Raw genomic sequence first — 112,806 nt, 5'->3', positions numbered from 1 at the left:
CCTCCTTGTTGATTAAGAGCGGGAGGCCGCCCTCCTGCCTGGGAGGAGTGTCTCCTGGGATCGGCAGGTCGGGGCTGTCTCCCCCGGGGCTGGGGCTGCGAGCTCGAGGCCATGGCTGCGTTCCTGGCAGGCCCCGTGGGTCCCAGGGGCCGTGGAGTCCGTGTGCTCCGTGGACACTGCTGGCCACAGGGTACGCGTGGAGGTGGGGGCTGTGGGATCTGAAGGATGAGGACTGTCTGCCCCGCCCCCTGGAAAGTCACCCCTACTTTTGAAATGTCGGCCTCCTTTTTCCCTCAAATGTAGGCTCCCCTCCCCTCCGTCTTTCTGATGCCAGGGCCTCGAACCATGCGGTTCCCCTGACAGGCCTTCCCGAACCAGGACGGAGTGGGTGAGCGGGGTGAGACCATTCAAGTCCCCACGACCACTTACTCGCTGTGTGACCTCTGGGAGGTGGCTTTACCTCTCTGAGCCTCTTCTGTACAATGGGCGTCATTGTGCGAAGCCTCTTTCGGGAGCCCACGCGGTGATAAGGCTCCGCACGGGACTGGGTGCACGGGACCAGGTGCAGGGGATGTGATCCATGCCCGGGAGGGTCCTTGTCTGATGATGGAAGGAGTGAGTGGCCTGGTTCTTAGGGAAATCTTATCAGAGAGGGTTTTCAGTCCCTCTTCGGCCCAGTAAGAATCTGAGGTACGCAGGGCCAGCGTGGCTCAGTGGTTGAGCATCGGCCTATGAACCAGGAGGTCACAGGTTTGATTCCTGGTCAGGGCACATGCCCTGGTTGTGGGCTCAGTCCCCAGTGGGGGGCGTGCGGGAGGCAGCCGATCCATGATTCTCTCTCATCATTGATGTTTCTATCTCTCTCTCCCTCTCCGTTCCTCTCTGAAGTCAATAAAACTATATTTAAAATAATGTATACTAATAAAAGGGTAATATGCTAATTAGACCAGGAGACCTTCCCGACGTCCTTCTGGACAAAGCCATGGTGGCAGGGCTGAGGCAGAGGCGGTTGGGGCGATCAGGCCAGGACGGGAGGGCAGTTGGGGGCGATCAGGCCGGCAGAGGGAGCAGTTGGGGGTGAGCAGGCTGGCAGGGGGGAAGGGGGAGCAGACCGGCAGGCAGAGTGGTTAGGGGCGCTCAGGCAGGCAGGCAGGTGAGGGGTTAGGAGCCAGCGGCCCCGGATTGTGAGAGGGATGTCCCTTGAGGGGTCCCAGATTGGAGAGGGTGCAGGCCAGGCTGAGGGACACCCCGCCACCCCCGTGTACTCATTTCGTGCACCGGGCCACTAGTAATAATAATAATAAAACAGACAGAAGTCTCCCTGGGAAGGAAGGAGAGGAGGAACACGGGGAAATAGCCCGGTGTCTCCCGCGGAGCGACTGAGATGAGGCCGGGCCGGAAGACGTCCTGAAGGAAGAGGCGGGGTTGAGCGGGCGGTGCAGCCGCCCAGGGAAGAGGCTGCAAACTTTACCGTTCCCATCATCCCCTGGGCTCTTCAGCTCGGAATCGGGTGACTGAGGAGCCCCGCCTCACCTCGGGCCCGGCCTGGGCAGAAGGCAGAGGCTGGAAGAACTGTTCTTGGAAATCCCGGCCAATGAAGACCTGGAGGGAAGGCTGAGCAGCTGCTGAGGAGAAGGGAGCCCAGAGGACGGGCAGCGTCGGAGGGTCCTGCGCCTCCGCCAGCCCCGCCGCACCCAGCTCTGCGTCCTGAGAAGCGGTGACACGGAGAGGGGCGGGGGGAGTGGGCGTGGCTGTTGCCAATAACACTTTATGTAGGGACACTGAATTTCGTCTTTCAAGTCATTTTTAAAAAATATATTTATTGATTGATTTCAGAGAGGGAGAGAGAGATAGAAACATCAATGATGAGAGAGAATCATTGATCGGCTGCCTCCTGCACGCCCCCTACTGGGGATCGAGCGCACAACCCGGGCATGTGCTCTTGGTGGGAATGGAACCCAGGACCCTCCAGTCACAGGCTGATGCTCTATCCACTGAGCCAAACCAGCTAGGGCTATTTTTATTGATTTTAGAGAGAGGAAGGGAGAAGAAGAGAGAGAGAGAAACATCGATGAGAGAGAAATATCAATCGGCTGCTTCCTGCACACCCCCTCCTCCTCCTCCACCACCACCACCACCCCCTCCACCACCACCACCACCAATCAAGACCCCGGCATGTGCCCTGACCAGGAATTGAACTGGGATCTCCTGGTTTATAGGTTGTCGCTCAACCACTGAGCCACACCGGCCACGCGGCTCTGGCTCTTCTTGTGAAAAGTGCCCCCTGGTGATGGACTTGTTGGAATGGTTGTGATGTCCTGGGTGACGAGCTGTCTTCCTAAAACCGTCAGCTGCTCATTCCCTCCCCTGTCTCACGAACCATCTCTTCCCTTCTTTTTCCCCACCCGCCTCCTGGAATCCGAGAGTTTTGTTCCCTTTTCTGTCACTTTACATGATGAGGTTGCTTGTCCCACGAGGTACAGTTTTTTTCCTGAGTCTAGATCTTCCCTTTTCATTTTAGCTTGAGTTGTTGCTTTATACACAGAGCTTTTAAATGTAAGGCTGTCAAATCTGTATCCTGAGTGTGAGAAGGAAGGGAAAAGAATGGCTTTAAGTGTTTTTTAACAGGAAGGCATTTCCTGGAGACAGAAGAATTCACACGTTTCGCTTGCCGTGCTGGGGTTTTGACAAATGCATGCATTGTGTAACCACCACCCCCCCAAAAAAAATATTCCCTTGTGCCCTTTTTACTTTAAGTATTCTGAAACACAGGCAAGCCAAAAGAATTGGCATGATGAATAGGCAATTCTCCCCCCACTAGCCATTCTGTGTTTTTAAATATTGAACCCAAATATAGAAAGTCTCTGGCAGAGACTATGACTGTTGTTGACACCATTACACAGACCACCACAGGCATCAGGGATGGACCAGGAGAGGAGGGAGCGAAAAGAACGGGGGGAAAATGAGTAAGTAATGGCTGAAACTTCCCACTAACCGACACATCTAGGAAGCTCAATGAACTCCAATAGCGTAAACATAAGCAGACCCACAACCAGACACATCCTAGTAAAAAGGTTGAAAGTCACCCTAGCCGGTTTGGCTCAGTGGATACAGCGTCGGCCTGCGGGTTGAAGGGTCCCGGGTTCGATTCTGGTCAAGGGCATATGCAACGGTTGCAGGCTCGATCCCCAGTGGGGGGTGTGCAGGAGGCAGCCGATCGATGATTCTCTGTCCTCGTTGATGTTTCCATCTCTCTCTCCCTCTCCCTTCCTCTCTGAAATTAATATATATATATATATATATATATATTTATATATATATTTTTAAATGTTGGAAGTCAAGGACAAGGAGGTAATCTTGAAAGAAGAAAGAAAGAAATGCCTTTTCACTTGCAAAGAAACCCCAGTAAAATACAGAGCTGGCTTCTCAGCCAAAAGGAAGGAGACCAGAAGGCAGTGGCATAACATAGTGGAATAAAAGTGCCACCCTAGCCGGTTTGGCTCAGTGGATAGAGCGTCGGCCTGCAGACTGAAGGGTCCCGGGGTCGATTCCGGTCAAGGGCACGGACCTTGGTTGCAGGCTCCTCCCTGGCCCAGGCCCTGGTCAGGGCTTGTGAGGAGGCAACCAATTGATGTGTTTCTCTCACATTGAGTTTCTCTCTCTCTTTCCCTCTCTCTTCCACTCACTCTCTCTAAAATCAATGGAAAAATATCCTCGGGTGAGGTGTTGTTTTTTTTAAGTGCCAACCAAGAATCCTATACCCAGCAAAGCTGTCTTTCAAAAGGGAAGGTGTCCCGGCTGGTTTGGCTCAGTGGATAGAGTGTTGGCCTGCAGATTGAGGGGTCCCAGGTTCGATTCCGGCCAAGGGCACATGCCCGGGTAGTGGGCTCGATCCCCAGTAGGGGGCGTGCAGGAGGCAGCTGATCAATGATTCCCTCTCATCATTGATGTTTCTATCTCCATCTCCCTTTCTCTCTGAAATCAATAAAAATACATGTTTAAAAAAACAAAGGGAAGGTAAGCCCAGCCAGTGTGGCTCAGTGGTTGAGCATTGACCTACGAACCAGAGGTCACAGTTCGATTCCCGGTCAGGGGCACATGCCCAGGTTGTGGGTTCAATCCCCAGTAGGGGGCATGCAGGAGGCAGTCTATCGATGATTCTCTCTCATCATGGATGTTTCTATCTCTCTCACTCTCCCTCTTCCTTCCTCTCTGAAATCAATAAAAATATTTTTTAAAAGAAATTACATCAAAAATCTTTAAGAAATTAAAAAGACTTAAAAATTTATTATTAAAAAATAAATAAATAAACTAATTGGTCATCCTTATGGGAAAAAATAAAGTTGGGACTCTACATCACACCTCATAAAACACACAAACACAACACACACACACACACACACAACTTCAAATGATGAAAGACTTCAATGTGCAAGTCAAAGCTTTTAGAAGATAATGAAGGACAATGTCCTTATCACCTTGGGGTAGGGAAGGGTTTCTTAAAAGAGTCCCCAAAAGTACCCAGCATAAATATTTGGAAATTTGACTACGTTAAAATTAAGAAACGTCTGCCCTGGCCCAGTAGTCAGGTGGTTAGAGCATCATCCCTTACACTCTCTCTGAAAATCAATGGAAAACATATCCTCGGGTGCCCGGCCGGCGTGGCCGAGCGTCGACCTATGACCCAGGAGGTCACGGTTCGATTCCCGGTCAGGGCACATGCCTGGTTGTGGGCTTGGTCCCCAGTGTGGGGCGTACAGGAGGCAGCTGATCCATGATTCTCTCTCCTCATTGATGTTTCTCCCTCTCTTCCTCTCTTCCCCCCCCCCCCCGGAAATCAATAAAAATATATTTGAAAAAGGATAGCAGACCCTGGAAACACAGATGCTCATTTGCGAAATGCACAAATGTCAGTCAGAACAAAGCAAATTCGCTGTAGTGTCTGCCCCCGAGAACACCACCCCATGGCAACAAGGCAGGAACAGAGCGACATGAGCGAATATTTGTAATACGTTTGCCTTTAATATTCTTTTAAAATATTTGTATTGATTTCAGAGAGGAAGGGAGAGGAAGAGAGATAGAAACATCAATGATAAGAAGCATTGATCGGCTGCCTCCTGCACGCCCCCTACTGGGCATCGAGCCCACAACCCGGGCATGTGCCCCTGACCCGAATCAAACTTGGGACCCTTGAGTCCGCAAGCCAACGCTCTATCCACTGAGCCAAACCGGTTAGGGCTGGTATGCTTTTTAAAAATATATATGTTTCCTTATTGATTTGAGAGAGAGAGGAAGGGAGAGGGAAAAAGAGAAGCCGATGGGAATTGTACCGTTGACCTTTTGGTGCAAAGGATGACACTCAACCAACTGAGCCACACCAGGCCGGGTGTGGTTTGCTTTTTTTTAACTAAAAGCTAGGTTGTTTTCCACCAGTGTGCAGCAAACTTTTTGCAGGCAAAGGAAAATTTTTTGTTGTCTTTTATACTGTCATCTAGTATTTAGACACTCAAATTTTGATAACTATTTCTTTTTAAATATATATATATTTTTTGCCCTAACCGGTTTGGCTCAGTGGATAGAGCATCGGCCTGTGGACTCAAGGGTCCCAGGTTCGATTCCGGTCAGGGGATTGTGCCTTGCTTGTGGGCACATACCCAGTGAGGGGTGTGCAGGAGGCAGCTGATCGATGTTTCTCTCTCATCAATGTTTCTAACTCTTTATCCCTCTCCCTTCCTCTTTGTAAAAAAATCAATAATAAAAAAATGTATAGCATGCCCTAAGATTTAAAAAAATAATAATAAAATAAAAAATATTTTTTTATTGATTTCAGAGAGGAAGGAGAGGGAGAGAGAGAGAGATAGGAACATCAATAATGAGAGAGAATCATTGATGACTGCCTTCTGCTCGCCCCCTACTGGGGATGGAGCCCGCGACCCAGGCATGTGCCCTGACAGAATCGAACCGCGACCTCCTGGTTCATAGGTGATGCTCAACCACTTAACCACGCTGGCGAGGCTCAATAACTATTTCTAACCATTTTCCATGAACCTATTTCACTTATTTTAAAAAATGGTATGACTTACCCATGGAAACTCATCCATATTTTGAAAAAAAGAAACTTGTTGGAAAGATCTGAGCGCTAGTTACAGTCTAAACAAAAGTAAGACTCTTGACGCTTTGGGTTTTTCTACCGGCATGACGCGTGACCGGACTACATTTCCCATAGTACCTTGGGGAGAAGGAGTCTGAACTCTGATTGGAGACTGCTGAGCTCTGTCTTCATTGCAAAGGGCGTGGTCCTAAGCTTGCTGGGAAATGTAGGCGATCCCCACGTGGGAGGAGAGGGCGGGGCTTGCGGAAGGACCTGCGTGGGGCACCCAATGGCTGCCGGGAAACGTGGCTGTAGGCCTGTCGCTCAGCCGCCTGGGATTTGTAGTCCGGACAAGTCCCTGCGGCTACCAGTGCTAGTTCTGCTCCAGGCTGGATCATCTCAGGCCTTGCGCCCTTCCTCCACCACTTCCCTGGATCCATCAATGTTTCTATTCTAATCAGTTGCTGAGGCTTCCTCTGGTCCGCGGCTCCGGCTCTCAGAGCAGGTGCTCCTCGTGGAGAGCCAGGGAGGGGCACTGGCAAAAGCTGGCCCTTGGCAGGCCTGCGGGGGTAAGGGTGCCCATAGGCAGAGCTGAGTCGGGAATAAACCCAGAATGCTGTATGTAGGCGAGCTGAGCTGATGTAAAAACTCCTTACAAATGCCTTCCACTCACCACCTCGGACCTGTGTGCCCCAGCTCTTTGTTCCTAGGCTGGTATGACAGACATTGCCAGACAGTGGCATCTAGAGAGATGGAGGGTGTGATGGGGAAAGTCTCAGACCTGTGGGAGCCCGGGGGATTTGCCAGGAAGGAAGAGAAGCAGTTGGAGATCCGACTCGTCTCAGGGTCCCCAACCTGGCCCCACCCAGCCATCCTCGAGGCTTCATTCAAGGGGCTCCCATGTGCCAGGGTATGCTGGGTGCATGGAGTTGCTTATACCCAGCCCTGCCCCACAGTGGTCCCCCAGTCTGGCTGACCAGTGCAGGGTCGGGAGAGAAGTCTCACTCACATTTGCCCAGTAGGAAGTGTCCTAGGCAGGACTAGAACTTGGGCCTTCTGGCTCCAGAGTCCAGGCAAGTATAGCCACAAACTGCCCGATCCACTTACTGCCCAGAATGCCAAGTCCATGAGGGTGAACCCCTCCTGAGCAAAGGCAGAAACCCAACGTCTGCCTCGTATACCCTCTGGTTGCCTATGCCATCCTGCTGCGCCCCCCGCCCAGCCTGGAAAACAAGCTTAGGGGCAAGAATTTTGAGCAAGGTCTTCAGTCCCATGATTGACTTCTTCCCGACCAGAGGCCACCCCCTCACACTCCCCTCTCATTCTTCATCTGGAGGGGGCGTGGTGCTTCCCCCCATTTTGGAAATGACAGGGGTGACGGTCACTGGTTGACCCAATGGTGACACTTTAGGCTGGTTGGTGCCACAGCTGAGGGAAGGGAAGAAGAAATGTAATGATCTCTTGGTTTCTATGATAATGTCAGAGTCAGGACCATGATGCCAGTATTGAGGGAAGACACTGGGGTGACTTCTGGGTGTCCCCACCGCCCCAGGGAATAACGGTATGAAAAATGGTGGGGAAGGAGAGAGATCACGTGGCTCATGTTCCACCATTTCCCAAGTGCTCACTCACTCACTTCCTGGGCTCACCTGAACATCCCAAGAACCATACAAGGTAGGGGTGATTGTGCCTATGTTCAGATGAGGAAACTGAGGCTCGGAGCAGGGAAGAGACTGGCAGGGAGTAGAGGAAGAAACATTGGGAGGGAGACTACACTTCCAGGCTGGGTAGGTCTTCAAGTTTGTGTCTCAACAGAGGCCCCTGGGGTGGGAGAAGGGGGTGGGGCGGTGCCCCAGGAGCCATCTGCTGAGACAAGCTTGAGACACACTAAACAAAATTAAACGAGGTCTTTCTCACAAGACTTGTCAGAGCCTTTCGCTCCTTTGCGATTCCCAGGTTTTCTCTGATCAGGACCAAGACCTGGGACGATGATTGACAGGCCCCGGGTCCCAGAGGCCCTGAGCGGGGCATTATGGGGGTGAAGGTGTTAGTGTGTGCACTTATGTATTCTTGACATCTGTGTGCAGGAATGGAGGGCCGTGTGTCCACATGCATCAGTGGTCTCATCTGATGATTCTGGGGTTCAAATAACACCCGTAAAGGAGGAACGGGACAGGCACCCCAAGGCCAGGTTCTTGCCTTTCCCGGCCTGCCACGCGGCGAGGGAAAGGCCAAAAGTGCTTCTTCCACTGCCCGCTCAAGTCAGACTCCACAAGGCTTTATTGTCGCCGGACCTCGCCTGGTGCTCGGCGCTCCCAGGAAAAACACAGGCAAGGAAGGGGTCCCGGCCCCGCAGGAGCCCCCGCCTCCGGGATCGCCCAGCCCGGCAGGGTGGGAGGGAGGGAAGGGCGTTCTCGCTGGGTGCGCGGCCCTGGCAAAGGGCGGGTTGCGGGATGGAATGGAGAGGGGGGGACCGGCCCCGCTAGAAGGGGAACTCGCAGACGTAGTAGAGGCGCCGCTCGCAGTCGTGGTCCCACCAGGAGCCGTCGTCCGAGGCCTGCGCCACGCAGTTCTCGAGCGCGCCGCCGTTGGGCTGGTTGGGGCTGAGCGGGTGCGGCGCGGCGCTGGGCTCGCTGCCGGGCTCGGGGCCGGGCGCGCGGTGCCAGGCGAAGAAGGTCACGCGCTGGCCGTTCTCGAAGAGGTAAAGGCCCTCAGCGCGCCGGTCGTGCACGCCCAGCCACACGGGCCAGTTGTAGGGAGCCAGCGCCCCGCGCAGGTAGCGAGTGAGCGCCTCCATCTGCTGGCGGTCCGCCGGCTGCGCGAGGCTCCCGCCCCGCGCCACGCACCGCGCCTGCGCCGCCGCCTGCGCCTCGAAGTCGCGCGAGAGCAGGAAGCACTTGTGGCCCAGGCGCAGCCCCTTCAGGCAGCCTGCGGGAGGGGCGGGGTCAGGTCCTCGGTGGGCGTGGAGGGGGCGGGGTCACATCCTCCAGGGGCGTGGACAAGGTGGGGTCAGAGACTCGGCGGTCGGTCAGGGAGGAGGCGGGGTCAAGAGCCAGCAAGGGGGCGGAGTCAAGGCCGCCGGGGGCGGGGCGATACTGTAGGGACCGGACAGTAGGGGGCGTGGCGCGTGCAGAGTGGGGTCGGCTCTACCGCGTGGTGTGGAGTGTTTCTCCCCCACCTCCCGCCTGCTCCCGGCATTCCCCCTCCCCGCTACTCTAACCTCCCCATCAGCCAACACCCCCAAGTTTCAAGGAACCCCCTCGCCCCAGACCTCTCCGGGCCCTCTCCTCCCACCAGTTCCCCGCCAGGCCCGGATCGCCCCGCTTGCCCCGCCCCGCACCACCGTGCGGACTCACCCTCCAAGCGGCCGTGCTCGCGCTCCGCGCGGCTCTGCGCCTCCTGCAGGACTTGCACGGCGTCGCGGGTGTCGCCCACCGCCTCCCGCAGCTGCCGCAGCCCCTTGGTCAGCTCGACCACGCGGGTGTCCAACACGTGCAGACGGACGTGCAGCTGGTGCAGGCCTGTGTCTAGGCCGGCCAGGCGGCCCACTGCGTACGGACAGGGCGCACGTTGGCTGGGGACCCTGGGGGCGGAATCAGGGGAGCGGAGGACCTGGGGGGACAGGGACCTATGGCCTCTGGGGGCCGAGTTTGTGGGATGGGAGTTGGGGGACACGGGAATCCTGGAAGGTCGGTGGCCCCGGGCTTTTGGGGAGGCAAAGCCGGGACCCAGAGCTCACAGGGTTGTGGGCGGGACGGGCTGGGCCGTGAGCAATTGAAAGGTTCCCCCGGGAGCGAGCGGACAGTTCGTTTTGGTGAAAATGGTGGCGGAGGCCTGGCGCGCAGGGCAGACCTAATGGTAACTCACGGATGTAAGTGATGGCGTCCTCCGGGGTGGGAGAGGGGCTGGGGCTGGAGGAGGGGATTGGCGTTGCTTCTTCTTCCTCCTCCCCCTGCTGGCCCTCCTCGGCCTCCCAGGCCTCTTTGTCTTCAGGGGTCCCCTCCAGATTGTCGTCCCCCCTCGCAGTGGGCAGCCCCAGGGCCTCCTGTAAATGCTGAGGCCGGGAAGGGATGGTCAGGGACAGCCCGTCGCCCCATGCTGACTCCCCAGATGCTCCAACCACCCCCTCTCCAGCTGTAATCTGGCTCACAGTCCCTTCTGTGAGGCCATCACCCCCATCCTCTGGACCTCTCCCATCCCTCCCGCTGGCCCAGTCCCCTGATCTGCAACAGCCCCTCCCAAGGCCATGGTGATCGTGGTCACCCCCCCCCCCCCAGCCACTCCCCAACTCACCTTCAGCATCAGGGCCTCCCTCTCCCGCTCCTCCTCCTGGGCGCCTCCCCAGCCCCCCTCCCACTCCCTCTCGGCTCCCCGAGCCCCGTGGCTGAAACCCAGGAGCTGGGGGACCACCAGGGCCCCAAGGAGCCAGGCTGCCTGCATCAGGGTGGGCTCGCAGCACCCAAGGCTGTGGACAGATGTCTCTCAGGAGTGGGGGCGGGGTGGTCTCTGGGGACTGGAGTGTGTGCAGATCACGAGCCCCCGGTCCCCACCTCTCCCAGCTCCTCCCTGGTGCCTCTCCTCCCAACTCCTGTCTCTGTTCTTGGTCTCAGTTCCTCGATGTGAGTCTCTCCCCGCCTCTCTTGGCTCCCCTGAGGCCCTGCCTCTGTGGCCGGAAACCTCCAACGTTCCAAAGCCTGGATCCCGCCCTGGGTCTCCCCTCACACCGCCCTCTTCCCACTTTCCAGAGCTCACTCCGCCCTGTTCTTTCCTTCTGCCCCGGCCAAATGCTCTGATGGGCAGGAAGAACACGGGGCTGGCTCTCCCAGGGATCCCGCAGACACAGCCTCTCCCCAGAAACCCCCTCAGGGGGTTGTTGGGCCGGGACCCTGCCCCCCTCTGTCCCTGGCCACTCCTCACGGCGGGGGCGAGGGGGGGGCGGGGGGGGGGAGGAGACTGCAGGATCTCTCCAAGGTTGTCATTACACTGCTGGAAGAGGCTTTCCCACCCTTTTCAGGCTCTAGGGCGCCTTCTGCCCCAGGTCTCCCATCCCACCCTCCACGCTCTTGCCCCAAGATGCAAGTGAGTGTGTGGGACACATACGAAGAGCATGCGTGTGGTTGTGTGTGCAGCCCCAGGAGGCCGGCCTCTGGGATTCATTTGCCATATGTTTTCCTGGAGGCCTGCAGACCAGGCCCTTCGTGACTGGGGACTCCAGACAGACCCTCCCGCTGGGTGAGGGGCCAGGGCAGAGGGGAGGGAGGAGGAGGGGTGAGTGGGGGTCGAGGATGCTTTCTCCGGGAGGTGGGGCAGACAGGTGCAGGGCTGGATGCACACAGAGCTCTGAGCAGTCAGCGAGGTTCATCTCCAGCCTGGACCACTGCATCGCCTCCTCCTGCTCTCCCCCTCCTTCCTCCCGAGCCCCTCCAATCCGTGCTGCTTGCCGCAGCCAGAGCAATGCTTCCAAACTGTAAATCAGACGGTGTCACTCCCCACTCCCCTGCTCCCCCAGCTTCCCATCATCGGCGGAGGAGAAGCCAAACCCTGCCCTCGGCGAGGGTCTGGCCTGCCCTGCAGGGGGCCGGGAAGGGCGGGTCCTTTGCTGTTCTGCAGGCTCATCACCCCCACGCCCCTGCCCCCTAGGATCCAGCCACACGGGAGTGTGGGTAGCCTCTTGGCTACTTCCTGAATGCTGAGCTCCTTCCCACCTCATAGCTTTAGCACCGGTCTCTTCATCCTTCTAGAATAAGGTTCTGTGGCCCAGCCCCTGCTCATTCCCGAAATCTCAGCCCCCAGAGGCCTTCCCCAGAGAGGCCTGCCTTTTTATCTAAAGAAGCGTCGCTTCTGCAAATTACTTTATTAAAACACCCCCTTTTGCCCTGGCCGGCTTGGCTCGGTGGATAGAGCGTCGGCCTGCGGACTGAAGGAAGGGTCCCAGGTTCGATTCTGGTCGAGGGCACATGCCCGGGTTGCAGGCTCAATCCCCAGTGGGAGGTGTGCAGGAGGCAGCCGATCAATGATTCTCTCTCATCATTGATGTTTCTCTCTCTCTCTCCCTCTTCCTTCCTCTCTGAAATCAATGAAATCAATAAAAATATATATATTTTTTAAAAAACACCCCCTTTTATCTCCTCAGTATACTCAAAACTGGCGTTGTCTTGTTTGTTTGTTTGTTTGTTTGTTTGTCGTCTGTCTCCTGCCAATGAAGGCAGGGGTCCTTATTTATTGCTGGATCCCCAGAGCTAGAGCAGGGCCAACCTAGCACATAGTAGGTGTCCCATCAGTTGCTGAGTGAGAAAGGAAGTAGCCATTCACGGCACGGTCACTTGGCCAACTGTTGTGCTCCGATGGCACCCTGTGTTCCTGAGGCAGAGGCAGAGGGGCGCCGGGGAGGGTCGGGGCAGCCAGGGTGGGTGAGGTGGTGAGGGCAGAGGGAGAGAGGATGCACAGGCAAGAGAAGCAAGAGGCCATGCCATGCCCACTCCATGCCAGGCTCGTGACTCATGCAGGGCTTTCCCAGATCTGGCCAGGCCGGTGGTGCCAGCAAGCATGGAGCTCAGCAGCCAGGGAGGCCAGGGCCCTCTCTTCCAGGGAGGAGGCCGAGGCTCAGAGAGGGGACAGCAGCCTGCCGGAGGCCACCAGCATGGAGGCAGCTGGCCAAGGCTCCTGGCCCTAAGCAAGAGCAGGGCACCTGCCCTCGGCTGCCGGGAGCCCCAGGAGGGGCCTTGGACATCAGTGCGCCCAGGCTTCCCTCTTCCAAGAAAGCAGAGGGCGGCGTGACCTTGGGCAGGCTGCTGCCACCTCAGAGGGTGCTAAGGACCCCTCAGTAGCAGCCACAGGCCTCCAGGCGTGACGCACAGACCGGGAGAGGCCTTGCACACTGTCACACTGTCACACTGTCGACGGCTGCACAGCCTCTCTCACTGATGGCACCGACGCGGGCCGCGGGCAGCTGTTCTCTCCCAGGGCCCAGCTGCTCACCACCTGGGTCGCTGGGTGGGTGTGCACCAGAGCTGGGCTGGCACCTGCTCCAGCTCCAACAGAGGCACCCGGAGCCTGCAGCTGGAGGTGCCTCCGGAGGCATCCGGGGGATGCTGTTGGAGCCGGGAGAAGGGTCGAAGGCTGGGCTAGGGAGGCGGTTTCCTGGAAGCCCTGTGGGACCTGCCCTGACTGTGGGTGCCTCCGGGGCACCAGCCAGCTGAGCGGTGAGAGGGACTGTGCAACCAATGTGTTCCCCACAGTGAACCCCCGCGGAGTGAAGACCGGGAGCCTCTGAGCCCACCACCTGTCCCTGCTCCCTGGCACCTCCTGGGTGACCTTGGGTAAGTAAGTGGCTTGGCCTCTCTGAACCTCAATTTCCCCCTCTGGAAAACGGGGAGAAGTCCGTGAGTAAATCCAGACCAGAGCCCCGCGCACACAGGAAGAGCTCACGAACTGTCAGCATTCATCACGCAGGACAGCGGTGGCCCCCCTGGCCCTTGCCCGCATCTGAATGGGCGTGTGCACACCTGGGTGGTGGAAGGCGCGGGAGGAGGTGGGTGGGTGTGATGGGGGCGCATGCACACAGCTCCCTCCAGTGTGTGTCTGCTTCGGGGGTGCGTGTGAGTTGGAGACCTGAGCGTGCCCACTGGGTGCCTGCGGTGTGTGGGGTGCCTTAGTGCGTGCTGTGCTGCCTGGTGCACAGGGGTGCTACGGGCATGTCACGCGTGCTGAGCGCGTTTGTGGGACCGCACACTCAGGTAGGTGCTCCGCGCACGCCCTGCAGAGGGTGTGCCTGTGCGGATTCTGCACCTGCAGGGCCAGCCAGCGCCCCTGTGCACCTGTGTCTTGGGAGAAGGGGTGTGTGCGCGTTAGCGGGGGCAGCACGGGAGCCTGTAGCTCTCAGAATCCAATTGGAGGGTGTCGAGTTCAGCAACAAAGATTGATTGCGCCCTACTGTGTGTAGAGAGGGTGGGCGGGGCTCTGGGAAGGGGTGGTCCTGGGGTGTGAGGGCGGAGGGGGTACCGCTAGGGGGGCGGGGCCCCCCGGTCGGGGTTTGGGGGCCAGCAGGGGTGGAGTCCGGGTTCGGGATCTGGTGGCGAAGAGGAGTGGTGGGGGAGGGGAGGGGGTGGGGGCGGAGCCGGCGTTGGGGGGGGGGATGGGCGAGGTTTGGGGGCGCGGGGAGGGGCGATGTCTCCTCTGCCGGCTCCCGGAGGGAGGGGAGAGGGCGGAGGGAGGGAAAGAGGGAGGGAGACCGAGAGAGAGACCGGGTGAGGGAGAGACAGCGAGAGCGAGAGAGCGAGAAGGGAGACAGAGGAGGCTCGGAGCGGGCGGCGGCGGCGGCCTGAGGAGGAGGAGGAGGAAGAGCCGGCGGGGCCGCGGCGCCCGGAGCGGCCGGACCGAGCCGGGGGCGGGCTAGCCGGGAGGGGCGCGGCGGCCGCGGCTGAAAGGGGACGCTCTGCGGCTGGCCTGGCCCGGTCCGCGGGCGGGGGTGAGGTCCTCGGCCCCCCCGCCCTCCCCCCGGCCCCCGCCCGCCCCCGTCCCGGCCCGCTCGCCCTCCGGGGCGGTGGGGCATGGCCTGAGGGTCCTCCGTCTCCGGGGGGGTGGGGGGGGGGGGGAGGGGGGAGGGGCTGCGGGCGCCGCCGACCGGGACTCAGCAGCCCCGCCAGGCAGGTAAGAGGGCCGAGAAGCCGGGGGTTCGGGGGCGCCGCGGGGCTGGGGATGCAGGAGGGGGCGGGGGCGCCCGGACGTCCTTGGCCGCGCGTCGGGCTCCGGGCCCCGGCGTGCGGTGGGGGGTGGGGGGTGGGGGCCGGAGGGGACCGTTGCCCCGGGCGACGCCAAATTGGGTTACGCCCGGGTCCCGGGTGCCCCGTCCCAGATCGCCGACTTGATGGGAGGATGCGCCCCCATCCCCCGCCAGCCGAACCCCCGGCCCGAGCCCCCTCCCGGGCCCGAGAACCCTCTGGCCCGGCCCGGCCACTCCCCCGCCTCGCCCACCCGCCACCCGCGCCCGGGCGCTCTCCCGCCGCCGCCGCCGCCGCGCGGGCCCCTCCCCCGGGTCACCCCGCGCCCACCCCCCGCAGCGAGGGTCTGGCTTCGGCCTCCTCCGCCCCCTTCGACCCCCTTCTAGTTTCTGCTTCTCCTTCCGGCCCCTCCGAGCCACTCCACCCCCCTCGCCAGCTCCCCTTCCCCGCCCGCCGCCTGCCTCTCCCTTTTCCACCGGCCGGCGCGCCCCCTCGGCTCCCGCCCCCGAGTCCCGCTGCCGGGTCCCCCGCCCCCCCTCCCGCCGGGCTCTCCCCCGCGGGCTCCTCGGCCCCAGACCCGCTCCCTCTCCCGCCTCCCTCCGCCTCCTTCCCTTCTCCCGGGTCCCCTGCCGGCCTCCCCGCCGGCCCCGACCCCGGCCGGGCAGCCTCCGGGGCGCCCCCTCTCTCCATCCCCCCGCGCCGAGTCCCAGCCCGTCTCGGTGCCAGCTGCGTGCCAGCTATTCTTAGCCGCCGCGCGTTTGATTCATGCCGCCCCGGCGGAGTGTGCCCGCTCCCTCCTTCGGGCCGCAGGGGGAGGGGCCGGCGTGGCCCGGGGTTGGGGGCCGCGCCCGCGCGCGCGGCGGCCGGGCCAGCTCCGCCTGCGTCCCCGCGGCCACCCTCCTGGTGCCCGGGGGAGGCTGGAGGTCAGCCAGGGTCAGCCGAGGGGGAGTGGCCGCGGGCCCCCCCTGTTGGGAGGTGCAGGGGTGGAGTCGCGCGGAGAGGGGGACGCCGGGGATCCGCGGGGTTCCGTGGGGGTTCCGCCAGGGCGAGGTGGGGCCGCGCCGCCCGGTACCTGGCGGGGCGGGGGCCGCACGGGCCGGAGCTCGCGTGGGGGAGTGGTTGGCCGGCGGTGCTGCTGGCTCGCCCACAGCTCTTGGAAGTCTCCTCGCGCACACAACATTGTGCCTTCCCTCCCCAACCCCCCCAGCCCATCCCCACTCCCCCAAAGTCAGCAGTACCCTCCACTGCTTCCCATCTCCATGGCAACGGTGCAGGAGCTGGGCCTGGTGTGGGGGGGAGGGACCAGACCAGACATTCTGGTTTCCGGTGCTGGGGTAGGAGTGGGGGAGAAGATTGGCCAGGCGGACCCCACGGGGGACCCACTTCCCTAAGGCTGCCTCACTGGAGAACAGTAGGGATCGGGAGGGGACCCCACCCCGGTCCCCGACCCTCACCCCACTCATCCCTCCCAGCCCCCGTCTCCCTCAGAGTGGGGCCACCGGTGCCAGGCCACCCACCCTGCATCGCCAGTTCTCAAACACGCCCACAAGTCATCTTCAGCCACCCCCTCCCCCCACTGACACAGGCCACCGCACCGCTGCCCCCTGGACAGCCCTCCCAGGGCCGCCTCCCCAGCCCCCCACACACCCTCTTCACATGCCCCCAACAACCTGCACAGGCCACCTCCTGCGGTTCCCTCTGGGACACCCCATGCATGATGCTCCGCCCCACGGCACCCCATCCGGGGGCCCCTGGGACATCGGGTCCCCAGCACACGTTGGCAGCCACGCTTCACTGAAGTCACCAGCTCCACCCTCACCGGGCACCACGTGGCCTCCTGCTCCCGCTGCCCCGGGCTCAGGACACCTCCCAGTTTCCCTTACTACATCTCAGCCCCATCCCCCCCCATCTCTCCCCACCCCCGCACCAGGGAGAGGGTGGGAGGCCTCGGGTGAGGGGCCAGGCTGGGGCCAGGAGGGCAGGGTGCCGGTGGGCCGTCCACCTGTCTGTCCTCGGCTAATTTTAGCTGCATGTGCCGTGGCCTGGCAAAGTGGGCCAGTAGCTCCCGCGGTGATTCTGCGGTTTCTGGGACACCAGCACGCTGACCCAGCGGCAAAGTGGGGCGCAGGAGGGGCGGGGGCTGCGAGCAGGGCCAAGGGCAGGGAAGGAGACCTGTGCTGGCAGCGTGGCAGGGATGGGGGTGTGTGCACCGGCGGGGGTGTGTCCAGCCTCCGGCAGTGTGGGGCCGCTGGCCTGGACTCCTGGGCCGCCCAGGGTGCCTGTGGCCTTTGAAGGGTCGGGGCTCCGAGGCTGACGGTCACCCTTGACCCGCCCCCCACAGCGACCTGTGATGCTGCCGTCCCCCATCGCCCCGTGGCCCCACGATGACCCACAGCCCCGCCTCAAGCGAGGACGAGGAACGCCACAGCGCCAGCGAGTGCCCCGAGGGCGGCTCGGAGTCCGACAGCCCCCCAGAGGGGCCCGGGACAGGCCCCCAGGGGACCCGGGGCAGCGGGGCACCTGGTAGCCTGGCCTCGGCGGGAGGCCTCCAGGGCCGCTCCATGTCCGCCCTGGACGACGCCCACTTCAGCATGATGGTCTTCAGGATCGGCATCCCGGACCTGCACCAGACAGTGAGTGGCCTGTCCCGGGACAGCAGGGGCACCGGCCGCCTGGCCCTCCTTTCCAGACCCCCTCGTGCTCCCCCGGACCCCCCACCCGTCCCAGCATCACCCCCACCCGCTTCCCAGACCGGCTCAGGCGCCTCCCTGTGGCCTTGTCGCCTTCCCCGCCAGAAATGCCTGCGCTTCAACCCTGATGCCACCATCTGGACCGCCAAGCAGCAGGTGCTCTGCGCCCTGAGCGAGAGCCTGCAGGACGTGCTCAACTACGGCCTGTTCCAGCCCGCCACCTCGGGCCGCGACGCCAACTTCCTGGAGGAGGAGCGGCTGCTGCGGGAGTACCCCCAGTCCTTCGAGAAGGGGGTGCCCTACCTGGAGGTGAGCCCCACCGCCTTCCCCGGGGAGAGGAGGCGTGACCTGCCACACAGCGCCCCCTCCAGTTTCCCTCCCCGCCGAGCAAGGGATCCTCGGGATCTCCGGGCCCCTGAGAACCCCCTAAGAGTCAGAGAGGCCCAAGTTCAAGTGACTGTGGGTTCTCCGAGCGGCAGAGTGGCCTTGGGAAAAAGCCACGTCCCCGCTCCCGGCTTCTCCTCGCCCGTCCCATTGGGGAAGGATTCCTAGTTTTAGCAGGTATTTCAGGACATTCCCTTATAGTCTGCACCCCCACAGCGGGCCTGCACCCCCACAGCAGGCCTGCGCCCCCACAGCAGGTCTGCGCCCCCACAGCGGGCCTGCACCCCCACAGCAGGCCTGCACCCCCACAGCAGGTCTGCGCCCCCACAGCAGGCCTGCGCCCCCACAGCAGGTCTGCGCCCCCACAGCGGGCCTGCACCCCCACAGCAGGCCTGCGCCCCCACAGCAGGTCTGCGCCCCCACAGCAGGTCTGCGCCCCCACAGCAGGCCTGCGCCCCCACAGCGGGTCTGCGCCCCTCTGCCCACCCAGCCCAGGCCGCGGCTGTTTGCACCCTGGCCCTGAGCTCAGGTTGAGTCCGGCCTCCTGCCCAGGCCCTGACTCTGGCCTCTGTCTCCCTTCCCCCGCCCCTGGCCTCAGTTCCGGTACAAGACCCGCGTTTACAAACAGACCAACCTGGACGAGAAGCAGCTGGCCAAGCTGCACACAAAGGTGAGAGGACCCTGATGGCACCTGCCCCCCCCCCCCCCCAGCCCTGTGCCCTGCCCGGAGCCCACGCCCCAGCCACTGCCCCCCCCCCCCCCGCTTCCTGACAGCCCTCCACACTCCTTGACCCTTTTGTTCCTCTGCCCGGAGAGCCCCACATGCCCCCCTCTCCGTATCCTCGCTCCTTAACCTCCCCTTGGGCCCCTCATTCCTGTGCCCGGGCCCACCCCACTTCCGCCTGGCTCCCACTGGCTTCATCCTTGGACTCTCCTGTCCCGTCTCCTGGGTCCCTCATATCCGTGCAGGGCCCCTCACCCTCCTCAGCCTGGACGGTGACGTCCAGTGACCCTCTGCCTGGGCCTGATTCATAGATACCCCGAGTCCCCCAACCCCATGGCTGGATCTCTACCAGATCCAGGGGTAACCCCGTCCCCAGCCACGTCTGTCCTCCAGGCACCTTGCCATCCAGTGCTCGGACCGTGTGTCTCCTGGTCCCGAAAAGCTGGGAGGAAGCCAAGGGGCTGCTTTGGTCAACAGTGAAGTGAAGCCCGGCCAGCGTGGCTCAGTGGTTGAGCATCAACCTATGAGCCAGGAGGTCACGGTTCAATTCCTGGTCAGGGCACATGCCCGGGTTGCATGCTGGATCCCCAGTAGGGGGTGTGCAGGAGGCAGTCCATCAATGACTCTCTCATCATTGATGTTTTCTCTCTCTCTCTCTCCCTCTCCCTTCCTCTCTGAAAACAAGAAAAAAAGTTTTTTTTAAAACAGTGACGTGAAGGATCCTTGTCATTTGGGGATTCCTTCTCATCTCCCCCCACCCACACACACAGCATGCATTCAGCCTAGTCCTCCCTCAAATATTCCATCCCTCCACACCTGTGCTGCCCACGGTGGGAGCCCCCGGCCATACACAGCTCCCCAGCTCTCGCAGTGTGGTGGGTCCCCAAGCTTAGCCAGGCTGTGAGTGTGAAATGCATGCCAGACTTCAAAGAAACATCAGTGAGAGAGAAACACTGATCAGCTGCCTCCTGCACGCCCCCTGCTGGGGATCGAGCCCTGACCTGAACCTGTGACCTCTTGGTGCAAGGGATGACCCTCAACCAGCTGAGACACACCAGCCAGGGCATTTTTTAAAATTACAAAGTTTTATTTATTGGTTGGTTGATTTGAGAGAGGGGGGGGGGGGGAGAGAAACATCAGTTTGTTGTTCCACTTACTGATGCATCATTGGTTGATTCTTGTATGTGCCCTGACTGGGGATCAAACCCACCACCTTGGTGTATTAGGACAATGTTCTAACCTACTGAGCTATCCAGCCATGCTGTTCCCTGTCTTTTCTTTTCTTTTTCTTTTTAAAATATATTTTATTGATTTTTTACAGAGAGGAAGGGAGAGGGATAGAGAGTTAGAAACATCGACCAGCTGCCTCCTGCACACCCCCTACGGGGATGTGCCCACAACCAAGGTACATGCCTTTGACCGGAATCGAACCTGGGACCCTCAGTCCGCAGACCGACGCTCTATCCACTGAGCCAAACCAGTTTCGGCCCCTGTCTTTTCTTTATTATTATTTTTTAATCCTCACCCAAGGATATTTTTTTTTTTTCCTCATTGACTTCTAGAGAGAGTGGAAAGGAGGGAGGAGGAGGAGAGAGAGAGAGAAACATTGATGTGAGAGAGACACGTTGACTGGTTGCCTCCCACACATGCTCGCACGGGGGCTGGGGAACCAGCAGCCAAAGTACGTGCCCTTTACTGGGAATCGAACCTGAGGCCCTTCAGTCCACAGGCCGACGCTCCAACCACTGAGCCAAACCAGCTCGGGCCCCCTTTCCTTTTTATTTATTTTTAAAATATATTTTCATTGATTTCAGAGAGGAAGGGGGAGAGAGAGAGAGAGAGAGAGAGAGAGAGAGAGAGAGAGAGAGGAGAGAGAGAGAGAAACATCAATGATGAGAGAGAATCATTGATCGGCTGCCTCTTGCACGCTCCCTACGGGGGATTGAGCCCGCAACCCAGGCGTGTGCCCTGACCGGGAATCGAACCAGTGACCTTTTGGCTCATAGGTCGGTGCTCAATCACTGAGCTACGCCAGCCAGGGCCCTGTTTCTTTTTTAAAAAAGTGGCTACTAGGGACTCTCCATGCCTCGTGTGGCCCACTGTGTATGTCACTCGAGATCCCAGCTCCCCCCCTGGCTCCCTCATGGGCCTGTCCTCTCTCTTGTCCACGACTCAGACCGGACTGAAGAAGTTTCTGGAGTACGTGCAGCTCGGGACGTCTGACAAGGTGGCGCGGCTGCTGGACAAGGGGCTGGACCCCAATTACCATGACTCGGATTCAGGAGGTAGGGACGGGGCCAGGGGCTCGGGGTGGGGGGGGCGCCCAGCACCGGGCCTGGGGGCTGCATGTGCCTGGCGTTCTCACCCTCAGAGACCCCCCTGACGCTGGCTGCCCAGACGGAAGGCTCTGTGGACGTGATTCGAACCCTGTGCCTGGGAGGGGCCCACATCGACTTCCGAGCCCGGGATGGCATGACAGCCCTGCACAAGGCCGCGTGTGCCCGGCACTGCCTGGCTCTCACGGTGAGGTGCCAGCCCCCCCAGGACCCGCCCACAGGCCCGAGACACCCCCACATGGCCGTGTCTCCCACACAAACTGTCCCCCGGCAAACGGCCCCAGACCCTCCCTCTTCCTCCCCCTCCATTGTCCCTCCTCCTACTGGTCTGGGATCCCCCCTCAGGCCCCAGGTGCAGCCACCTCCCAGCTCAGGGCCAGCACAGCTGGCAGTCACCCGCGCCTTCCCCTGCGCCCAGGTCGATGACATGACTCTCCCGACACCCGGATTCTTGGTGTCCCCCATTCCCGCTGACCCAGCAGCACCCTGCCACCGTCTCCCTGAGGGGTAGACCCCCCCTTGTGCTCCCTGCTTTGTCCCCAGATAGAGACCCTCCTCCACACACACCCCTGCAAACACAGCCCCCCTCCACTCCTCCCAGCCCAGTGTTCACGCCCCAAGCACACGCCCCCTTCTCTCCTCCTCCCAAACAGAGGAGCCGCTGTCTACCCACTAAGTACATTCACGGAGTCAGCTTGCACAGTCTTATTTTAAAACACTATTTCCTTTTTTAAAAAATATATCGATTTGAGAGAGACATCGGTTTGTTGGCCCACTCATTTCTGCATTCATGGGTTGATGCTGGTGTGTGCCTGACCGGGGATTGAGCCCAAAACCTTGGTGTACCAGGATGATGCTCTGTCCCACTGTGCTACCCGGCCAGGGCCAGGGCTGCTGTTCCCTTCTCCCCACCCCCTCCCGTGGGTGCTTGAGCCCCCTTCACACACAGGTCGGGATAGATAACCCCCAGAGATACATAGCTGTGGGTAAATGCCCAGATCCACAGATATCCCAGCTTAACGGGGCCCCCTCCCCCTTTCTCCAACCCTTTCTTAAAGAACCCCAAACGTGCCCTGGCTGGTTTGGCTCAGTGGATAGAGTGTTGGCCTGTGGACTGAAAGGTCCCAGGTTCGATTCTGGTCAAGAGCACCTGCTCGGGTTGCGGGTTTGATCCCCATTGGAGGGGGGGTTAGTGTGTGCAGGAGGCAACCCATCAATGATTCTCTCTCATCATTGATGCTGCTATCTCTCTGTCCCTCTCCCTTCCTCTCTGAAATCAATAAAAATATATTTAAAAAGAAAAAGAACCCCAAATGTGTCAAACTCCAACCAGCACACCTCTTATACCCTGGAACCCACAGACCCTCTTATGTCCCCCAATGCACTGCCCCCCACCCCCGATCCAGACCTACCTGTCCGGTCTAGTAGCCACTAGCCACCTGGGCCGTTTAGATCTAAAATGACAAAAGTGAAGGGAAATCAAAACTTAGGCTTCTGGCACCCGGCTGGTGTGGCTCAGTGGTTGAGCATCGACCTCTAAACCAGGAGGTCACGGTTCCATTTCCGGTCAGGGCACCTCCCCGGGTTGCGGGCTCGATCCCAGTGTGGGGCATGCAGGAGGCAGCTGATCAATGTTTCTCTCTCATCATGGGTGTTTCTCTCTCTCTCCCCGCCTCTCCCTTCCTCTCTGAAATACATTTAAAAACAAAAACCGTGGGCTTCCTGGGCTCACGAGCCTCGTGTGGCTGCCGAGTTGGGCGATGCAGCTGTGGCCGTGGCCGTGGCCGCAGAGCGTGCTGTTGGACAGCGCCAAGCCGGCCGCCCTCCCACGGGCGGTGCCAACACAGTCCTAATACCACTCGGTGCCTCCAGCCTCCTGGGCCCAGAGGGGTTCCTCGAGTGGGACCCTCCCTGGCCCCAGCGCGCCTGGCCCGCTTGCCCGTTCCAAGGTCTCCTCCTGGGCCCCATCCTTGGGATCTTGGTCCCAATAACACCTCCCACCGGGCCGGGGGCCTCCTGCGGCCAGACTCAGTTCTGTCCTTTGTCCCCACGGCCATCCCACCAAGTAGGTGGGCACGAGGCTCTGAGTTCCCTCAACAGCTCATCCCACCACGTCAGCCGTGGGGGAAGCTGGTCCGCAGGCCTCCTCCCCGCCCCCCTCATTGTTCACAGGGGATGGGAGAGGCTCAGAGAGAGCAAGGGCCAGGCTCAAGGTCGCACAAGGGCATCGGGACAGAACTGGGCTCCCCGCCCCGCTGGCTCTTCGGAGGGACCCAGTCCTCCCGCGACGGCTGTCTGTCTCGTCTCCCTTCCCAGGCGCTCCTGGACCTCGGGGGCTCTCCCAACTACAAGGACCGCCGGGGGCTCACCCCTCTGTTCCACACGGCTATGGTGGGGGGCGACCCCCGCTGCTGCGAGCTGCTGCTGTACAACCGGGCCCAGCTGGGCGTGGCCGACGAGAACGGCTGGCAGGAGATCCACCAGGTGCTCCCGCCTCAGGGGGGTGGGGGGGGGCGGAGCTGGGCACGGGGCAGGGTGCCCGGGCCCACAGGGGGGCACGGATCAGGGACCCTGGTCCGAGGGGCTGGGGATCCGGATGCTGGGGCCTCACAGAGGGTGGAGGTGAGGGCACATGGCCTCCAAAGAGGGAAGGGTGGGGGTGTCGACACTGGAACCCCGAGGGGACCTGGGTGGGGACGGCGTCCTGGGCTTCTGAGGGGCCCGGCTGGACCCCTGGGCCTCGGAATGACCTGGGTCGCCAAGAGGGAACAGGGGCTGCTGAAGGGAGAAGGGCGGGGGTGCAGGGCGCCCAGCCCAGCGGAGGGTCTGACCGGCCCCCTCGGCCCCGCCCCCAGGCCTGCCAGCGGGGTCACTCTCAGCACCTGGAGCACCTGCTCTTCTACGGGGCTGAGCCCGGAGCCCAGAACGCCTCGGGGAACACGGCCCTGCACATCTGCGCCCTCTACAACAAGGTCTGCGCGGCCCCTGGCTCCAGCCCTAGCCCCCCTGCGCGCTCTGCCCCTTCTCTGTTCCGTCCGTCCGTCCATCCATCCATCCATCCATCCGTCCATCCGTCCGTCCGTCCGCCCAACAAGTACTTACTGAGCATCGTCCCTGTGTCCGGCCGGGAACTGGGTGCTGGGGACCAGGTAGTGAGCGAGCAGGACAGCCCCCCACGCCAGGGGCCGGGCCCGCGGTTACACTGCAGCGTGCGCAGAGGGAGCTCACGGGGATCCAGGTCCCTGTGGGAGCCCGCGTGTGGGCTTGGGCTCCAGGCTGGTGCCGCCGCCTGTGCTCAGGTGAGCAGGTGCAGCTGAGTAGAAAGGGGGCGGGTGGGGGGAGAGGAAGGGCGCTCCGGGCCGGGGCATGGCCGGGCGGAGAGAGTCCAGGCCATCACCAGACGGGACAGTTAGCCCGAGGTTCTGTCTCCTGTGAGTCTCCGTTCAGCCGCCAGCGGAGCGCCTGCTGGGCACCAGTGCATGTGGGGAGGGCCCAGCAGGGGGCAGAGGAGAGGCCAAGCCCCAGCCGCTGGCCGCCCCCCGCCCCCGGGGACAGTGTGTTGTTAGTGGCTGCAATGCAGGACCGGCGGGTGGGCCCCTCAGGCGTGGAGGCGGCCTCCAAAGAGCTGGCTGAGGGTCTGGGTTCCGCTGGGCCGGTGGGGTTGGCAGGAGCTGGCGCCTTCGGCCTGGTGACCAGCCCCTTGCTACTTGTGTGGCGGGGGCCCTGGGCAGGAGCCCCTCCGAGCCTCAGTCTCCCCTCCCACTTCCAAAGGCTCCCTGTTCCCACGGGGACCTGAGAGGACAGGGCGTGGCCACCGCTGCTAGTCCACAGCCCCTCCCCCCCTCCCCCCTGTTCTGTCTCCAAAACAGCCCCGCCCCCTCTGCCTCACCAGCAGGGACTGGCCGGTAGCCACATGGCAGCACACAGTCTGCTTGGCACCCGCAGAGGGGGGACTCGGTGTTTGTCAAACCCTCCCGTGCTTCTGTCTCTCCTGCTCCCTGACACGGCCTCTGCCCCAGCCCCTGGCTCCCCCTCACACCCCCCCCCCCGTGCATGGCCTGGGGGCAGCCTGGGGTCCCCAAACAAGCCCTGTCCCCTCTTGGAGGCTCCGTCCTCTCCCTGAAATGGGAATGGCATCAGCTGATTGAAGGGAATGAGAGACCCTATATATTAAGTGCTCATCCCTGGAAGGCAGCTGTAATAATAATAATTATTGTCATTATCATAACCATGATCAGTCAGGATCCAGTCAGGAGGTGGAAACCACACCATTCATTTGAGCAGGGGAAACGTCATACCAAGAATTAAAAAGGAGAACGATTCCTCTTGGCAAGCCAGACGAGCCAGCCGCGTCCCCCTCCTCGGCCTCCTCCTGCCTCGTCTGTGAAATGGGTCAACCACAAAGGACCCAGGGGCTGAGTTGTTTTTGCTTGCTCTTGGCCAGGTGCTTAACGAACTGATGCTCCGCTCGCGTGAGGCCTTTTCCTACGTCCCTCCCCTTGGCTGCCCTCCCAGACCTTACGGTTCCAAGGCCCAGCGCTGGGTCTGGCATTCCTCACTCTCTGCTCCCCCGGCCTCCTGGCATGCCCGTCTAGCCCTGGGGGTGATGGTCAGGTCCACGTCGAGGCCGTGAGCTCAAGGCTCGGCTAAGTCTGACCCGTCCACTGCCCCAAAGCCCCAGCACATGATAGGCTAGAGCCATCGTTGGCAAACTGCGGCGCGTGAGCCACATGCGGCTCTTTGGCCCCTTGAGTGTTTAGCAAAGGCCAGCTGAGGAGTACCCTAATTAAGTGGATAACAATGTACCTACCTATATAGTTTAAGTTTAAAAAATGTGGCTCTCCAAAGAAATTTCAGTCGTTGTGCTGTTGATATTTGGTTCTGTTGACTGATGAGTTTGCCGACCACTGGACTAGAGGCATCTTTGTTGAGTGAGTGAATGAATGAATGAATGATGGATCAGCCACCTTCCATTTCCCCCAAGCCTGCAGCACCCAGCCCAGGTGCTCACTTCGAGATGGATTGAATGACTCAAGGAATGAATGAATGACTCAGCACCACACCCTCCATCCCCATCCTTTCTATGCCTGTTTCTTATATATATGTGTGTATGTATATATATTTTATTATTGATTTCAGAGAGAAAGGGAGAGGGGGAGAGAGAGAGAGAGAGAGAGCGAAACGTCAATGATGAGAGAGAATCATGGATCGGCTGCCTCCTGCACGCCTCACACTGGGGATCGAGCCCACAACCTGAGCATGCACCCTTGACTAGAATCGAACCCGGGACCCTTCAATCCACAGGCAGACGCTCTATCCACTGAGCCAAACCGGCCAGGGCCATGCCTGTTTCTTGAGCATCGACGGTGCGCGGGATGGGAGATGAATCAGGCTCAGCATGGCGCCTGCCCTGGGGAGGGGGCGAGGAGTCACAGTCTGGCAAAGAGGCAGACGTGTAAACAAGTAATTGCAGAACTGAGAGCTACGTGCCAGGGCACCAGTCACCACGGGGTTCTCAGGGAGGAGACGGGGGAGCTGGCGGAGCCGGCGCTGATGCTCTGGCCGTGGGCTAGGCAGGCAAGGTGTCGGCTGGAGGCGCGCAGACACGCAAAATCACACCTGGCTGCGGCTGACACTCTGGCTGGGGGGGGCAGCATGTGCACACACAGACACACACACACACACTCACACACACACACACACCCCCGTTGCGGTCCAGTGACTGACCTGGCCATCGGCGCTGTGAGCTAGAGGAGCACTAGGAGAAGGAGGGTTAGAAGGCCGGGCTGGGGTCCGGGCTGCGCCACTCACCGGCTGCGTGACTTTGGCCACGGATTTGCCGTCTCTGAGCTTGTCCCGCAGGCGGGCTCCTACGCGCACCGTTGGCGGGTTTGTGGAGCGGGAAGGGTCAGACCGCGGAGGTTCTTGGTGAATGCCGGTTCAGTTAGTATCTGGGGAGCTGGAGAAGAGCTGAGCTGGGGTTCGAGGACAGGGTGGGTTTGGCCAGGCCCAGGCAAAGGCAGAGGACCTTCCCTCCTTCAGCACCTGTTTATCGGACAGCTCCCCTGGGCCGGGCACTATTCCAGGTGGTGAGTGCCACAGACGGAACAGGTAGTGGGGGGAGGGATGCTAAGGAGAAAAATAAAACGGAAATGTAACTTCAGGGAGAAGACGAGCTAAAACTGGCTTGGTAAAAGCACGCCTGGGACATAGCGGGTGTCGTTTAAACCAAAATAAAGCAGGGGCCCGGCTGGCGTGGCTCAGTGGTTGAGCGTCGACCTATGAACCAAGAGGTCAAGGTTCGATTCCCGGTCAGGGCACATGCCTCGGTTGCGGGCTCCATCCCCAGCGTGGGGCGTGCAGGAGGCAGCTGATCAATGATTCTCTCTCATCATTGATGTTTCTCTCTCTCCCCTCTTCCTCTCTGGAATAAATAAAAATATGTTGTTGTTTTTTTAAAGAAAATAAAGCAGGGAACAGGACAGAGTTCATTTTGACAGGGCGGTCAGTCATGCTTTCACTGAGTGACGTGGGAAATCTTTAAGCCACGCGAAGATGGCAGGGCAGAGAATTCCGAGCAGAGGAAGCAGCAGGTGCAAAGGCCCTGGGGCAGGCGTGTGCTGTGCCTGTGGGAGGAAGAAGGAGTCCACGGTGCCAGGGGCATGGGGAGTGAAGGGAGGTGGTAGAAGATGAACTTGGTGAGGCTGGGGGTGGTGGGGCAGCCAGATCAGAGGACACCTATTGGGCCAAGGGAAGGACCTTGGATTTGATCCAGAGTAAGAGGGAGTGACGTGAGTGACACGGGCAAGGAATTGACCTGGGCGTGGACGCCATGGCGACCGCCCCACCCGCTTCCTTTTGGCTCTCGCAGAGTGTGTGATTCCGAGCAGGGGCTCTGGGGGCCGGCAGACCTGGGCTTGAACCCTGATGCACCAGCCCCGTGACCTTGAGCTCTGTGGGAAGCCTTCGTTTCTTCGTCTGAAAAATGGGAACAATACTTTCTATCTCACGGGCGATTCCCTGAGCTTCCGCCTCTGAGGTGCTGGGCACCTGGCATGCGGTGTAGTAAGCCCTCTGTGAGGGTTAGGTGGGCGGCTCTGCCCCTGCCACCCCCCACCCCTCAGGCGACATTTGTCACTGTCTGCTGACACTCTTGGTTGTCAGGACTGGGAGGGAGTGCTACTGCCATCTAGTGGTAGCGGCCAGGGATGCTGCTCCACCTTCTTGGATGCACAGGATGGCGAAGCCCTGGTTTGTTTGTTTGTTTAGAGAGAAGCCCTGGTTTAGATTAGCACCATCCAAGTCACAGGTGTAATTTTACTTATTTTTTATTTTTAAAACATATTTTGTTGATTTCAGAGAGAAGGGGAGAGGGAGAGAGAGATAGAAACATCAACAATGTGAGAGAATCATGGATCGGCTGCCTCCTGCCCGCCCCCCACTGGGGATCGAGCCCACAACCCGGGCATGTGCCCTTGACCGGAATCAAACCCGGGACCCTTCAGTCCACAGGCCGACGCTCTATCCACTGAGCCAAACCGGCTAGGGCACAGGTGTAATTTTAAATGTCCCAGGAACCACATTAAAAAAAAAAGAAGTGAGAAAGAAACAGGTGTCATGAATTTAGTTGCATTTTTTAAACCATTGTAGTCAAAAATAGTATCGTTGTAGCATGTCATCAATACAAACATTATTCTAGGTACTTACTTCAATTTTTTAAAAAATATTTTATTGATTTTTTTACAGAGAGGAAGGGAGAGGGAGAGAGAGTTAGAAACATTGATGAGAGAGAAACATCAATCAGCTGCCTCCTGCACACCCCCTACTGGGGATGTGCCCTTGACCGGAATCGAACCTGGGACCCTTGAGTCCACAGGCCGACGCTCTATCCTCTGAGCCAAACCGGTTAGGGCCTTACTTCATTTCTTTCATGCCGAGCCCTTGGAGTGATCCAGCCTGTGTTTTACACACGGCCCCCGTCAGCTCGGCTGCTGCCCTGGGCAGGGCAGGCTGACATCACATTGTTCCCAGAGTTCTCTTATTTGTTGACTAGTAGCCCTGCCCACGAATCCATGTGCCAGTAGCTCGCCAGTAGCTCGCTGCCGCCCTCCAGTAGCTCTCCACCCACTGCCTGCCCTCCTGTAGCTCCCTCTGCCCCCCCCCCCCGCCCCCCAGCTTGCTGCTCTGCCCCTCCTGTAGCTCTCCACCTCCAGCTTGTAGCTCGCTGTCCCACCCTCCTGCTGATCCGGGATCCAGTCGTTATGCAGCGTAACGACCATTTGCATATTACATCTTTATTATATAGGCTTGGTTTTTCATGTGTTGGTTTTGAGAGAGACACATCGATTTGTTGTTCCACTTACTGATGCCTTCATTGCTCGCTTCTTGTATGTGCCCTGACTGGGGATCGAACCCACAACCTTGGCATATAACCACTGAGCTACCCGGCCGGGTCTGAAGCTCTCAGGGCAGGGCTGTGCCCACTCGTGTGACTTGCATTGTCTTCCCCACCCCCCCTTCACCCTGTGCCCCCGCCCCCCGCCCTCAGGAGTCCTGTGCTAGGATCCTCCTCTACCGAGGGGCCAGCAAGGACGTGAAGAATAACAACGGACAGACCGCCTTCCAGGTCCGGGGCTGTGGGATTGGGGGGTGAGGGGGTGGGGAGGTGGGGGGTGGAGGTGTGGGGGGGTGAAGAACACAGAGGGGTCAGGAAGGTGGGGTCATTAGGCAGCTGGGAGAGAGGAGGGAGGGCAGTTTCTGGGGTGAAGGTCTCGGGGCGGGGGGCAGGCAGAGGGAGCAGCCAGCCGGGGACCTGACTGCTTCCTGCCCCCCCTCCCTGTGCCTGGGCCACCCCACCTCTCTGTGCCCCCCTCCAGGTGGCAGTGATCGCTGGGAATTTTGAACTGGGGGAGCTGATTCGAAACCATCGAGAGCAGGACGTGGGTGAGTGGGTGGGGCTGGCCCAGGGGAGCGCCTGGGGCACTTGGGGGTGCGTGGCAGGGTCGGGGAGTCAGAGGACACGGTGCGGGGGCCAGGGGGGGATTGAGGACCTCGAGTGTCTAAAATGGTGGTGGGGGGGCGCGACGCCAGGCCCCCCACTCTCTCTCATCTCGCTCTTTCTCCCCTCGTGCCTCTCTCACCACCTCTCGCCTGCATGTCCCCCACCTCCCGCCTCTGTCCGCCTTCCCCTCTGCCCCCCAACACTGTGCCCTCTCAGTGCCCTTCCAGGAGTCCCCCAAGTATGCGGCCCGGCGACGGGGACCCCCGAGCGCGGGGCTGACGGTGCCGCCCGCGCTGCTGCGGGCCAACAGCGACACCAGCATGGCCCTGCCCGACTGGATGGTGTTCAACGCCCCCGGCGCCTCCTCCGCCGCGGCCCCCGCCCCCACCGCGGCGCCCCAGGGCCAGTCGCAGCCCGCGGCCCCCGGCACCAAGCTCAGCACCGGGACCCTCCGAAGTGCCAGCAGCCCCCGGGGCGCCCGGGCTCGCTCCCCGTCCCGAGGGAGGCACCCCGAGGAGGCCAAGAGGCAGCCCCGTGGACGGCCCAGGTAGGGAGGGCCCAGCCCTGGTCCCAGGGCCAGACCCCACCCCGGGCGGATCCCCTCCTCAGAGCCACCGCGCCCCAGGCCAGCTCAGCCGTCTGCCTACTGTCCCCCGCCCCCCATCGTCAACCTCCTGGCCCCCCCAAGCCTCCAGGCCTCGCTCGGACCCTTGAGGAAGGGAGGGTGTGTGAGCCAGTCCCCAGTGCACCTGCTCCATGCCAGGGGCCTAGGGGCACCCCAAAAGAAACGTTGCTTTAGCCCCTGAGGCAGATAGAAAGACAGGGTGAGGTGAGAGCAGGGTGGGGACAGGTGAGGTGTCTGAGCCTGGAGGCTAAACGGAGGAGGGGGGGGAGGGGAGCAGAGAGACCACTCAGGGCGGGGGGGGGGGGGCTGGTGTAGGAGGGAGAGGGGTCCCGGTCTGCGTGTCCTGAGGGCATGGGAGGGAGAAGACCATGGGACTGGGAATGCTGGGCAGGGGGCCTGGACCCCACCCCTGAGGAGGCGTCACTAGTGAGCAGCGACTGGGGCGGGCGTAGGGGCTCAGCTTCCGGAGGCTGGGTCAGGGGGGCCTGCAGGACTGGGGGAGGGGGCAGCGCCCGGAGCCAGCAAGCAGGGAAGGGCCTGGGGGGCAGCGGCAGGGAGAGGGAGCCCCAGATGCCCCCCTCCCAGGACCCCAGCGCTGGGACACCCACTCACACCCCCTCCCCCACCCGATGCTCCATCTCTTCCTGCCCCTCCAAGGCCCCCCCCCCACCCCGTCTCCCAGAGGCGCCCTCCCTCCACCCCGCCCTGCCTCTCACGCCCTCTGTGTATGCAGCTCCAGCGGGACGCCCCGGGAACCGGCCGGGGGCACCGGGGGCTCAGGGGGGCCCGGGGGCTCCCTGGGCAGCCGCGGGCGACGCCGGAAGCTCTACTCGGCGGTGCCCGGACGCTCCTTCATGGCGGTGAAGTCCTACCAGGCCCAGGCCGAGGGGGAGATCTCCCTGAGCAAGGGGGAGAAGATCAAAGGTGAGCGGGCGGCGCGGGCCGGGGCGCGGGCAGGTGAGCCGGTGGCCACTCAGGGCGGGCAGGCAGGACCGGCAGCTCTAGAATGTTCCACGCACCCCGGAGGCCTCAGAGAGCCCGAGGCGCCCCTTGTGCCTGGAGGAGCGCAGCGTGTAACCGAGGCGATGCCCTCAGGAGGCCGAGGGCCCCTGGCACCCCGCCGGGCGCAGGAGCAGTTCCCGGCCTGGTCTCAGTCACTCAGGACCCTGCAGGAGGGTGGCAGGATGCGTCCCGCAGTTGGGGGACCAGAGCCTCAGGCAGGGGAGCCACTGGCCCGAGGCCCCCAGCTGCGCCCGCCCCGCAGTCTCTCAGCCGCCTGCCTCCCCTCCTGCCTCTGCCAGGGCTTCTCTCTGAGAAATGGGCGGTGCTACTGGCCGGGGCTCTGATGAGATGGCGGGTGTGTGAAGCGGGGGCCGGGCCCAGGGCTTCCTGAACAGGGACTGTTTTGTTTTGTTTAGATTTCATTCTTTTTTTTTTTTTTAAGGTAATTTTTAAAAATATATTTTATTGCCCTGGCCAGTTTGGCTCAGTGGATAGAGCACTGGCCTGTGGGCTGAAGGGTCCCAGGTTCGATTCCGGTCAAGGGCATGTACCTTGGTTGCGGGCACATCCCCAGTAGGGGGTGTGCAGGAGGCAGCTGGTCGATGTTCCTCTCTCATCAATGTTTCTGACTCTCTATCCCTCTCCCTTCCTCTCTGTAAAAATCAACAAAATATATTTAAAACCAACAAAAATATATATATTTTATTGATTTTTTACAAAGAGGAAGGGAGAGGGATAGAGAGTTAGAAACATTGATGAGAGAGAAACATCGACCAGCTGCCTCCTGCACACCCCCTACTGGGGATGTGCCCGCAACCAAGGTACATGCCCTTGACCGGAATCGAACCTGGGACCTTTCAGTCCGCAGGCCGACACTCTGCCCACTGAGCCAAACCGGTCAGGGCGAGATTTCATTCTTTTTATTGATTTTTTGTGTGTGAGAGAGAAGCATGGATTGGCTGCCTCCCACGTGCACCCTGGCTGGAGACCGAACTGGCCATCTAGGTTTAGGAACAGGTTCAACCAACTGAGCCACCCAGCCAGGGCGAGACAGGGACTGTGGACATAGGGGTTCACCCCTCCTCGTCTGGAAAAGGTTGCCAGTCGCCCCCACGGCCGACTGGACGGGCTGGTGACTGTTCTTGGGGCTTGGACACGGGAAGCTGCAGGCGTTCGTTCACACGGGGTTGGGGAGCGACTCTTTGCCCAGCTCCCGGCTGCCCAGGAGCTGGGGAGGACAGCGGTTGAGGGCCCGGCTGCTGGGGTTCAAATCCTGGCCCCACCCCCTCCTAGCCGGGCGGCCTCAGGCACATGATTTCTCTGGACCTCGGTTTCCCCATCTGTAAAATGGGGCCCTTGGGAAGCCGAAAGGAATCGCCTCCCGTAAAGCACGTAGAACGATGCTTCCCACGTGCCAAGTACAGCCGTCGGCATCACAGGTGGCCCCCACTCCTGGCACTTAGAGGAGAGAGACCCCGGCCACCACGGGTGAGAGTGTGCATGGGCCAGGGATCAGGGCCTCAGGCGGGGTGTGTGATGGCATCTGTTCTGTGGTCCGTCTGCCCACGGCCTGAGGTCACATGACGTGTGGAGCACACCAGAGGCCTCAATGCGCATCTGCTGAACGAATGAATGAATGAATGAATGAACGAACAAATGAATGAATGCATGCAAGAGCTAATGGTGGGGGCCAGGCAGTGCCTCCAGAGGCAGCGTGCAGGGAGTGGGGAGGAGAGAGAGAGACAGGAAGTGTGTGTGGACGGGGGGGGGTGGGGGCGGTTTGGACTGTGATTTGAGGTGAGAAAGAAGAAAGGGAAGCTGGGGCAGGTGTGAGGGGGCTTGCGGGCAGGCAGAGGGCGCTGGGCGGTATCCTCCGTGCGTCTTTCTGAACTCCAAGCCCCATCCCACTGCGCAGGGAGGGCACGCCCGGCCCTGCTGCTCAGGTCCTTCCCTTCCATTGAAAGGCCCTTCGCTGCCCCGGAGCGTGCCCACAGCCACGATGTCCCCGAGGCTCCCTCCTCCCGACGAGGTAGCCAGGCTCCCTCTGTGCTCAGCATCCTGAGCCCGGCCCACAAGGCCCGCCCTGCCCACCCCCCCTCATCTCACGCCACTGCTTCGCCCACAAGATACCAGGGACCGCGTCCTTCTCGCCATTCCTCAAATGCCCTAAACCCGTGGTCGGCAAACTGCGGCTCGAGAGCCACATGCGGCTCTTTGGCCCCTTGAGTGTGGCTCTTCCACAAAATACCACGGCCTGGGCGAGTCTATGTTGAAGAAGTGGCGTTGGAAGAAGTTTAAGTTTAAAAAATTTGGCTCTCCGAAGAAATTTCAATCGTTGTCCTGTTGATATGTGGCTCTGGTGACGAATGAGTTTGCCGACCACGGCCCTAAACCCTTCTCCACACCAAGCCCTTTGCACATGCTGTTCCTTCTGCCTGGACAGCCTTTCCTCCCTCTCCCTGCCTCCGCCACTCCCAGGGTCCTTCAGGCCCACAGGTCCCGTCTTCTGGGGTGCCTTCCTGGTCCCCTTGACCGTCCGATGCATATGCTCCCCTCTGCCTGTCTCCGGAGACCCTGTCTTCGCCCTGCCCCCCCCCCCCCTCCCCCCCCGTGCACGCCAACCTCAATTTCCGATGGCGAGGTCCCCAGTAGACTTCCGCCTCCAGCGGGCCCCCGTGTGGAAGCTGCGTGAGGGCAGGAATCACATCCGTGTGTCCCACGGCTCCACCCAGCGCCTGCTCGGATGCCTGACTCACGACTGGCCCTAAATAAATCTTAGCTCAGGGAACCAACGACGGGTGCCAGGGCTGCCCACAGGCCTGGCAGAGCCAGCCAAGAGCCCAGACGCCTGTCACCCCATCGCCCGTGCTGCCGCGACCTTGAGCGGCTCTCGGTGTCATTTCCCAGATGCTCTCGGGGCAGGTGGCTTGTGCAGGGAAAAGCCTCGGGCGGCGGCCCGACTCAAATCCTAGCACGACGAGTGCCTTCTCTGGGCGAGGGGCTTCTCTGCTACAGCGTTAGCTTCTTCTTCTTCTTCTTTTTTAAAAAAATATATTTTTATTGATTTCAGAGAGGAAGGGAGAGGGAGAGAGAGAGAGAAACATCAATGATGAAAGAGAATCATTGATGGGCTGCCTCCTGCACACCCCCCACTGGGGATCGAGCCCTCAACCCGGGCATGTGCCCTTGACCGGAATCGAACCCGGGACCCTTGAGTCGACAGGTCGACGCTCTGTCCACTGAGCCAAACCAGCCAGGGCAGCGTTAGCTTCCTCGTCTATGAAACGCCCGTCAGGGTGGGCGTGCGGATTGAGGGAGGGAGGGAGGTGTGGGGGGGGGGCTGCGTGCGGGCAGAGCCAGGAAAAGGCTGGTGCGGCGGAAGAGCGTGCTGAGCCAAGTGCTTGAGCGGAGAGGTGACCACCTCCCTGACGAAAAGCGTTCGCTCCGGGAATGGACAGAGCTGTCCGTCACAGGCCGTGTGACCTTGAGCAAGTGGCCTCGGCTCTCCAAGCCTCAGTGTTCCCATCAGTAAAACGGGGATAACAAAAGGAACCCCCTCTAAGGGTTCTGGTGCAGAGCGAGAGCTGGATACACACACGCTGTCCCCGCCGCCCATCGCTGAACGCCAGTGCCCGCACAGCCGCCCGCACAGCCGCCGCTGTGTCCCAGCTTAAGAGGGAGGGCCGGCAGGAAAGGCCCTCCAGGTCCGTGCGGTGGAGAGAAGAAAAGAGGGGACTCTCATCCCTGCTCCCTTCTAGAGGGGGGGAAGCAAAGAGAGGCAGAGGGAAGGGTCTGGGAGCAATTGACACAAGATTAAGTGGCAAGGAGACTGTGGGAGGGGCCGGGGGGGCAGGGATGGGGCTGCCTGGAGGGTTTAGGGAAATGACAGAACAGCTGAGCTGTGACCAGTCACCGGGGAGATGAGGGCACTTGTGGACATGTCCCTACCTGGGAGGCGTGGCATGGGACACGCCCTCTTCCCCGGGGCCTCTGGGCGTCCCCATCGGGTCTGGAAAGCTAGGCATGCTGCCCTCACCCCTTCCTCGGACATTTATTTTATCTAAAATTTTTATTTATTGGTTTTGGAGAGAGGAAGGGAGAGAGAGAGAGATTCGTTGTTCCACTTACTGATGCAGCATTGGTTGATTATCGCTTGTGCCCTGACCGGGGATCGAACCCACAACCTCGGTGAATCCGGACGCCGCCGCTCTAACCAGCCGGGCTCCGGGCCAGGGCCTGGGGCGGCTCCCCGCGCCGGGGGCGGGAATCGTGGGAGGGTTGCGCATCGGTGTGCTGGGGCGGGGACTCCTCGGACACGGAGAAATGCTTCCCTGTTCCTGCTCCCCACCCAGTGCTGAGCATCGGGGAAGGCGGCTTCTGGGAAGGCCAGGTCAAAGGTCGCGTCGGCTGGTTCCCCTCCGACTGCCTGGAAGAGGTGGCAAACCGCTCCCAGGAGGGAAAGCAAGGTACGGGGAGCCCGGGCTGCCTCCGACTGACCCCTGTGCTAGCCCGGTCCTTCCCTCCCCTCCCGACGGGGGAGGGTGCTGGGGGAGGGGGGAGGGGGGAGGCTCGGGCCAGGAGCGCTGGGGGGGGGGCGGGGGCTTGTGGTTTCGCGAGTGAGGGCCAAGGTCATCCCTTGTCCCCCTGCAGAAAGCCGCAGTGACAAGGCGAAGAGACTGTTCCGGCATTACACGGTGGGCTCCTACGACAGCTTTGATGCCCCAAGGTAAATGTCCTTACACCCTCAGCGCCCCTGCCCCCCCGTCACCCTCCGCCTTTAAAACATTTCCACGACCTCCAAGCCCCCTTTCTCACCTGCTCCCTCTAAAGTTTCATCCAGGGGCCGGGGCGAGGCAGAGTTCGCTTCCGACCACACAGCCCAGTCCCCAGCCTGCCTTGCTCGGCAGCCACTGAGCCTGCTCAGCCCTGGGGTAGCCAACCACCAATGGGGTGGGCACGGCGGGGTGGGGGCGTTGCCTGGGGGCCCCGGATCTCGTGTGTATGGCTGGCTGCAGGCCGCGGTCTCCTTCCTGTGCCCCATCTCTGTGCGGTCGGTCGTGTGCATCCCCTGCCTCGCCCTGGGTGTGGGCGGAGCCGGGCCAGGCGGGCGGGGGCGGGGAGGGGGCCACTGACGCCTTTCCCCTCCCTGGCTGCTGGCTGACTTGCTTCTGAAGCTTGATGGATGGGATTGGCCCAGGGAGGTGAGAGAAGAGGGGAGGGGAGGGGAGGGACGGGGTCAGGCATGGGAAGGAAGGGGTGCCTGGGGGTGTATGGACGTGAGCGTGTGCACGGCCAGAACCGGTTTCCGGGGCGTGGACGTCTTCCGCAGGCGAGCGCCCCTGTACCGTCTCCCCGGGTGTGTTCTCGCCCATGTGTCTCTGTGGGTGTGCATGGCACGTGTCCGTACGCATGTGTGACGGGGGGCCCTGGATGTATAGCCCTGTGCATATCCGTGCCGGGCGGAGGGCCTGGCCCGCGGACAGGGGTGCGTTGGGGCCGTCTGCACGAGGAGGCTGGCGGTGCAGCTGGCTCTGCGCATCTGTTTCCCTGAGTCTGTGCGTCTGAGAACGAGGGCAAGTGTTTCTCGAGATGGCAGCGTGTCTGCTCGCTGCGTGTGGACAGGCGGGTCTCTGCACACGTCGGTCCCTCTCCGTGCATGTCACTGTCCGGGCGCATTAGCACCTGCAGTCGTGTGCATGCCTTTGCATCCGTCTGACTGATCTGCAATTCAGGACCTGGGGTGTTGGGGGAGAGGGCCCGGGGGTTGGGGGGGACTCTAGGACTTGGGCTTCCCGAAGGGCCAGGCTGTGGGGGAGGGGTGGTCCTAATTGGGCATCAAAGATGACACCCGCCCTTGTCCCTCCCCCCCCCCCCCAATCAGGGAAGGGTCTCCCTGTTCGTAGCATCCTTCCATTAAATGTGTCCAAACCTCCGTGTCTGTGTTCTGCCAGTGGGGATGGGGTGGGGTGGGGAGGAAGAGGAAGGACGAGGTGGGGAGAGAGGGAGGGGCTGGGGGTTGCCACCCTGCGCCCCAAGTGTCAGAGGCGCTTGACCGGTGTGTGTCTCCGCCTGGCGCGTCTCCGGCTCTGGGCACCGGGTGAGTATGGAGGTCCTCCCCACCCCGAGTCTCCCATCAGCCTCTGCTTCTTGTCTCCATCAGTGTCTCCCTGGGCCTCTCCTTGGCCTTGGTTCCGGGGGCCGCTTGCTCTACGTGCCAGATGGGGGTGGTCCCCCTGGCCCTCAACTGTCCTGTCCAGTGCTTACCCTCCCCTCCTTCTCCACTTCCTGTGCCCCTGGAATGCGCTGCGTGTGTGTGTGTGTGTGTGTGTGTGTGTGTGTGTGTGCTGTGTCCGAGCCTCCTGCCTGCCCTGCCCTGCCCTGCCCGACCCTTTCTGTGGCCGCCTGTCCTGTCCCGTGTGTGCGCCTTGCATCCCGCAGGAGCTGGGGGTGCGGGCCCTCCCGGCCTGCAGCCTGTGCGCCCTCTCTCCTCTCCCGCGGGTCCCAGGGAGGTGAAGTGTGGGTACGCCCCTCCGCCTGGGGTTCTTTGGGGGAGGGTTGTCTCTCTGCCTTGGGGCCCGGTCTGAATGTCCTGACCTTCCCTTTCCGGCCCTTCCAGATTGCATTGGGGTGCTCTGTCTGTCTGCCTGTGGTGGGGGGCTGCGTGTCCCCGCCGGGGCCTCTCTCACCGCGGGGTCCCTGCCCTGGGAGTGGGCTCGGTCGGCGCGGCCCTGCACGCGGTCTCCAGGCATCTTGTGTGCGTTGTGTCCCTCTCCCGCTCTCCCTCGCTCTGCACCTGCGCGGGAGGGCTCTGGAGGGAGAGGGGGTTAAGGGGGGGCCCAGACCGGAAGTGCCTCCCCCTTCCCCCCGCGCCTCGCCCCTCCCCCTTCTCCCGCCAAGGGGGCCCCGCGTTCCCCTCCTGGCCCCCTCCCCCCGGCCCGGCCCCCTCCGCCGCTGCCGCCGGGCGCAGGACGCCAAGGGGTTAAGCCTCGGCCGCCGCCGCCTCCGGAGCTGTCCGCGGTGCTGAAGCCGGCGCGTCCGCGGTCCCTGCGCTCCCGCGGCGGCCCGACCCGCGCCCCGCGCCCCCCGGCATGTGAGCCCCCGGCCCTGCCCTCCCCACCGCGGGAGGGTGCGCGCCCCCTCCCCCTCCCGGCGCGGGTCAGCATGAGGCGGGGCCTGGGGGCCCGGACACGGGGGTTCGGCCGAGCGGGGACGGGGACTCGGCGGCGGCGGCGGCGGGGGCGGCCGGGACCCGGACCCGGACCCGGACCCGGGCCAGGGCCGCGGCGGCGATGGCTTTGTCTGCGGTCGGCGGCGGCGGGGGTCTCGGGGGCGGCCCCAGCGGGGGCTCCCTGCCGCAGCCGCCCCCCGCGCTCTCCTCCAGCTGGCCGGCCCTGGGGCCCCGGCGGCGCAGCGTCTGGTACATCTACAGGTACGAGCGCTCCCCGGGCGGCGGGCCCGGCCTGTGACGACCCTTCCCCGCCGCTGCCCGCCCCCCGCCTCCTCCCCACCCCCAGGGCGCCCCCTCCTCCACCGTCCCCCCTAACCTTCTCTGAACGTAAACCCTTCTCGGCGCCTCTTCTCCATCCTCTCATCCTTTTCCTGGGGCCGCGCACCGCCCCCCCCACAACCCAGGAGTCTTTCCTCTACCCTCTCACAGGCCCTTCTTGGCCCCCCTCAATCTTCCTCCAAGACCTTCCCCCCCCAAACGGGCCCCACTTCGGGGTTTGGAACCCATTCGCCCTTTCTGCCCCCCTCAGCACCCCCACTCCGTGGAGCCCTCCCCTTGGGGAGCCACAGTGGCTCTCCCCGAGGCGTCTATACCCCAGGCCCCTGCTCCTCTGATCCCCGTTTCCCCACACCCCTTCCCGGAGTTGGCAAGTCCCCCCATTCATACCCCTCTCTTCCATTCACAGTCACCCCCCCCCCCATCACACACGCATCTCGCCCGGCCTCCTCTCCCCTCCGCTTTTTCCGCTGCGTGTCACTTGCGACTGTGCGTGTGTCAGTGTGGCTGTGTCAGTGTGCATGCGTGTGTGTGACGGCCTGCAGCTGTGTGTGAGAGAGAGAGAGAGAGAGAGGGAGGGAGGGAGGGAGAGTAGGATGGGAGATGGTGGGGTCCCAGCCCACCCCCCAGCTGTGTCCATCTGTGTGTCCCTGTTTGACGGCGTCTGTCTCTGTGTGACTTGGAGCGATAGAGAGGCTGTCTGGGGACTGTGTGTGTGTGTGTGTGTGTGTGTGTGTGTGTCCCAGGCACTGCGGCTCTTTCCCCACACCCACCCTCCCGTGCCAGGCCTGCCCCCCCCCCCCAGCCCTCTGTGTCTCTGTGTCTCTGTACCCACCCCCCTGCCCCCAGGGGGCTGTGCTGTGAGGGGCACGTGTGTGCAGCCATGGCTGAGCTTCAGCACGGGGAGCTGCATCTGCTGTGTGTACCACTTCCCGGCCTGGAGGGGGGCTGCCTCCCTGCACGGGGACCTCTGCGCCCGCCCCGGAGGTGCCCGTGGAGATGGGTACACGGGGAGGGGCTGAGGGCCAGGCCTGTGGGCTCCTGAGTGTGAGAGGGACCTTCGGGTGGGGGCGGGGGGAGTGGACGCTGCTGCAGTCCCCGCGTGTGGGATCCAGTGAACAAGAGGCGGCTGCGGAGCTCCGAGGCCCCTGGGGTCGCCGCGGGATGGCCGGGGGGGGGGGGGGGGGGGAGAACATTGTGTGTGTTCCTGCCTGGCAGGTAGTCAGCAGCACGGATCATGAATGGGGTGCTGCGTGGGTAGCAAGACTGGAGCAGGGGGTGGGGTTAGTGGGTCCGGGTGGGAGGGTGTCGGGGTGGAACGGCGCACACGGAAGTGGGGGAATGGGACACTGGAGCATGGCGGGTGCGTGGAGCGTGCGGAGCAATGGGGTAAGGAGGGAATGCAGGGCAAGTGAGGGGGTTGGGGTGGGATTTAGGCTGCGCAGACAGAGGGTGCAGGAGACGTAAATGAAATGCAGCTGCAAGAAGCTGGAGGGGGGAGAGGTGTGTGATGGAGTGAGTTGAGGATGCAGAAGGAGGAAGAGGCTCTCACGGATAATGGGGGGCGGGGTAGGGAACCAGGGAGTATGAGAGGAACTGAGGGTGCTGTAGGGGACACAGTGGGGTTCATGCAGAGGTGCAGGAGGACGTGGGCAGGATGAGGGCAAGGGAGCGGGGAGAGGTGGTGTAAGGGCGGGGGAGAGGTCATAGGAATCTGAGGAGGACCCTTGAGAAAGGGGGCGTGGGGTGTACCTGCAAGATCTCCTAAGTCTTTGGGAGATCATGGGGAGAGGTGGAGGGGCGGCCCCAGGTGTGATGAGGGCTGTGGGAAGTGAGGGCTGATGGCGGTGGGTTAGAGTGGAGGGGAGCTGTCAGATGACACGGAGGAGCAGGGAGCAAGCTGTAGAGATGGGGGACGCACAGGAGTGAGGAGGGGGTACATAGTCTCAGGAAGCCATATGGGGCACGAGGGCAGTTGGGAAGTCAAGGAGAATGCGGTGGGATGAGGGAGACCCCACGTCTAGTGGGGACCGGGTGCGAGAGTCACAGGGGTGGGGAGGAGAGAGGAGCATGTACGTGACGGGGATGCATGAGAGGGAGGGACAGAAGGGGTGCTGCGATGACCTGGGGGTGTTTGGACATGGCTGGGGTATAGGGATTGCCTGTTGGGGGGGATTCAAATCTTGGCTTTGACGCTCTTCTAGCTGCTGTGATTTTTGAGCAAGTTATTTCTCTGTGCCTCAACTTTCCTCATCTGTAAAATGGGAACAGTCACAGCCAACCCCTCTTCCCCAGGGGCGTTGTGAGGACTCAATGAATAAATCAGTGGGAAGTGCTCGGAACGTGGTCTGGCCTTCAGGAGCGGCTCGGTAACTGCCGCCCGCCCGTTGTTGTGCCGTCGGCATAGCCTGGGGTGAAGTGCAGCCACCGGAGGGGCAGGTGTAGTGGATGGGGGGCAGGTGCGTGTGGGCTTGAGGAGTCTGGGTGCTGCGGAGAGAGTGGAGGCAGCGATACCGCCGTCCCCCAGGAGCTCAGGGCGGGCGGGCGCTGAGATACAGGGGATATGTTTGAGTTTCCTAGGAATGTGAGCATTACCTAAACCCGTGGTCGGCACGCGCTATTATTAGTACGTGTTGGGGTGTTGAAGAAGGTCATTCACTCTGTGACCTCGGGCCAATTGCTTAACCTCTCTGAGCCTCTGTTTCCCCGACCTGTCAAGTGGAAACAGCCCTCGCACCCACCTGGGGGCTGGCTGTGGAGAAGGCTGAGCTATTTCGCTTGCAAAGGCTCCGGGCACCGCCTTGCGCACAGCAAGCCCTTCTTGGCGTGCCCTGGCCAAGGGGGTTTCTGCTTTATATTGGAGGCTGGGGTGTGTGGGAAGGCTTGTGTGTGGAGGGAGGGTCAGGATAACCTGGGGGTGAACCAGAGGTTCCAGGGGCAGGGGGAGGACCTGGGGGAGGTAGGGGTTTGGAGAGCCGGAGGGCACTGCTGGCCCCAGGGGGGCCCTGGAGACCTGGAAGGGATGTGAGGGTCGCCAGGGCCGCAGGGCTCAGAGGAGGAGGTGCCAGGGGGTGCGGTGGGGACAAGGGCGTCAGAGCGCATGCGTGGTCAGGAGCAGGCAGCTCTGGCCTCTCGACCAGTTCCTGTTGGCCCTGTCCACTCGCTGTTCGAGCCTCCTCAGCCTCCTTTCTCCCTTCCCATCCGTCCCTCCACTCCCCCCCCTCACTCCTTTCAACCCCTCCACCCTCCTCTTCCCACTCCCCCTCCCCCCAGCAGCAAAGGTGGCTGATAAAGGGCCGAATATGGGATCAGGAAGGCGTGGTGGGTGTGGTGTGGGCACGTGTGCTGGACCCTGTGAACTTGAGCAAGGGCGGTGGCTGGGGTGAGTCTCCCTGTACACACACCTGGTGGGGCGCACACGGGTTACAATATCGGAGTGGGGGTCGGGGGGTGGGGGAGGGGATGAGGGCAGGCGCAGAGCACTGTCGCTATGGTACAAACGTAGGGATTTGACGGTGGAAGTCTTTGGGGATCGTGAGAGTGTACGGGGTGCTTGTGTGGTGGGGGGGGGTGGGTATCAAAATATAGGAGGAGCACGTGAGGTATTCCTGGTGTGTGCTGGGATGTGTTCGGGGGCGTGCTATGGGAGTATACTGAGATCACAGTGAGGGGGCGTCATGATCGGAGCGTCCTGGGATGTGTGGGGCTGTTACTGAAATATACTGGCGTATTCACGGAGGGCTGTTTAGCCGACTCTGTGTGGGTAGGTAATTGGTGTGCGCGGGGAGCGCACGCGCTATTATTAGTACGTGTTGGGGCCGGTGGAGATCATCGGGAGATGTTGGGGGGGGTCTGCGTGTGCGCTGGGGGGGTCCCACACAGCAGTGCTGGATGCTGGGGTGCAGCCGGCCATGCGTTCTGCTTGCCTTGGAGTTCTCGGATGGGGTTGGAGCCAGGGTGCCTGGCTGTGCCTGCTGCACCCCGGGGTGCCTGGAATGGAACGGGTGTGTGATGTTGAGGTGCACGCGTGACGTCGAGCTTTGGGGGCCGGGTCTGAGCTGGCCCGGGCGGGCGGGCGGGCGCTGAGATACAGGGAATATGTTTGAGTTTCCTAGGAATGTGAGCATTACCTAAACCCGTGGTCGGCAAACTGCGGCTCGAGAGCCACATGCGGCTCTTTGGCCCCTTGAGTGTGGCTCTTCCACAAAATACCACGGCCTGGGCGAGTCTATTTTGAAGAAGTGGCGTTAGAAGAAGTTTAAGTTTAAAAAATTTGGCTCTCCAAAGAAATTTCAATCGTTGTCCTGTTGATATTTGGCTCTGGTGACGAATGAGTTTGCCGACCGCTGACCTAAACGTGCGAGCAGGTCTTCAGGGGCCTTGCTGAGACCCACCCCCACATCCAGGGGGGATGGAATTTGCATTTTGCTAGAACCCACCGGCTGGGCGCAGGAGGTACATTTGAGGCACACCAGGGAACAGAGACGTCCCGCTGTCCACCGGAACCTTCCGCGGCCACGAAATGGCCTGCACCTGCGTGGCTGTCCAGCGTGGCAGCCACTGACCTCAGGCTGAAATGTAGCTAGTGAGACTGAGGGACTGAATGGTTCCATTTAACTTTTAATTAATTTGCATATAAATAGCCACATGCCGCTAGCAGCCACCATATTGGACAGTGCCGAATAAGCAATGTTACAGTAAGCTTGGGGACCTGGGGAGGTGTTGCTATAGTGTGTGTGTGTGTGTGTGTATGTGTATATATATAGTCAGGGAGTTAGGAGAGGCATCATCAAAGTACACGTGTCCTCTTGACTTAAAAACTTGAGCCGAAACCGCTTTGGTTCAGTGGATAGAGTGTCGGCCTGCGGACCGAGGGGTCCCAGGTTCGATTCTGGTCAAGGGCACGTACCTTGGTTGTGGACACACCAGTAGGGGGTGTGCAGGAGGCAGCTGATCGATGTTTCTAACTCTCTGTCCCTCTCCCTTCCTCTCTGTAAAAAATCAATAAAATATATTTAAAAAAAAAAAAAAAAACTTGACCAGAGACAAGGAAAGCATTCTACTGGGCGTGTTGACGTGCTGGGCACTGTACTAAATATTATAGGTACTTCGCTGCCACAGCATCATGGCAGGTAGAGCCTGCTGCTACAGATGCCCGGCCGGCGTGGCTCCGTGGTTGAGCATCGACCTATAACCAGGAGGTCACGGTTCAATTCCCGGTCAAGGGCACATGCCCAGGTTGTGGGCTCGATCCCCAATGTGAGGAGCACAGGAGGCGGCTGATCAATGATTCTCTCTCATCATTGATGTTTCTATCTCTCTCTTCCTTCCTCTCTGAAGTCAATAAAATATATTTTAAAAAAAGATGAGGAACCTGAGACCCAAAAGGTGCAAGTCCAGGCTCAAGGTCACAGACAGGAAGTGGCTAGCAGGGGTTGGAGCCAGGCTGTCTGGGGACCTGGCAGTGTACCTCCCGGTCCCTGGCGCACAGTGGGCTCGGGAGCCGCTTGCTGAATGGATGGGTGGATGGATGGCGGATGGATGAATGAGGAAAGAGTGAGTGGGAGAGCAGGCACCCGGGCTCGGCGGGGGAGGCCTGTCAGCGCTGCCGCGAGCAGGAGCAGACGCTGCCGCTCGGAGTGGGTGAGGAAGATCCTAGGTGGGATGGATGGTCCTGGAGCCGGGGCATGGGCCACTGGGTTGCCGGTGGGGCTCGGCTCCGAGTCTCATGATCCCTTCTCCACCCACCCCACCCCCGCCCCTCCTGCCCTCCCCACCAGCGATTACATCATCAAGGAGAAGACGGTTCTGCTGCAGAAGAAGGACAGCGAGGGGTTTGGGTTCGTGCTCCGGGGGGCCAAGGGTGAGTGCCGGCCGGGAGGGGCCGGGGGATGGCGTGGGGGGGGGGAGGAGGGACCCCAGCCCGCCCACACCCCCAACCCCAGGGTGCCGGTCCCTCAGCCACGGCGAAGCCTCCGTGACTTGGGTCTGAGCCCCATCCCCTGCTCGGCCTCTCCACCCCCTCCCCTCCCCTCCGACCCCGCCGGCTCCTCCCATCTGCAGCGCAGACCCCCATCGAGGAGTTCACCCCCACCCCGGCCTTCCCGGCCCTGCAGTATCTGGAGTCGGTGGACGAGGGCGGCGTGGCATGGCGCGCTGGACTGCGCATGGGCGACTTCCTCATCGAGGTGAGTCCTGGCCCCCAGCCCCAGCGGCCTCTCCAAGCCCCGGCCCCTGGCGCACCCGCCACAGACACCCCTCTCTCCCCTGGGACCCCGGTGACGCATCTCGGGGCCCCTCGAGGGCTCCCCAGCCTCTGCTTTCTTCGTGGATTTACTCCGAAGGCCTTTCTGAAGCGCTGTCCCCCCGCAGGGGCACGTCCTCTCTCTCTCTCTCTCTCTCTCTCTCTCTCTCTCTCTCTCTCTCAATGTGAGCGGGACAGAGAGGAAGAGAGGGGGTGAGTGGGGTGGGTTCAGTCCCTCCCACAGCCCCATGGCCAGGAGAGTCACAGGAACAGGGAGGTGGGGCCTCGCCAGGACGGAGGGTGGAGGGGAGGGTCCGAGGGAGGGAGGAGAGGCCCACGGGGCACCCCCCTCACCTCCCAGGGTGGTCGGGGGTGTCTGTGCCACAGGTGAACGGGCAGAATGTGGTGAAGGTGGGCCACCGCCAGGTGGTGAACATGATCCGCCAGGGGGGCAACACGCTGATGGTGAAGGTGGTGATGGTCACGCGGCACCCCGACATGGAGGAGGCCGTCCCCAAGAAAGGTGAGCCTCCCCGCCGCGTGGCCAGGCCGCCCGGCCGACTCTCAGGAGCCCTCCAGACCCCCGGCCTTCCCTTCCTCACGGCTGCCTGCCCGCCGCCCTTCGGGGAGAAACTGAGGCAGGGCGCTTTCCTCGCTGCCGGTGGCGGCTCTCCGAGCTCCGGGAGCACTGCGGTGGTGGCTGGCGGGGGGTGTCACGGGGCTTCTCCCCACGCTGCTGAGGCCTGACCCCCACCGTCCGTCCCCTTTTTAGCACCCCAGCAGGCTAAGCGGCTCCCGCCCCCAGCCATCTCCCTGCGTTCCAAGTCCATGACCTCAGAGCTGGAGGAGATGGGTGAGCCTGCGGGGCTGCCAGGCCCAGCGTGAGGGCGAGGGGCCGCGGGCGGGCGTCCTCGAGTCCGTTAGTGTTGTCAGTGGCCAGGGCTCCTCGTCCTCCTCCTGTCCCCGTCCACGGGCCGGGCTCTCTCCAGCCTGCGTGTGTGTCGCTGGGAAAGGGGCGTCTGAGAGTCGACTTTTCTCTGTCCCTCTTGCATTTGTTTCTCTGTCGGGGTGTCCCCCCGCCCCCCACCTCCGGGTCTGTGTGTCCCACGCGGCTGCGAGTCCGTCTCCTGGTCTCCTGCCCCGCCCGTCCATCCGTCCCACCCCTGTCCTCCGCCACCTGCCACCAGCCGCCCCGCCCCCACTCGCAGAGAGGAGGGCCTGCCCCCCCCTCCAGGCAGCGTGGACCTGCGGGGTCCGACTTCCACTGACAGGGGCGGGGCCGGCAGCTGACAGCCCCGCCCCCCCCCCCCGGGGCCATGAGGGAGGCGGGCGTTCCAGACAGGGGGCCCCTCGCCTCCCCCTGAAGTCCTAACTCTTGGCTCCTCTGCTGCCTCTCCCCCGGGCTAGTCTCCCCCTGGAAGAAGAAGAGTGGTGAGTGGGCACAGGACTGGCGGGAGGGCCCCCATCCCGACCCCTCCCCGCCCCGGCCCCTCACTGCCCCACTCGCGCTTGCGCACACCCGCGGGGCCACGCCCATGAGGCCACGCCCCGCAGGCCACGCCCCCGCCGGCCACGCCCCCGGCCGAGCGCTCCGCCCCGCCCCCCGGGGTGCCCCTGGGCCACAGCCGCCTCCTTTGCCCACAGAGTATGAGCAGCAGCCGGCGCCCGTGCCCAGCATGGAGAAAAAGCGGACCGTGTACCAGATGGCGCTCAGTAAGTGGCCCACCCGCTCCCCGGGCTGCCCAGGGCCCCCCGACCCCCCACGCCGCGCCCCCTGCGGCGCCGCGTCCACTCGGTCCCTCACCCGCCCGCTGACCACCCTCACACCCAGCCTTGCCCCCCTGTCAAGTCTAAGCTGCCACCTCCCACGATGGCCGGCCTGTTCGCGCCCTCACTCCTTCCCATGGCTGGAGACTGTGTCTCCACTGGGGCTACACACACACACACACACACACACACACACACACCGTGGAGATAGGTGGCCTTTCCCGGTTCTCACCAGCCACTGTGTGGGCTCCAGGCTGCTCGGTCTCTGCTGGGGTGGGGGGGGGGGCGGGTGGGGGCCGGGCAAAGCATCTCCATTTCGCTGTGTCCCACCCTCTCTGCCTCCCCCAGACAAACTGGACGAAATTCTGGCGGCAGCTCAGCAGACCATCAGTGCGAGCGAGAGCCCTGGGCCTGGGGGCCTGGCCTCCCTGGGCAAACACCGGCCCAAAGGCTTCTTCGCCACCGAGGTAGGCGTGGGGTGTGGGGAACCGGGGTCTTGGGGGAAGGAATCTTGACGGGCGCACACGCCAACCTGGAGCCGCCATCCCTGTCCTTGCAAACACTTCCTGGGGTCCACTCCTTCCACCCCCCACTCTGGGGCCTCCTTTCCTCTCTGCCCATCCTCTTCCTCCTTGTCTGCCCCGCTCCCCCAGATCCGTCTCTGGTCCCCTCCCTCCACTCTCCATTCCTGCTCCCCATGCTCTCTCCCTCCCATCCATCTCTGCCCCACCTCGAAGGTCTCAGGAAGATAAACCCGTCCTGATGGAGATCCCTGGCTCAGGCCCAGCACGCAGTAGGTGCTCACCAAGTGGTAGTTACTGAAATATTCATTATGACCTCTGTCTTGGCCCTGCCTGCTTCTCCCCACGCGGGAGGCGGACTGGAGCCGGTGTGGGTTGTATGTGGGACACGACGTTTTACATGGGTCATGTCATGCAATCCTTAGGAGCATCCTGTGAGGGCACGGTAGCCCATTTACAGAGGGGAGGAACACGGAGGCTCAGAGAGGGAGCCCGATCTCAGCCCGGGCAGTCAGGCCACTGGGTCCATGGTCCAGCCACCGCCTTCAGCCCTGCTTCTCCTGGTGGGGCCTGCTGGTCCCTCCCTGGCTGGGGTCCCCACTGAGCTGCACCCCTCCATGGGAGCACATTCCCCGCCAGCCCCTCCCCCCACCCTCCGGAGGTCACACCCTGCCCTGCCTCTCTCTCAGCACTTTTTTCTTCTCAGCCCAGGCCCTGCTCTCTGTCCCTGACCCCTGAACCCCTCTTCTCACAAGCCATACCCACCACCTGGTGGCCCAGGGGCCATTCACTCTGAAATAGGTTCTTTGGCTTCCAGGGGGTGGGGGGTGGGGGGACATGGACCCCTTTAACATAGTGCTGTGAATGATGCTTATAAAGGCATTATGAGGCCTGGCTGGTTTGCTCAGTGGTTAGAGGGTTCGTCCTTGAACTGAAGGGTCACAGGTTTGATTCCGGTCAAGGGCACGTACCTCAGTGGCAGGCTCGATCCCTGGCCCTGGTCCGGACATGTGTGGGAGGCAACCAATCGATGCGTGTCTCTCACATCAGTGTTTCTCTGTCTTTCCCCCTCCCTTCCACTCTCTCTAAAAGTCAATGGAAAAAATAGCCTCTGGAAAGGATTAACAAAAGCATACGATAACTTGCATAAGGTAACAAAAGAAGCCAGTGATACTGAAATGCACTTATCAAAATATTTTGAAAAAGCAAATTTATGATCTAGTCCTATCAGTGCCTTTTTGCCACGTTAGCCAGCAGGATCTGGTGGCGGACCTTACACTCTAACCTCAAAGACAGAGAAGCATAACACACTGTTTTGAGACACTGTAGCCACGGCGATGGGGTTTGGTAATATCCGTGATTTCTGTTGGGGCTACAGTCACAGGTCTTGCGTGGCCTGCATTTCTAATTGAGGGAATGTTGCATTTTATTTTTTTTAAATATGTTTTTATTGATTTTTCAGAGAGAGAGAGGGAGGGAGAGGGATGAGAGAGGAACATCATTGATTGGCTTCCTCCTGCACACCCCCTACTGGGGATCAAGCCCACAACTGGGGCCTGTGCCCTGACTGGGAATTGAACCAGTGACCTCTTGGTTCCTGGTTCAACGCTCAACCGCTGAGCATTTTAATTGGAGGATAATGAAAAAAAAAAAAAAGATGTAGTTTTTCTCCTGTCCAAGTGCAAGGGCCCCCCGAAGTCTGTCCACAGCCCCCCCTAAGGATTTGACAGCCTATTCTAGAGGCTCTGGTACTTTTACAAGAACCCAGTGCAGGTGGGACCTTTTGTACCCAGACTGTTAGATTTAGAAATGGAGACCCCACGGTGACTCGTGCACCCCAGATTTAGAGCCGGAGGGTCCTGGGCCACTTCTCAGGGCTTGGCAGACTGCCCTGGGTGCAGGAGGTCCTCACTGCACACCCATCCTTGGTTGAGATCCGCCGAAACCGGTTTGGCTCAGTGGATAGAGCGTCGGCCTGCGGACTGAAGGGTCCCAGGTTCGATTCCGGTCAAGGGCATGTACCTTGGTTGCGGGCACATCCCCAGTAGGGGGTATGCAAGAGGCAGCTGATCGATGTTTCTCTCTCATCGATGTTTCTAACTCTCTATCCCTCTCTCTTCCTCTCTGTAAAAAAATCAATAAAATATATTTAAAAAAAAAAAAAAAGGAATTTGAGATCCGAGGGCTGTTAGGGTCGTCTTCCGTGCCCACGCCTCACCAGGGTCAGTGTAAGACGCACAGCCTGGGCCGCTGTAGAGCCATGCAGACCTGCCTGGGAATCCCGACTTCCCTGACCTCCGTGGACCAGGCTATGTAATTTCTCCGCACCTCGGTTTCCTGTCCTGTGAAATGGGACTAACGCCGGTCCCGCTGGTTCTTACGGGGATTGAATAAGATCAACTCCTAGTACGGCAGGCGCTCGTCGGATGGTGGGTCCCCCCAGGCCACAAAACAACAAACTGGAGACCCCACCGTGACTCGTGCACCCCAGAGGCCCCCCAGGGGCATATCAGGCTCAGTGCCAAGTCTCTGAGTTTACTCAGTGACTCATGAAGTGCCAGGCAGCCAGGGTGCCCCCCCTCCCTGTGCGAACCGTGGTTGCAGGATAGACAAAATCCTGGCCCTCAGGAGTTCACCGTCTGAGCGCTAAAGACGCCCCCAGGTAGGGCCAAACACCTGCCAGTCATAACACGCGCTGCCCGCGCGCCCCCTCACCTGAGGTCTTCCTAGGGGCCTCCCTTCCCTCCCAGTCCTGGAGGCCAGTGGTCATTTTTCCCGCCGGACCTCCCCTTTTCCTCTCTCCCTCCGGGGGCCTGTCCCTGGACCCTCCCTCTCACATTGCGGCTCTCTCTCCCTTCCCACCAGCCTCCCTGATCTTCCTCAGCGTGAGCCCTGACCTTTCTGGTCTCCTCTCCAAGGTCCCTCTCTTGGTCTGTGGTCTTGTCTTCTGTGTGTCCATCTCCCGTTTGTTTCAGCTTCTGTCTCCTTTTCAGTCTCCCACTTGGACCCCTCTGCACGGGACCAGAGGGGGCAGGTGGGCAGTGTGGCCTCTTTATATATATATATATTTTTAATATATATTTTATTGATTTTTTACAGAGTGGAAGGGAGAGGGATAGAGAGTTAGAAACATCGATGAGAGAGAAACATTGATCAGCTGCCTCCTGCACACCTCCTACTGGAGATGTGCCCGCAACCAAGGTACATGCCCTTGACCCGAATCGAACCTGGGACCTTTCAGTCCGAAGACTGACGCTCTATCCAATGAGCCAAACCGGCCAGGGCTTCTTCTTTTTTTTTTTTTTTTTTTAATTGATTTCAGAGAGCCCTAGCCAGTTTGGCTCAGTGGATAGAGCATCGGCCTGTGGCCTGAAGGATCCCAGGTTCGATTCCGGCCAAGGGCACATGCCTGGGTTGCGGGCTCGATCCCCAGTAGGGGGCGTGCAAGAGGCAGCTGATCAATGATTCTCTCATCACTGATGTTTCTATCTCTCTCTATCCCTCTTTCTTCCTCTCTTAAATCAATAAAAATTTAAAAAATTATTTCAGAGAGGAAGGGAGAGAGAGAGAGATAGAAACATCAATGATGTGAGAGCATCATTGATCAGCTGCCTCCTGCACGTCCTCTACTGGGGATGGAGCCCACAAGCGGGGCATGTGCCTTTGACTGGAATCCAACCTGGGGCCCTTCAGTCCTCAGGCCAACGCTCTAGCCACTGAGCCACACCAGCCAGGGCCTGAGGCCTCTTCTCAGACCTGCACAGCAGCGAGCAGGAGCAAAACATTGTACCAGACGCCACTGTTTACCCACTTAAGCACTGGGAGATGTCAGCCTCCCTAAAAGACACACCTCTGCAGAGACCTGCAGGGTCCAGGGAGACCGCTGATGCCAGCCGTGAGGGCGCAGACCCCAGGCCGATCCACCGCAGGCCAGGCCGCCTCTTGGGCATTGTCTCCTCCCCTCCGGGGCTCTGCCGTCCATCTGTCTGTCCTCCCCTCTGCGTGGCTTTGGCTTTCTAAACAACTGTTTCTGCTACCTGTTCACTGAACCCCCCCCCCCACCCAGGGTCCCCTGTCCATCTCTCTCCCCCAGTATCTGTATGGGTGCAGGTTTCAGCCTTTCTCTGGACTCGGATTCCCTCTGATCATTTTTTAAAGATATATTTTATTGACTTTTTACAGAGAGGAAGGGAGAGGGATAGAGCGTTAGAAACATCGATGAGAGAGAAACATCCATCAGCTGCCTCCTGCACACCTCCTACTGGGGATGTGCCCGCAACCAGAGTACATGCCCTTGACCGGAATCGAACCCGGGGCCCTTCAGTCCGCAGGCCGACGCTCTACCCACTGAGCCAAACCGGTTAGGGCCCCTCTGATCATTTTTTAAAATACATTTTTTATTGATTTCAGAGAGGAAGGGAGAGGGAGAAAGAGATAGAAACATCAATGATGAGAGACAATGATCAATCGGCCGCCTCCTGCACGACCCCCCTGGGGATTGAGCCCAAAACCCGGGCATGGGAATCGAACCGTGACCTCCTGGTTCATAGGTCGACACTCAGCCACTGAGCCCTGCCGGCTGGGCCCTCTAATCATTTTTTTAAAAATATATTTTATTGATTTTTTACAGAGAGGAAGGGAGAGATAGAGAGTTAGAAACATCAGTGAGAGAGAGAGAGAAACATTGATCAGCTGCCTCCTGCACACCCCCTACTGGGGATGTGCCCGCAATCAAGATACATGCCCTTGACCGGAATTGAACCTGGGACTCTTCAGTCCGCAGGCTGAGGCTCTGTCCACTGAGCCAAACCGGTCAGGGCCCTCTAATCATTTTTATCACACCCTCTCGGTTGCATTCTCTTCTGTCTCCCCCGAGGGCGCTCCAGCCCTCTCCATTCCAGGGCCTCTCAGGACTGACTCTCTCCCTGCTCACGGGTGGCTTTTCCTTCCCATCACTGACTGTCTCATTTCCTCTCCTGTCTCTCAATCTCTGTCTCTCCCCTCTCTGGACCTGAGTCTCTGTCTCTGTCTCCCCCATCTCTCTCTTCTCTCCCATCTCTCTGTCTCTCCATCTGTCTCCCCCTCCATTCTCTCTCCCCTGACCTCTCCCAGGGGCTGTCTCCATGGCGCGAGTTTCCTAGCCCATGTGTTCAGCCTCCGTGTTCAGCACCAGGGCACAGACTCTGTCCCTGAGGCACCAGACCCACAGACCACCCGCCAGGTGGCACAGGAGGAGGCTGGGCCTCTGGACCACTGGCTGGGAGGAGTCTGCCCGGCAGCTGGTGACGTCACGTTCACCAGGCGCATCCCGATTGGCTGTCGCCTCCACGCGCGCGGGAGAGGGTGCTGCCTGGTTGTTGGTTTGCTGATGGAGGTCAGCCTGTCCCACCTGGAGTCGGTCCGCCCCTCCAGCAGTCAGTGCGCCTCCTCAGAGGCTATTACGGCTCCTCTGTCAGTCCGGCATCGCCTCTGCCGCTCTGACCCCTCACGACACGTCACGTTCCCCCATTATTTGATCCCTCCTTCCAATTCGACATGTCCTCGGTCAGTTTGCAACTCCGATGCCTCTCCCTTCACGCTGCACCCTCTTCAGTTAGGGGCACCCTTCCTCTGTCACTGTGACTCCTTTTCTATCTCTCTGCCCCCCCCGCCGCCCCCCCCCCCCCCGTCCCGCTGGCTCCCACCCCTCCCAGGCCCCCGCCTCATGCAGGATGCTTCTCGCACCTTCCTCCCCACCTCCAGCCATCCTCTTGCCCTTCCTCCCAGCCGGGATCCACGCATGTCCTCTCCAGCCTGCTCCTTCTGTCCCTGCGTCCTTTCTGACAGCCACATCCCTTTCCTTTGCTCTTCGTACCCTTCTTCCCTCTTACTTAACCTCAGCATTTTCTTTTTTCTTTTTAAATTTATTTTTATTGATTTTAGAGAAGAAGGGGGAGGGAGAGACAGAGAAACATCCATGATGAGAACCATGGATCGGCTGCCTCCTGCACGCCCCCTACTGGGGATCCAGCCCTCAACCCGAGCATGTGCCCTTGACTGGAATCGAACCTGGGACCCTTCTGTCTGCAGGCTGACGCTCTATCCACTGAGCAACACCAGCCGGGGCTAACCTCAGCATTTTCTAGTCCAGTGATGGGCAACCTTTTGAGCTTGGTGTGTCAAACTTCGCCAAAAAACTGAGCATAACTCGGGTAGTGTGTCACTTTGAGGAAAAAACATTATTTCGCAAATGTTTCATCCTCAGGAGCAGCAAATGTTTCATCCTCGGCATGCGGCCGCGTGTCATCAGAAATGGCTACGCGTGTCAGTGCTGACACGCGTGTCATAGGTTTGCCATCACTGTAATCTAGTCACTCCCGTCTGTTTTCTACAACGGCCCTGTCACCTCCTCCTTACGTACTGGCTGGCCTAGGACATGACCTTCTCCTTGACCCATAGCCTCTTCCACTGCCATCAGAATGGGTGTAACCAACCCTAAGACACAGGGTTGAGGATTCAGTGAGGACTTAACACGTAAAACAGCTGGCAAAGTGGAAATGGCTCCCTTACTTCCTCTCTCTCTCTCTCTCTCTCTCTCTCACACACACACACACACACACACACACCACCACCACCACCACCACACAATCTCCCCCTTTGCGGGGTTCGGCTCCCTGAGGCCACACAGATCATGATGAGCTGCAGGACAGGATGGAAGGCCAAGCAGGGTGTTCAGCTGAGAAAAACATGCAGCCAAGTCAAGAAGCGTCGGCAGGCTGAGAACCCTGCTCAGAGGAGATGAGAACTGGGGAGACCAGTCAAAGCAGGCACGCCTTCAGGACACACTCCCTGGCGCCTGCGGGGGCTGCCCGGGCGCCCCTGTGGCTGTTCAGGGGCACAGAACCGGCGTCTGGCCTTCACGCTGCTCTCCTCGCCCCCCCCCCATCTTGTCGTGAGCGTGTGTCACTTCCATTCAGTCCTTCATTCTACAAATATTTCTTTTTAAAAAAAATATATTTTATTGACTTTTTTTTACAGAGAGGAAGGGAGAGGGATAGAGAGTTAGAAACATCAATCAGCTGCCTCCTGCACACCCCCCTACTGGGGATCGAGCCCGCAAGCCAGGCATGTGCCCTTGGCCAGAATCGAACCTGGGACCCTTCAGTCCGCAGGCCGGTGCTCTATCCACCGAGCCAAACCGGCTAGGGCTACAAATATTTCTTGAGCACCTACTATGTGCTAGACCTGCTGCTGGGCCCTGGGGGTGTAGGAGTGAACCAGTCAAGCAAGGTCAATTCCCTTAGAAAATTTACATCTTGGGGGGGGGGGGGGTGTGGAACTTCCAAACAACAGTGCCCGATGTTGGGTCTTTCTTAGTCACTTGTCCATTTGACGTGAGCTGTAGAGTATCAGGCCCTGTGTAGGGACTGGGGACCCAGCAGGGCACAACAACAACAAAGTCACTATCCTCAAGCAGTTATCCATGACTTTTTTAAATTTTATTTTAATTTCAGAGAGGAAGGGAGAGGGAGAGGGAGATAGAAACATCAATGATGAGAGAGAATCATTGATCGGCTGCCTCCTACATGCCCCCCCACTGGGGATCGAGCCCACAACCTAGGCACGTGCCCTAACTGGGAATTGAACCCTGAGCTCCTGGTTCAAAGGTCAACGCTCAACCACTGAGCCACGCTGGCCGGGCAGTTATCCATGACATTAAAAAATATATTTTTTAAATTGATTTCAGAGAGGAAAGGAGAGAGAGAGAGAGAGAGAGAGAGAGAGAGAGAGAGAGAGAGAGAGAAACATCAATGATCACAGAGAATCATTGATTGGCTGCCTCCTGCACGCCCCCCAGTGGGGATTGAGCCTGAAACTCTGGCATGTTTCCTGACGGGAATTGAACTGTGGTTCATAGGCCAACCCTCAACCACTGAGCCACACCGGCTGGGTTTATCCATGACGTGCATGGGCCTTTAGCAATTTTGCCTTCATGAGTCCCTACCTCCTTAAAAAAAAAAAAAAAAAGGTTAAAAAAATCTGTATTTTATGACTGTGTTGATACCAAGATGAATATTATCCAGGTTGATTCTACTTTTTTTCCCTTCTGATTTTAAAAGAAATTAAAGCATTTCCCCTAAAAGTGTGATGGGCCCTCGACACTGTACCGTGCTAACTGGGGTAGTAGATGGTACCCTCAGGGAACTGACAGTCTAGGCTGGGAGACAGACCATAAGCCAGCAAATGAGACCGTTTCGGATGGAGAAAAGGGCCAGGAAGGAAGCAGGACAGGGACATGCTGTGGACAGTGATGGGAGGGGACAGTGGAGTGAAGAGGGTAAAGGTGGAAAGCACCTGTGGGGGTTAGGAGGGGGTCATTGCAGAGGAAAGACCCAGGACCTGCAGGCCTAACGCAGAGCTGGGCCTCGGGGCCCTGGGGGAGCAGGGAGGGGGTATGTGGGGGGGCCTGAGGGAGCCAGGAGGAGATGCAGGTGGGACAAGATCGTGCAGGGCATCTGAGTCTGGGTCTCCTATAGTCGGAGCCTGACATGGGGATTCTTATGCCAACTAAGTGTGGGGGGAGGGGGGGCAGAAAGGGCTGCAGGGGACAGCAGACCTGGTCCCCACTGGAGTGCGCCTCAGCCTGACCCCTCCCCCCACACACACACACACACACAGCTCTGGAGTGTGACTTGCCTGGGGCGTTGATCCTGCCTTGGACCTCCTTGTGGCTCCCAGAAGTGGGGGCACGTAACCACTTGGGCAGGTCACCCCTTTGGGGGAGGGTGATTCTTCAGAACAAAAAGCAAGTGACACACAGCCGCTGGGGATGGGAAGGGCATCCTGGCCAAGGGGATCTGGTCGGCTGGGAATTCAGACCCCTTCCTCGCCGAGGTGGGGTGTGACTGTAGGATTTTAAGCAGGGCAATAGCATGACCTGAATTACTTTTTTAAATACATTTTTTAAATTGATTTCAGAGAGGGAGAGAGAAACATCGATGAAAGAGGATCATTGATCGGCTGCCTCCTGCACGCCCCACGCTGGGGATCAAACCGTCACCTCCTGGTTCATAGGTCGATGCTCCACCACTGAATCAGCTGGGCCTGAATTACTTTTTGAAAAGATCCCTCTTGGTTCAGTGGATAGAGCGTCGGCCTGCAGACCGAAGGGTCCCGGGTTCGATTCCAGTCAAGGGCCCCGGACCCTGGTTGCAGGCTCCTCCCAGGCCCCCCTGGTCCAGGATCGTGCAGGAGGCAACCAATCGATGTGTTTCTCTCACATCCATGTTTCTCTCTGTCTTTCCCTCTCTCTTCCACTCTCTCTAAAAATCAAGGGAAAAATATCCTCGGGTGAGGAATAACAACAACAACAAAAAGATCCCTCTGGCCCTTGTGTGGAAAGCAGACCAGAGGGGTTGAGGGTGGGGCAATGGGGTGGGGACAAGGGAAGAGGCTACTGCGGTCCTCAGGCTGCCGGTGACTTGGACCTGGGCGGCGGCGGCAGGAATGGAGAAAAGGACCCGGATTAGTATGGGATGCCTGGGAAACAGAGCAAACAGGGTTGACTAAAAATCGCTCTTTTCCTTTCTATCTTCCCATTGCCCGGACTCAGAAACCTTTCCGTCCACAAGAATTCCCTTCCACCTCCTGCAGGCCCCGCCCCTCCCTACAGACCCCGCCCCCTCCCTGCAGGCCCCGCCCCCCTCGTGCCCAGGCCTGGGAGCAGGGATGGGGGCTGGCCGGGTATGAGCCTGAATCCTCCTGCCCTGACTCTTCTTTGCTATCTTTTCTCTCTCCTCCCCGACTGCCACCCCAAAGTCGAGCTTCGATCCCCACCACCGCTCGCAGCCGAGCTATGAACGGCCTTCCTACCTGCCTCCAGGACCTGGGCTTATGCTCCGGCAAAAATCTATTGGTATGTCACCGTCACCGCCACCGGAAGCGTGGGTGTCCGGGACGCAGGCAGGGGAAGGGGAGGCTGCGAGGGCGACGTTCACAGCAGAAACACGGGGCGGGGACGTGCTCTCTTCTACTTGCACATGTGAGCACAGTTCCATGGAGCTGGGCAGACCTGGGTGTGGATCCTGGCTCTTGTCCTTCCCAGCTGTGTGACCTGGGGCAGGTGGCTTTCCTTCTCTGGGCCGAGGGCTCTGCATCTAGAAAATGGGGAGATGACTGCCCCTGCCCAGATGCAGAATGTCGTCCCCGCCACAGACCCCGGTTCCTTCTCTCTTATACTTGACTTCATTCATTCATTCATTCATTCATTCTACATGTGTTTATTGAGCACTACCATATGCCAGGTTAGACGGGGGGCCGGGCGGTGGGGGGCGGGGGCGGATATGTCGGTGAAGAAAACAGACTAAAGGGCCCTGCCCTTGTGGCGCTTACATGACAGAAAGACAGACAACATACTATAAGGATAAGAAACAAGAAAATGATACAGTATGTTAAAGGTGGAGAGTGCTATGGACAAACAGAAAACGTAGAGTATGTTAAGAGAGATCACAAGTGCTGGTGGGGGCGGGTTTGGGCTGAAACGTGGAGATGAAGCAGGGAGCCATGGAGGTATCCAGAGGGGAGGCCTTCCAGGCAGCAGACACAGCCCGTGCAAAGGCCCTGGGGTAGGACCGAGCTGCCATTTGCTGAGATGGGAGAGACCAGGGGCAGGAGGAGGTCAGGAGCTCAGTTAGAGATGCCAGTGACACACCAAGTGGATGCGGCATTCAGATCTGGGCGCAGGGAGCTCAGGAGAGAGCAATTGGGCCCGAGACAAAGGTGGGAGTCTTCAGCAGAGAAGTAATGAATGAAGCGGGGACACTGGTCAAGGGAGAGAGAGTAGCCAGAGGCTTGGAGGGGAGGATCAAAGACAGCCCTGGCAGGTGATAAGTCGGCCAGAGACTTTCACTCCTCCGCTCTTCGCTGAGTCGTCTGGCTAATTGGATCTAGCTTTTCCTGAGCTCCCAGTGTCCACAGTCTACCAGCTCGTGTCTCTCATCTGTGAGGTCTACCTACATCTCATCATTCACCTAATGCCACCCTCCCAAAATCTACACAGCATCGCACCCCTACCCAACACCTCCCTCTCTTATTTATTTATTTTATGTGTGTCATATCACTTGCCAATTCCTACAGTTATTATTTTTGTCCACGTGCTGTTATGTGTGTGCACTTTGAGGTCCTCGATGGCAGAGACACCATTATTTTTTCATCTTTGTATTTTTTTAATTAAATCTTTATTGTTGAAAGTATTACATATGTCCCCTTCTTTCCCCCATTGACCCCTTCTAGCCCCCTCCCGCCCCCCCCCCACCCCAGGCCTTCACTACCCTATTGCCTGTATCCATGGGTTATGCATATATGTATACAAGGTCTTTGGTTGATCTCTCCCCACCCACCCACCCCCGCCTGCCCTCTGAGATTGCGCAGCAGCTCCCTCGTAAACAGTAGCTTCATCATGAGCAGTTCTGTCTGTGAAATCCCAGGTTTGATGTGCTCATTGCATTTCTTTTCCGCCTTTGCATGAAAAGAAATCTATAACGAGTGCACATAAACATGGTATGGCTTCCTGGCTCAAGCCACTTTCGCTCACCCCAAGCCACGGCTACCACCAGCCTGTACTGTGTGGTTGTGTGAATTAGAAACGGCGCCCCCTCCTGGCCTGGGGTGGAAGTTCAGCTGAGTTTCACCCCAGCCCCCTGTGCTCCCTTTGCTGTTTGCTGTCCGGCAGTGCACAAGCTGTGTTACTGGATCGAGCTGGCTTGGATGTACCGTAGCTGGGGAAGCTCTGGGCTAATCCATGGGAAGGTCTTACATGTATGGGCGCCATTATCATCATCATCATCAACAACAACATCGTTATTATGATCCCTTTACCGATGATGTGGTTCCGCGGAATGGGGGGGGGGGGGGACAGGGAGACCCCACCCGTCCCATTCCTGCCTCCTCCGTGTCTTCCCAGGGGCTGCGGAAGACGACAGGCCTTACCTAGCGCCCCCAAGCATGAAGTTCAGCCGCAGCCTGTCTGTGCCCGGTTCGGAGGACATCCCCCCGCCCCCCACCACGTCCCCACCCGAGCCCCCTTACAGCACGCCCCCCGCCCCCTCCATCTCCGGCCGCCTCACGCCCTCCCCCCGGGGCGGGCACTTCAACCCCAGCTCCGGCGGCCCCCTCCCCGCCTCTTCGCCCTCCTCCTTCGACGGGCCCTCCCCTCCCGACACCCGCCTGGGCGGCCGGGAGAAGAGCCTGTACCACAGCGGGCCCCTGCCCCCCGCCCACCACCACCCGCCCCACCACCACCACCACCACGCCCCGCCCCCCCAGCCCCACCACCACCACGCCCACCCCCCTCACCCCCCCGAGATGGAGACGGGCGGCTCCCCCGACGACCCCCCGCCCCGACTGGCTCTGGGGCCCCAGCCGAGCCTGCGCGGCTGGCGGGGCGGCGGGCCCAGCCCGACCCCGGGCGCCCCGTCCCCGTCGCACCACGGCGGCGCGGGCGGCGGCCCCGCCCAGGCCCCGGCGCTGCGCTACTTCCAGCTGCCCCCGCGCGCGGCCAGCGCCGCCATGTACGTGCCCGCCCGCTCGGGCCGCGGGCGCAAGGGCCCGCTGGTCAAGCAGACCAAGGTGGAAGGCGAGCCGCAGAAGGGCGGCCTCGCGCCCGCGCCCTCGCCCACGTCGCCGGCGTCCCCGCAGCCGCCGCCCGCCGCCGCCGCGCCGTCGGAGAAGAACTCCATCCCCATCCCCACCATCATCATCAAGGCCCCGTCCACCAGCAGCAGCGGCCGCAGCAGCCAGGGCAGCAGCACCGAGGCCGAGCCCCCGCCGCCGCCCGAGGCCGCGGGCGGCTCCTCCGCGCCCAGCACCGCGCCGGCCGCGTCGCCCGCGCCGCCGTCCCCGTCGCCCGCGCCCGCCCCCGCCTCGCCCAGCGGCCCGGCCACCCTGGACTTCACCAGCCAGTTCGGGGCGGCCCTGGTGGGGGCGGCGCGCCGGGAGGGCGGCTGGCAGAGCGAGGCCCGACGGCGCTCCACGCTCTTCCTCTCCACCGACGCGGGCGACGAGGAGGGCGGCGACGGCGCGCTGGGCTCGGGCGCGCCCCCGGGCCCGCGGCTGCGCCACTCCAAGTCCATCGACGAAGGCATGTTCTCCGCCGAGCCCTACCTCCGCCTGGAGGCCGGGGGCGGCGGCTACGGGGGCTACGGCGCCGCCAGCCGCGCCTACGGGAGCAGCGGGGGCAGCAGCGCCTTCACCAGCTTCCTGCCGCCGCGGCCCCTGGTCCACCCGCTGACCGGCAAGGCCCTGGACCCCGCCTCCCCGCTCGGGCTGGCGCTGGCGGCCCGCGAGCGGGCGCTGAAGGAGTCCTCGGAGGGCGGGGGCGCCCCCCAGCCGCCGCCCCGGCCCCCGTCGCCCCGCTACGAGGTCCCGCCGCCCACCCCGCACCACCACTCGCCCCACGCCCACCACGAGCCGGTGCTGCGTCTCTGGGGGGCCTCCCCTCCGGACCCCGCCCGCCGGGAGCTGGGGTACCGGGCGGGGCTGGGCGGCCCGGAGAAGCCCCTCGCGGCCAGCCCGCCCGCCGCGCGGCGCTCCCTGCTGCACCGCCTGCCGCCCACGGCGTCCGGGGTGGGGCCCCTCCTGCTGCAGCTGGGCCCGGAGCCCCCCGCCCCGCTCCCCGGGGTGAGCAAGGCCTGGCGGGCCGGAGCCCCCGAGGAGCCCGAGCGGCTGCCCTTACACGTGCGGTTCCTGGAGAACTGCCAGCCGCGGGCCGGGGGGGCGGGGGGCCGGGGTCCCCCCGCGGAGGATGGCCCGGGGGTCGCGCCGCCCAGCCCGCGCCGCTCGGTGCCCGCCTCGCCCACCTCCCCGCGGGGCAGCGAGGAGAACGGGCTCCCCCTGCTGGTCCTGCCGCCCCCCGCCCCCTCCGTGGACGTGGAGGACGGCGAGTTCCTCTTCGTGGAGCCGCTGCCCCCGCCCCTGGAGTTCTCCAACAGCTTCGAGAAGCCCGAGTCGCCGCTCACGCCCGGGCCTCCGCACCCCCTGCCGGACCCCCCCACCCCGACCACCCCGCTGCCCCCCGCGCCCCCCGCCGTCGCTGCCGCCCCGCCCACCCTGGACTCCACCGCCTCCAGCCTGACCTCCTACGACAGCGAGGTGGCCACGCTGACCCAGGGCGCTCCCGCGGCTCCGGGGGACGCCCCTGCGCCCGGCCCGCCGGCCCCCGCCGCCCCGGCCGCCCCCGCGCCCCAGCCTGGGCCGGACCCTCCGCCCGGCACGGACTCCGGGATCGAGGAGGTGGACAGCCGGAGCAGCAGCGACCACCCCCTGGAGACCATCAGCAGCGCGTCCACGCTGAGCAGCCTGTCGGCCGAGGGTGGCGGCAGCGCAGGCGGCGGGGGTGGCGGCGGGGCCGGGGTGGCCAGCGGGCCGGAGCTGCTGGACACCTACGTGGCCTACCTGGACGGCCAGGCCTTCGGGGGCAGCGGCACCCCCGGCCCACCGTACCCCCCGCAGCTCATGACTCCGTCTAAGCTCCGCGGCCGGGCTCTGGGGGCCAGCGGGGGCCTGCGCCCCGGCCCCAGCGGGGGACTCCGCGACCCCGTCACCCCCACGAGCCCCACCGTCTCCGTGACGGGGGCCGGGACGGACGGGCTGTTGGCCTTGAGTGGTTGTTCAGGACCCTCGACGGCAGGTGTGACTGGGGGTCCAGTAGCCGTGGAACCAGACGGCCCGCCGGTGCCCTTGTCGTCCGCCTCGTCCCTGCCGCGGAAGCTGCTGCCCTGGGAGGAGGGCCCGGGCCCCCCGCCGCCGCCGCTGCCCGGGCCCCTGGCCCCGCCTCAGGCCTCAGCCTTGGCCACAGTGAAAGCCAGCATCATCAGCGAACTCAGCTCCAAGCTCCAGCAGTTTGGGGGCTCCTCGGCAGCTGGTGGCGCTCTGCCCTGGGCCCGGGGAGGCAGCGGGGGAAGCGGGGACAGCCACCACGGGGGAGCGAGCTACGTCCCCGAGAGGACCTCCTCCCTGCAGCGGCAGAGGTGAGCAGGGGCTGGGGGTTGGCGATGAAGCCAGCGGGGGCCGGTGCTGTGGGTACCAGAGCCCACCTTCCCCATAGCTCTGTTCCTTTAAGATCCCAGGTGGTAGAAAGAAATCAGAAGCCGGGCTGGCTTGGTGAAGTTTGCCCTTCAAGAAGCATGCTCTCACAGGTGCTTTAAACGCCCCTTTATCTCAGTAGCTTCTGTGGTCTCCTCCCATCACCATGACAACCCACAGCCCATGAACCAAGAGTTACTAACAAAACAAAAAAAAAGAATTACTAACAAAGGAGATTTTTAAAAATATATATATTTTATTGATTTTTTTTTTTTTTTTTTTTACAGAGAGGAAGGGAGAGGGATAGAGTTAGAAACATCAGCTGCCTCCTGCACGCCCCCTACTGGGGATGTGCTCAAAACCAAGGTACATGCCCTTGACCAGAATCGAACCTGGGACCCTTCAGTCCGCAGGCCCACGCTCTATCCACTGAGCCAAACCGGTCAGGGCAACAAAGGAGATTGGAGCACAACTTGCAGATGTCTGTGTCCTTCGCGGCTTGTCCGTTCTGAAGATCCCTGAAATCTGCAAGTCCCTTGAGCCCTCTGGAGGGGGGTGGGGGGGGCGGGGCGCTCAAGACCAGATGCTTTAGGGCACAGTGGTTACGGGTGCGGTCCTGGAGCCAGCCCTGCACTTTCTAACTGGGTGACCGTAGGCAAAGGAGTCACCTCTCTGTGGAAGGGACAGCATAGAACCCACCTGAAAGGCCTTTAGGGCCGTTGCTATCACAGGAGCTGGAGGAGGGGAGGGGCCTCCTACAAACACCCAGCCAGTATAGGTGGGGAACGCCCGGATGGTGCCTACGTGTTCCAAAGCAGCTGGCCAGCCAGGATCGCCACGAAGTTCAAGTTCACTCAAGTCTTAGGGGAAGTAGAGTCACATTCCTGATTTAGACACCCAGAGAATGAAGCGAGGTTTTGTGTTTTTGTTTTTTTAATTCCCTGCCCATCTGTGGAGCTCACTCTGTTTGAAGGTCTGATGTCCTTTGAACGTGGCTTTATCAGGCCATTGAGGATTCTTAAGTATTCTGGGTAGAGAAGAGGATGCTTAATGTAGGCGACAGCTGAACCCATTATTTACCACCTACTAGGTGCTGGGTGCCCTTATGGGTGAGAGGGGGCCCCCCAGTGGACAGGACAGGCAAAGTGTTGCCCTGAGAGAGCTCATAGCCTAATGAGGCAGAGGGAGGGGCCAGACAGCAAAATAATTGCAGTCGTCGGGGCGGTGGGGGGCGGGGGGGAGGGGCCGGGAAGATGCAATAAGGCAGTGGTCGGCAAACTCATTAGTCAACAGAGCCAAATATCAACAGGACAACGATTGAAATTTCTTTGGAGAGCCAAATTTTTTAAACTTATTCTTCTAACGCCACTTCTTCAAAACAGACTCGCCCAGGCCGTGGTATTTTGTGGAAGAGCCACACTCAAGGGGCCAAAGAGCCGCATGTGGCTCGCGAGCCGCAGTTTGCCGACCAAGGCAATAAGGGGATGGTTAGAGAAGGTCCCTCAAGAGCAAGAGGAGTAGTGACTGGAGGGGGGGGCGGGGAGCAAACCCCAGAGGTAGTTGGGGGAACAGTGAGCTCGGCAGAGGGAACAGCCAGTTCAAAGACCCTGAGGCTGGGCTGTTCTGGAGGGAGCTAAAGGGATGAGGGGAACCTTTTTCTCCCCTTGTTTCTTCTCTCTTTCATCTCCCTCTCCTCATCTCTCTCTCTCTCTGTTCCCTGACCCCTTCCATCTCTCTCTCTCCCCTCAACGCTCACCTTCTTTTTGTTCCTCTCCCACCGTCTCCCTGTCTTCCACTCTGCTGTGACTGGCCATAACCCAAAAAGGCAGTATAGAATAGTGGTTAAGAGCTCAGACTTCGGTGCCATCTAACCGGGCTCTGCCACTTCCTGGCTGTGTGTCCTTAGGCAAGTTACTTAACCTCTCTGTGCTGATGACAATTATAGCAACCCGCATCAGGGCGGCCGTGGGGGTTAAATTGAGATGCGATATGTAAAGCACTCAGAACAATGCCTGGCACACGTGAGCATCAGTAAGTGGTGGAGATGATGATTATTATCACTTAATGTCTCTTTTTCTTTCATCTCTCTTGACTGTCACCCTCTCCCTGTCCTCTCATTTCTCTCTCCCTCCATTTCTGTCCTGACATCCATCTCCCCCCGCCCCCCTCGCTCCTTCTCTCTCTTCCCATCTCTCTTCTCTATCTCTTTACCCCACCCCTATGTCTTTCTTCCTCTCTCCCTACATCTGGACCTCTTCCTCTTCCTCGCCTGCCCTTACCCCCCACCCCCTGCCCTCCACCCCGCCCTTGTCACATTCCAGACTCTCCGAAGACTCCCAGTCCTCGCTCCTCTCCAAACCCGTGAGCAGCCTGTTTCAGAACTGGCCCAAAACACCCCTGCCGCCGCTTCCCACCGGGACCGGGGTCCCTTCCGCTGCTGCGGCCCCGGGGGCCACCTCGCCCTCGGCCTCCTCCTCCTCCACGTCCACCCGCCACCTCCAGGGTGTGGAATTCGAGATGCGGCCGCCCCTGCTCCGCCGGGCCCCCAGCCCCTCGCTCCTGCCCACGTCGGAGCACAAGGTCAGCCCCGCGCCCCGGCCCTCGTCCCTGCCCATCCTGCCTTCGGGACCCCTCTATCCGGGCCTCTTTGACATCCGCAGCTCTCCCACGGGAGGGGCCGGGGGCTCGGCCGACCCCTTCGCCCCCGTCTTTGTGCCACCGCACCCGGGGATGTCCGGGGGCCTCGGGGGAGCCTTGTCCGGGGCCTCCCGCTCCCTCTCACCGACCCGCCTGCTTTCGCTGCCCCCGGACAAGCCTTTCGGCGCCAAGCCCCTGGGGTTCTGGACCAAGTTCGATGTGGCCGACTGGCTCGAGTGGCTGGGCTTGGCTGAGCACCGAGCCCGCTTCCTGGACCACGAGATCGACGGCTCCCACCTGCCCGCCTTGACCAAGGAGGACTACGTGGACCTGGGCGTGACCCGGGTGGGCCACCGCATGAACATCGACCGGGCTCTCAAATTTTTCCTGGAGAGGTGATGGCTGGCCTGGACGGACCAGCCCGTCCACAGAACCCTGGAGCTCGCCGGCCTCTGGACCTCTGACCCTTATTCTCTCCCTGGGCCGGGGACCTTGCTACAACTGTGCCCTGCCCTCACGTCCCGAGGCTGGAGGTCTGATTCCAGCCAGACATTTGCACCTCACAGGAGGGGGCAGCTAATGGAGACTGTGTGCGCAGCTGGGAGCCGAGGGGGTGGGCACGGAAGAGACCAGAGGGGGATGGAGGAGGAGGGAAGGGCCGATTCTGGGGAGGGGGGACTGACAGAGCCATAGAGGGCCAGCCCCGAGCCTGACTGGGTGGGGGAGGCGTCCCCCAGGCCGCAGGGGAAGGGGGTGCCCTCAGATTCCACCACCTGCCACCCCTCGAACAACCCTTTCCCCCCTTCTCCAGGCCCCTCCGTTCTCCCCGCCTCCCCTCTCCCTCAGCACACACAGCGGCCCCCCCAGCCTCTTGCACGCTCCTTTGCACGCCTGCTTGCCTCTCTCCCCTCCCCGGGCTACAATTTTGCACAAATCTGCCCCCTCGCTGTCTTGCACACGCCGCCGCCTTTGCTTCTGTCCTGCGAGGCCTCAGCTCTGCCCCCCTCGCCCACATCGCACCTCCCCTCCCCGGCGCCGCGCCCCCTGCCCTCGCCCTCCGGCTCTGGCTTGCACGCTCCCCCTCGGCGCACGCCCCATCCACCTCCCTCCTGGAAATCTCTGGGCCCTTGCTGCAGACACACTTGGGACACCCTCCTCCTCCCCCCCACCCCCCGCTCACAGGCTCCGTGCTCACACTTATTCTCTGGAATACCCTTCTCTCCGTTCAACCCTTGCACACTCGCCGTCCCGCGCATCTCTCCGGACACGCTTGCCTCCGTTTTTTTTTTTTTAAGCACTTTGCCCTCTTCTTCTTGAACCCTACATTCTTCCTCTGCCCACCGCTGCCTGTCACGTGACACCCGACCCCCCCCCCCTCCTTGCCCCGCCCCCCTCGCACTGTCACTTCTATCGCGTGGCTTGCACACCGGCTTCCCGGGAACCGTTTCTCTCTCAATGCTCATTCCTCGCCTCCCTGCCAGGCTCCCGCTCTCTCGCCCCTTCCTCTTCCAAATCTTTGTCCATCCCCATCGACTCTTTTGTGGACCGTCTCGCACACGCCCCCTCCCGCATTCCCGCTGCCTTTGGGAAGCCCCTCCCTGTCCTTTCCGGATGCCCTCGAGCACCGGCTCTGCTGCGCACTCACTCTTGAGTTTCGGCTTGTTCTTGTCAGCTCCTGGGCGACGCTCTCCATCTCCCCTGGGGAACACCTGCCTTTTGCACACGGCCCCCTCCACACTCCCGGGGCCCCCTCCACACTCCCGGGGCCCCCTCCACACTCCGGGCCTGTCTGACCGGTTCCCTTCCGGGCAGCTGTGTTTTCCGTCCTGGGAAGGAACGGCGCCGCAGCCCTTCTCTCTCTGCCTGTTCTCTTACGTCTCCACGCGCTTCTCTCTCTGGCAAGAGAGGACCCTCCGTCCGCACCGTCACTGTCTGCTCACCACGCGTCCTCTCCCGGCTGAAGGCTGCGCCCTCTGGCTCAGGCTCCCTCCTCGCACTCCTCCCAGTCGTTCCTGGCCATCTGTCTTTCCATTTTGCACGAAGACCGTCCCTCCCCCCGCCCCCCAACCCTTCAGTCTCTCCAAGAAACTGCCCCCTCCAGCATGGCTGTTCCTCCCTGCACGCTCCCCCCTCCCTCTGTTCCTGGGGCTTGGGAATTTTAAACCACCCCTCCCCCTGGGAAGACCCCTCCCCTACTGTGGGTAAAGGGGGGAGGGCATCGCCCTCAGGTCCCCCATGTTCAGCTGCCAAAGAAGGGAGCTCCCCCTCCTTCCCCCAAGCCCATTCCCCCTCTGCTGCCCCCACCCCCGAGGGGGGGGGGCTCCGTCCATGGGGGGAGGGTGCTTGCAGCCCTCTCCCCTTACCATGTCAGGGATCTGCGGGGAACCTTGTGGGAGGGTCCTGGGAGGGGGGAGGGGTGGCAAGGAGGGGGTGGAGGTCGCGCTGGGCCCCTCCCCGCCCCCTCCCCCTTGTCGGATGCCCCCCGTCCGCAGGGGGCCTGCGCGGCGCCTGTCTATCAAGGGCTTGTTCATTCTGGATGGGTGCCGCGGGGTTGGGGAGGGTGTAGGGGGTGGGGAGGGGGGAGGAGAGGTAGGGGTGGGAGGGGGAAGGGACTGGATGGGGCTGCAGCGCGGGGCTGAGAGGAGAGACAAAGCAAAAAGTTACAACAAAAGAAAATACAAAAAAAAAAAACAAAAAACCCTAGAACACACAAAAAAATCCAGAAAAAAAAACAACCTGAAATAAAAGCCCGGAGAACTGTCTTCCAAGGGGGGTGGGAAGAGGAAGAAGAGGGGGCGGGTCTGGACGTCTGCTTCTCGCCGAGCGTGGGGTCGGGACGCGGCCTCAGTTCATCCCTCAAGGCGCTGGGACCCAGGCGTCCGTTTGCAGGGACGGGGGGAAGACTAGGAAGGCGGGATTCTATTATGGGGGTTCGACCCTTCCCCCCATCATCTCCCCTGGCTACCCACCAAGATTTTGCAGAGAGAAATGGCTTTTGTACCAGGTCATTCTTTATAATTAAACTCACAGTATCCACCCCCTCGAGCCGGCCCCGCCTCCTTCCTGGGGAGGACACGCCCCTTTCCTCGGGGTGGGGGGTGTCCGGGTGAATAGCCTGAACCGGCCAGGCGGTGCGCAAGCGCGGCCAGAGTCCGCCCCCCACTTGTCAGTCTTCCTCGGTCGGGTCCGCCCCCAGAGCCTCGAGCATGCGCCGTCGCACCAGGGAGCGGCGGAGGTGCAGGCGGTAATCGCTCAGCAGCAGTTCGTCGTGGCGCAGAAGCGGGTGCGCCGACCCGCGGAGGCTGAGCCCGGTGCGCAGCAGGCGCGAGCGGGTCTGGAAGTCCGAGACGGTGATGAGCCACCTGAGGGGCCGGGCCGGGAGAGGGCAGGGGTGGAGACGGCTGGGTGATCGCTGGTGCTCCCAGCCCCGCCTTTGATTGTCGCACTGTCCCTGCCAGGTCCCTGTTCGTTTACCCATTCCGGTTCCTCAACCCGTCCCCCCGTCCCGAAACCCCTCCCCAGCCCTGCCCTTCGACCCTCACTGGGTCATTCTAGGCCCCGTCCTCCCTCTCAGCCTGGTTTCGTCCTCTAAGCGCGGACAGTCGAGGCTCTTCTCTTTCAAACCGCCGCTCCCTGGCCAGACCTTCACCCGGCAGTTCCAGACCCCGCCCCCTCCTCCGTCCAAGCCCCGCCTTTCAGGGTGGCTCTCAGGCCTGTGCTTCCATCTGTCCCTCCTGGACCCGCCCCCAGCTGCACGCCAATCCCTCTGGGCCCCGCCCCTTCCCTGCGCTCAGTCCAGGCCCCGCCCCTTCACTGCGCTCAGTCCAGGCCCCGCCCCTGCACTGCGCTCAGTCCAGGCCCCGCCCCTGCAATGCGCTCAGTCCAGGCCCCGCCCCTGCACTGCGCTCAGTCCAGGCCCCGCCCCTGCAATGCGCTCAGTCCAGGCCCCGCCCCTGCACTGCGCTCAGTCCAGGCCCCGCCCCTGCACTACGCTCAGTCCAGGCCCCGCCCCTGCAATGCGCTCAGTCCAGGCCCCGCCCCTGCACTGCGCTCAGGCCAGGCCCCGCCCCTGCACTGCGCTCAGGCCAGGCCCCGCCCCCACGCCTCGGTCTGGCCTGTCCTGGCCATCACCTGAGCGATTCAAAGTCCCTTCACTTCAGCTCCCGCCTTCTCTCTGATCTCACCTGGCCCTGCCCCTTCACCGCGCTCATCACTCTTGGCTTCCTTCCCGGTTCCCACTCAAACTCTTCATCATCTCGCCTTACATAAACTTTGTTCTTCTCAGATGCTCCAGGCCCCGCCCTCCCCCACCTTAACTTCTCGGACCCGCCCCCAGCCCCTTGGACCCCGCCCCCACCCCTCCAAGCCCCGCCCCTCTCCTCAAGTCCCACCAGGGTCTGCTCCTCCAGCTCCCTGGGCCCTGCCCAGCCTCTCCACCCCTCCACCTTTACCGGTCGCTCCAGGCCCCAGGCCCACCGCGGGCTCACCGGTTCCTGCGCCCCGCGGTCCCACAGATGACGTTCATGTTCTCAAAGCGGATGCTGCTCACGCCGCCGCTCTCCATGGCCCCAGGTAGTTCGGCCTCCAGCGCCTCCAGCACCTCTAGGTGGGTGAGGTCCTGCTCAGGCTGGGGGAGTCAGAGAGCGAGCCTCAGCCGGTGACACGGGTACATTCCGGGTTCAGAAGACCCCCCCCCCCGCCCGCCCCAACCCCACTTGCAGAACTTGCCGGAGTCCCAGGTGGCATTCCAGGGGCAAGGATCACACTTGATCAAAGGGTCCCATCCCTCTCTCGTCAGAGCAGGGAGGACTGGCATCTCCCAGGTAGAAAGGCATCTACTGTCATTCAAGGTCATTCTCCAAAATATCAATTCTCACCAACTGATTGGTCAGAAGTCACCAATGGGGCCCACTTGACCAATTGACTGAAAACCTTCCAGCAGCCTGCACTGGATGGCAAAGCTTTCAGCAGCTCTTGAAGATTTTCGCAAAGATTTAAGTCACACACTTTCCCTCTTATATTCATACCAGAGGCCCAGTGCACAGATTTGTGCACCAGGGGGGTCCCTCAGCCTGGCCTGCGCCCTCTTGCAATCCGGGACCCCTGGGGGGATGTCGGACTGCCGGTTTTGGCCCAATCCCCATAGCAGTGCACAAAGCAGCAGGCGGCCAGGGGAGAGCTCTAGCCCCGTGGGGCTCTCTCTGCCTGCTCCTGCTCATCCAGGCCCACTGCTCCGCTCAGTAGCGCTGCCAGAGATAGGAGCTGGGCAGCGTCTGGCGCCCATCGGTCAGCTTAGTGTCACTCCCGCTGTGGGAGTGCACTGACCACCAGAGTGTCTGCCCCCTGGTGGTCAGTGCACGTCATAGCAACCGGTCAACCAGTCATTCGGTCGCTTAGGCTTTTATATATATAGATTAGATCAGCAGTCACCAATGGCGGTCCGCGGACCACTGGTGGTCTGTGAGGTCCAAAAGGTTGGTGACCGCAGGATTAGATGTTCAGTTGTCAAAAACTAAGGGTCATAGGGAGTTTAACTTCCTGTGAGTCTATTTAATGTTCAGAAGCACACATTAAGCATTATCACATTTTCAGCACGACAGTACCATGACGAAGGTAATGCCATCATCATAGCATATAAAATTTTAGAGGAACTAAAATGAAGTCATAAAATTGGTTTCTAGGAAGGCAAGCTTTGGGGGGCGGTGGGAAGGAAGGAGGTCCCACATTCAAAACCATTAAGAAGAGAAACAATGGGAAGGAGATTTGTTCCTAAAGTGAGGACAGCCGTCCTTGTGTTGGGGTGAAGTCACCCAGATCGCTGCGGGGGGGCCTCTGAGCGGCGCCGGGCAATGTAAATGTCCACTAATGCCCAGTCTTCTCGCTTAGCTCCTGCCCGAGGGAGACCCTGATAGTTATCTCCTCTGACTGAGGTCAGGGGCTGCCAAAGGATTTGTACACGAAATCACCAGTTCACGGGGTCTATTAAAAACGTGAGCTTTTTCGTAGGTGTTTGCTATATCTGTAAACTTTACAGAATTTCAGAGTAGATGGACTAACAGTGGTTGGCAAACTGCGGCTCACGAGCCACATGCGGCTCTTTGGCCCCTTGAGTGTTGGCTCTTCCACAAAATACCACGGCCTGGGCGAGTCTATGTTGAAGAAGTGGCGTTAGAAGAAGTTTAAGTTTAAAAAATTTGGCTCTCCAAAGAAATTTCAATCGTTGTCCTGTTGATATTGGGCTCTGTGGACTAATGAGTGTGCCGACCACTGGGCTAGCAGATTCCCTTTGTCCTCAGTCTCCCCCCGCTCTGCCCTTCTCTGCCCCTCGGACTCCCCCTCCCCCTGCCCCTCTGGAATCAGCAGTGATACATTTTCCAATTGACCCTCTGACAAAGTCACAATCAATTTTCAGCAACCCGTGCTGGCGCCAAGCCCGCAGCTGGTAAGCCCAGAGCCTGGCTCTGTGCCTGTGCCCCCTCCACCACCCCACCCAGGGCCGCAGGGCGAGGGGCCGCTCACCGACGTCTCCATGCACAGGCAGAGGGGCTGGGCAGTGGGTGGCATGAGGAACTTCCGGATGCACGGGAGCTCTCGGTCCAGCGTTTCGTATTCTGCTACGACCTGGCGCAGGTACTGCTTCCTGGGGGGAGAGCCAATGGGCAGCAAGGAGCTCCAAGGCCAGGGGTCGCTGTCATTGCACTCCAGGGAGCTGAAGTCAGAAATCACGGGGCCAGGGGCTACTCACGAGGATTTGTTGGGCCTGCACAGGCTCCAAGCCTGGGTCTCTTCCGAGGTCTCGAGGTCCACAAGGAGGGCCCCTGGAGACAGAGAACCCCGCTGCCCTGAGCGCTCCTCACATGTGATTAGGCCTCCTGACTGGAACTTGACGGGCCCTTCTAGACAACCCCATGGTCGGCTCACTGGTCCTTTATGGCCAGCTGCTCGTTGGCTCACATTTCCCTCTTCCTCTACAATCCTAAAGTTCTACCCGCACGTGGCCGCCCAGCTAGAGGCGACCGTTACCAGCCTCCCTTGCACCTAGGCGTGGCCATGTGACCAAGATCTCACCCACGGTGTTAGAGGGAGTGAGGGTGCATCTTCGGAGTCCTTTGTTTAAAAGAAGATTGTTCAGGATGTGGATGTGGCCATAAGCCAGCTTCAACCACGCTAAAGACGGGGGAGCCACAATACAGAGGGAACCTGGGTCCCTGAGTCACCTTATGGGGTGAGATGTCCCACCGATCTGGAACACCTGCTTCCCCATTACACAAGAGAGAAATACACTCTCTTTTTTTTCCCTTCCCATCACCCATGAAATCCACAATAGCTTTCACTTTGAAATATGTTATTTTTATTGATTTTTTTTAGAGAGAGAGGAAGGGAGAGGGATAGAGATAGAAACATCAATGAGAGAGAAACATCCATCGGCTGCCTCCTACACGCCCCCTCCTGGGAATTGAGCCTGCAACCTGGGCATGTGCCCTGACCAGGAATCAAACTGTGACTTCCTGGTTGATAGGTCAATGCTCAATCACTGAGCCACGCCAGCCGGGCTCTAAACTGTCTTCTTAATGTCATTGTGTTTGGGGTCTCTTTGTTACAGCAGCTGAACAAAGGGGAATGCGGCTCCTGACAGCCAGGAGCTGGCCTGGCATCCCAGTCGGGCCCCGCTGCTCTCTGGTTGACAGTTTCACAGACCACCACCGTCAGCCAAGGCCACTCTGTGACCCTGATGAACCCGGATAAAATGAAGAGCACTCCAGGATCGTATCTCAACACAACAAGATGTGAACGCTGCCCAAACAACAAAGATGCCCCAACAACCCCCGCATGGCTCAGATGCTGCTGCTTTTCCAGTCATCGTGCCAGCTCCATTCATTCCTCCTGCCTCAGCCTGGCCTCCACTTCCTGCCAGCATCTGGTCCAGAGCAGAGCCCGCTTCCCCGAACCCTCCCAAAGTCCCCTCAGGCAGCTCCGCTCCTATAGAGTCCTCTCTGGCACCCCCTTACTCAGATGTGGCATGTGTTACGGTCTCCGTCATTACAAGTCAATAAATTCAAATCTCTCTCTCTCTCTCTCTCTCTCTCTCTCTCTCTCTCTCTCTCACACACACACACACACACACACACACACACACACACACACCGCAGCATTTGCCAGTTTTCCTGGTGTCAATACTCCCACCGTGGCCAATTTCATGCTACCCACGGTTTTAACAACCAGTTTGCAAAACTCAGCGATGGGCTCCTGTGAGCCGGCCCAGGCCGCCTCCAGCACTGAGCTGCCACCACTGTGCTCCTGGTGCTCTCTGACTTCAGGGCTCTGCTCCCCGTCCTCCCACCTCCCACATGTCCCCACAGGGCAGCGGCGGTGATCGTACGTCTCAGCATCCCATGCTTACAACCCTCAGCGGCTTCCTTTTGCCTTCAGGGTCCCACCCCAGACCTACTGGGTCAGAACCGGCATTTTAACAAGATCCCCTTTGAGAAGCACCTGCCCTGTGTGTGGTCACTCCTGTTGACCTCTCTGCCCATTCCCCTCCATCCCTTCAACACAAGACTCTCCTTCTCCGTCCACTTAACAAGAACTCCAAGGTTACAGTCCCTTTTCCAGAGCCAAGCACGTTCACACATGCTTTCCACCGCGTCCACACGACAACTTTCTGGGTTAGTGTAGTTTAGCAAATGATGAAATGGAAGCACAGAGAGGTTAAGTGGCTTACCCAAGGTCACAGAGCCCAAAGCGCTAGAATCAGGATAAAAATCTAGGTGTCGGGATCCACAGTCTGTGTTCCCAGCTCCGCAGTCTCCTGCCTCTCACCCCACTCTTGTCTAGACAGCAGCCTCCTAATTCCTCTAGTCACCCCATCAGAATAGCATTTGGAAATACTTCCTCCCAAGGCTTCTCAATTGGCGCACCCCCATCACCCTCAAGGTAAATTAAGTCCCAAGTTCTCCCTGTGGCTCACAAGACCACGGATGACCTGACCCTGCTGGTGTCTTCAGCCTGACCAGGCAGGCCATCCTCACTCCAGAAACACTCCTGTGACTGGAACTCTCCCTGTCTCCTCCTGCCTCGGGACCTTGGTCTTTAAGCAAAAGACAAATGGTCATCGGCAGAAACTTCCCAGAATCCTCTTCAGCCCCAAGATTCAGGAGCACTTACGGCCGTGGTGGGTTATTAATTATTTGTGAGACGCTGTGTTTCGCGTCTGCCCTCCCTGCCTGAGCACGGGCTGCGTCATTTCATTCATTAGGCTCTGCAGGCAAAATGCTTGGGACCCACGGGCTTGCTAATGCCCTAGGACCTAGGTCAAAGTTTGCAGCCGGATGAGCTGAAAACGTTATTGGTTCCAAAATACCACAAAGAAAACAGCAAAACTAAAAATGAGCACGTGTTGATAGACAAAACCAGCCAACTGGTCAACTCAATTCCACTCAGCTTCTCTGGAGCTATTGATCAGGGAAGTGCCTCCGTCAGTCTAGGTTAGAGATGATGGAAGGTGGGGGTCTCCAAAAATAGAGTTCTTCAAAGACACAAGAACAGAGGACAGACGTGGAGTCTGTTTTGCAAGCAGGGCGTGTGCTATGCCTAGTATAGCACCTGGCACCGAGTAGGTGCTTATAGCCGACACCCAGGGAGGAGACCTTGTCAGCCACTCCTATCCTTCTTCCCTCTTTTGAGGGGGAAAGTCCATTCGTCACCCAGGCAACTCAGGGGAGGCTCACTGATCTCCGGTCCCCTCGGGGATATCCCATCACATTTAAACCAATGCCTTCCAACCCCACTGTTCATCATAATTACCTGGTAAACGTTTAAAAACTAGATAGGCCCTAGCTGGTTTGGCTCAGTGAATAGAGCATCGGCCTGCAAACTGAAGGGTCCCGGGTTCGATTCCAGTCAAGGGCACATGCCTGGGTTGCTGGCTTGATCCCCAGTAGGGGGCATGCAGGAGGCAGCTGATCAATGTTTCTTTCTCATCATTGATGTTTCTATCTCTCTCTCCCTCTCCCTTCTCTAAAACCAATAAAAATATATTTAAAAATAAAAACTAGATAGATGCTAAGACCCCAATCCTAGAGATTCAGGTTAAATTGGATCTGAACTGCAATTAGGAATAGGTTTTAAAAAAACTCTTTCACCTGGTGGGTAGCTGGAGTTGAGCTGACTAAATAATTGTGATAATTTCATTCCTTCTGCCAGCAATTGAGATAAGCGTGAGCAGGTGCTGATCAGGGAAATATGGGATCGTTTGGGAGTTCTGAAGATGAAGATCTCTGGAAGTGATGCCTGGAACTGTGGCAGCCGTCCTGTGACCATGAGGTTACCTGGCGTGCAAAGGGACTCTATCCCAGACCAAAGAGCATGGAAATGGACACTGAGCTCTCCATGGCATCATTGAGCTGCTGACTCAACCAAACCCATCCCACCTGGGGGCTTCATTTCGGGTGAGATAATGACTTCCTTATTCTTTACACTAAGTCTCATTTCTATTACCTGCTAGGCAAATGCACTTTTACACAGATACATTATTCAATAAACGTTGAATGAGAGAACGAATGAGTGCGCAAGTAGGGAGCCTGGAACCTGAGCCTCGTTATTGGCTGGTGTCAGGCCACACGGGGCCTGGACCACCAGGCCGAGGGTCTGGGACTCTGTCCCTGGAGTGATGAGGAAAGAGGGAGATCTGTGAGCAGGGGAGAGACAGAATCCGCGCTGGTGTCAGGAAGACCCCTCTGGAGCCATGTGGGCAATGGCTGGAGGGGAGAAACTGGAGACCAGACAGTCAGGCTGAGGAAATGTCCTTAGGAAAGAGAACAAGAGCTGAGCTGGGGCTGTGGGATGCAGAGGCAGGGGTGGGGCAGAGAGCATGGTGGGAAGATGGGGCTGGGGACTGACGGCTGTGGGAGGGGATGGGGGCAGCCCCTGGGATCTAGCCCAGTGATCAGGTTGGCAATGGGGTCATTAGAAGATGGGAAGCAGGGAGAAGGAGTGGCTTTTGGGGAAGATGCTGAGCTCAGTGTGGAAGACAAGAAGAGTGTGAAGGACCAGCTGGTGTGGCTCAGTGGTTGAGCATTGACCTATGAACCAGGAGGTCAGGGTTGGATTCCCAGTCAGGGCACATGCCTGGGATAGGGGCTCAATCCCCAGTAGAGGGCATGCAAGAGGCAACCGATCAATGACTCCCATCCTTAATGTTTCTATCTCTCTCTCTCCCTTTCCATTCCTCTCTGAAATCAATTAAAAATTAATTAATTAAAAAAGAAGAGTGTAAGGGATCAGGGCAGGGCTTCTGAGGGAGATAATGGCCTCAGAAGAGTAGTTGGGGCCCCAGAGGCTCATGGGAAATGTAGTTCGCTGTCCAGAACATTGGCCAGGGAACTGCAGAGGCTCGTGGGAAATGTAGTGTGAAGTCCAAAAGGTACTGGTCGACCTGAGTCTGGGTGGCTCTCTCTTGGGAAGGCCAGTGACTCCCTGGAGGCCACACCGCAGGCCAAGTCTACCACTCAATACATGAAGAAAATTCTCACGCTACCCCCCACCTCCACACACACACACACACACACACACACACACACACACACAGACGCGGCTTAGTGTACCTGCTTCCCTGTGCGAGCTGGGGGTGCCCAGGGTGGAGGAGCTCGGGGGCTCCACCTCCTGCTGCATCCTGGGAAGGCGGGTGGGGGGTGTCTCAGGAGGGTGGGGAGAAGAGCTCTGACTGGGCCACCCACCCCAGCTCCTTCTCGTCCTTGCTGCCTCCTCTTCCTTTTGGACCCTCCGGGGAACACCCACAGCAGAAGACCGGGCAGGCTGAGCCCACATGGGGATCCTGGTTCCCCTGACCTCGGGGAGCCCCTGTAGGCCCCAGGCCCTTCTCTCCCACTTTCCTGCTTCTTCCTCGAGCTCTCCCCGTCTCCTGGAGTCTCTTCTCTCCCCCCTCTCTCTCCCTCTCTCTCCCTCATTCTCCCCCCATCTCTCTGCTCCCCTCCCTCTCTCCCTCTCTCCCAGTTTTGTTTCCCTGAGATCTCCTAGCCTCTCTCTCCATCTCTCCTCTATACTTTCCCTTGATTTCTCTGCCCCCTTCCTCCCCATTTCTCTCCCCCTTCCTGGTTCCATCTCCCCAGTCTCTTCCTTTATCAATTTCCCCAACATCTCCCCCGACCCCCGTCCTCCCCTCTATTCATAGTTGCCTGCTTTCCTCTGACCCCCTCTCCCTCTCCCGGTCTCCTTGCCTCTCTCCCCATCTCTCCCCCCGTCTCCCTTTTCCATCTCTCCCCCCGCTCCCCTCTGTCATCCCCCTTCTGTTCCCACTTGCCCTCCGTTCATCCCTGTCTCAAGCAGGAACTGGTTAGACACAGGCAAGATTCAAACGGAAACTGGGTTCTAGACGGGGGGAGGGAAAGGTGGGTGGGCCGGGGGCTTGGTTGCCATGGTACCGACAGAAGGCGGGGGCGGGGCTGGGGCCTCGGACTCCTGGGTCTGAGGGAGGAAGGGGCGGGGCCTGGCCTCCTGGGTCTGGAGGGGAAGGGTCTGGGGCTCCTGGGCCCCAAGTGAAGGAGGGAAGGGGTCTAACCGCATCGGTGCCCATTAGGCATCCCTGTCTTTGCATTTGCCAAACGCTCGGCAGAAACTGTGCCAGAGAAGGCTGGACTTTCCCCCTCCCTCTGTCTGCCCTCCCGGTCTGTGTCTGTCCTTGTCTCTCTCCTCTCCGCTCCCAGATGTCTCTGTCTTGACTATTATTCCTGCGTGATTAGCATCAGCTCCCTGCTTCCTAGATGGTAGCACCTCTGTCTTCTGCATGACTTGTTCAGGAGTGAACTTAGCAACCAATAAGGAGCCGTCAACCCATGAACCAGGAGGTCACGGTTTGATTCCTGGTCAGGGCACATGCCTGGGTTGCAGGCTTGATCCCCAGTAGGGGGCGTGCAGGAGGCAGCCGATCGATGTTTCTCTCAGCATTGATGTTTCTCTCTCTTCCTCTCCCTTCCTCTCTCTGAAATCAATAAAGACATATTTAAAGACAAAGAAAAAAAATCAATCAAGGAAACAGAGTCAACCCTTGGACTTCTGCTGAACTCATTTGTTTTCCCCCAGAGATTGCCAAGCCAGTTGGGGTCTAGGTTGGAGCTGTGGGGGGGCCATCACATTGCCATATGGTGAGACAACTTACCTGAAAGCAAAGACCAGAGGAAAGCAGACACCAAAGATGCCAACAGTCAGATTCCTGATGATGACTGGGGTACCTGGATCCAGCCGTGCCTGAAACCCTCTCCCACACAATCAACTCCCCCTTATGCTCAGGTCATTTGGGTTTGTGTCATTGGCAATGAAAACAGTCTGGACTTCACTAGACTCATTTCCAGACTCAGTTCCTCTGTGGCCCTGACTCCCTGCCACCTCTTCATGTCTGGGTCTCCCATCAGGCTGACCTCCATTTCTGTCCCCAAGCCCATCCCTATAGGAAGGGAACACCTTTCACCCCATGACCACAGGCACACCTACCCGCAGAGCCCACCAGCCCCCAGGCTGTATCCCTTCTGCCTCCTGACCCTGCTTCCTCTCCTCCTCATTCCTGGAGCCAGGACACCCCCTCAGGCTCCACCTCTCCTGCCTGGACCCTCTCCCCAGCCTCCTTCTTGGGCTCCCATCCTCATTCCTTTCCCCCACAGGGTTCCGGCGGGTTCTTTCTGCGCCCAGAGCTGACCCTGTCCCTCCCCTGCTCGAAGCCGCCCCCCCCCAGCTCCCCAGCATCCCTGGACCACATTTCCGCCCCTCATCCAGGCATCTGAGATTTGCCAGATCTGGTCCCACGCTCCTCTCCCATCTCACCCCTTCGAACAGCTTCCAGTCACCTTTGATTAATTCTTTTATTTAGCGAGTGCCTCCCAGGCCATTCCTGCCTCCACGCCCCACACGCTGTGCCTTCTGGCATACCCTTCTCAACCCTCCTTTCCCCGGAGCGAAGGCTCTCCTCCTTTCACAGAACCTCAAATGCTCCCTCCCGCCGGCAGCCTCCTCCCAGGCGTGTTTGCTGTACTCTCCCGCTGCGCGTGCTTCATCGGCTCCCGTCCCAGACTTCTGAACACGGTCCACGCCTCTGCCTTGTTCAGGGATCTGCCCTGGGTCAGCCTCCCCCACCGGGCCAACAGCTCCTAACTCCTCCCGGCTCTCCTCCTCTGCATCACCCGCTCAGGGAAGCGCAGAATGCGTATGTTGAGTGAATACACGAGTGGCTATGTCCCTCTGTCGCTGTGACCCACACTCAGCAGCCACAGCCCCATCTTCCCGCCCCTTTTGGTCCTCCTGAGGCAACACAGGATGAAGGCGAGAACCTGGACTCTGGAGTCAAACAGGCCGGCACTGAGGGCCACGTCCAGGCTGTGCAACCTCGGGCAAATGTCTTCTCCTCTCTGTGCCTAGTATTAGCTGGCTCTTCTGGCGCTCTCTCTCTCTCCTCCTCCTTGGAGGGGTTCTCTCTCTCTCTCTCTCTCTCTCTCTCTCTCTCTCTCTCTCTCTCTCGTCTGCATCTCTCTGTTTCCCTCTGTGTGTCTCCATTTCTCTCTGTGCCTTTATTTTTCTTCCTCTCTCTCTACCTGTTTGTCCTTAGAGCCCTGCCTTATCTCGCTCTGTGTCTGAATTTGAATTTCTGTTTCATGTATCTCTAGTTTATATCTTTCTGTGTCTGTCTCTGTACCTTTCTGCATGTCTGTCTGTCTGTCTCTCTGTGTATGTTTGTCTCTGTTGCTCTATTTCTCCGTCTGTTTCTCCATGTCTATTGCTCTGCCTTAGCCCCACCTGCCTCCCTCTGTCACGCCCCTCTCTCTCTCAGGCCGGATCTGTCCCACTCCCTGGCGTGGCACGCAGCCTGAGACACAAATCCCTGAATCAGCATTTTCCTCCTCTTCCGGAAATTATCTCAGCACCGTGGGGGAGGGGCGGGCTGGTAGCAGCTGGTCAGAGGGCTTGCCTCCCTGTGTCCTCCTCCACAGCTGGCCTGCCTCTCTCCCCAGTGCTGGTTCTCTCCACGGGGCACCCAGAGAAGTACGTACTTGTCTCTGGGTGTGAGACTGCATTCATTTCCAGACACATTTGTGTGTGAATCTGTAGGTATTTGTGCAAGCTCATTCATTCACTCATGTATTCATGCGTCCATCCATCCATCCAACCATCCACTCATCCATCCATTTGTCCTTACATCATCCTTCTATCCATCTACCCACTCATCCATCCACTCTTCTATCCAACCATCATCCACTCATCCATTCATCATCCACTCACCTATCCATCTGTCCATCCATCCACCTTTCTATCCAACCATCCACCATCCACTCATCCATCCATTTGTCCTTACATCATCCTTCTATCCATCTACCCACTCATCCATCCACTCTTCTATCCAACCATCATCCACTCATCCATTCATCATCCACTCACCTATCCATCTGTCCATCCATCCACCTTTCTATCCAACCATCCATCATCCACTCATCCATCCACTCATCCATCCATTCATCATCTACTCATCTATCCATTTATTTTTACATCATCCTTCTATCCATCCACCCACCCATCCATCCACCCTTCTATCCAACCATCCATCATCCACTCATCCATCCATTTATCCTTACATCATCCTTCTATCCATCCACCCACATATCCATACACCCTTCTATCCATCCATCATCCACTCATCCATCCATTTATCCTTACATCGTCCTTCTATCCATCCACCCACATATCCATACACCCTTCTATCCATCCACCCACCCATCTATACACCCTTCTATCCATCCATCATCCACTCATCCATCCACTCATCCATCCATCCACCATCTATCCATCCACCCATCATCCACTCATCTATCCATTGATCCCTCTATTTATCTATCTACTTGTTCATTCATTTATTCATTCAACTAACCAATATTTTTTGAGTGCCTACTGTGTGCCAGGCACTGTGTCAGGCAGTGGGGACACAGCAGTAAACAGATCAAAGTGCTGCCCCCATGAAGCTTATGTGCTCAGCAGTCGCCCTCACTGAGCCAAACTCCCTCCTGCCCCAGGCCTTGCCCAGGCTGTTCCTTCTCCCTGTAGCTGCCCCCCGCCCCCCCCCCCCGCATCTTCACCTGACTCATGCTACTTCCCCTTCTCAGCTCAGTGCAAATGTCCACACACTCACAGCACCTGGGCTTTCCATGGTGTTCCCTGACCGAAGGCTGGGGGTTTTGTCTTCTTTGTTCCCCACTGCGTCCCTGGTGCCTAGAACAGTGCCTGGCACACAGTAGGTGCTCAGTAAGTGTCTATCAAATGGCTGCATGGATTGAATTGAGTGAAGGCAGAAGACTCTGTGTCCTGGCTCCCTGGTCAGTGCCCTACGCTATCCTGCACTCCAGGTGGCGACAGGCAAGGTCCTCAAACTTCCTGGGTGCAAGCAAGGTAGTGACTGAAGGCGGGCTCTAGATTCCCAGCTGCGTGGCTTTGGATCTCAACTCTGACACTTCCCAGCTGTGTGCCCGTGGGCAGGGCACTTCCACTCTCTGAGCCTCACTTTCCTCCCTTGTAAACGTGGTCAGAGTACACACACAGCCCTGGCCGGGCGGCTCAGTTGGTTGGGCATCATTCCCATCTACCAAAGGTTGCTGGTTCAATTCCCTGTCGGGGCACGTGCCAGGGTTGTGGGCTGGATCCCCGGTAGGGGGTGTGAGGAGGCATCCGATTGAAGTTTCTCTCTTCCTTTCTCTAAAAATCAGTAATTATCTATTTAAAGGGAATACATAAGCAAATGCATGTAATTACTAATTATTACAATAATACTAACCATTTTTTCACCTTGCATACATTTAATTTAATCCTCAAAATAACTTAATGAGCCAAAACCGGTTTGGCTCAGTGGATAGAGCATCAGCCTGTGGACTGAAAGGTCCCAGGTTCGATTCCGGTCAAGGGCATGTACCTTGGTTGCGGGCACGTCCCCAGTGGGGGTTGTGCAGGAGGCAGCTGAGCGATGTTTCTCTCTCATCAATGTTTCTAACTCTCTATCCCTCTCTCTTCCTCTCTGTAAAAAAATCAATAAAATATATTTCTTTAAAAAAAGAAATAGCCATTGCCCTGTCCGGTGTGTTCAATGGTTAGAGCAGCGCCCTGCACACGGAAAGGTCGGAGGTTCGATTCCGGTCAAGGGCTCCTACCTAGGCTGCAGGTTCCCCACCCAGTCGGGGCGTGTTTGGGATGTCTCTCTCACATCAATGTGTGTGTTTTTTTCCCCTCTCTCCCCCCCCCCCACCTTCCTCCCTTCCACTCTCTCTAAAAATCAATAGAAAAAAATATCCTCGGGTGAGGATTAAAAAAGAATTAAATATTCATTAAGCACCTACTGGGTATCCATGCTTTACCAATACTGACTTTCCCCCTAAAACCTCTGGATCCCTTTGGAAACAGGTTTATTGTCCATATTTTTTATTTTATTTTATTTTAAATATATTTTTATTGATTTCAGAGGGGAAGGGAGAGGGAGAGAGAGATAGACACATCAATGATGAGAGAGAATCATTGACCGGCGGCCTCCTGCACGCCCCCGCCCCTCCCCCCAACCGAGCTGCAACCTGGGCATGTGCCCTGACCGGAATCGAACCAGGACCTCCTGGTTCATGGGTCGACGCTCAACCTCTGAACCACACCGTCCAGGCTATCATATATATATATATATATATATATATATATATATATATATATATATATATATATATATATATATATTATAATTTTTTTTTGGGGGGGGGGTGAGATTAGGGCCCAGAGCAAAGCGCGAGATGACAAAGGCAGGAGCCGGCCCAGGCAGGATCCAAACCCAGGTGCCCGCTGGCACCTCCACGCGGGCTGCGGCCCCGCCTCCCCTCCCACCGCGGCCCGCGGGGCTCCCCTGACTGAGGTCCGGGTCCTGCGGAGGAGGGGGCGGCGGCGGCGGGGACGCAGGTCCCGGGGTTGGAGGGGCGGGAGGGGTGGATTCCTAGATGTGAGAATGGAGGTGGGTGGGAGCTCCGTGCCCTGGGTCCTGGGAGAGGAGGTGGCTGGGCTCCCGGACTTCTCGGTGTGAGAGAAGAGGGGCTGTGGGCTGGGGCCCCTGGGTCCCGGGGGATCGGATTGTCATGACGCCAGATCCCTGGATCCTCCAAGGAAGCGCCCTGGGTCCCTGACGCTTCGGCCCGGGGAACTCTCCCTCCTTCCTCCCAGCAGCCGCGCGATTTCGGCTTTCAAGCCGCAGGTTCGGAGGGAAGGAGGGGGGTGCCGGGGAGGAGCGGCGGACCTGCGCCAGGAGCGGGGGGAGGAGCCGAGCGGGCACCGCGGCGGGCGGCGGGCGTGCGGGCTGCGGCGGCGGCCGCGGCTCCGGTGAGTCCGCTCCTCCCTCCCCCGGGCCACAGCCCCCGCCCCAGCCCGATCTTTGGGGGCCGCCCGGGCTCGTGGGGGCGGGGTAGGTGCAGAGGCGCGCCGATCTCCCGCCGGGGAGTGGGAGTGCTGCGGCGCTCGCTGGCTGCCCCGGGGGAGGGGCAGGTGGCCCTGGAAGGAGGGGGCGGGGGGGTCCCGACACACCTGGGTGTACCCCAGCCTCTCCGGCCGACCCCCTGGGCGTGGGGATCGTTTATCCACTCCACGGCCCCTAAGGACTTAGGACTCCGAGGCCACCCTAGGTCCCAGACTTCATTCCTGTCCCCTGCAGTGCTTTGGGACCCCAGCATCTCCTAACCCCCCCACCTGCAAAAAAATTCCCATCCTCTGCAGCCGGGAGAGGCATTAGGGACTTCAACTCCCAGTAGCTCGTGCAGCGCCAGGCCTATAAAGTTGCTGCAGTGCGAGCCCAAGGCCTGCCGGGAATTGTAGTCTCTAAGCTCAACGAGCGGTGGGGGCCCGGAGGTGGGAGGGGGTGGCTGGATCTCCCGGGGTGCCCTGGGGTCAGCAGCTGGCCAGAGTAGGACAAGATGTGAGGCTCGGACTAAGCTTCTTCTCCCGGCCACGGCCCTCAGATCCGGCACCCCCTCTCACCACCTGGCGCGCGTGGGGACGGGTCCACAGTCCCTGGCCCGCCCTCCAACCCCCATGGGCTGCCGCCCGCCGCCTCGGCTGCCACCCAGGAGCCGGCAGGGATAAGCGCAGGTGAGTGTGGCCATGCCTGGCTCAGAGCCCTGGCCTGTGCAGAATCCCCACACCTGTCCATCTGGGAGCCCAGATCCCCTGTCCCCAGTCTCCCCTGCACGCTCCTTCCAGTCCATCTCTGATGTCTGGCTCCCAACCATGTGTCGCTATGTGCCCTCTCCCCACATCCACCTCTTTCTCCCCGTCCCCTCGCATTCATGCTCCCCCCTCCAACCTGCCTTCTGGACCCATGTCTGTCTGCCCAGCCCTCCTCTGGATCCTTTTGTCCGTCTGTGATCTCTGGCCATTATCTGTCTGTCTCTCCTTTATTTCTGCACACCATCCTTTCTCCTTCTGCTGTTTCTCTCTGAGCTACTGCTGTCCACAGCCTGCCTGGCCCTCGTCACTGCCCTCTGCCTGCCCATCTCTCACACTCGCGTGCATTGCACGGCTGTTCTTTGTAGCTGTCCACCCCAAGGCTCCGTCCCTGACTTCCGTCTGTCCAGTCATCGGTCCCTCTCTTCTGAGCCCCAGTTTGCCTTACCCGTGATCTCTGTCTCCCTTCCCCTCATTCCTCCCTCCCTCGGCTTGGTCCCTATCTCCGCATCCTGCAGCTCCGTCCCTCCCCAGCCACCACCACACATAGCCATCTCTTCTCTCCCTACCTCCATGCATCCCTCTCTCTCAGTCCTGTCTCTGTCCACTCCGATCTGGCCTCCTCTCCGTCCCCGGGACACGCCGAGCCCTTTCCCACCCTGGGCGGCTGCTCATGCTGTTCCTGCTACTTTGAATGCTTTTCCCGACTCCGGCCCCACTGGCCAGCTCCATCGCAGCCTGCAGGTCTCAGACAGCCCCCTCCCCGATGACCGCCCGTCTCCTGGTTCCTCTGTGGCACATCCTGCCGCTGTTTTTCTGCGAGTGTTGTGTTGTTTATGTGTCTATGGATGTGTTTACTCACTGTCACCTCTCAGTGGGTTGTGGCACCAGGAAATTGGGGAACGCGTGAGGTTCGCTCATTCCGGCTGGATCTGCAGCAGTTGGCATAGTGCCTGGCGTGTAGTTGGTGCTCAATGAATATGTGTTGAAAGTACGAATAATGAACGACTAACCCTGAATCCTCTCTGCTCACCTCTGCACCCCCGATCTTTGTCTCCTTGTTCGCTCACCCCCTTTTTGTGCATCCTTAATCTCTGCCCCTTGTGGCCTCCCCAGTGTCTCCCTCCTGGTCCATTTGTCCCTGTTCTCTGGCTCCTTGTCCACTCACATCCATCTCTGTCCCTTGTTTGTCAAACCCTTGTTACTGTCTTCTTGCCTGTCCACCCCTAATTCCAGTCCTCCCGTCCATCGGCCCCTAATTTCCTTTTCCTTCTCCATTCATCCCCGATCTCTGACCCCTTGTCCATCAGCCCCCGACCTCCGACCCCTTGTCCATCAGCCCCCGATCTCCGACCCCTCGCCCATCAGCCCCCGATCTCCGACCCCTCGCCCATCAGCCCCCGATCTCCGACCCCTTGCCCACCTGCCTTTTCTCTTTCTCTTTCCACATTTACCCACTCTCTCCCCCATCTCATTCCTCACCTGCACCCTCGCCGGCCCGTCCCAAGCGCAGGACCCACCGGTCACCATGTCAGGAGACTACGAAGATGACCTCTGCCGACGGGCACTCATCCTGGTCTCAGACCTCTGTGCCCGGGTCCGAGATGCCGACACCAGCGACAGGTGCCAGGAGTTCAACGACCTGCGAATCCGGGGCTATCCCCGGGGCCCCGATGCAGGTCAGCACCCCAGCTGCCTCGCCAGCCCCTCCCTCCGCCTCCGCCTCCGCAGACCCGCTCGGCTTTCTCTTCCCTGTGGGGCTGATTCTGCTTAGAGTCCTGCCTCCATCCTGTCCGCTGCTGGTCCCCCAAAACTCTGATCTAAGGAGACGGAGCTGTGTGGTCCATTTGACCCCTGACCTTGTGGAGTTTTGCCGTAGGTGCCCCCCCCCCGACCCCATAGTGCTGCCATATATCCCCTACAGTTACCTTTGTGCTTGCCTGGGTTCAAATCCCACCTCTCCCAGTGCTAACCAGATGGCTTTAGGCGAGTGACTTGTCTGTGCCTCAGTTTCCTCTCCTGGACAATGGAGACAGTGAAAGTGACTACCTCGTGGGGCAGATGAGAGACGCAAGTGATACATGTGAAGAGTCTGGCCGAGCTGGGCACACAGTGGTCATTTAGTAAATGTTGGGGTGTTCTTATTAAGCACCAGCTGGGTAGCAGGCAGCCCGTGAGGTCCGTGGCCTGTCTCATCGACGACCCCCAGTGACCCTTGGTGGTACACACACTGAGTGGCCCGATGATGATGATCTCTGGACGCATAATAATCTGGCCACTCAGTGTGTGTGTGTGTGTGTGTGTGTGTGTGTGTGTGTGTGTGTTTTAGAGGCCCGGTGCATGAATTTGTGCATGGGTGGGGTCCGGCCAGCCTGGCCAGGGGGAGGGCACATGGGCAGTTGGCTGGCCTGCCTGCTGGTCGAACTCCTGGTCGAGGGGACAATTTGCATATTAGCCTTTTATTATATAGGATATACACTGAGTGGCCAGATTATTATGCGTTCAGAGATCATAATAATCTGGCCACCCTGTGTATGATCCCTGTTTTCAGTGAGGGAAACTGAGGCTCAGAAGGATGAACTGACTTGCCCCAGGTCACCCAGCTCCAAGGCAGCGGGGTCCTCAGAGCAAGAATGTGCTGTGAGTGCCACGGGCTGGATGAGGGGCCTGGGGAAGCATGTCCTGGAGGCTGAGCGCGGGGCAGGACGGCCAGGGCACGGCACTGAGGGGCGAGGCCCGAGGGCTGCGGCGACTTGCTCAGCGTCCCATAGCCGTAGGCGGAACAGCCAGAACGTGACCCGGGAAGTCAAGACCTGCCTCAGGTTCAGTGACTTCCTAGAAGGACCCACAGAACTCAGAAAAGGGGCTCCACACAGGACCGATTCTCTCCTCTCCAGCAAATGGGGAACGCAAGGCTCAGAGTGGTTAAGACAGCTTCTCAAGGCCACACAGCAAGCTGGGGGTGACCCCTGACCTGCCTGACTGTGCCATGCGCTCTTTTTCTCTTTGATCGTGTCTGAGCATTTGGGGGGATTTTGGTCCTATTTCTAGGGGTGTCCCCTCTTACAGAGAGGCACCGGGTGCTAGCGATAAAGAGAACAAAGTCTGGAGACAGACGGCTGAGTTCAAATCCCAGACCTGTCGTTTACTTCCTGTGCAGCCTTCTACAAGTCACTCAGCCTCTCTGTGCCTCAGTTTCCTCATCTTTAAAATGGGTATATAACATACCCACCCTGCCAAAAAATAAAAATAAAAATAAAATACCCACCTTATAGGGTCATGGAGTTTAAAATAAATAATATATGTAAATTGCTTAGGACAGTGGTCGGCAAACTGCGGCTCGCGAGCCACATGCAGCTCTTTGGCCCCTTGAGTGTGGCTCTTCCACAAAATACCACGTGCGGGCGCGCACGTACAGTGCGATGGCAACTTCGTGGCCCATGCGCAGAAGTCGGTTTTCGGCTCTCAAAAGAAATTTCAGTCGTTGTCCTGTTGATATTTGGCTCTGTTGACTAATGAGTTTGCCGACCACTGGCTTAGGACAATGCATGGCTAATACGAAACAATTGCTTTTTTTTGTTTGTTTGTTTGTTTGTTTTCTTTTTCAATTTTTTTTATTAAGGGATTATATGTATACATATCTTACCATTGCCACCCCCCAGAAACAATTGCTTTTTAATTATTTTTTGAAGCTTAGCTCTTTGGGGACAACAGTGGGAAGATAAATTGTGACCTCCCCGCCCTGACCCCTGACCTCTGTGCTCGCTCTCTCTAGACATCTCTGTGAGCCTGCTGTCCGTCATCGTGACGTTCTGCGGCATCGTCCTCCTGGGCGTCTCCCTCTTCGTGTCCTGGAAGCTGTGCTGGGTGCCCTGGCGGGACAAGGGCTCGGCAGTGGGCGGCGGCCCCCTGCGCAAAGAGCTCGGCCCTGGGGTCGGGCTGGCAGGCCTGGTAGGCGGCAGCGGGCACCACCTGGGGGCTGGCCTGGGGGGCCACCCTCTGCTGGGGGGCCCACACCACCATGCCCACACCGCCCACCACCCGCCCTTCGCTGAGCTGCTGGAGCCAGGCAGCCTGGGGGGCTCTGACACCCCGGACCCCTCCTACCTGGACATGGACTCCTATCCAGAGGCCGCCGCCGCTGCCGTGGCTGCTGGGGTCAAACCCAGCCAGACATCGCCAGAGCTGCCCTCAGAGGGTGGGGCGGGCTCTGGGCTGCTCCTGCTGCCCCCTAGTGGTGGCGGTTTGCCCAGTGCCCAGTCACATCAGCAGGTCACAAGCCTAGCACCCACCACCAGGTGAGACGGGTTGATGGGCTGGGGGTTCACTCTGAACGTCGGCTCCTCCTCTGTGTCTGTTTCCCGTCTATGGCTCTCCTGAGCCCTGGGGAAGGAAGGGGTGTGGGGTGTGGACTCCTGGATTCTGGGGATAAAGGAGGCTGGGGGCCCAGACTCCTGGGTCTGGGAGAGGAGGGGGAGGAGCCTAGAGTCCTTGGACCTAAGGGAGAAGGGGGCTGGAGGTCTGCACTCCCGGAGCCAGAGGAAGAAGGAGGCTGGGGGCAGGAGACTAGGAAGGTGGAAAGAATGAGGGTTAGGACACCACCCCCCCCCCCCCCCGCCTCTCCCCCGCGCCCACAAGACCCTTGGGCAAAAGGCAGTCCACAAGGCCTGAGTGTTGGAAACAGAGAGGTGAGCAGGCAGACAAGCCCTGCCCTCATGTCATCCACAGTCCAGGGGAAGTGGGCCCCCCCATGGGCTGTCTCGGTCCGGTCTGGCCAGCCAGGCCAGTGCTGCAGTGAGGCAGCTCGGGGAACTGCGGCCGTGAGCTGTGATACATCACATTGATTGAGTTACGGATGTTGAACCATCCTTGCCTCCCTGGGGTGAATCCCACTTGGTCATGGTGGATGATCCTTCTAACGCACGTTGAATCTGGCTTGCCAATTTTTGCATCTATGAACATCGAGGATATATTTTTTAAAATATATTTTATTGATTTTTTACAGAGAGGAAGGGGGAGGGATAGAGAGTTAGAAACATCGATGAGAGAGAAACATCAGATCAGCTGCCTCCTGCACACCCCCTACTGGGGATGTGCCCGCAACCCAGGTACATGCCCTTGATGGGAATCGAACCTGGGACCTTTCAGTCCGCAGGCCGACGCTCTATCCACTGAGCCAAACCGGTTAGGGCAACATCGAGGATATTGACCTGTCATTTTCTTCTTCTTTTGACAAAAAGGAAAGACAGGGTAGGGAGAAGGGCAGAGCGGGATTGAGGGGGGTCTGGGCCCTGTGCAGCCCCAGAGGCCCATGGGAAAGTTATTCGGAGTCCCCAGCTTGAGGTTCTGGAGGCTGTTGCCCAAGCAGGTCTGGGCTGGAGCCAGCTTAGAGGAGGCTTAACCCCCTCCCCAATACCGATGGGGAAATTGAGGCTCAGAGCGTGCCAGTGGCTAGCTCCAGGTCACCGTGAGCAGAGGTGGGGATTTGCGGCCCCCTAGCTGTGGGGTTTGGGGAGGAGGCAGGGAGGGGTCTCCCAGATCTTCAGATGCAAGGATCAGAGCCACCCACCACCCCTTGGTCTTCCCCACCCCCCGGCAGGTACCCAGCCCTGCCTCGGCCCCTCACCCAGCAGACCCTGACCACCCAGCCAGACCCGGGCAGTGAGGAGCGGCCACCCGCCCTGCCCTTACCCCTGCCAGGCGGCGAAGAAAAGGCCAAGCTCATCGGACAGATCAAGCCGGAGCTGTACCAGGGGACCGGCCCCGGCAGCTGGCGCGGCGGCGGGGCCCTGGGCTCCGGGGAGGCGGGTGCGGGAGCACCCTGCGGCCGCATCAGCTTCGCCCTGCGGTACCTCTACGGCTCCGACCAGCTGGTGGTGCGGATCCTGCAGGCCCTGGACCTCCCGGCCAAGGACTCCAACGGCTTCTCAGACCCCTATGTCAAGATCTACCTGCTGCCTGACCGCAAGAAGAAATTTCAGACCAAGGTCCGGGCGGCGGGCTGGGCCCTGGGTCCCACTGAGGAGGGGCTGGGAGTCTGGACTCCTGGGTCTGAGGGAGGAGGGGCTGGGGGTCTGGACTCCTGGGTCTGAGGGAGGAGGGGCTGGGGGTCTGGACTCCTGGGTCTGAGGGAGGAGGGGCTGGGGGGCCTGGACCCCTGGGTCTGAGGGAGGAGGGGCTGGGGGCCTGGGCTCCTGGGTCTGAGGGAGGAGGGGCTGGGGGCCTGGACTCCTGGGTCTGAGGGAGGAGGGGCTGGGGGCCTGGACCCCTGGGTCTGAGGGAGGAGGGGCTGGGGGCCTGGACTCCTGGGTCTGAGGGAGGAGGGGCTGGGGGCCTGGACCCCTGGGTCTGAGGGAGGAGGGGCTGGGGGCCTGGACTCCTGGGTCTGAGGGAGGAGGGGCTGGGGGGCTGGGGGGCTGGGGCCTACGTCTGGGGCGTAAGGGGAAGGGCTGGTAGGCATGGTGTCTCTCCCCCGCCCCCCAGGTGCACAGGAAGACCCTGAACCCCGTGTTCAATGAGACGTTCCAGTTCGCGGTGCCCCTGGCTGAGCTGGCCCAGCGCAAGCTGCACTTCAGCGTCTACGACTTCGACCGCTTCTCCCGGCACGACCTCATCGGCCAGGTGGTGCTGGACAACCTCCTGGAGCTGGCCGAGCAGCCCCCGGACCGCCCGCTGTGGCGGGACATCGTGGAGGGCGGCTCGGTCAGTGGCCTCGCCGCCCCCCCGCCCCCTCCTGGCCCTTGACCTCATCACCTTCTAACTTCCTGGCCCCGGAGTTTTCTCTTACGTTTTATTTTATTGCAAAAGCTCGCAAGCACGCACGACAGAGGAGGGAATGGCCCCCGGCCCGCCACACTTACCAATAGGACCACCTGGCCTGGGCCCAGGTCTCTCAAATCCCGACCCCCCTGGACCTCTGATGGTAACAGTCGAGAAAATGGTCATAGATGCCCAGGTACCCCCCAGGCAGCTTCATCCACACTTCAACCCGTGACCTCTGACCTCAGATTCCTGACCCGCCCACTTCCTGAAGCCGGAGTTCTGGCTTTTCTTTTTCTTTCCTTTAAAAACAAAATGTTTTTATGGATTTCAGCCAGAGAGGAAGGGAGAGGGAGAGGGAAACATCAATGGTGAGAGAGAATCACTGATCGGCTGCTTCTTGCTTGCCGCCTGCTGGGGATCGAGCCACACTCGGCCCGACCGGCCATCGAACCCTGACCTCCTGGTTCCTGGGTGGATGCTCAACCACGGAGCCAGGCCACCGGGCCGGCTCCCGTTCTTCCTGCTTTCCTCCCCTTCCCGTCTCCTGACTTCCTGAGCCTGAAACCCTTCGGATCTCTGAACACTTCACACCTCCAGCCCTTGACCTCCAAACTCTCCCATTTAATCGAATCCGGTTTCTTCCGAGTCTCCACCCGAGTCCTAACAGCCTATCCCCCAGGCCTTAGACGGCCTGGGATCCTAACTCCCTGACACCTCCCAGGTCCCCAGCCTTCAGATTGTAGGAACCCCCACACACACACTGGCCCCCTTCCTCATGTCTCCTGATCCTCCGCTTCTGGAACCTCATTCTCCTGCATGCCTGCCCCCTCCTAGTCCTTCCTGGGTGTCCTGATCCCTTCCTCCTCCGAGCCTTGGCCCTCTCCATCCCAATCTAGGGGTTCCCCACATTCCACGCTGCCAATCTGGGGTGGGTGGGGGGTGAGCCTTGTCCTCACACCAGGAGAGGGGAGAGGGCTGCTGCCCACATGATGGCCATGCTCGGGGTCCTTGCTTCCTCCGGGCCTCAGTTTCCCTGTATGTACAATGACGTAGTCGAATGGGGTGCCTGTGGCTCTGCCTGCAGTCCCCTCACGGGGCTCTCCGTGGTCTGCTCGCTCAGTCCAAGCACAGCCTCTGAGAACCAAGTGCCTGATTCCAGGGTCCCTCCCCAAGGCCCCCATCTGTCCCGCCTTCCCCCCCCCACCCGCCCCGTCCTAACCCCACCCGGAGGCCCTCTCCCCCATCCATCTTTGCCTCCTGTGTCTGTCATTCTAGTTTTCTCTCTCCCTCTGTCACTCAGGGTCTGCACTCATTCACGTGTTCATTCATTCCTCCAACAACTGGGCTCTTTCTGCAGGACCAGGAGCCGGGCACCCCAGAGTCCACTGTCGGGGGCCAGCGTGAGGGACAGGAGGGGGGTCTGCTCAGGGCTGCCTGGGCTCTGGGAGCTCGAGGGAGGGGGTGACAGCTGAGCTTGGAGAGTGAGAGGAGGGAACAGCCTGGGGCGGGGCCTGGAGGGGGGCGAGTGGGGAGCCCAGGGGCCGAGGCCCAGGTCAGTGTGGTTGGGAGGCCAGGCGGGCGGGGGGGGGGGGGGTGCCGGGATGTGGGCCCGGCCAGCTCGGGGCCGCTGCCCTGAGTCTGCGGGTCCATTTGGGAGGGTCTGTCCCCTGGAGCCTCCCTCTGGGCGGGGCAGTGCCTCCTGCCTCCCTCGGACTGGCTCCTCCGCCTGTGTCTTCTCCGTGGCGCTCTGTCTGGGTCCCTGGCCCTCGCGCTGGGTCCCCACGGGCCTGGGTCTCTGTGTCTCTTACCGGAGAGCCCGCTGGGTCCGCTGCAGCTCTCAGGGTTCGGTCTCTCTCACTGTTGCTTCCGCTCTGTGTCCCCCCCGCTCTGCCCCCACTCCTGCCTCTTCCCATCCGCCCGCAAACAAACCCGCGTTGGCCGTGCGGGCAGCTGTGCCGGGTCACCAGGTTGGGCCCAGAGTCAGATGAGGTGGATGGACACCAGGGAGGAGAGCGCTGGAGGCTGGGGTAGGCCAAGAGTTGGGGAGACGGAGGTGGGGGGCCGCTAAACCCCGTTTCCCCACTGTAGGAAAAGGCGGATCTTGGGGAGCTCAACTTCTCACTCTGCTACCTCCCCACGGCCGGCCGCCTCACCGTGACCATCATCAAAGCCTCTAACCTCAAAGCCATGGACCTCACCGGCTTCTCGGGTGGGTTCTGAGGGGGCCTGGGTCCGAGGGAGGAGGTGCTGGGGCCTGGACTCCTGGGTCCGAGGGAGGAGGGGCTGGGGGCCTGGATGCCTGGGTCTGAGGGAGGAGGGGCTGGGGGCCTGGACTCCTGGGTCTGGGGGAGGAGGGGCCGGGGGCCTGGACCCCTGGGTCTGAGGGAGGAGGGGCTGGGGGCCTGGACTCCTGGGTCTGAGGGAGGAGGGCTGGGGGCCTGGTCCCCTGGGTCTGAGGGAGGAGGGGCTGGGGGCCTGGACCCCTGGGTTGAGGGAGGAGGGGCTGGGGGAGGAAAGGCTGGGGACCCAGACCCTTGGGAGGGAGGGGTCTCAGAGAGGAAGTGGGGGTTCAGCGCTCTCCACGCCCACCCCCAGACCCCTACGTGAAGGCCTCTCTGATCAGCGAGGGGCGGCGCCTCAAGAAGCGGAAAACCTCCATCAAGAAAAACACGCTGAACCCCACCTACAACGAGGCGCTGGTGTTCGACGTGGCCCCCGAGAGCGTGGAGAACGTGGGGCTCAGCATCGCAGTGGTGGACTACGACTGGTGAGGCGCGGGGCGCGGGGCAGGGGATGCTGGGCCGGGCTCGCCCTCCCTCCCTGGATGCTCACGGCCCCCCCCACCCCCCCACCCCCCCACCCCCAGCATCGGCCACAACGAGGTCATCGGCGTGTGCCGCGTGGGCCCCGACGCTGCCGACCCCCACGGCCGCGAGCACTGGGCAGAGATGCTGGCCAACCCCCGCAAGCCCGTGGAGCACTGGCATCAGCTGGTGGAGGTGAGTGGGCGCCGCCCAACGCCACCCCCCCCCCCCACCCCCCTGGCCCCTTCATTCCCCTGATGTCTTTTTGGAGGCAGAGGCCCGGGTTCCAGTCCCGCTCTACCAGTCACTGACCCTCTCTGTGCCTCAGTTTCCTCACTAGCATCTGCCGTTAGCACAGAAGTGAGGGTCGGCGGGTCCCTGCAGGACAAGTGCCTGCCTCTTAGCAAGGCTCTCCTTTCTCAGATGCTAAGTCCGCAATAAAGGGGAAACCGCGGGACAGCATGGCGCTGGGCTGGGCTTTTAAAAATGTATTTTTATTGATTTCAGAGAGGGAGAGAGAGATAGAAACATCAATGATGAGAAAGAACCCAGGACCCTCCAGTCTGCAGGCTGACGCTCCATCCACTGAGCCAAACCAGCCAGGGGAGGCTTGAGTTTTTTTGAAAAGCCAGGTGTGGCCCTGACCAGTTTGGCTCAGTGGACAGAGCGTCGGCCTGCGGACTGAAAGGTCCCAGGTTCGATTCCGGTCAAGGGCATGTACATTGGTTGCGGGCACATCCCCAGTAGGGGAATGTGCAGGAGGCAGCTGATCGATGTTTCTCTCTCATCGATGTTTCTAACTCTCTATCCCTCTCTCTTCCTCTCTGTAAAAAATCAATAAAATAAAAAAAAATCAATAAAATATATTTAAAAAAAGAAATAGCCATTGCCCTGGCCGCGCTGGGGCCCAGGGAGAAGCCTTGACCTTGACTTCCAGCCGATAGTTCTGTGTGGCCCCAGAAGGTCTTTCTCGCCCCAGAGCTGACCCTGCCCCCTCTCTCCTCACCGCCCTCCCTGGGCTCCCCAGCGCCCCCAGGACAGAGTCCCCGCCCCCCTGAGGTCCTGCACAGGCTGCCCACTCACCCCTGTGGCCTCATCGCTCCTCACATTTCCAGGGACTTTATCTTTTCTTTTTTAAAATATGTTTTTGTTGATTTCAGAGAGAGGAAGGGAGAGGGAGGGAGAGAAACATCAATGATGAGAGAGAATCATTGATCGGCCGCCTCCTGCAGGCCTCACACTGGGGATTGAGCCCGCAACCTGGGCATGTGCCCTGACTGGGAATTGAACCATGACCTCCTGGTTCATAGGTCGACATCCAACCACGGAGCCATGCGGGCCGGGCCAGTGACTTTATCTTTGTGCCTCAGTTTCCCCGTCTGTAAAATAAGGCGGTCATTCCACTTGCCCCATCTCTTCAGAGCTGAGTGAAGAGCGCTGTGACTGAGGAAGGCAGGACTGGTCTTATCCTGTTGGTTATTAGTGACTGCTTTCCTCTGCCCCGCCCTCCTGAACCTCCTGAGTTTTCCATTTCAGGAAAAGACTTTGACCAGCTTCACAAAAGGCGGCAAAGGATTGTCAGAGAAAGAGAATTCAGAGTGAGGGGTAAGGAACCCAGAGGAGAGGGGGGACTTAGGGTCCACACTTCTGAGTCTGAGGGAGGAGGGGCTGGGGGCCTGGACTCCTGGGTCTGAGGGAGGAAGGGGTGGGGATTGGACTTCTGGGTCTGAGGGAGGAGGGGATGGGGCCTGGACTCCTGGGTCCGAGGGAGGAGGGGCTGGGGAACTGGACACCTGGGTCTGAGGGAGGAGGGGCTGGGGGCCTGGACTCCTGGGTCTGAGGGAGGAGGGGTTGGGGGCCTGGACCCCTGGGTCTGTGGGAGGAAGGGCTGGGGGCCTGGGCTCCTGGGTCTGAGGGAGGAGGGGTTGGGGGCCTGAACCCCTGGGTCTGAGGGAGGAAGGGGTGGGGATTGGACTTCTGGGTCTGAGGGAGGAGGGGTTGGGGGCCTGAACCCCTGGGTCTGAGGGAGGAGGGGTTGGAGGCCTGAACCCCTGGGTCTGAGGGAGGAGGGGTTGGGGGCCTGGACTCCTGGGTCTGAGGGAGGAAGGGGTGGGGATTGGACTTCTGGGTCTGAGGGAGGAGGGGTTGGGGGCCTGAACCCCTGGGTCTGAGGGAGGAGGGGTTGGGGGCCTGAACCCCTGGGTCTGAGGGAGGAGGGGTTGGGGGCCTGGACTCCTGGGTCTGAGGGAGGAAGGGGTGGGGATTGGACTTCTGGGTCTGAGGGAGGAGGGGTTGGGGGCCTGAACCCCTGGGTCTGAGGGAGGAGGGGTTGGAGGCCTGGACCCCTGGGTCTGAGGGAGGAGGGGCTGGGGGCCTGAACTCCTGGGTCTGAGGGAGGAGGGGTGGGGGTCTGGACCCCTGGGTCTGAGGGAGGAAGGGCTGGGGGCCTGGGCTCCTGGGTCTGAGGGAGGAGGGGCTGGGGGCCTGGGCTCCTGGGTCTGAGGGAGGAGGGGCTGGGGGCCTGGGCTCCTGGGTCTGAGGGAGGAGGGCTGGGGGCCTGGGCTCCTGGGTCTGAGGGAGGAGGGCTGGGGGCCCGCATTCCTGGTCCCTGGGGTGTGATGGAGCCACGGCAGGTCAGGGCCCGCTCTCTGCCATCACTGACATCTCCCTACCCGTCCTGCAGGTCTGGCCTAAGCCCGGGATCGGACCAGGCCCCTCAGGACCCCATTCCTTCCTGCCCGGACCATGAACTCATCTCCTCAAAGCCATAACGTCCGAGCTGCGTGGTGCGGGCGGCCCTGGGCCCGCCCATCCTTCTCCCCCGGAGGCGGGGGGGCGGGAGGCCAGGGGCCCAGCTCCCTGTTTCAGGGCGGGGGCGTTCAGTCTCCACTGTGTCTGTCTGTCCTTCCCTGGGGCTCCCCTTCCAGGCAAGGGGCCGTGCATGTCTGGGGGACCCCAGCCCCCCAAACCCTCCGTCTGTCTCTCTGTCTTTTGCCGTTTGTTGAAGACTTGGTGTCCTGACCCTCGTTCTCACCGTGAATGTCAGCGGACCAATCCCCCGTGTTCCCCAGACACACACACACCTGAGTGTACCCCTCTGTGCGCCACACCCCGCGTCTGGCCGATCCCCCCACTGCTGCTGCTATCAACACCAGAATAAACACCGTGGGTCTCACTCCACCTGGGCTCCTGTCCTCCCTGGGACCCGGAAGCTGGGCTGGAACATCCTGGCTCCGGGTTCAGACAAATGTCCCATCCGCTTTGGCAACTGACTTGGTCTCTCCGAGCCTTAGTTTGTAAATGTCACATTGGCCAGGATCACTAAGATTATAGGGCACAAAATGCAATCCAGACTACCATAGCCGCCAGCAGAACTGGAAGAACTCTGTCTGTGGCAAGCCTGAGCGGACAGAAGGATTTCAGGCACGGTTCGATCCAGGTGCTGAAGGACTCTGCTTACCTGTTGGCTCTGTTCCCAAGCAAGTCTTTGCAGCCCTTTGGAGCCCCAGGCGTATCCTGCTGCATCGGTCATGATGCCTTCAGCTGCGTTTCCAATGGAAAGAGCTGAAATGATAGTGACGGCTTTTGCACAAATAACAGATCTTTCAAAGACACAGAGTCCCCGGGTTGGCATCTCTGAGCTTCGGTTTGCCTTCCCGTCCTGAGTACAAGCCGTCTTCACACTCTGTTCTCACAGGGTGGCAGCGAAAACAGGAACTGTGGACAGGGCCTCCCCTGCGTGTTGGTCTTTTTTTCTCCCCAGAGAGTTCTCCTTGCTTCTCGTTTGCCAGAACTGGGTTCTGATGGAAAGCCGTCTGGGGAAGTGAGCCTCTGTCCCTTCCAGTCTCTATCCGGGTGTGGGCCTTGTCAGTGATAAAGTACAGAGAGGGGCACGGTGGACAGGTAGGAAATTAACAACACCTGCTGCAATCACCCTCAGACCCGGTCATTTCAGAGGAAACAAAATCAGGGTCTCTGATTGGTTGCGCTTGGGTCTTGGATGACCACCTCCGGCCAATCCTGTGTCCAGTTAGCAAGCTTGCTCTTGGGCCCGCCCCCTGCCATGACTGACTTCCCCTCCCCTGACCATCCCACCAGGGATTGGCCCAGGTTTCCCTCCCCACCCTCTCCCCCCCAGGATCTCATCCTTTCTTGCCCAGCTGGGAATTCATTTCCTGCAGTCATATCTTCTTTAGCAGAGAACATAAGGGCCCCCGGATTGACAGCCCCAGCAGGATCAGATGGCCGTAGACAGGGGACAGTCCTTCAAAGTAGGAACTGCCCCAGCCCACGCCGCTCTGGGCTGCTTGGCATTAATCCACACGCCCTTGCCCAATAAACACCATTTCAGGAAATTCTACCATGAAAAATGGTCCAGCCACTGCGTTCGTTCGCTAGGGCGGCTGTAAAAAATGGCCACGCCGGCCGGCTGAAGACAACAGACGTGGATCCTCTCGGCCCGCTGGAGGCCGGAGTCCGCAGCCCGAGGCCCTGGGACTCCGGCCGCCTCGGCTTGAGGATGCATCACCCCGACCTTTGCGTCTGACTTGCCTCCCGGTTCCTCCCTCCCCCATCTCCCTTTGCCTGCCTCTTTCTGTGCACACACAACACTAACGTTTTCATTGCACCCTAACTAGGAGGACATGTACTGTACGCTCTTTTCTCAAGGAGCAAGCTGCACTTTTCAAACCCGAGTAAATGTCAAGGCTATAAAGGTATCATATCATTTGTCAAGTGTAGCTTAAGGGTAAACCGGGCAGCCTGTTTAGCATCCGAATGAATTGCAAGTTCGTTTTAGCCCCATAAATATCTTGAAAATGGACATTCCATCACGCCAAAGAAACGTATCCTCTGAATTAATGTCACACTCGCCCTGGCCAGGTGGCTCAGTTGGTTGGAGTGTTGTCCTGTAAACCTAAAGGTTTTAGGTTCAATTCCTGCTCAGGGCACAATACCCAGGTTTTGGGTTTGGCCCCCGTTTGGGTCGCCTACCAGAGGCAACCCATCGATGTTTCTCTCTCTCTCTCTCTCTCTCTCTCTCTCTCTCACACACACACACACACACACTTCCTCTCTCTAAACATATCCTCAGGTAGGGTGCTAGTTTACTCTTTGTAATCTTCGATGGTGCCACCATCTTCAGCAAGAGTTTATCTGGTATGCAAATGAGCTTTGAAGTCAGGTCTAGATTCAAATTCCTCCTCTCCACATACTAGCTCTGTGAGTTTGGGCCAAGTTTATAACCTTGCTATGCCCCAATTTCTTTAGCTGTAACATAGAGAAAATGCCTACTTCATAAGAATGTGGTGAAGATGACATAAAACAATGCAATGAGACACTTAGCACAGTATTCGGCATACAGTAACATGACTCAGAAATTAGCCGTTCAGCCCAGCCGGGATGGCTCAGTGATTGAGCATCAACCCAAGAACCAGGCGGTCATGGTTCGATTCCAGGTCAGGGCACATGCCAGGGTTGTGGGCTTGATCCCCAGTAGAGGGCATGCAGGAGGCAGCTGATCAATGATTCTCTCTCATCAATCATGTTTCTCTCTCTTCCCCCTCTCCCTTCCTCTCTCTGAAATCAATAAAAACATATATTTTTAAATTAGCTGTTAATATTGATAATAATGGTGATTATAATTGCTAATGATTATCCTATTATTAGAGTATGTTTGTTCATTAGGAATCTCTGTAATCGCTTTACTATTGACTGGCCTAATATATAAGTATCAGCTGTTCCAGACGGGAGCAAGATGTTCGCGTGCAGGGAAATGTAACAGGACAATATTTGTACCACCAGTTTGCCCTGAATAGGCATATGCTGGTTGCAGTCATTCCCACGTCTTATTTTTTTTCTACCTTTCTCTCATAAGGCCACCAGTCATTGGACTCAGGGACCACTCTAAATCCAGGCTGATCTTATCTGGAGATCCTTAACTGCATCCACCTTGAAAAACGGGTTATCACTAACATAAATTGACCACAGGAGTCAACAATCCCACTCCTAAGATTTACCCATGAGAAAGAAAAGCATATGTCCACGCAAATATTCACAGCAACCATGTTCATAAGAGCCCCTGAAATGCCCATCAACAGGAATGGGTGAACATTGTGGTATGTCCATGGGATGGAATACGACTCAGCAACAAAAGGAACTACCTACTGATCACCGTGGCTCCAGGGGTAAATCTCAAAAACAGTGTATCTTATGGAAGAAGCCAGACACAAAAGAGTACAAATGATATTACTCCATTTATGTGAAATTGTAGACTAGAGGGACAGGATCAGGTCAGGGCTGCCTGGGGCGGGGGGAATGGGACGGGGTGGGGGGAGGATTACACACAGGCATGAAGGAAACTTTTGGGACCATGAACCTGTTCTATCTCTTGATCGTGGAGGTGGCCGCACACTGTGTACAACTGTCAAAAGTCATGGAAGAGAACACTTCAAATTGGTGCAGTTAAAACTTTTTGAATTGTGGGAAAATACACATAACATAAAGTTTACCATCTTAACCCTTTTTTAAAAATATATTTTTTATTGATTTCTTTTTTTAAAATATATATTTTATTGATTTTTTACAGAGAGGAAGGGAGAGGGATAGAGAGTAAGAAACATCGATCAGCTGCCTCCTGCACACCTCCTCCTGGGGATGTGCCTGCAACCAAGGTACATGCCCTTGACCGGAATTGAACCTGGGACCCTTAAGTCCGAAGGCCGATGCTCTATCCACTGAGCCAAACCGGTTAGGGCTTTTTTTTTTTTTATTGATTTCAGAGAGGAAGGGAGACAGAGAGATAGAAACATCAATGATGAGGGTATCATTGATTGGCTGCCACTTGCATGCCCCCTACTGTGGGGGATCAAGCCCACAATCCCAGCATATGCCCCGTATCGAACCTGGGACCCTTTAGTCCACAGGCTGACACTCTATCCGCTGAGCCAAACCGGCTAGGGCTTAACCCTTTTTAAGTGTACAGTTCAGTAGAGGTAAATACATGCATATTGTTGTGTAACCAATCTCTGGAGCTCCTTTCATCTTGCAAAACAGAAACTTTACACCCATTAAACAACAACTCCCCATTCTCCCCTCCTCCCAGCCCCTGGCAACCACCATTCTCCTTTCTGTCTCTATGAATTTGACTGCTCTAGGTCTGTAAGTGGAATCATATAATTGTAACAAATGCACCACACTAATGCAAGATGTTAATAATAGGAAGGATTCGGGTACAGGGTTCCATTATACCCACTGGGTCGTTCGATTTTTCTGTAAACCCAAAAAAGTCTATGAGGTTTGTTTTTTTTAAAAAATCGTGGGTAACAGATGTCAGTGAGGCAAACAGCAGGTGTCCGTTACACGTTACACGGGTCCATAGCTGCAGACGGTGTCCTCCCTAATAACAGTTTGCACGTCTGGGAGTGATTATGGAGACTAGAAGAGACCATACAGGTGAATGCCCTTTGCACATGTGAGTACCGGAGACCAAGGTCATGCATTATTCCTGGGCACACCGCTTCTCCCGTCCCCCCTGGGACACCGTTCTCTAAGGCCTTCCTTACGATTTTGCTATTGCAGAGAGATGCAGCCAATCGAGAGTGGCTGGCCAGTGACGTCACCGGTCACCAAGGCTTCCTAGGGCCCCGCACACAGGAGCGCCCTCTCGCGGCATAAAGGGAGGCTGCACTTGAAAGAGCCGGCGTGGTCAGCGGACGCCGGCAGAATGCCCGTTGCCCCGTTCAACACTCCTCACGCCCCCTGGCCGCTCAAGTCACTTTCCACTGCCGGTGCCGACGGGAGACACCCCGCCAGCGGAGAGCGATGCCGAGCGGGGAAGATCAGCATCCTCTGGCCTCCAATCAGATCTAGGCATTGGCTCGCCGAGCAGCCTACCAAATAGCGCAGGTGTCCGATTAGATAGGGTGGCGTTGCCATGACGACACGAGTCTCGGTAAGGTTGGCGGGGTCTGTGAGCTCCGGAGCTGAGCGCCCCCTGGTGCTTGGCCACGCTGGGCTGCCTCCTCCAGCCACCGCGCGCGGGAGGCAGCCAAGGGGGCGGGATCAAGCCCCCGTGACGTCACCAGTTGCCGAGCAGCTTCGGAGCGCGTGAGCTCGCGCGCGAGTTCTCCTGAGCTCCCGCGGGCCCGCCGGCCGGTCGCGCGCAGTTTCCCGAGCGGCGGTTGGTGCGCATGCGCCCAGGCGTCGTTTTCCGCCAGAGCGAGCCATGAGGGGCGGGGAAGGGCATGAGGAGAGGTGTGAGGCGAGAGGCACCCGGGGACAGCCGGGCGGGCGGACGGACGGATGGATGGAGGTGGCCCCTCGTTCCCAGAAGAGGCCGGGAGAGGAGGTGGCCCCGTACAATTCTTGTGGAGGGACCGGACCCTGAAGAGAAACACCCAGAGCCCGGCTTGGAGAAACAGCGCCAAAGGGCCAGGGACCCGCCCATTCCCCCCCCCACACACACACACAGAGGCAACCCCCCAGGGAAGACGGTTCCGAGACCCCCGCGGCGAAGGAAAAGCAGACCGGACCGAGGGAGAGAACCACCGGACCATAGAGCACCACCGGAACCAATGTTGGATAAGCCAAGAGGCAGACCAAGTTCATGTTCAAGGACCAACTGAGGATAGGCCTCCATAATATTTGGGGGGGGGCGGGGCGGGGATTTAATATTGCAAAAAGCCATTATGGAAAAACACACAGCATGGATTCCCTTACATCCATTTTATTATTTCGTATTTTTAAATGAATATTGGCTTAGATTTTTCTTTCCTGTGCTCCTTGTCAGGTTTCAGTCTCACAGTTCGGCTCGCCTCGTACACTGAGCTGAAGACATCGCTCTTCTCGTCCCTGGAAGAGTTTGCATCCTATTGGAATTATTTCTTCCCTTGTGTTTAGCAGAACTTGCCAGAGACAATGTCTGGGCCCAGAATTTTCTTTGTGGTTAATTTTAACTGACCGATTCAGTTTGCTTGCATGGTTTTACGACTAAGCAAATGCTATATTTCTTCTCGAGTTACTTTTGGTAGGTTATAGTTTCCTAGGGGTTTGTCCATTTCACCTATATTTTCGGATTTATTCATCTACATCATAGAAGAGGTTGCTATAGCGATGGAGGGGACAGAAGGCGGAGGGGACCGAGGACAGCAGCCGAGGATGGAGTTAGAGAAGACAAGACAACGGAGGGGACCGTGTCTGAGTGGAATGGACCCCGACGAAGAGGATCGTCAGAAGCAAAGGGGAAAGGAGCAGAGACCGAGGGGGACTTGAGACAAAGACCCCAGGAGTCCTGGACAGAGTCCGAGGGTCTAAGAAAGGAGGCAGAGAGACCAAGAGGACAGCGACAGAACAGTGTCACGACGAGGAAGAGGACAGTGCAGAGGGACAAAGACCAAGGGGACAGTGATAAGGGGAAAGATAAGGAGGGCAGTGGCGGATATAGAGAAGGTGACCGTCTTAGAGACAGAAGGCAGAGACTTGGGTGACAAAGACAGAGGACAGTGACAGGTGACAGAACACAGATGCAGGAGAAATAGAAGAAAGCGCCTAAAAAACATTCTGCTGGGAGCCTATCATCTAAACAGACCGAGAGTCCCACGGTGAGATTGGAAGTGCCGACGGCAAGGGGGCAGAGTAGGTGGATGCTGTACCTACCTCCTCCCATGAACACACCAAAATTACAACTAAACTGAAAGAAAACTTAGAGGTGATACAGGGGGAAGTGATAAAGGAGAAAGTTCCAGAGACAAAGACGGAGCAACAGTGACAGAGGTTAAGAGAACGCCTGCAGGCAGAGGGGGCAGAGGTAAAGGTAACAATGTTAGAGACATAAGACAATACAAGATGAAGGAGGGGCCGATTGACAGAGGGGACAGAGGGACAACGGAAAGTGGCAGGCAGAGCCGCAGAGGAAACAGACGCAGAGGGGATGGAGACAGCTAGAAGGGTCGAGGGCGGAGAGGGGACTGTGACAGAAAGAGAGGAAACAGAGGCAGAGGTGGGGACCGAGATGGAGGGTTCCGAGTTGAGGGAGGCGAAGGATACAGAGGAGAGAGATTCCGTGGGGATGGCAGCAAACACAGGCTTAGAGGGGACCGCCATAGTGCCGACGGTACCGGAGTGGGAGTAACGCTGCTCACATTCAATGACACGGTGACAGATGAAGAAGGAAAGGCAGAGGAGCTGGTGACAGAGGGACAAAGGCACGGTGATTGAGCAGAAACAGAAAAGGCACAGAGACAAGAAAGGGGAGGGAGGGCAGAGATAGATTGGTGACCAGGATAGAAGCTGGCTTGGCAGACATCCTGAGATAAAGCGAGGGAGAAGGGATGTCAACAGAGTCAAAAGCACTGCAATTGTACGTTATAGACGAAGAAAAAGACAGACGGAGAAAGTGACCTAGACACAACAGAGAAAGACAGGGACACAAAACAGAGACCAAGTCATCGCGATGACTCGAGAGACAAGGGCAAAGAGAAAGGAAATGGTAGGGTCACAATCACCTGAGACTCAACGAAAGATAAGGATGACAGACAACAGCAAAGATGGGTGAGGAAGTAAAGTCCCAGAGAGAGTGAAAGGGACACACCATCTGTGACCTCAGCCCAGCCCAACACCTGATCCTGGAAGCTCTGAGAACCGGGGAGGCTCGCCCTCACTTCTGGATGCCACTTTGCTAAGCTGTGACCTTGATGTGGGATGGTGCTTTCAAAGGTCACACAGACTCTAGCTCTGTGACCACGTTTCTGCATCCCCAGTCGTCGTCTGGCTTTGGCCCACTGAAGCCACAGCGCAAAGAGGTGGCCAAATTGCTCTTTTTTTCACTCATTCATGCTACAAGCGTTGAGTAGTCACTACATGCCACAGCCACTATTCTGGGTGCCGGGGAAACAGCAGTGAGCAAGGCGAAGCTTTCGGCCCAGCTGGCGGACAAATATATAATGTCAACTAGAGTCAAGCACTAAAAAGAAAAAGGAAGCAAAGCTGCGGGGACAGAGGAGTTGAAGTTGATAATGGCAGGCTAGGTTATTTAGACCAGCCCTCCCTCTTTAATGATTTTGAAGTCTTAGAAGCATTAAAGGTCTCACACGATTTCTCAGGCCATAACTGAAGGGAAGCTGAGAGGCCAGAGGAGGAATCGGAGTACTTCAGCCCTGAGGAACTTTTACAGCCCTGGCACATGTGAACTTTTGCTTGGATGGCTTCTCAGGTGAAGGGAAGAAAGAGCTCAGGGCCCACCCTCGGTGGGAGTCCACGTTGAACTGGGGAGGCAGTGGCCAGGCCTGCATGGTCAGGGAAACCAGAAGAAAAGTGACCTTCATTTGGGAATTTCCAACCGTTAACATGGGCGGTCCCAAGACCTCAGGTTGTGACTTTCATTTCGCCTCAGGCTGGTAGTGTCCTTACGCTTTTGACAACACGAAGTGTTCTCTGTGAAAAGACACTTCACTAAAGGCCTCAAATTGTTGCTTTATTTTATTTTTTAAATATATTTTATTGATTTTTTACAGAGAGGAAGAGAGAGGGATAGAGAGTTAGAAACATCGATGAGAGAGAAACATCGATCAGCTGCCTCTTGCACACTCCCTACTGGGGATGTGCCCGCAACCAAGGTACATGCCCTTGACCAGAATCGAACCTGGGACCCTTGAGTCTGCAGGCCGACGCTCTATCCACTGAGCCAAACCGGTTTCGGCCAAATTGTTGCTTTAAACATATTTTCAAGAAAAGCGAGTAGCACACAGATGTAACCAAATGACCAAGTGCCAGGAACAAGAACCAGCCGAAATAAGAAACACTAGAAACAGATGCACGAAATACCTGTGCTTTTGGAATTATTAGACAAAAACATGCTTTGTTTATATAAAATATAAGGTTGTCATTTTTCTGCAGGAACCTGGGAACTATAACAAGTAAATATGCCCTGGATGGTAGCCCAGTTGGTTAGAGCATCATCCTGGTACCCCAAGGTTGTGGGTTCCATGTCCCGTCAGGGCGCATACAAGGAACAACCAATGAATGTATAAGTAGAACAACAAATTGATGTTTCTCTCTCCCTCCTCCTCTCCCTCCCCTTCTCCCTCCCCCTCTCCCTCCCCCTCTCCTTCCTTCCTCCCTCCCCATCCTATCTAAAATCAATGCCAAAAAAAAAAGACATTGGTACAGGTGCTACAGAATTTAACAAGGTAAAAATTGGATATATACGAATAAATTTGAAAATATAGATGAAGTAGACAAATCCCTAGAAAACTATAACCTACCAAAAATAACTTGAGAAGAAATATAGCATTTGCTTAGTCATAAAACCATTCAAGCAAATTGAATCAGTGAGTTAAAATTAACCACAAAGAAAATTCTGGGTCCAGACATTGTCTCTGGCAAGTTCTGCTAAACATGAGGGAAGAAATAATTCCAATAGGATGCAAACTCTTCCAGGGACGAGAAGAGCGATGTCTTCAGCTCAGTGTACGAGGCGAGCCGAACTGTGAGACTGAAACCTGACAAGGAGCACAGGAAAGAAAAATCTAGGCCAATAGTCATTTAAAAATACGAAATAATAAAATGGATGTAAGGGAATCCATGCTCTGTTTTTGTTTTTTTTCCATAATGGCTTCTTGCAATATTAAATCCCCCCCCCCAAAAAAAATTAAGGAGTGTGGGATCCCCTTTCCACGTCCCGCGTGGTTCAGGGTTCCGGTTCAGGGTTCGAGTTCTGGAGAAGGGCCGCACACAAATGAAAAGAGACTAGAAGAAATTTAATTTGGCGATATGGGGGGCCAGGCGGTAGTCCAACTCTAGTGGGAGAACTACTCCCTGCTCTGGCCCTGCCATTCCTTTTATTGAGGCTATGGGGAAAACACCCATAGCCCTTAGGCAGGAAATAACAGAAATTTACATAGGACAAACAGAGGTGGAGGCTGCTTCAGCTAACAATGTCTCAACTAAACAGTGAGTGGTTAGAGCAATTAATGTTGTTGACCCAGCCTTCCTGGCTTCCTGTCCACATCTCTCTATTAGTGAAACAGTGATTGGTTCCCGGCAATGGAGGCCTATCCTCAGTTGGTCCTTGAACATGTACTTGGTCTGCCTCTTGGCTTACCCAACATTGGATCTAAGCCGAAGGAAGAGCAAGGGAAAGGATGGATGTGTGGTGCACTGGGGGACAGAAAGCTGGTGTAGCTGGGAGAAGCATAATAGCCCTCGCCCTGGCTCAGTGGATAGAGCGTCAGCCTGCGGACTGAAGGGTCCCGGGTTCGATTCCGGTCAAGGGCACATGCCCGGGTTGCAGGCTCTATCCCCAGTGAGGGGCGAGGGGCGAGGGGCGAGGGGCGGGGAGGAAGGGGCGTGCAGGAGGCAGTCGATCAATGATTCTCATGGATGTTTCTGTCTCTCCTTCTCCCTCCCTCTCTGAAATCAATAAAAATATATTAAAAAAATAAAAACAGTTTACAGATGAAGCTCCAGTCCCCCTTGATGACCTCTTTCCAATCTGAGACTCCATCCTGGCAGTGACCACGGCCGGCAGCTGATGGCGGGTCCCTCCAGGCCTCTGTCTGAGAGCGTGTCTGTGTATCCAGGAAGGCCGCGGATGCATAGTATTGTCGAGTAAATGAGTAGTATTGTTTTGAGCAAGCATGCGAGTGTTTTCACATAAATTGGATCACACCGTACATGCTGTTCTGCAGCTTGCTCTTCTAGCTCCACAGTGTGCCTGGGAAAGCGATCCAGATCTATTTAAATCGGTCCCTGCCGCTTCTTCAAAAAGCTGCCGCCGTATTCCGAGCGCTCCTGTTTCTGTGCCCGTTCTCCTGTTGCTGGACAGGGAGGTTATTCTTGGTGTCTCTGCTCTGACCAACAAGGCGCTGTGAACGTCTTTACGGAGGTTTCCTTGGGTGCACGCACGTCTCCTGGGGGGACGTGGGCATGTCCGTTTCCATTTCAATAAGCACTTCCTGTCATTGTCAGCGATTGCTGAGTCATGAATTCCAGGCACCCAGCAACTTCAAATGACAGTCGTGTGTGCCCTGGCCGGTGGCTCCGCTGGTTGGAGCATCGTCCTGTACACTAAAGGTTGCGGGTTCAATTCTTGGTTAGGGCACGTATCTGGGTTGCAGGGTCCATCCCAGGCGGGGCGCATATGGGAGGCAACTGATCAGGGTGTTTCTCTCTCTCTCTCTCTCTCTCTCCACACACACACATACTTCCTCTATAAAAAAAAAATCAATTCAAAAAACCATGTGTTGTTGTTTATGGGCCAGCCTGGCTGGTCTCGGGCTGCTCTGTCGTGGGCTGCAGGTCTGGCTGGCTCAGGGGAGCTGCAGGTGCTGATCCTGGGGCCCAGGCTGAGGGCAGGTCAGCCCCGACACAGAGCAGAGACCCCGAGGACTGAAGACAAGGTCCCAGGCCTCTCAGTCCTCGATTCAGAATTGACTCAGTTTCCGCCCACCTGCCATTGGCCAAAGCAGTCACGTGACCATGCAGAGCGTCCACCTGCCATTGGCCAAAGCAGTCACGTGACCATGCAGAGTCTAGCGACCCCCACACACACGTGATGAGGCATCCAGTTCTCACTCCTGCCCATATACGTTGACTGTCCCCCCAAAATGCTTTCTTTCTTTCTTTAAAAACATTTTATTGATTTTTTTACAGAGAGGAAGGGAGAGGAAGAGTTAGAAACATCGATGAGAGAGAAACATCAACCAGCTGCCTCCTGCACACCCCCTACTGGGGATGTGCCCGCAACCAAGGTACATGCCCTTGACCGGAATCGAACCCGGGACCCTTGAGTCCGAAGGCCGACGCTCTATCCACTGAGCCAAACCAGCCAGGGCCCCAAATGCTTTCTTGACCACTATCTGCCAAGAGGCAACACGAGGGGAAAATCCCCAAGGGGAAATCGGGAGAGACTGCCACTGACCCCTCCCTGTCTCAGAGCTGCTTTCTCCCCAAAACCAGCGGACCACCTGCCGATGGGACGCAGGGCCCGGGGCGCGCAACCCCAGGGCAAGTCCCAGCGGCATTTGGACAAATCACTTCATCGCTGCAACCGCCGCTATTCCAGCGGCAGAACGGGTCAATACACCTGCCTTCCCTGCGGCAAAGCGCTGCTGAGGCCGCCCTCCCGCGCACAGTTAGGTGAGCTGCCGGGTCTGCGGGGGATGAGAGCGCTGGGCGGGGTGAGACACAGTTAGCCGGCCAGTCCCTCGCAATATCAGCCAGTCTGCCACACTAGCAAGTAACAGAATCCCAGTGGAAACTGGTTTAAGAAAAAGAAAAAAAAAAAAAGAGGGGGGAGTGCACATTCCGTGGTTAATGTAACTGTCAAGTTCACGAATAGAGTCCGCATCAGGAACGGCTGTATCAGGCACTCCTCTCCGGTTTCTCCCGCCTGCTTTCCTCGCCTTCCCTTCATTCTCAGCAGCCTCTGCTCTGCTATGGCAGGGTCACCAGCTGCCTTCAGGGAACTTCACAAAACAAGTTAAAAAAGAGGCTCCGGGGATGGACAAGTTCAAAAGCCACTACTACCTGGCCGGCGTGGCTCAGTGGCTGAGCATCGACCTGTGAACCAACCAGGAGGTCACGGTTCAATTTCCGGTCAGGGCGTATGCCCGGGGTTACAGGCTCAATCCCCAGCAGGGGGCGTGCGGGAGGCAGCCGATCCATGATTCTCTCTCATCGTTGATGTTTCTATCTCTCTGTCTCCCTCTTGTTTCCTCTCTGAAATCAATAAAAATATATTTAAAACACACACACACACACACACACACACAAGCCATTACCTCCGATTGAATAAATTTCAAAAAGGCGTCCCTCCATCCCGCCCTGGCCCAGTCCTGCATCCAGGCTGGAAGGTTCGGCTAGAGCCGTGGTCCGTGAACCGGCTCGCGAGCCACATGAGGCTCTTTGGCACCTTGAGTGTGGCTCTTCCACAAAATACCACGGCCTGAGCAAGTCTATTTTGAAGAAGTAGCGTTAGAAGAAGTTTAAGTCTAAAAAATTGGGCTCTCAAAAGAAATTTCAATCGCTGTCCTGTTGATTGATGTTTGGCTCTGGTGACTAATGAGTTTGCCGACCACTGGGCTAGAGGGGCGCGGGCTGACCCGTGAAGCACACACACGCCGCGTGTGAGCGGCAGCCCTGAGAGTAGCGGATGGTCCCTGGGAGCTCCGGGCTGCAGCCTCCCAGCTGGCCACACCCCATCCGAAGGCACCCCCAGAACCGGTCCGAGGCTGGTTCTCATTGACCAGGAGAGGAGCCTGAGGCCAGGGATGAGTTAGCTCCACGGAACTCACTGCAATGGGAGTAGGACGAGTTAGGATGAGTTAGCTCCACGGAACTCACTGCAAAGGGAGCGTCCCCAGACGACATGGTGCCGTTATTAGAAAAAGGGAATACACGCAGGCCGGCCAGGCCACGGACAGCTCAGCCCTTCTACCCCGCACGGAGCTTTCAGTCTAACGAGGGGGCAGCCAACAGATGAACGAGAGCCTTCGAAGTCAGATTTGGAAGGGCACGGATGTTATCTAGGTCAGCTCCCCTAGCTTTTGTTTTTAAGATTCCGTCCTCAGTCGAGTTCATCAGTGAGGACTAATTAGTTATTTATTTTTAAAATGGACTTATTCCTGGCCGGCATGACTCAGTGGTTGAGTGCCGACCTGTGAACCAGGAGGTCACGGTTTGATTCCCAGTCAGGACACGTGCCCGGGTTGCAGGCTTGATCCTCAGTAGGGGGCGTGCAGGAGGCAGCCGATCCATGATTCTCTCTCATCGTTGATGTTTCTCTCTCTCTCCCTCTCCCTTCCTCCCTGAAATCAACCAGGGATTGAACCCGAAACGTAGGTATGTGCTCGGACCTGGGATCAAACCTGCAACCTTTTGGTACCTCTCTGGTTATTTCTTTTTTAAATATATATTTTTGATCGGCTGCCTCCTGCCCACCCCACACTGGGGATTGAGCCCGCAACCTGGGCATGTGCCCTGACTGGGAATTGAACCGTGACCTCCTGGTTCATAGGTCGACGCTCAACCACTGAGCCACGCCGGCCGGGCCTGATTGTTTCTTTAATGTAAGTTCCTAGAAGTCGGATCACTAGGTCATTAACAAAACCCTGCAGTGAACGCTAGCGCAGCTCTTTCACGTTAACCGTTCTGTTTGCTTCCTTTTGACAAGCCCATGGGCACAGATTAAAGCAGCTCATTGGTTCTTTTTTCTGCCCATCAAGTGAGCAACACATGTTTTAAGGTTCTATTGGCCGCCGGTGGGAGTGCAGAGAAACAGACACGCCTGCCCGTACCGCGTGGGAATGTAAAGCGCTGCCACCCTGCGGACAGCAGGTAGATGTCAAATGCCGAAAGGCTGGGAGGCCACCTGGGTCCAGCAGAGACTCAGACACACAGAGGCCGCCGTGACGCATTGACTGCAGTTTTCCTTTAATGAAACGACCAGGTGCCCGACCCCAAGGGAATGGGTACGTTAACGACCTCAGTGGAATATCACGCAGCCACTGAAAACGACGATCTGAGGAACACACAGATGCAGGTGAGGTGCCGTTCGATGAAGGAAAGCGGGTGCACACACTGTGCGTTTACAGACTAAGCAGCAATGCACCAGACGGATGAGGAGTGGTTGCATTTGGAAGGAGGGAGTATGGAACTTCTTTCTACTTTTTTTAAGACTACTTAAAAATTTTTTTAAATTTATTTATTGACTAGAGGCCCGGTGCACAAAATTCTTGCACTGGGTTGGGGGAGGGTTCCTCAGCCCGGCCTGTGCCCTCTCTCAGTCCAGGAGCCCTCGGGGGATGGCCAACTGACGGCTTAGGCCCTCCACGGCCGCTGCACTCACCAGCTGTGAGCCCAGCTCAGGGCTTCTGGCTGAGCCTTGCTCCCCCTGTGGGAGCGCACTGACCACCAGGGGGCAGCTCCTGTGTTGAGCATCTGCCTCCTGGTGGTCAGTGCAGAGCATAGCAACTGGTCGTTCCGTCATTTGGTCAATTTGCATATTAGCCTTTTATTATATAGGGGAGGATTTTTTTTTTTTGAGAGAGAGAACATCAATTTGTGTTCCACTTAATTATGCATTCATTGGTTGCTTCTTATACGGGCCCTCACCAGGGATCAAACCCACAACCTTGGCATATGGAGGAGGATGCTCTAACCAACTGAGCTACCTGGACAGGGCTCTATTTTTTTCTTATTATTCTTTTTTTAAAATGATTTGAGAGAGAGGGGGGGACATCTATTTGTTGTTCCACTTAGTTATGCATTCACTGGTTGATTCTTGCACGTGCCCGCCACCGTGGCCTATGGGGACGATGCTCTCACTAACTGAGCAACACGTCCAGGGCTTTTTTTCCTGCTTTTCTCTCTTCTCCACCTGCTCTTTCCTGATCATTGTGGCAGTTTATTCTGCCCACGTCCTAATCCCTGGGAACCCGAAAGTGTGTTGATTTACGCGGCAAAAGGGACTTTGCAGATGTGACCACAGCAAGGCCCGTGGAACGGGGAGATTATCCCGGATTACAGGCGAGCCCACTGTCATTAGAAGGGTCCTTATCAGAGGGAGAGGGAGGGCCAGGGTCCGAGGAAGCGAGTGACCGTGCAAACAGACGCTGCAGTGATGGGAGGCCTCAGCCAAGACGTGCAGTGGCCTTCTAGGGTCCACACGGAGCACAGCCTCCTGACCCCCGCCCCGGCCCATCTACGCT

At 58.9% G+C, this 112,806-nt stretch overlaps 4 protein-coding genes and 1 long non-coding RNA gene across 7 annotated transcripts; 3 read left to right on the top strand and 2 right to left on the bottom strand.

Annotated features, from left to right (window-relative positions):
• Positions 1–8,354: 8,354 nt before the first annotated feature.
• Positions 8,355–10,732, bottom strand: CLEC11A (C-type lectin domain containing 11A). Its single transcript, XM_008154320.3, has 4 exons — positions 10,385–10,732; positions 9,959–10,145; positions 9,448–9,639; positions 8,355–9,019 (listed from the first exon to the last, which is right to left on the bottom strand). Exons 1-4 carry the CDS (start codon positions 10,529–10,531, stop codon positions 8,574–8,576), a joined length of 972 nt encoding a protein of 323 aa, XP_008152542.1. The 5' UTR covers positions 10,532–10,732; the 3' UTR covers positions 8,355–8,573.
• Positions 10,733–17,195: 6,463 nt separating this feature from the next.
• SHANK1 (SH3 and multiple ankyrin repeat domains 1) lies at positions 17,196–65,705 on the top strand. Its single transcript, XM_054710672.1, has 23 exons — positions 17,196–17,444; positions 17,607–17,810; positions 18,484–18,555; positions 20,786–20,894; positions 20,981–21,132; positions 23,262–23,429; positions 23,801–23,917; positions 29,494–29,571; positions 29,822–29,888; positions 30,163–30,493; positions 31,305–31,495; positions 35,926–36,039; positions 36,224–36,299; positions 36,748–36,774; positions 44,858–44,940; positions 45,141–45,265; positions 45,709–45,844; positions 46,094–46,174; positions 46,966–47,034; positions 47,437–47,555; positions 57,408–57,504; positions 59,551–62,614; positions 64,991–65,705. Exons 1-23 carry the CDS (start codon positions 17,196–17,198, stop codon positions 65,703–65,705), a joined length of 6,444 nt encoding a protein of 2,147 aa, XP_054566647.1.
• Positions 65,706–68,295: 2,590 nt separating this feature from the next.
• On the bottom strand, positions 68,296–77,712 carry C21H19orf81 (chromosome 21 C19orf81 homolog). 3 transcript variants are annotated; one of them, XM_028129417.2, is made up of 6 exons: positions 77,626–77,712; positions 76,910–76,977; positions 72,052–72,124; positions 71,826–71,946; positions 69,794–69,933; positions 68,296–68,668 (listed from the first exon to the last, which is right to left on the bottom strand). In XM_028129417.2, exons 1-6 carry the CDS (start codon positions 77,634–77,636, stop codon positions 68,473–68,475), a joined length of 609 nt encoding a protein of 202 aa, XP_027985218.1. In that variant the 5' UTR covers positions 77,637–77,712; the 3' UTR covers positions 68,296–68,472. The 3 variants fall into 3 exon arrangements, with proteins under 3 accessions (XP_027985218.1, XP_054566777.1, XP_054566778.1); XM_054710802.1 differs by lacking the exons at positions 76,910–76,977; positions 77,626–77,712 and adding an exon at positions 77,042–77,237; XM_054710803.1 differs by lacking the exons at positions 76,910–76,977; positions 77,626–77,712 and adding an exon at positions 75,449–75,544.
• Positions 68,569–73,377, top strand: LOC114227345 (uncharacterized). The gene is made up of 3 exons (XR_003613389.2): positions 68,569–68,656; positions 69,770–69,878; positions 72,910–73,377. It is a non-coding gene; the product is annotated as an uncharacterized LOC114227345 (long non-coding RNA).
• Positions 77,713–86,061: 8,349 nt separating the features above from the next.
• On the top strand, positions 86,062–97,261 carry SYT3 (synaptotagmin 3). The gene is made up of 9 exons (XM_054710704.1): positions 86,062–86,212; positions 88,309–88,831; positions 90,133–90,520; positions 91,017–91,235; positions 93,384–93,504; positions 93,891–94,062; positions 94,162–94,294; positions 95,636–95,704; positions 96,783–97,261. Exons 1-8 carry the CDS (start codon positions 86,062–86,064, stop codon positions 95,699–95,701), a joined length of 1,773 nt encoding a protein of 590 aa, XP_054566679.1. The 3' UTR covers positions 95,702–95,704; positions 96,783–97,261.
• Positions 97,262–112,806: the final 15,545 nt, after the last annotated feature.

Source organism: Eptesicus fuscus, chromosome 21 (assembly GCF_027574615.1).
Source record: "Eptesicus fuscus isolate TK198812 chromosome 21, DD_ASM_mEF_20220401, whole genome shotgun sequence".
Classification (NCBI taxonomy): domain Eukaryota; kingdom Metazoa; phylum Chordata; class Mammalia; order Chiroptera; family Vespertilionidae; genus Eptesicus; species Eptesicus fuscus.
This window is presented reverse-complemented; position numbering and strand designations above follow the sequence as displayed.

Coding starts and splice junctions, on each gene's coding strand:
- CLEC11A (XM_008154320.3), bottom strand. CDS start 10,531: ATGCAGGCAGCCTGGCTCCTTGGGGCCCTGGTGGTCCCCCAGCTCCTG. Junction 9,640..9,958: donor GGACGCCATCACTTACATCC/GTGAGTTACCAT, acceptor GTCCGTACGCAG/TGGGCCGCCTGGCCGGCCTA. Junction 9,020..9,447: donor CGAGCACGGCCGCTTGGAGG/GTGAGTCCGCAC, acceptor CCCCTCCCGCAG/GCTGCCTGAAGGGGCTGCGC.
- SHANK1 (XM_054710672.1), top strand. CDS start 17,196: ATGACCCACAGCCCCGCCTCAAGCGAGGACGAGGAACGCCACAGCGCC. Junction 47,035..47,436: donor CGTGTACCAGATGGCGCTCA/GTAAGTGGCCCA, acceptor TGCCTCCCCCAG/ACAAACTGGACGAAATTCTG. Junction 57,505..59,550: donor GCTCCGGCAAAAATCTATTG/GTATGTCACCGT, acceptor GTGTCTTCCCAG/GGGCTGCGGAAGACGACAGG.
- C21H19orf81 (XM_054710802.1), bottom strand. CDS start 77,132: ATGTGGGCTCAGCCTGCCCGGTCTTCTGCTGTGGGTGTTCCCCGGAGG. Junction 71,947..72,051: donor TGCAGGCCCAACAAATCCTC/GTGAGTAGCCCC, acceptor CTCTCCCCCCAG/GAAGCAGTACCTGCGCCAGG. Junction 68,669..69,793: donor ACCGCGGGGCGCAGGAACCG/GTGAGCCCGCGG, acceptor CCGGCCCCTCAG/GTGGCTCATCACCGTCTCGG.
- SYT3 (XM_054710704.1), top strand. CDS start 86,062: ATGTCAGGAGACTACGAAGATGACCTCTGCCGACGGGCACTCATCCTG. Junction 93,505..93,890: donor GGACCTCACCGGCTTCTCGG/GTGGGTTCTGAG, acceptor GCCCACCCCCAG/ACCCCTACGTGAAGGCCTCT. Junction 94,063..94,161: donor GCAGTGGTGGACTACGACTG/GTGAGGCGCGGG, acceptor CCCCACCCCCAG/CATCGGCCACAACGAGGTCA.